General features: G+C 30.2%; 7 protein-coding genes and 1 long non-coding RNA gene across 13 annotated transcripts in view; 1 reads left to right on the top strand and 7 right to left on the bottom strand.

Annotated features, from left to right (window-relative positions):
- LOC126748898 (battenin) overlaps nucleotides 1-2,999 on the bottom strand; it is a 5,713-nt gene extending 2,714 nt beyond the window's left edge. The window contains exons 1-2 of one of the 3 annotated variants that reach the window (XM_050458432.1): nucleotides 2,927-2,999; nucleotides 2,112-2,168 (exon numbers count right to left, since the gene is read on the bottom strand). The gene's annotated coding sequence lies outside the window, so the exon portion shown is untranslated. Of the gene's footprint in view, nucleotides 1-1,790; nucleotides 2,063-2,111; nucleotides 2,298-2,926 lie in introns of those variants that run through there. The other 2 variants (XM_050458430.1, XM_050458433.1) reach the window with 2 other exon arrangements.
- A 450-nt stretch (nucleotides 3,000-3,449) lies between these two features.
- On the bottom strand, nucleotides 3,450-7,859 carry LOC126748931 (uncharacterized). The gene is made up of 2 exons (XM_050458474.1): nucleotides 7,425-7,859; nucleotides 3,450-4,222 (listed from the first exon to the last, which is right to left on the bottom strand). The coding sequence occupies exon 1, from the start codon at nucleotides 7,825-7,827 to the stop codon at nucleotides 7,441-7,443; it is 387 nt and encodes a 128-aa protein (XP_050314431.1). The 5' UTR covers nucleotides 7,828-7,859; the 3' UTR covers nucleotides 3,450-4,222; nucleotides 7,425-7,440.
- Nucleotides 7,860-8,057: 198 nt separating this feature from the next.
- LOC126748879 (uncharacterized) lies at nucleotides 8,058-21,338 on the bottom strand. Of its 3 annotated transcripts, none has more exons than XR_007664830.1 (2): nucleotides 21,018-21,338; nucleotides 8,058-8,204 (listed from the first exon to the last, which is right to left on the bottom strand). XR_007664830.1 is itself a non-coding variant. In XM_050458400.1 (2 exons), exons 1-2 carry the CDS (start codon nucleotides 8,792-8,794, stop codon nucleotides 8,194-8,196), a joined length of 348 nt encoding a protein of 115 aa, XP_050314357.1. In that variant the 5' UTR covers nucleotides 8,795-8,826; the 3' UTR covers nucleotides 8,093-8,193. The 3 variants fall into 3 exon arrangements, 1 of the variants encoding a protein (XP_050314357.1); XR_007664829.1 differs by lacking the exon at nucleotides 21,018-21,338 and adding an exon at nucleotides 13,217-13,521; XM_050458400.1 differs by lacking the exon at nucleotides 21,018-21,338 and adding an exon at nucleotides 8,458-8,826 and having other exon boundaries at nucleotides 8,093-8,204.
- Nucleotides 21,339-25,632: 4,294 nt separating this feature from the next.
- LOC126749026 (uncharacterized) lies at nucleotides 25,633-26,213 on the bottom strand. Its single transcript, XM_050458630.1, has 2 exons — nucleotides 25,891-26,213; nucleotides 25,633-25,834 (listed from the first exon to the last, which is right to left on the bottom strand). Exons 1-2 carry the CDS (start codon nucleotides 26,081-26,083, stop codon nucleotides 25,710-25,712), a joined length of 318 nt encoding a protein of 105 aa, XP_050314587.1. The 5' UTR covers nucleotides 26,084-26,213; the 3' UTR covers nucleotides 25,633-25,709.
- A 10,664-nt stretch (nucleotides 26,214-36,877) lies between these two features.
- On the bottom strand, nucleotides 36,878-43,175 carry LOC126748704 (1,4-alpha-glucan-branching enzyme). The gene is made up of 8 exons (XM_050458088.1): nucleotides 42,824-43,175; nucleotides 42,252-42,421; nucleotides 42,030-42,145; nucleotides 39,121-39,249; nucleotides 38,508-39,063; nucleotides 38,184-38,453; nucleotides 37,283-37,962; nucleotides 36,878-37,231 (listed from the first exon to the last, which is right to left on the bottom strand). Exons 1-8 carry the CDS (start codon nucleotides 42,934-42,936, stop codon nucleotides 37,175-37,177), a joined length of 2,091 nt encoding a protein of 696 aa, XP_050314045.1. The 5' UTR covers nucleotides 42,937-43,175; the 3' UTR covers nucleotides 36,878-37,174.
- A 6,662-nt stretch (nucleotides 43,176-49,837) lies between these two features.
- Nucleotides 49,838-50,897, top strand: LOC126748355 (uncharacterized). The gene is made up of 2 exons (XR_007664705.1): nucleotides 49,838-50,576; nucleotides 50,640-50,897. It is a non-coding gene; the product is annotated as an uncharacterized LOC126748355 (long non-coding RNA).
- Nucleotides 50,898-50,949: 52 nt separating this feature from the next.
- Nucleotides 50,950-130,982, bottom strand: LOC126748354 (uncharacterized). Of its 2 annotated transcripts, none has more exons than XM_050457519.1 (10): nucleotides 130,836-130,982; nucleotides 119,769-120,619; nucleotides 118,090-118,644; nucleotides 114,300-114,406; nucleotides 65,793-66,998; nucleotides 54,053-54,729; nucleotides 53,647-53,775; nucleotides 53,473-53,587; nucleotides 51,373-51,534; nucleotides 50,950-51,307 (listed from the first exon to the last, which is right to left on the bottom strand). In XM_050457519.1, the coding sequence occupies exons 2-10, from the start codon at nucleotides 120,590-120,592 to the stop codon at nucleotides 51,156-51,158; spliced, it is 3,927 nt and encodes a 1,308-aa protein (XP_050313476.1). In that variant the 5' UTR covers nucleotides 120,593-120,619; nucleotides 130,836-130,982; the 3' UTR covers nucleotides 50,950-51,155. The 2 variants fall into 2 exon arrangements, with proteins under 2 accessions (XP_050313476.1, XP_050313477.1); XM_050457520.1 differs by lacking the exon at nucleotides 130,836-130,982 and adding an exon at nucleotides 130,540-130,782.
- A 4,394-nt stretch (nucleotides 130,983-135,376) lies between these two features.
- On the bottom strand, nucleotides 135,377-139,903 carry LOC126748643 (hypertrehalosaemic prohormone). Its single transcript, XM_050457998.1, has 2 exons — nucleotides 139,648-139,903; nucleotides 135,377-135,521 (listed from the first exon to the last, which is right to left on the bottom strand). Exons 1-2 carry the CDS (start codon nucleotides 139,825-139,827, stop codon nucleotides 135,477-135,479), a joined length of 225 nt encoding a protein of 74 aa, XP_050313955.1. The 5' UTR covers nucleotides 139,828-139,903; the 3' UTR covers nucleotides 135,377-135,476.
- Nucleotides 139,904-144,179: the final 4,276 nt, after the last annotated feature.

Below are 144,179 nucleotides of genomic sequence, written 5' to 3'. Positions count from 1 at the left end.
TGAGTATTTTAGGAGTAAATAAAATCGGACATTATAAGAACTAATTTAACTTTTTGTAACCCTTGGGGGCACCTAAATATATCACTCATTAAAATTAAATTGATGATCTACGCATTTCTGTCTGACCCATGGCTTTCTCCGTAAGTTTATCTTATTATGCTGTAAGTAAATTTGATCAAGTGGTACCCGATTTGTTCTTTTTCCGTTTTCTTTAGTGTAATGAGTTAGACGAAGATAAACTTACGGCGAAAATAATAAGCGAGACAAGGATTGGTCATATGCGTTAAGAATTAAAATCCACAAAAACTTGTGGCTGCCAACATCAGCTGATTATAGTATATAATGAGTAAGACGAATATAAAGTTATGGCGAAAATAGTAAGTGAGACAAAGATGGGCAATATGCATTATGAAAATCGACAAAAACAGTGACTTCTAACATGTTTGTTAAAAATAATAAATGCAGCATTCAATGCCCAGTTTGTATTTCACAGCAGGATTTTAATTTTTTTTAATAAAAAGTATAAGAAAATTAAACTTGCTAGTTTCTGCGTTTTTCTTAGTATAATGCGTTAGACAAAGGTGGACTTAAAAGTGAAAGAGACAAGGATGAGCAGTAATATACATTATGATTATTAATAAAACCAGTGACGTCAAAAATGTTTGGTGAAAATTCCCTAGACAAAACGAAATTGTGGCGCCCAACGATTTGATAGTTCAAAATGGCGGATGGGCGCCATTTTGTAAATGGAAGGAAGGGTCTTTTGATACGTCTTAGAGGTATATTGCGATACTGCTATTACTGGTAAATAAATTAAAAAATATATTTTTATGACTTATAAATAAAAATTTAGCCTATAGAGTTTTAAGACGTTTTCCTTAGCATAATGCATTAGACGAAAATAGTGAGTGAGACAAATGGATGAGTAATCTACATCACGATGATCAATAAAAACAGTGACGTTAAAAATTTGTTTAAAAGTTTGGCGCCCAACGCATAATTCAAAATGGCGTATGGGGGCCATCTTGAAAATGGAATGAAGGTCTTGTTGGTAATTTACCCTAGATTGCGTAACTGCTACTATCAGTAAATAAATTTTAAAATAGATTTTTATGCCTTGCAAATAAAAATTTTGCTCCTAGACTAATTGGAACCTTTTTGGTATGTGGTTCGATGTTCCCACCTAGCGACGCCGTTTTAACAATAAAACCGTCGCGTGATATTAATTGATTGATTAAAATACTAACGCTGGTATTTTTATTTGCAATATTTATTGGGCATTATATAATGGGTAAATCCTTTATTACATTAAACATTAATAACCTTAAAAGCAATAAAGAACTGATTTTTATGGCGCTTTAATAATATTACTAAGAATATATCTGGTGATATTTAGTTGTAGTCATTTTTTTGTTTATTATAAAATAATATCGAAAAATCTTTATATTGTTATAGCTTAAAAAGATATGTTTTTTGTATTTAAAGATTTTATCTCAAATTGGCATATTTTAAATATGAATTCTAGTAGAAATATTGCAGTAGGTCAAGGTACATACCTATATAATAATAAAATAATAAATATATCATTATATTTTACAGTTTCAATATATTGAGAATATTAAGATTATAGGCAGTAATGGGGATAAATCTATGAAAATAGACCAGAAATTAAAAAAAGTAATAATGTGTATATTTTTACACACATAGTAATGTATGTAAAAATGAAATTTGAAGTGGTCTAATTCACTGGCCACTCGATTTCGAAGGATAAAATAGATCTTTAAATTTACCTGTTAATGAAAATTAATCCTGCATATTTCCAAATAAAAAAATAAATTTCCAGGTCACCGAAAAGTCCACATTTCACTAACAGCACTTAAATTAATCAATAACACTTTAGATGATCCAGTGTATTAAATCAGCACATGCCATTCAAATTCTTATAATAAATCACCTTTTTTATTTAATTTAATGATAAGAAATCTTTTCTACCCACTTATAAGCAGCGATATGAGATGAATTGATCAAGCACTAGTACCTGCTGTTAACACGTTTCTGTTACTATTGCTTTTTTCTATTTGACAAGGTTTATTAATTAAAATTATACTTACCGATGTGGTTTTTTTTTTCATAAAAAAAATCAAACGCGTGCGTGTTTTCAAGGCGTGCTGAAAATACAATGTCAATGAACAATCAATGCGAACTATAAATTACTATTTATTTAATAACACGGAGACGTGGATTTAATATTAATGTGTTGCAAAATAGTTGTGCTTACGCTTATTTTTGACAACCAAGAAAAATTAACAAACATCGCTTTTAAAGTAATCCCCGATGATAAATGTTTATATTGTTTTATAAAATCCGATTTTAATGAGGTAATAAAGCAATTTTGTAATATAAGGTATTTACAGTGTGACTGAATTACTTTGTAATCTACCGTGTTTATTCAATAGTTATAATGTATGTAAGATACCATTTCAAACTTACTTTTGTTGCAATAATCAGGTAGCGATGCAATTTAAAAAATCAATTTCATATGGTTTAAACCAAAAATGAAAATTCTGCATGGGAATTTGGGAAATATCAGGAGCCCGCCTCTGTAATTAAATCACCGGGAAATTTTCACGGAATACATGTTTAATCGCTTTCGGCAAATGGAGCCTCTTGACAGGTGAATTCACTCGATTTGCCTAAATTATAAAAGCTCGGAAAAGCAGTCAGGGCTGCTCTATTTCTAGGCCATGAATTATGCAATATCCGCAGAATAGCGGCAGCGATCGTCATTAGTGAGAGTAACTTTTTTTGACACGATTTTTAAAATATTCAATTTGCTTAAAAATTACTAGCACACAAGAAAATGCTTATAATAAGAAAAGAATCTTTGATGTACTAAGTCACTTTTATGAAAAAAATAACTACTTACAGACCACAGAAGACCGATTTTCAACCACTAACAAGGTATTAAAGAAGCTCCTGCGCTGAAGCCAAAATATATCATCCGATGTACGAAGTTTAAGTAAGCTAAGCCCGACGTCTACTGAACCATTTCGCATTATCTTTATACCTTTTTTGTCCACCTTTGGCGAATTATTAATCAGTTTTTTGTTCCAACCGTATAATGGCTACTAGGAATTCGTTTTTTGTTTAGGAAGCGAAATATGGACTCAAGATTGACATGAACTAAAAAGAAAAGTTATCTTAGGGGGTGGAAAAGGGTTGAGACACTTTTAATAAATTATTATTTTTTTTGAGGATGGATTTTATGTATAAAACACAAGTTTAGGTACAAAAACGTAGTAAGTTATATTTAGACAACTTTTTTCATAAAAATTAAACTTCAATTGATAATAATTCAATCTTAGCATATCATATAACGCCTACTGAACAATTCGGACCCAAGAGAGACATAAATGGGAATGACGTGTTACAGTAAAATAAAACACATATTTTAGAAATATTTTTAATGAATTAAAACTAAACTAATTAAATGTAACAATAACCATAAACTTTAATATTAAATTTGTTTTACTTTTGCTCGAAATATCCAATAAACAAATACGCCAAAACAAAAACAATAATTAAAACATAAAATAGGATCAACAGAGTAATAATCCTTATCGGTCTTCTTCTATTCTTTGGAAAGTTGTACATGTTGTTGCACCTCTTTATTTCATTTTCAATGACGAACCCCATTGGCTCAACTTGGTTCCTCTTGGACACCCCCATGAAGTTTTCTTGGATCTCGCCTTCTTCTTCATATTTCACAATGTCTTCGAATGGTCCAGCTTCAACGTCAACTTCAAAAGATGGCAAGATTGATTGGCAATTCATCGTGAGCCAGTTGATTTTTATAGAAGGTGAATGCACACGACGATATTCATTAATAAACTAGTGAACTACCGGATGGCTTAAAGCATTATGTTTTAGTGTCGTTTTGATAAGGTTTATTAATGGTATTGAAGCTTGAAAATCGTTCTTTTAATCATGTTGTTTTAGTCTATTATAGAGTGGTATAAATACATATAAATATAAATGAAGAACATGAAAATTCACTTAAATTTTTATAATAATATAAAAGTGAACTATTAAGCTTTGTTTTTTTTTAATTAAGTATAAACTAATTTTCATTTTTAGTTCTAATTACTAATTTACTTAACTATTTTAATTCTATAAGCCTAATTTGATTTTTTTTAATTAGGATCAGCTTCGAAAGCAGCATCTGAAACGAAAAAAAAAACAGTATTTTATAAATGATTTCGAAATTAATTAAACATAAAGGGGTAGTAAAGGGAGACCGATTATTCTAAAAATTAACCCTTGTCTGGGTTATAACCTTTAAAATGGGAAAAATTAGTGCCATTAGAGCTCCATGAGAGAAAGAGAGATAAGTGTATCATTTGTAAGGAAAGTCGTTAATTAAAAAGATTACTTAAAACTATATTATGACAAAAATTATTCCTGATATATAAAATGCCGTCAAGCCCAATTTTAACATTCTAGACGGCTTAAAAATTAAGTTAAATTTCTGGAATAAATTGAAAAATGACTTCAAATGCTTGGAATATTTAAAAAATTATTTTAAATTTCTGAAAGACCCAATATTTTGTAATCAAATTAATAATTATTGTATTTAAAATTACTTGAAGCTATGAAGACAAGAAAAAATGGCGTAAAATTTATAAATTGGATTAAAATGAAAAATTAATTTAAATCCCTCGAAAATATTTCAAAAATTTGTCAAATCTATGAACAATTTTAAAAACGTAATTTTTAAAGCCTGGAAGGCCTAAATATGAAATTTAATACTTGGAATAAAATAAAAAAATTACCCTTTAAATGCCTGGAACAAAATGAAAAAAAAAATTTAATGCCCGGAATAAATTAAAAAATTACACTTTAAATGATTGGAATAAAATGAAACTATTATTTCCAATGCCTGGAATAAAATAAAAAATATATTTCAAATGCTTAAAAGCCATTAAATGCTTAATTTTAATGCGATGTCTTGATCATCTAATAGCATTGAATTTCAAACACAGTGACTCAAAAAAACCTTTAAATCTAAGAAAATTATTGGAATATTCTTAAGAATTTGCCAAAATAGTCCATGTTCTATAAATGACAGTAGATAAAATACAAAACAAAGTAAAAACACAGTCAAAGTCACAGACAAAGGGGAATGTAAAACTAACATTAAAAAATCACAAACAAATCATTGGGAAAAAATTTCTAATGCCTGAATGATAATAATTACGCCATTAAATGCTTGGAATAGAAAAATAAATATCCTTCAAATGTATGAAATAAAATGAAAAAAATTATGGACAATGCCTTGAGGCCATTAAACACAACATTAAATATCTGGAATAAAATAAAAAATTACACTTTAAATGCTTAGAATAAAATGGAACAGTTGCTTCCAATGCCTGGAAGTCAATAAATCCGACATGAAACGCCTGGAATAAAAGGAAAAATTATTTTTAATAAAATAAAAAGTGAGTGACACTTGAAATGCCTGAAATAAAATTAAACATATATTTCCAATGCCTGAATGACATTAATTACACCATCAAATGCCTGGTATAGAAAAATAAATATTCTTCAACTGCATGGAATAAAATGATTTTTTATTGACAATGCCTTGAAGCCATTAAATGCGACATGTAATGCCTGGAATAAAAGGAAAAATAATTTTTAATAAAATAAAAAGTGACACTTGAAATGTCTGAAATAAAATGAAACATATATTTCCAATGCCTGAATGACATTAATTACGCCATCAAATGCCTGGTATAGAAAAATAAATATTCTTCAACTGCATGGAATAAAATGATTTTTTATTGACAATGCCTTGAAGCCATTAAATGCGACATGTAATGCCTGGAATAAAAGGAAAAATTATTTTTAATAAAATAAAAAGTGACACTTGAAATGTCTGAAATAAAATGAAACATATATTTCCAATGCCTGAATGATAGTAATAAAACCATCAAATGCCTGGAATAGAAAAAGAAATATCCTTCAAATGTATGGAATAAAATAAAAAAATACACTGTAAATGCTTAGAATAAAATGGCAGAGTTGCTTCCAATACCTGGAAGCCATTAAATCCGACATGAAACGCCTGGAATAAAAGGAAAAATTATTTTTAATAAAATAAAAAGTGAGTGACACTTCAAATGCCTAAAATAAAATCAAACATATATTTCCAATGCCTGAATGACATTAATTACGTCATCAAATGCCTGGAATAGAAAAATAAATATTCTTCAAATGCATGGAATAAAATGATTTTTTATTGACAATGCCTTGAAGCCATTAAATGCGACATGTAATGCCTGGAATAAAAGGAAAAATAATTTTTAATAAAATAAAAAGTGACACTTGAAATGTCTGAAATAAAATGAAACATATATTTCCAATGCCTGAATGATAGTAATTACACCATCAAATGCCTGGAATAGAAAAATAAATATCCCTCAAATGTATGATAAAATGGAATAGTTGTTTCCAATGCCTGGAAGTCATTAAATGCGACATGGAACGCCTGGAATAAAAGCAAAAATTATTTTCAATAAAACAAAAAGTGACACTTGAAATGCGTGAAATAAAATCAAATATATTTTTCCAATGCCTGAATGATATTAATTACGCCATCAAATACCTGGAATAAAAAAATAAATATCCTTCAAATGTATGGAATAAAATGAATAAAATTATGGACAATGCCTTGAGGCCATTAAACACGACATCAAATGTCTGGAATAAAATAAAAAATTGCACTTTAAATGCTTAGAATAAAATGGAACAGTTGCTTCCAATGCCTGGAAGTCATTAAATGCGACATAAAACGCCTGGAATAAAAGCAAAAATTATTTTCAATAAAATAAAAAGTGACACTTGAAATGCCTGAAATAGAAAAATAAACATCCTTCAAATGTATGGAATAAAATAAAAAATTACACTGTAAATGCTTAGAATAAAATGGAACAGTTGCTTCCAATGCCTGGAAGTCATTAAATGCGACATGCAACGCCTGGAATAAAAGGAAAAATTATTTTCAATAAAATAAAAAGTGACAGTTGAAATGCCTGAAATAAAATCAAAAATATATTTCCAATGCCTGGAATCCATTAAAAGCGTTATCAAATGCCTGGAATAAAATAAGGAATTACCGTTCAAATGCCTAAAATTAAAATTTTTGGGAAACATAAAATACTACGTAAGACGCCCAGAATATAATTAAAAAATCAGGTCCAATGCTTAGAAAACAAAGTTACTCTAAAACTTTGGAAAAATTATTTGACATCTATGGAAAAAAAACGAAGAAATAATTCCTAAGCATTTTTCTTTTGGATTTCTACGGAATTTAACACACAATTTTTCAATAACTAAGCCATTCTTACATTTTCAATACTTACTTTTGACGCATCCTCCTCACTCGAATTTCACCAAAACCAACACAACTACCATATACGCCACCAACATAAACAATTCAAGCCACATCTGCGGGGTGACAACCTCCTCCTCCTCCTCCTCCTCATCCTCCAACTCAGATTCAGTATCAGATTCCTCCTCACTTTCATCCTCACGTTCTTCCAGTGAAGTTTTCCTTGAGAGTCTCTCAGCTAATTGCTCATAAAGTTCATCCAACGTCATTTGTTTTTTCACTCGTTTGTCTTCAAGTGACATTAAGATTCTATTCAATAGTAAGGCGTTCCGTAGCTTCCTTACTAGTCTCGCGTTGGCAGTTCTGAAACCTCCACGGTCCTCTTTGTTTACGATTCTTATGTTAAATCTTTTAAATTTACTTAAAACCGCCATTTTAAATGTGAATTTATTGTTACTAACACCTTGATGGTTTGTTGAGGAATAAACCATCGTTGGCGTCAAGTATTTAATTAAATGGTGTCGATAGGAGCTGACAATTTTGATAAAAAGACACATTCAGTTTTATGGCTTAAATTAAGTATTGTTTTTCTTGTATACGAATTAGTCACCAGTTTTATTATTATTTTTATAGAATAGCCTTTTTATTTTATTAAGAATACACATTTTTTATTAGAAACCCTTATATATTTAAAGGCATTTTATTTTATTATAAAATGTAAAAAAAGCGTAACTAACATGTTGAACTACTAAGCATAACTAAAAACTAAAAATCTACTTGTTGACTACTGCTCGTGTTGATCAGGCATCATCTGAAACAAGGAGAACTTTGGTTAATTAAATTAATACAGAACTTACGTGAACTAACGTGTTATTTTAAAATAGTAATAAGGACATTTTTTACCCTTTACTAGACAAGGCTTGTTTTAATTGTCTAATCATTTCAATTAAAAAAATTGATTATGGTGGGGTAACAAACAGTACAAAATGTTAATAGAATTTGATACGATTTAAATAATTATTGTAAAAAGAAAATATCTCTGTTGCAACTAAAATCTTACTTACAGGAATCATCGGTCTTGGTTTCGTGCATATATTTATAAAACAGCCAAAACCCAAGATAATACAAAAATGAAAACATCAACATGTATAATTTCTTGTGAAAGGCGTCTTGGGCAATGTCCAAAAGAGCCTGCTCCTCACGGATTAGATCCTCAACGGATTTATTGGATTTGGATGCACGGCTTGTTTGTCTCTTTTTCTTAGGAGTCAACTCGAAAAACATGTAAACTCGCCTCATCATTTGGGACTTTTTCAACCTTCTTCCTGGCTTAAAACTGCGAGTTGTAACACCTTTAAAGTTTAAAGTTGTTTGCTCTATGAATTTACTTAAAATAGGCATTTTGGCCACAATTGATTTGAAACACCTTAATTGTTTAAAATCGTACTGCGATGTGAGGTTTAGACATGTTATATCATTAATTTTATATTAATTATATTAATTGGACGAGTGTAAACTGGGCAAAGTTTTAAAACCGTTTTATTATAAGAGCCTTTAACTCATAAATTTAATAAAAAAATTTATGATATTTACACCACTTGGTTGTTTAGAAATCATTTAATTTCACCCATGACCGGATAGTTTTTTTTTTGCCTATGGGTGGAAATTTGCAGTAGGTAAATGTGGAAATGGCGGCCATATTTATTTTTATTGTTTATAAAAATATATGAAAGAAAAATTATTGTCGTTGTAAAATTCAAGAAATTTAATTGAATTTTTGAAAAATGTGGCAATTTAATTCCAATTTTCCCGCAAGATAATATGAGAAAAAACTATGAAAAATTATTTAAATTCCTTGGAAAGTAAAAAAACAAGTATGGCGATAAATGCCTGGAAAAAATAAAAAATTATTTAAAATCTCTTTGGAATGCCTCGAATAAGATTAAAAAAAATATTTCAGGTGCCTGGAAAATATGAAATAACTTAAAATCTTGAAATGCTTGGAATCGAATAAAAAAAAATTTAGTGTATGAAAGAAATTATTTCGAGCTCCTGACGTCACATATGCCCGTAAACTATGAAAAATTATTTCAAATGCCTGAAAAATTTGAAGAAATATTAAAAATCTCTCTAGAGTGCCTGCAATAAAAATAAAAAAAATATTTCAAATTCATGAAAGAAATTCCTGAAGTCACATATCCGGAAACTATAAAAAAACTATTTCAAATCTGTGAAAAACAAAAAAAAACAACATGGCGTTAAATAACTGCAAAATATGAAAAAAATATTTACATTTTATTTGGAACGCCTGGATTTATTTTATTTTATTTTTAAATGACTAAAAGAACTTATTTCTAATTTCTGACGTTAAATACTTGGAAACTATAAAAAATTACTTAAAATCCCTGGGTAGCATAAAAATTAACCCCAAAAGCACCATAAAAATTTATTGGAGACTCTTGGACACCACGGCTTAAAAATGCGAATATTTCAGAAACTGATGCTTGCATTGATTCGAATCCTAAATAATATTTGCTAGAAATATTCCTTTACATATTATGCTTTTCGTTTTATTACAGTAGTCCAAATAGTTTTTCAGATATTGGGGTTTGAAGTGAGCGGTCACTTTGATGCTCTGCTATTGGACACCACTGTTTAAAAATGCGAATATTTTAGAAACTGATGCTTGCATTGATTCGAACCCTAAATAATATTTGCTAGGAATATTCCTTTACATATTATGATTTTTGTTTTATTACAGTAGTCCAAATAGTTTTTCAGATATTGGGGTTTGAAGTGAGTGGTCACTTTGATGACCAGTCACTGCGCATGGATACTACTGCTTAAAAATATGTAAAGCAAAAAATGACTAGAAATGCCTGGGAAATTTGAAAATTTCTCTGAAATGCCTGGAATCAAATAAGAAAAAAATTAAAATGCCTGAAAGAAATTATTTCGAACTCTGATGCCTGGAAACAATAATAAATTATTTCAAATCCATGGAAAACAAAGAAAAATGGCGTAAAATGCCTGGAAAATATGAAGAAATATTAAAAATTTCTCTGGAATGCCTTGAATAAAAATAAAAAAAATATTTCACGATGTCACATGTCCGGAAACTATAAAAAACTATTTCAAATCTGTCAAAAACCAAATTGCGTTAAATACAAAATATGAAAAAACATTTAAATTTTATTTAGAACGCCTGGAATAATTTTATTTCATTTTTTTTTTCACTGACAGAACTTATTTCCAATTCCTGGCATTAAATGCCTGGAAGCTATGAAAAAATACTTAAAATCCTCAGAGAGCATAAAAATTAACCCCAAAAACACCATAAAAATTTATGAAAAGCAAAAAATGACCAGAAATGCCTGGAAAATTAAAAAAAATTATATTAAATTACAATTCAAATTAAGAAATACTTCCAATGCCTGGAAAATATGAAAAATTACTTAAAATTTTCTTAAAGAAATTCCTAAATTAACTCGGAAAAACTATTTCAAATCTGTGAAAAACAAAATGGCGTTAAATACCTGCAAAATATGAAAAAATATTTAAATTTTCATTGGAACGCCTGGAATGAAATAATAATTTTTTCCAAATGACTGAAAATTACTTAAAATCTTCGGATAACATAAAAATCAACCCCAAAAGCACCATAAAAATTTATGAAAAGCAAAAAATGATTAGAAATGCTTGGAAAATGTGAAAAATTTTTTTAATGGAATTTATGGAATAAAAGAGACTTGACGTCACATACCCGAAAACTATAGAAAATTGTTTCAAAAATATTACAAGTGTCTGGACAATTAAACAAACGAAAAATTATTTTAAATTTCAAATCCCTATAGAGCAAAATAAGAAATACCAAATGCCTGAAAGACGTCAAAAATTACGTCTGCCTGGAATAAAACAAAAATTTCCATTGAACGTTCTGGATAAAGTGAAAAATTAATTAAAATCCCTGAAAGGCTCCAAAAGTTTGTAATAAAATGGAAATTATTTTAAATACCTAAAACATGGCGTCAAATCGAAATCCATGGCAGAATTAAATTATCCATATTTGGTCATGCTTAGACCAGTTTACTAATGCCCTGAAAACTTTGGCGTCCAATTTACCATCTATTGCTGATATCGTACCAGTAAACCCAATGGTACGATTGATAAGAACCACCATTAAGTTTGAAATGTCTAATTCTGCAGAATTAAAAGAAGTAATAAAAAAATATGATTTTTATTGTCAACGCTTACTAATTCCTAGAAATAAATTTTCCACAACGCTCATACTCATCATTGGAAATAATTAATATACGGAGTGTCTATTATTAGAGGTAGATTTGAAGATTTATACTCATCCCTTTATTCTAGTACATTATTTTGATCTTAATTTAATAAACAATCAAGAAAAGATACCTCTCGGGTCTAAACCTCTTTTCTTACACACACACACCAAATGAGATTCTACTAATAATTTCAAAATTAAAAACTAAGAGGGGTGCCGGTTGTGATGAAATTTCTGCAAGTTTTGTAAAATACTCGTCAAAAGAAACTGCAGGTCACTTATGCCATGCATTTTCCCAAACATGTTAAAGTTAGCTCTGGTAAAGCCTTTATACAAGAAAGATGTTTGTGATTTTTTCTAAGATGTTTGAAGTTGCCATGTGTAGAAGGCTTATGCACTTTTTTATACTGAAAACCTCATTCACAGCATGCTTATCTTAGTACTGCGACCTATGATTTTGTCCAAAGCATTCGACAGCATCAATCATGTGATTCTTTTACAAAAGTTGAAGATGTATGAGATACGTGACAAAAAGTAGTTAATATAAAAAAGGAAAGGTTTTTTTTTTGATGACGACCTCATTTTTCTTGGTGTTCCTCAGGGAAGTGTACTAGATCCAATTTTAATTATTCTTTATGTTAATAACTTAGCCAGCTAAATACTTAATGCTAGAGCACATCTGGTAATCTTCGCTGATGATTCAAATCTTTCAATCAAATCTGTAGTACCTTCAACACTTTCAGAGCTCCTCCATGATCATTAGTTTACAAGAAAATAACTTTGTTTTCATATTTTGTTCCATGTGCACAAAACAAAAAACAGGAATATCCCGGAGGGAGTATTGTTAACGGATCAAATTGTAATGCTATCAAGTAGCACCAGATTTTTGGAAAAGGAAAATCAACAATACCAGTTATTCCTTAAGAATTATGGCAGAATATTTAAATTTAGAACATCTTAAAGTTGTCTAATTTGCTAATGTTTACTCAATATTAAGGTATGGCATTATTTTATGCAAATCGAGTTTTTATTTCACAGAAAAGAGCAATACGAACTATGCTTCATCTACGACAGAGTTACTCATGTAGAGGCATATTTAGACAATTTATTTTACTTACATTGACTGGTCTATTTAAATATGTGAGCGCTTATTATTTTTGTTCCAAAACAGGGAAATGTCCCAGAAATTTGAGCCATTTCACAATACTTTAATAAGATATACAGGCCAATTTATAGCCTAATAAAATCAGAGATGCATTTTAATTTTTTTAAAAGTAATGCAATAAGGCGGAATTAGAACCATAATTTGTGTCACCTTAAATAGATTTTAAAAGTGCTTTAATTTTAGTGTCTTTCCTTTTTTAAATTGAAAATTATAGTTCCGTATAAATTAATGGATATATTTTTTAATGGCGCTTATTGTTTAATTATGTTCTTTTTCCATGTATAATATATACACAATATTTTTAATAAAAGATATTTTAACTTTGATCTTAAGCACGTGTTTGTATTTCTTTCAAGTGTAAAAACTGACTCACCTAAGGGATACACTTCCAAATATCAACATATCTTGCCAAAAAAAAGAACACCACAAGATAAAGCAAGAAGACAAAACACTTAAGCACATCCCACTTATTCACCGTGCCAAAGCATTTCGCTTCAACTTCTTCCTCTTCCTCACGTATCAAGATGCGTGCATCATTATGTTCGTTCAAGTCTTCCTCACGAATAATTTTTTTAAACTTTCCTTTTCCGAACCTACTCAATATGCTTGGCATTTTAAGACTGTATTCCCGAAGACCTTTTAACACCAATTGCCTGGGAACATTTAAAGTCCTTTGCAATAAACTTTCCCAGGATACTTAAAAACAATCTGACTTAAGCAAAGACATGCGTCACGTTTTTCATCTCAGTTGGTTGCTTGTGCGATTTCAATCACATCTTTCTTTTAGAAGGTCATATGGTACACCTAAACAAACCCATTAATTATTTAGGAGATAAGCTTATCGCTTAAGAAGTGAACTTGATTTAATATTGATTTTTTTTTAATTTTTGTGAAATTTGCGCTTTTTTTTGCGAGTTTTGATTTAACTGTTAAAAAGTATTTTTTTTATTTTTTCGCTCTTTGGTGGAAAGTACTACTTTCTGTCCTGTAGAAATGACGGTCATATTTATTTTCATTGGTTAAACTTCAAATGCTTGGAAGGCATTAAAACTATTAATAAAAGGATCCAGATAGGCTGGAAAATGTTAAAAGAATGCCTGAAAAATATGAGAAAATATTTCCAATTCCCGGTTAAATGCCCGGAAAGCATGGAAAATTATTTAAAATCATTGAAAACAAAAACAAAAATGGCGTCAAATGACTGGAAAAAAATTAAAAATTTCTTTGGAATGCCTGAAAGAAATTTTAAAAAATAATTCGAATGCCTGGAAAAATTATTTTAAGTTTCAAATGACTATAAAGTAAAATAAAAAAATATTTCAATGCCTGGAAGACTGTGAATAAAAAGTTACGTCATGGCTGACAAATATGGAAATATAAAATTTCTCTAGAATGCCTAGAATAAAAATTAAAACATTATTTCAAATGCCTGGAAAATACGAAGCATTATTTTAAATATCAGATGTCTATAGAGCAAAATAAAAAACATTTTCAATGCCTGAAAGACATGAATAATTACGTCGAAAGAGATCAAACAGTATTTAAAATTTCCCTTGAATGTCTGGAATAAAATTTAAAGAATTATTTCAAATTCCTGGAAAATACGAAGCATTATTTTAAACATCAAATGTCTATAGAGCAAAAGATAAAATATTTCCAATGCCTGGAAGACGTGAATTGTTATATCAAATGACTGAAAGAGATCAAACAATATTTAAAATTTCTCTAGAATGCCTGAAATAAAATTTAAAAAATTATTTCAAATTCCTGGAAAATACGAAACATTATTTTAAATTTCAAATGTCTATAGAGCAAAAGATAAAATATTTCCAATACCTGGAAGACGTGAATTGTTATATCAAATGACTGAAAGAGATCAAACAGTATTTAAAATTTCTCTAGAATACCTGGAATAAAATTTAAAACATTATTTCAAATGCCTGGAAAATACGAAGCATTATTTTAAATATGAAATGTCTATAGAGCAAAATATGAAACGTTTCCAATGCCTGGAAGACATGAATAATTACGTCAAAATAGATCAAACAGTATTTAAAATTTCTCTTGAATGCCTGGAATAAAATTTAACGAATTATTTCAAATTCCTGGTAAATAAGAAGCAATATTTTAAATATCGAATGTCTATAGGGCAAAATAAAAAACATTTACAATGCCTGGAAGACGTGAATAGTTACGTCAAATGACTGAAAGAGATCAAACAATATTTAAAATTTCTCTAGAATGCCTGAAATAAAATTTAAAAAATTATTTCAAATTCCTGGAAAATACGAAACATTATTTTAAATTTCAAATGTCTATAGAGCAAAAGATAAAATATTTCCAATACCTGGAAGACGTGAATTGTTATATCAAATGACTGAAAGAGATCAAACAGTATTTAAAATTTCTCTAGAATACCTGGAATAAAATTTAAAACATTATTTCAAATGCCTGGAAAATACGAAGCATTATTTTAAATATGAAATGTCTATAGAGCAAAATATGAAACGTTTCCAATGCCTGGAAGACATGAATAATTACGTCAAAATAGATCAAACAGTATTTAAAATTTCTCTTGAATGCCTGGAATAAAATTTAACGAATTATTTCAAATTCCTGGTAAATAAGAAGCAATATTTTAAATATCGAATGTCTATAGGGCAAAATAAAAAACATTTACAATGCCTGGAAGACGTGAATAGTTACGTCAAATGACTGAAAGAGATCAAACAATATTTCAAATTTCTCTAGAATGCCTGAAATAAAATTTAAAAAAATATTTCAAATTCCTGGAAAATACGAAGCATTATTTTAAATTTCAAATTCCTATAGAGCAAAATATAAAACATTTCCAGTGCCTGAAAGACATGGATAATTACGTCAAAAGAGATCAAGCAGTATTCAAAATTTCTCTAGAATGTCTGGAGTAAAATTTAAACATTATTTTAAATTCCTGAAAAATACGAAGAATTATTTTAAATTTCAAATGCCTATAGAGCAAAATATAAAACATTTACAATGCCTGGAAGACGTGAATAGTTACGTCAAATGACTGAAAGAGATCAAACAATATTTAAAATTTCTCTAGAATGCCTGAAATTAAGTTTAAAAAATTATTTCAAATGCCTGGAAAATTGACGCATTATTTTAAATTTCAAATGCCTATAGAGCAAACTAAAAAATATTTCCAATACCTGGAAGACGTAAAAAAATTACGTCAAATTTCTCTAGAATTCCTGGAATAATATTTAAAAAATAATTTCTAATGCCTGGAAAATACAAAGCATTATTTTAAATTTCAAATGTCTATAAAGCAAAATAAAAAACATTTACAATGCCTGGAATAAAATTTAAAAAATTATTTCAAATGCCTGAAAAATCCGAAGCATTATTTTAAATTTCAATTTTATATAGAGCAAAATATAAAACATTTCCATTGCCTGCAAGGCGTGAATAATTACGTCAAATGACTGAAAGAGATCAAATAGTATTTAAAATTTCTCTAGAATGTCTGAAATAAAATTTAAAAAAATATTTCAAATGCCTGGAAAATACGAATCATTATATTTCAAATGTCTATAAAGCAAAATAAAAAATCATTTACAATGCCTGGAAGATGTGAATAGTTACGTCAAAAGACTGAAAGAGATCAAATGCCTGGACTAAAATTTAAAAAATTATTTCAAATGCCTGGAAAATTGACGCATTATTTTAAATTTCAAATTCCTATAGAGCAAACTAAAAAATATTTCCAATACCTGGAAGACGTAAAAAAATTACGTCAAATTTCTCTAGAATTCCTGGAATAATATTTAAAAAATAATTTCTAATGCCTGGAAAATACAAAGCATTATTTTAAATTTCAAATGTTTATAAAGCAAAATAAAAAACATTTACAATGCCTGGAATAAAATTTAAAAAATTATTTCAAATGCCTGAAAAATCCGAAGCATTATTTTAAATTTCAATTTTATATAGAGCAAAATATAAAACATTTCCATTGTGAATAATTACGTCAAATGACTGAAAGAGATCAAATAGTATTTAAAATTTCTCTAGAATGTCTGAAATAAAATTTAAAAAAATATTTCAAATGCCTGGAAAATACGAATCATTATATTTCAAATGTCTATAAAGCAAAATAAAAAATCATTTACAATGCCTGGAAGATGTGAATAGTTACGTCAAAAGACTGAAAGAGATTAAATGCCTGGACTAAAATTTAAAAAATTATTTCAAATGCCTGGAAAATTGACGCATTATTTTAAATTTCAAATCCCTATAGAGCAAACTAAAAAATATTTCCAATACCTAAAAGACGTAAAAAAATTACGTCAAATGTCTGGAAAATATGAAAAATTATTTAGATTTATCTAGAATTCCTGGAATAAAATTTAAAAAATTATTTCTAATGCCTGGAAAATACGAAGCATTATTTAAAATTTCAAATAGAGCAAAATAAAAAATATTTCCAATGCCTGGAAGGACGTAAAAAAATTATGTCAAATGTCTGGAAAATATGAAAAACTATTTAAAATTTCTCTAGAATGCTTGAACTAACATTTAAAATATTATTTCAAATGCCTGAAAAATGCAAAACATTATTTTAAATTTCAGATGCCTATAGAACAAAATAAAAAAAATTTGCAATGTGGAGAAGACGTGAGAAATTACGTGAAATGTCTGGAAATATGAAAAACCATTTAAAATTTTTCTAGAATGCTTGACCTAACATTTAAAATATTATTTTAAATGCCTGGAAAATACAAAATATTATTTTAAATTTCAAAGGCTTATAGAGCAAAATAAAAAATATTTCCAATGTGAAGAGGACGTGAGAAATTACGTGAAATGTCTGGAAATATGAAAAACTATTTAAATTTTTTCTAGAATGCTTGAAGTAATATTTAAAATATTATTTTAAATGCCTGGAAAATATGAAAAATTATTTTTAATTTCAAATGCCTATAGAACAAAATAATAGATATTTCAGATGCCTCTATCTCTCTCTCTCTCTAGATCTCTTTTCAGCACGCAGTCTTGATCATAAGTTCATCTTTGTAATATTGACACATTAACCTTATTAATATTTATATTTTATATCACAAATGCCATAAGAAAATCATAACCATTTAAGTTATGCATAATTTTTTTAAAAATCATGGATTTAAGTCTCCCTGTACATATAATGTAAAAGTCATTAAAACAATGCATAATTTTAAGATGATTTATTTTTGAAAAGTCTATACATGTTTAATAATGTTTGAGGTCCTTCAGGCAGCTCTTCCAGCAAGAGTGATTTATCTGTAACTATTAAAAAAAAATTAAAAATTGGTTAATTAATGGAAAAAGCACTTACAAGGTCATATAATCCTTGACAAAGAGGTAAAAACCCAGCAACATTACGGCACAAACATAAACGACCATTACAGTACGTTTAAAATCCTTCCATTGAGCCAAAGTACAGCAGCACTTTAGATCTCGATCAAAACAACCACACTTGCTCTTGATATTGGATTGATTTTCTTCAGGTTCCTCTATTTCCAACTGGACCATCTCTCTTGCACTTGCTGTTCCAGCCATTGTAAGAAGAGCTTAACACCTTGAGGTTTTCACAATAATTATTCCACTGTTACCACCTGAACATCATTATTTTAAATCATAGACATTCATTATATATTTTGTCCTTGTTGCTTACACAGCCGGCTCCTATCACGTATGTCTTTTACACCTTGATAATGGTTGCCATGGACAGGCCTGTTTATTATTGTTAATAGTTCATCGAAAAGCATATAAATTTGATAATAAAGTGTAGCAGTTGTATTGGTTTGATGGAATACTTGGAAAATTGAATTTTGGTCACGTACACATTTACATTGGGCGTGCCTTGACGTAAAAATGACAGGTTGAAATTTCAAAATTGGCGCCAAATCCTTTTAAATATTATAAAGGCAATTTAAATAATATTATACTCGTCTCTATGTCACGGATGGTTTTCATCATCAGTTTGACTCTGTCAGACTCAATTGGGCCCTGCAAAGAAAATTTTATAGGCCTCCAATGAGTTAGACAAAGATGCGCTTATGGCAAAAATGATATGTGAGAAGGAGAGGACAATACACACATTTAAAAAAATATTTTTTTTATAAGCGTTATTAGCAAGAAATAAAAAAACATTGATGATTATTAAATAGTGTATGACAGCCGTTTAAGTTATGCATATTACGCTACTATGAAAAAATTAATTTTCATTAATATTGTCTCTGTCTGTTTAAAAGGCACGCAGAAATTGTATATAATAAGTCAAAATAAATAAAACTTGATTGACCTTGTATAGTTAAATGAGTTAGACAAAGATAAACCTATGGCAAAAATGACGTGTAAAACAAAGAAAGAAATATTACCGTGGAAAAATGTCATTTTTATAATGTGAATATAAACCCAATTTAAATAATATTATGCCCTAATTTTATTTAAATATAGCAGGTCTTGATTTATGTTCAATTTCGCGTTTTCTTGAGATAGACAAGATAAGCTTATGGTAAAAATGATACGTGAGACAGAGATGACATCACATTCATTAAAAAAAATTAATCTGATTAAGGAAGTTATAGATAAGTAAAAAATAAATTAATTATAAAAAAATTATCCAGGGCCGTATTTAAAAAAATTAAATTGATGATAATTAATAAAAAATAAAAGGAAGTTTTTATAAATCAAAATAAATAAAATTTGATTTGCCTCTTTTTTCCTGGTATAGTTAAACCAAGATAAAGCTATAGCAGAAACGAGGTGTGCGAGAGAGAAAGAAATATTTCTCTAAAAAAAATTAATTTTTATGAGTGTGATTTTAAAGGGTTTTAGGAAGTAAAAGGCAACAAAAAATAAATCCAGAGCCGTCCTTAAGGAAACAACCCATTCAATAATTAATATTAAATAATACGTCATAGCCATTAAGGTTATGCATAAGTTTTGTTAACACCATGAATTTTTAATCCATTAAAGTGAAAAAACCATAAAACAACTTAAATCATTTTATTTAAAAAAAAAAGCACATTTCAAATTAATAAAAACTTGAGGCCATTTTGGACTCTGGGGCAGCGCTTGTAGCTTCTGTTTTTGGTCTGAAACAATAGAAAAGTACACGATAGACTATAATGTTATGAAATTTTAGGCAACTATAGTACTCACCTACATAAGATACTCCCAAACGTTGAAATAGCTGCCCAACAAGATAATAGCAAAAATATAAAGAAACATCAGTAAACACTTCAACTTATTCCAGTTGATTGCCGCACATCCATATCCAAAATTCTCCTCAAAACAATCACAGACAGCAAATCCTCCATCATGCTCAACAACATTTTCTTCATTGGGATTTTCTTGCTCTGGCACAGCTTCTTCTTTAGCCAAATCCTCTTCTGGCGTTAATTTACTTTGTACACCTGCCATTTTAAACACTACTTAACACCTTAACAACAATTAAAATGAAGAGCTTCTGTGTTAAATCAGGCTATTTATTTACAATAGGTTTGTTCCAGCACAAACACTTGATCACTGTTCACATATTTAATGGTTTGTTTTGTCTTCGTCATACACACGGAGCCCTAGGAACCCAATCTGTTACCATATGTCTTTGATTAATGGCAAAAGCGGCGCTTGAACAGACTTATTCAATATACAGATAAGCTTACTGGTAAGGATATTAATTTGATAAAGAACGCATTTGAAGGTCTATTTTTCCGTTGCCTATTGCTGATTTTTGCAAATAATATTTAAATAAGAAAACACGTGCTTGTACGTCTTCACAAATTGTTTTTATGTTAATTTTAGTGACGTTTTGTCATCAGGATACGGACCTTTCTCCTTGATATTTTTGAAAATGAAGAGCTAATGATGCTTTTTCGAAAACGAAACGTCGTATTTTAAATTCCTAGACTTATTTTATTAAATAATGTATCAATCACTGTATGCATCAACAAATTAGCTGTCTATAAAAATGGACAAATACTATTACATAAACCCATCTCTGCCTGACTGATAATTTGCACGATAAGTTTGCCTTTGCCTGAGAGTTTAAAATTGCAAAATTTTTTTGTGTCTTATAACCTACTCCACCTTTACATGATTTAAATATATAGTAAAAATGAGAAACCAAAAAAAAAAATACTTACCACTATTTCTTGGGTTTAAAATAAACGGCTACATAAGTGATAGCAACCACATTAGCAACAACCAAAAACGCCTTAAAACCCGCAAACAAGATCCTCCATTCGCATGCGTTTATCCCAGTGGCAGGGATCTGAAAAGCATCTGGAACCTCTGGAATATGAACTGACATCTCCTGACTTTTTGGATCCATATCGCCCTCAGTTCGTTCTTTGTTCTTGAAGTTGATCGCAAACATTCTTACGTCACTTGTCATCTGATGTTCGAATTAGTCGTTACCGAAAAACCTTCGGAGGCTGGTTCTCAACGGAATAATCTTAAATGGGTGACTGGTGGTACCAGAACTGATAAAGAGCGAATATTTCTGCTGAATGGGATAACATAAGAATTACCGATTGTTTACGGGATTGTTATTTTCCCATTGTGTTTTCGGGTTTTTTTTAAGATAAATTTTTGCTGAGATTAAGTTTTAGTTATCTGGAGATATTATACAGGGTTTCACGTGAATTTCGAGTTACATTATGTTTTTATTACCCATTTTGATGAATTGTTTTATTTTCCCAGTGATTTTCTCTTACCCACTTTTATGTCACATTTACGGTTTCTCAAGAACCGTTTTAAATAGCGGGCTAGATTTTTAATATGATTATGACACGAAAGGGCAACTCGTGGTGTAATATGCAAGGGGTTGAATTACCAAATTATTAATACCAAGAAGCTTGAGACAATTAGTCGGATCCCCAAGTATTAATTTTTAAATTCAAGTTTTTTATATTCTAGCAATTTTATGGCTTTTAGGCATTTGACTATGCCATTTAAATTTTTGACTTCTAGACACTTACAATTTTCCACGTAATTTTTAGGGTTGTTCAGAAATTTCAATTAATTTTTCATATTTTATTCCAGATATTGGAGTTTAAAAAATATGAAAATTTTCATGTTTTCTTTTTGTTCCAGGCGTTTGGCAAATTGTTTTTCTCTTCCAGGCATTTAAATAATTTTAATATAAATTTAAATTAATCTTTCATTTCAGGTATTCAAGCCTGGAAAATCTATGTTATAATTTTTTGTAACTTCTTATCTTTTAATGAATAATTTTTCATTTTTTAAGGCATTTGACATACTTTTTGTCTCTTCTAGGCATTCAAAATATTTATTCGTTTTCGAGCATTTAGGCCTTAAAAATATGAAATAATTTATTCATTTTATTTCAGGAATTTGACGTAATTTTTTTGCAGGCATTCGAAATATCTTAATATTTGTTCCATTTTTGACGCATTCGAACCTAGAAAATATGTTTTACATATGTTTAAATAATTTTATGTAATTTTTATTTTTCCAAAGAATTTTAAATAATTTTTGGATATTTCACGTAAATTTTTTCGTCTTCCAGGCACTTGCACTAATTTTTCATGCTTTCAAGGCCTTCGACGTAATTATTTACGCTGTTCAGGTATTTGAATCAATTTTTCATATTTTATTACAGGTATTCAAGCCTGGAAAAAATATTTTATAATTGTTTGTAACTTTTTATCTTTCAATGAATAATTTTTATTTTTTAAGGCAATTGACATAATTTTTTGTCTCTTCCAGGCATTCAAAATACCTTCATATTTATTTATTTTTTTTGGCATTTAAGCCTGGAAAATATCAAATTTTTCATCTATTCATTTTATTCCAGGAATTTAACGTAATTTTTTGTCACTTCCAGGCATTCGAAATATCTTAATATTTGTTTCATTTTTAAAGCATTCCAACCTAGAAAATATGTTTTACTTATTTTTAAGTCATTTTATGTAATGTCTATTTTTCCAACGAATTTTCAGACATTTGACGTTAATTTTTTCGTCTTCCAGGCACTTGCAATAATTTTTCATGCTTTCAAGGCCTTCGACGTAATTGTTTACGCTATTCAGGAATTTGAATTAATTTTTCATGTTTAATTACAGGCAATCGAGGTTGGAAAATGTAAACATGTTCATGTTTTCATTATATTCCAGGCATTTGGTCAGTTGTTTTCCTGTTCCAGGCATTCGAAATATTTTAATATAAATTTGAGTTAATTTTTCATTTCAGGTATTCAAGCCTGGAAAATATCAAATTTTTCATCTATTCATTTTATTCCAGGAATTTAACGTAATTTTTCACTTTCAGGCATTCAAAATATCCTAATATTTGTTCTATTTTTAAAGCATTCGAATCTGGAAATGTTTTACATACTTTAAAGTCATTTCATGTAATTTCTATTTTTCCAACGAATTTTCAGACATTTGACGTTAATTTTTTCGTCTTCCAGGCACTTGCAATAATTTTTCATGCTTTCAAGGCCTTCGACGTAATTGTTTACGCTATTCAGGAATTTGAATTAATTTTTCATATTTTATTACAGGCAATAGGAGTTGGAAAATGTAAACATGTTCACGTTTTCATTATATTCCAGGCATTTGGTCAGTTGTTTTTCTCTTCCAGGCATTCGAAATATTTTAATATAAATTTGAGTTAATTTTTCATTTCAGGTATTCAAGCCTGGAAAATATCAAATTTTTCATCTATTCATTTTATTCCAGGAATTTAACGTAATTTTTCACTTTCAGGCCTTCAAAATATCTTAATATTTGTTCTATTTTTAAAGCATTCGAATCTGGAAATGTTTTACATACTTTAAAGTCATTTCATGTAATTTCTATTTTTCCAACGAATTTTCAGACATTTGATGTTAATTTGTTCGTCTTCCAGGCACTTGAAATAATTTTTCATGCTTTGAAGGCCTTCGACGTAACTGTTTACGCTATTCAGGAATTTGAATTAATTTTTCATGTTTTATTACAGACAATCGAGGTTGGAAAATGTAAACATGTTCATGTTTTCATTATATTCCCGGCATTTGGTGGATTGTTTTTCTCTTCCAGGCATTCGAAATATTTTAATATAAATTGGAGTTAATTTTTTATTCCAGGTATGCAAGCGTGGAAAATATGTTATAATTTTTTGTAACTTCTAATCTTTCAATGAATAATTTTTATTTTTTTAAGGCAATTGACATAATTTTTTGTCTCTTCCAGGCATTCAAAATACCTTCATATTTATTAATTTGATTGGCATTTAAGCCTGGAAAATATCAAATTTTTCATGTATTCATTTTATTCCAGGAATTTACCGTAATTTTTTGTCACTTCCAGGCATTCGAAATTACTTAATATTTGTTTCATTTTTAAAGCATTCCAACCTAGAAAATATGTTTTACTTATTTTTAAGTCATTTTATGTAATTTCTATTTTTCCAACGAATTTTCAGACATTTGACGTTAATTTTTTCGTCTTCCAGGCACTTGCAATAATTTTTCATGCTTTCAAGGCCTTCGACGTAATTGTTTACGCTATTCAGGAATTTAAATTAATTTTTCATGTTTTATTACAGGCAATGAGGTTGGAAAATGTAAACATGTTCATGTTTTCATTATATTCCAGGCGTTTGGTGGATTGTTTTTCTGTTCCAGGCATTCGAAATATTTTAATATAAATTTGAGTTAATTTTTCATTCCAGGTATGCAAGCCTGGAAAATATGTTATAATTTTTTGTAACTTCTAATCTTTCAATGAATAATTTTTATTTTTTTAAGCGTTCGACATAATTTTTTGTCTCTTCCAAGCATTTAAAATTTCTTCATATTTATTAATTTTTGTTGGCATTTACGCCTGGAAAATATCAAATTTTTCATGTATTTATTTTATTCCAGGAGTTTGACGTAATTTTTTGTCACTTCCAGGCATTCGAAATATCTTAATATTTATTTTATTTTTGAAGCATTCGAACCTAAAAAGTATGTTTTACATATTTTTAAGTTATTTTATGTAATTTCTATTTTTCCAACGAATTTTAAATAATTTTCGGACATTTGACGTTAATTTTTTTCGTCTTCCAAGCACTTGCAATAATTTTTCATGCTTTCAAGGCCTTCGACCTAATTATTTACGCTGTTCAGGTATTTGAATTATTTTTTCATATTTTATTACAGGCATTTGAGGTTGGAAAATTTAAACATGTTCATGATTTGATTTTATTCCAGGCATTTGCTGAAATTTTAATTTTCTCTTCTAAGTCTATTCGAAATATCTCATGCATAACGCAGGTATTCATGCCTGGAAAATATGTTTTTCATATTTTTAATCGATTTTAAGTAATTTCTATTCTTCCAAGGAATTTTGAATAATTTTTCATGTTTTTGACGTAATTTTTCCCATTTTCCAGAGATTAAGTAATAATAAATAAATAAAAATTAATTACCTTTAAGGGAACTCATGTAATTTCTTTTATCTTCCAAAGACTTTAGAATAATTTTCCATATTTTTCAGGCATTTCAATTGGCTTTAAATCATTTTAAGTTTTTTCCCTTTAAACATTATGGGCCTGCTATGTTATGCTCAGTCGTAGTCGGCTTTTTTCTAATTATTTCTTCAAAGAATTAAAAGTAAACGGGATCAATGACGGGAAGGGAGGAAAAGGGGTGAATAATTAAAATTTTGAATACATTAATGAATCACTCACAACCAAAATAAGCTTAATTTAAAAAATGACAATGTTTCGACTCCTTAATGACTCAAAATCAAGGTTGCAATAAAATTTTCTATATAAACATTGATTAATTTATTGAAATTATTTTAAAACATATTTTATAATGGAAAAATGAAGACAAGCCTCTACAGCATTTTAGTGTATGGTTGGAAGAACGGCCCACCAGTACCATTGGTATGATTGGCAGCATAATAAATGACGGCATCAGTGCCATTGGTACGATTGTCAATATGATGAATGGCAGCAATTTCTAAAAACAATATACCAATAAAGTTTCTAATTAATTAAAAAAAAAAGATAACTTACTTCTATTCTTCTTGTAATCCTTGGGACCAAAAGCCATGTCCAAGACAAGATACATGATATAAAAAATAGTCATCACAAACAGTATTGCTGCAATCCATTTTAACCCCTCAATGAAGTTCTTCTTAATCCAGTTGATCTTGTTATTAGTTACTCCAAAGCACCTGTTCCTCGATTCTCTGATATTTTTCGCCATTTTCTCGAGTTGTTCGAAATTCTTATGGATTTCTGCAGTTTCCGTTGCTCACTGAAATAATTTCTTTTTTTTATCGCGAACACGTCTTAACACTCCAATAGATTTCTGTCGAATAAACAAATGCACCCGTTGTAAAACGCACCACAAGGAAAAATCACAAATTCTATGCAGTTGATAAAAGAACCAATCAGTAGTTAACTTTATCAATATTCAGCGAATTAGAGCAATAAAAAATCGTACATACCTTCCCGTGGTTTTTGTTTTCACAATATAAACCGGAAACATTATTTATTTTTACAGATACCGGTCTGAGCTTTATTTATTTATGTTTATGTTTTTCGGTTAAAAATCTCATAATTTATTTTTTATTGCAGTATTTTATGTAATTTTTACGCTTTCCAGAAATTTCAAATAATTTTCTTCCAGAATTTTGAAATATTTATGTTTTTTAGATATTCGCAGGCATTTTTCATTTTAGTTCAGACATTTGACGTCTTCAAAGCTTTCGAAATATTAATTTGTTTTTCACATTTCACGCATTCCAACATGGAAAACATAAAAACTTTTATATATTTATAATATTTCATTTTTTCCAGGCTTTCCATTTTATTCCAGGTGTTTCGGATAATTTTCGGTCTTTTAGATATTCGAAATATTCGTTAGTTTTTTAGGCGTTTGAACCTTGAAATTTCGATGGACTGAAATATGAAATCATTCAAATATTTTGAAATATTTTCTAGGAGTTTCCAGTAGTATGAATGTTATTGTTTCATATATTTTAGATAATCCTATTTTTAATTTTTTCTTACATGTATTTTTATTTTGGAAACAGTTTGCTTAGTTTTTAGAAAATATAAACAGGAACTCCACTTAGGAAGCCACTATAATACGCGACAAAATTATTTGTTGAGGATACCCATTCCTCATTTTGAACTTGTCCGTAGCTCTATCATATATGGAGGTAGAAAGCAAAAACTTCCACTAGAAATAAGACAACTTAAGACTGAAAAAAGCCTAGGTATAAGGACGAAAATATTTCTTGCTAGTAAAGCGTACTATAGTACGCTAGGTGAATTTTTTAATGATTAGCATTTAAGTATTTTTCAAAGTTTTATATAATTTTATTTTATTAGTTTCCCGTTTTTATTCCTTTAATGTACAGTCTATTGGCTTTGTCTACAACTTCTATGTTTATAATGACAATAAAGCATTTTTGAGTTTGAGTTTGAGTTGAGTATTTGACGTAATATGAAAGTCTTCCAGGCATTCCATTTGATTTTTCAACCGTTTGATGACATTTTATATATTTTCAAGGTATTCGAAATATTTTTATATTTTTCAGGCATTCGAGCATGGAAAACATGAAAATTTTGATGTTTTTATTTCATTCCAGCTGTATGTCGTCAAATTTAATTTTTCAGGGATAATTTTCCATTTTATTCCAGGAAGTTTGGTGTATTTTTTTATCTCCTTCAGGCATTCGAAATATTTGTTAGTTTTTAGGCGTTCAAACCTGATTAACGTTGAAGTTTCCATGAATTTATTTAATATCAAGCACTTCACATAAAATTTTAGGTTTTCCAGGCACTTAAAATAATTTTTAACGTAGTTTTCTTGGTTCCAAAGGCCTTGGAAAATTTTTTTATTTTCAATCTATTTCAGACTTAAGCTTTTATGCATTTTTTCAGACTAATTTTCCTCAAGAATTTTTAATTTTTTTTCGGGTTTTTCAATATTTTAAACTAATGGTTCATATGTTCCAGATATTTAAAGTCATTTTGCATTTTATTTCAGGCAAAGTTAATTTTTTTCATAGATAATTTTTCTTCTCTTTCAAAGTTTCCAATTGATTCCAGGTGTTTTATTAAGCAGTAGTACTTAAAATATTTTTGGGGGTTTTTAGTAGTTGTGGTTTCCATGGGCATTGAGGTTTCCATGATTTTATTTTATATCAAGCACTTCACATTAAATTTTACGTTATTCAGGCACTTGAAATAATTTTAACGTAGTTTTCTTGATTCCAGAAGCCTTGGAAAAAAAGCAAATTTTAATATTTCCAATCCATTCCAGACGTTTGACGTAAGTTTTATGCCTTGCAGGAATTTCAAATGATTTTTTCACAGACTAATTTTCCTCAAGAGTTTAAACTAATGGTACAAATTTTCCAGATATTTAAAGTCATTTTGCATTTTAGTTAAGGCATTTGACGTGAAATTTAAATCGTCCAGGCATTCCACATAATTTTGATTTTCCAGACTTTTGGCGACATTTAGGGCATTCGAAATATGAATTTATTTTTCACGCATTCGTGCATTGAGAACATTAAAATTTCGATGTTTTCATTTTATGACAGGAATTTTACATAAAAATCTACATTTTCCAGGCATTCAAACTAATTTCTCACATAGTTTTCCAGGTTCTAGAAGCCTTGGAAGACCTGCAAATTTAAATGTTTTTATTCTATTCCAGGCGTTTGATGTAATTTTTTATGCCTTTCAGGAATTTCAAATGATTTTCTCACAGATTTTTAGAAAAATTTTCTTCTAGACAATTGAAATAATTTTTGGAGTTTTCCAGTAGTTTGAATAATAATGGTTTATATTTTTCAGATATTTAAAGCCATTTTTCATTTTATTTCAACCATTTCAAGCATGGAAAATATTGAAATTTCAATGTTTTTTGCAGAAATGTATTTCATTCTTTTCCAGGCTTTCCATTTTGTTCCAGTTATTATTAATTCAATATTTTCATTTTATGCTAAGTTCCTGATAAAACATTTTATGTTTTCCAAGCACAGAAAAATTTTTCACGTAGTTATCAAGATAATTTTTCATTTTCCAGTCGTTTAACATAATATATTATGCCTTCCAATAATTTCAAATAATTTTTCATATTGTTTATATGATAAATGGGACGCCCAACGTTTAAACAATTTTTAGCGTTTTTCTAATTGTCACTTTATTTAAGGAATTTCTTTAAACTGTACAGGGTGTTGCAACTAAGTAGGTCAAACAATAAAAAATAATTTATATAATATTGTGTAATATACTTCTATGTTCTGGATCCCTCATTCTAGGTCCACCTTCATAATTTCCCATGTTATTTGAAAGAATTCTTGATTTTTCCAGAAGGAATTTTATATACAGGATTTCACACCTTTTGTCTTCCCATGAGTTTCAACTTAATTTTCTTTTGTTGCATAATATTTTTCTAAACTTTGACACCCTATATATCATAGAAAGAGTCTAAAAATAAAAAGTGCCATATTTTGACATAAAATTAACCCAGTGAATTCACTATGATTTATTTTTCTAGAACACTCATTTTTTTTCGAGTCGGGGCAGATGCAATAACTATAAAGGCATTTACCGTTCTTATAACCTACATAAGGGCGGTTTTTACCCCGTTTTGAAAATAATTCGTTTCGCAACAGGGGTAAACCGAAAACGAGGACACCGCGTGTACAAGCATAAGGCGAATAGTGAAAATACTTTTCAGGGTAGTTTTGTATATTTCTCAACTTAAACAATACAGATATTTAACCCAATTATATCGAATAAGAGTAGATTTAAAAAAAAAAACGAAACTGGAAAAAACGAGGTCACCAAAAAAGACAGACAAGCAGACGACATAATACGCAACGGTAACGGCTGAAGCTGCATCATCAACCCCAAAAAGGGTGATTTAGGGGTAGCCGCGCGTCTCAGATTCCATTATTCCTCGAGCTCTGACAAAAAAGTCTCCCCAAGTATACCATTCGAGCCGGTTTTTTTTTTAGTGAGAGGGGTGAAATCCAGGTGCGACATTCGCTATATACGCGATCTTGCGAACAAAGATCGCAATCAGTTTTGATGCCAATGGGTTGAAGCTTCCACTCAGACTACCCCGATCAACGCCACTGTCATTGTCACTCGTTACGTCGATGCTGACGCTTCATAAACGACTTTTTTAGTATTTTTTTTTTAATTGTTGTTATTACAGGTGGTTGATTAAAACGTGCGCGTTACAATTTCCTTGTTAAGTGCTGAAGAAAAGCGGGCGGAAAAACGTGTGTTTCTGGATTAACTTAAATTTAAAGGATCTCAAAAGAGGTAAGGATTGCTTTCTGTTTATTTACAAAAATATTTTATAAGCAATGAATTTGAAATTAACCCTCAAAGTCCGGATCTGTGTTTTAAAGGGTGCAAAACGCGACAGTGACGTTTGCGCGGCATCCCTGCTGTCCAAATAAACGTCAGGAGCCGTTCAGAGGTTGCGCGGAAATTGTTTTTTTTTTACATTAAAAAAAAGCAAATTTTAAAAAAAGTACCGCGGTTTAAATAGATTTAGGATAACGTCACATTACATTATATATATAAGTTTTAGGTATGTCGTAAGAACTAAGCTGAGCGCAGCATTTTTTATTGATTATGTACAGGTTAGTATTTTGTTTTGATTAGGGATTGTTAGTTGATTTGTTTAAAATTCACCTGGGTAGTTAGTAGTTGACTTGGGTATTATAAAAAACCGAGTTGCTTCGGCTTTGGTCCATAAGAAGCTATTTTTGCAAAAAAAAAACCTTAAGTAAAAACTACACAAACCACAACATAATGCTCAGATTGAGAATATTTTTAGGTTTGTTTAAAACGCTTTGAAGAGTTTTTCTATGAAAAACTTCATGGATATCATCCACATTTTAAGAGAAACCTACCACGCAAACGTACTTCAATGTATCAAAAAAATACCAAATTTTAGGAAGCATTTAACTTTAAGAATTAGTCATTAACTAATTCAATGTCGTTGTTAAATTCCAAAATGCAAAATCAACTTGGGCCTCTAAAGCGCGCTAAAAAAATATTCATTAATTCATATTTTATAGTTAGCAAAATTATTATTTCACACTTGTGGATAAGTGGTCATCAACTGAATAAGCTACAATCTTTCCCTAAAATTCTCTTAAGGGATTTCTATTATTTACCATTTTTATCTGTTAACTTTTTGCAAGAAAAATGAACAAATTAAGCTAAGCTATTGTCAAAAAAAATCAACTTTTAGGCGTCTCTAGAATGCAGTAAGGGAAATTTTATCCATATCCCTTAAACGATTGTAAAATTCAAAAATAGTTGATTTTTTAAGAAAAATACTCAGATTTCGATTATGTGCATTTTTCCACAATTCAAAATTAATTTCCAGATTTTTCAGTATCTTTAAAATGCAGTAAAAGAATTTTTATCCATAGCCCTTAAATATTTAGAAAATTATAGACAATTTTAAAAAAGAAATTAAAATTTAATAATAGCCTTGACGATTTCGATTTCGTATTTTTCTATTAAAAAAAAAACAAAATAAGTTTCCTGGTTTCATTGTTGTTAAATATATTTAGAATCGAGTACATGGACTTTTATCCATATGTTTGGAAAAAACAAACAATTGACAAAACTTGCTAATACCGATTGAAAAATCTAAGCATCTTCATTATGTGCATTTTTTCTCAAAAAAATAGGCTCTAGGTTCCACTGTAGGGCAATGCTTCTAAAATGCAGAAAGAGAACTTTTATCCATATCTCTTAGGTTATTAAAAAATCATCAGCGTCTTAAAGCGTATCTTAAGCAATTTTTGGAAAAAAAACAAAATTAAAAACATAGCTGACATCGATTGCAAATACTCAAATTTTGATTTTGTATATTTTCCAGGTTTACAGTGAACCTGGAAATTAATTTAGTTTTGTTTAGTATCTTTAATATGCAATAAAAGGGTTTTTATCCATATACCTTAAATAATTAGAAAGTCATACACAATTTGAAGAAAGAAATGAAAATTTAATAATAACCTTTAGTCACTGGAAATTATTCAAATTTTGATTTTGTTTTTTTTTTCATTAAAAAAATTCAAAATTAACCTCCAGTCTTCATTGTAGTTAAATACATTTAGAATGTGTGACTCAACTTTTATCCATATGTTGGAAAAAAATCAAGATTAAAAAACTTGATCAGAAAATAATAATAATAATAATAGTAATAACAATTTCCCCAACAGTCAATAAAAATACATATAACTATAACAATATTTTTTATACACCTAATTCAATAAAATATTTTCGTCAGTAAGAGGACCATATACTTAAGCAATTATAAATATGTCATTGTATAGACTGATGGAAAAACTAACCTTAAGTCTTGATTATGTGCATTTTTCCACAAAAAAAATCGAGCTCCAGGTTCCACTGTTGGTCAGTAAGAGAACTTTTACGCATATCCCTTAAGTGATTGAGAAATGATCAACGTTTTCAATAATATCTTAAACAATTTTTGGAAAAATATTCAAAATTTTAAAAATAGCTTAGACATTAATTGAAATATTATGATTATGATTTTGTGCAGTTTTACACATTTCTAAATTAATTTTTACAGGTTTCACCGTAGTGCAGTACTTTTCAAATGCAGAAAAGGAACTTTTATCCATATCCGTTAAAAAATTAGAAAATTATACACAATTTGAAAAAAAATTATGATTTCATAATAACTTTGGCTCACTGAAAATTACTCAAATTTCGATTTTAATTTGAAAATCAACTTCAAGGTTTCATTATAGTTTAGTATCTTTAGAATGCAGTAAGAACGCTTTTATCCAAATTACTTTAATTATTATCCAAATTTTAAAAGTGTTGAAACATTGAAAACAAAATGAGACTAACTGAAAAACAATCAAATTTCAATTTGGTACATTTTTCCATTAAAGAAAATCAAAAACGTCTCGGTCCCATTGTGCCTTAACAGTACTATAAGAGAATTTAATCCATATGTTGGAAAAAGAATTAAGATCTAAAAAATTACTTAAAGACTTATTGAATAATTGTCATATATTCATTATATGCATTTTGTCATAAAAAAAATGAAGCTTGCAGATTCTGACTGTAGGTCAATTCTACAGACAATTGGAAAATTATACACAATACGAAAAATAAAAATAAATAATTTAATACTCATTGGAATATAGTTAAATTTTGATTTTTATTTTTTCATTTAAAGAAATCCAAAATCAACTTCCAGGTTTTATTGTAGTTCAACGTCTGTAGAATACAGTACGTGAGCTTTTATCCATATAATTGCAATAAGTATCAAAATTTTAAAAGAGTCGCGGAAAAAAAACAAGAGACTGACTGGAAAGTTCACAAATTCCAATTTTGTGTATTTTTCAATTTAAAAAAAATCAAAAAAGTCTAGGTTCTATAATGCCTCAAGAATACAATAGTAGCACTTTTATCCATATGTTGGAAAAAAATCCAGATTAAAAAACTTGCTAAAATTAATTGAAAATTTCACACTTTGATGATGAGCACATTTTCATAAAAAAAAAATTCCAGTTCCATGGTCTTTTATCCATATGTATAATATAATTATCTACATGTAATCCCAACTTTTGGAAAAAATGTTAAAGGTTTAAAACGTTAACTAGCCGAGAAATACTCACATCAGCAACGTTGCATAAGTTTCAAACTGATTTATTCTTGAATATAAGACGCGAAGTGAATGTCAAACATGCAATACGCTGTTGCCAACATCACTGGAATTTTTAAAAAGTTGCAATATAAGTTGACACTAAAAAAAAAAAATTGCTGGTCATGCTATTTCACAATAAAATTAAAAGAAAACTAATGACATTTCCCCTAAAGCCTGAATTTGAAAGTCACGCCGAGGGTTAATTGAAAGGCTTCTCACCCTCAGATCGGGGAAAAAAATGGTAAAATTCCAAAAAAAAAAAATCCAGTAACCAATTTGTCGTAACTCCCGATTAAAAGCGTCTATTTGTGCGCCACGAATCTCCCCTAAAAAAAATAATAAAACAGCCACGCAGCATCCCCTATTCTTTAAATTTTTGAAAGAGTAATCCGAGGAAAGGTTAACGGCAGCTGTCAAGCCATTGTCCGCTTTTTACTCTTTAATTTTCTGAATCGGAAACAAGAAATCCCCGTGATACTGAATGGGGTTGTACGCAGCCTCTGTATTGTTTTCGGATATACGGATGCACTTTTATATGTATAGGATATCTCAGTTGTTTTAGAATTTTAGTAAAAAAATATAAATATAAATATAAAATAAGTGTTGTTTAAGAAAAACTTTATTATTTTTTTTATATTGGTTAATTTATGAAATAAAAACGCTTCAGTATTCACTAAAGAATTCCTTTCAAGGATTATAATTATTATAAATTTAATGTATTTTCTCGAGCATCCTATTAATTTTATTAATTCAATTAAAAAAAGGAGTGCATTTTTATTTTGCAATTTGTAAAAAAATATATTGAAAGGGGGTGACTTTTTTGTCCATAATATCGCGTACTTTACTGAGTCTATATTAGGAGAGTGTATAAAATGGTTTTTTTTTGAGCCACCCTGTATATCAACCTATTTTTTTATTAATAAAATTCTATTCAATGCTGGTCCTTTGAAAAAGAAATTCACCGTTTTTTACACCAAAATTTAAATTGATAAAACGTTGCTAATGCATTTCTAGTATACCCCAAAAGTCTCCTTGTAATTTGGTTTAATTACCCAAAATAAACTATTTATAAAATAACATAGTCGTTAATGGTTGTTTGAACCCAGTTTAGTAACCAATAACTAATTTAGTTTATAATTGTTTACGTTAATAAGAGACCCCTAGTGAATCAGATTTTAAGGTGGAAACTATCCGCATTGCAGGCAGATACTCTATTGGCCACCCTTTGCCTATTTCCGGCCAATCATTAAATATATTATTTCGGATGCGCCTTACCCTTAACTAATTTTAATTATTTTAAATATATAGAAATTAATTAAATTTAAAATCTTTGACGTGCAAAAAAGGAGCTATTTAAAGTATATGGGTTAAAAAGCAAGATATATTTTTAATATTGTGTATTAACAATAAACCATTAATCTAACTAAATCCCAAATAATTCATCCCAATCGAAGTTTATTACTTCATGAATAATTTTTCTAATAATCTAAATTCACCCCCGACTCTCACTTCGTCAAAAAAAAAATAACAGCACCAACCCTTGCCATCAACTTTATTATAAATATTCCATATCCGAAGTTGCTAAATTCCTTATTTTAGGCATTTTCCTGGGCAAACGCGAATGTGTTGATTGGCCGGAGTTATAGAACGCGAAACCAACCCTGGCTCACCCCGGAGTTAAGGGCGGAGTTGTGCGGGGGTTGTGCAACGGAACCGCCCCTAACAGATTCAACCCCGGAATGGTCATCGTGGTCAGGAAGTCAGTTCTGGTTTTGGTGCTCAACTGGAAACACTTGTTTCAGTTTACCTTTAAGGTAAGTTTACTCATTTTGTTATATCACTTTGATGTAAGTTTTATCCGTATATCATAGGAATTTTACATATCAATTGCTTCATAATTTGTTCTGCTGACTCAAAGGGAACTGGTCGCATTTTTAACCCTTATAAGAGGCAAAAAGTAACTGTCATACCAGAATTTGAAAAATATATAAGGTGTTTATGCAAAAAATAAGAAAAACAGTGTGAAGTTTTTGATCATGTTTAATTCCAAGCGCTGCTCTATGTTGAATAGAAGAAGTTAAATAGAAGCCAATTTTTAGCTGCTTTTAGGTCAAAAACCATAAAACATATTTACGTTCCCTCCAATACATTCACTATACACTTTCACATTAACTTCATACCTCAAGATTTGTTAATTCAAACAAAACTTAAAAACCATTAACACACCCTCAAAATTGATATCATCCACAAATAGAAGCAAATAAAATTTTTAGCTGGTTTTACCTCAAAAAACATAAAACATATTTACGTGCCCTCCAATACATTCATTATACATTTCCACATTAACTTCAGACCTCAAGATTGGTTTCAATTCAAACAAAACAACTTAAAAACCAATAACACACCCTCATATTTGATATCATCAACCCTAATAAAGATACTCGCCCTTCCGAACCCAAATCAAACTAATAAAATAACTTACTTCCCTACTTAATAATTAACCGGTGAGCATAATTTAAAGTAACACGACGCCCCTTTCTTAAAATCAAAATAGGACCTGGCAACCCTTATCAATTTCAATAAAAGTAATGTCGCCCCCACGGTTGATCCGTTGATAAGTTATTCAGTGAAGTGTCAAGCGTTTGGAAATTTTAAAACTACCCTTTCGGGAAACCCTGACGTGGAAAATGCCTTTGTAGAGTTGTGCATTTTAAAATAATTGTTTTTCTGTTTCAGATCTGTCTTAGATACTTGGGAGGATCTTGTGCTATTGGTAAGGATTTATTTTTTTATATTATATATACAATTGGATTTCAAATCCATTATGGGCACGTCAAAATAGTTGACGTAATTGGAAAATATTTGTGCGTTACTAAATATTTCATATTGATTTAGTTTTAAAATGTCTTTGTTTCAGATGGGGCATCAACATTAATTAATTGGGCAAATTTGATTTTGATTGTTGCTCAGAAAGCCTTAATTTTAAATTGGCTTTCGGGTCGCAATCAATTTCATAAATTGTCTTGACTCCACAGTATCCAACTAAGAAAGTTATTTATGATTTATCCGCTAATTAAAGTTAAGATAAGGAATGTTGCTTTTAAATTAGGTGGTTGCATGTTTAGGTTTTTCAGTTGAAAAACTAACCAATTTATGCTTGGTCAAATTGCTGTTGTTTGCTTGCATTTCATTAATTTTTGATATTTATTGTGATGCCTTTTATTGCAGTATGGTTTCCAAAGTGTATACTTACGGACATGAATTCGTTTGAAACTTCGCCTTACATAGTTAGGTTTAAAAAAAAAACAAATCAAAAACTTTTAAAAAATATATATTTCAAAAAAAAAAAATTATTAATTTTAGTAACAGCAAATATTTTTTAACAACAATTTTAGATACAAAAATATATTAATTTGGTCATACCCCGCAAATGATAACTATTTTATTTAAATTTAACAATATTATAGCGCAAAATCGCCTATTATTCATTTCTGCCCTACATGTTTATAATATATTATACAAAATTTAACTCAATAAATTGTTCTTATGGCCTCAAAAAATTCATGTTACTAAGGAACAATATCAGTACAAAAAAGATTACTTAACACCTGCTTAGTCAAAAGTCTCTTTCCTGGCAAGTAAGATACAGGTGCGCGTTGGGATATAGACCTAAATTTAAAAAAAATATAAACAAATTTATAAAGTATAATTCAGTCTAACCTGTAAAGAGTGGCTTCTGCCGCAGTACATTTCATCCTTACAAGGGTATTCAACAGATTTATCAACCCTGTTAAAACCGGCAAATTCCTCTTCATCCGAATGGAAAACAATTTTAAATACGCCTCCTCCTTGTGCTCCAATTTTATAGCTGGGATAACTTTGAAAGACATGGAAGTTAAATATGAAAATGCATCCAGCTCTCTCAAACACGATGATTTTATCGTTTTCATGCTTCAGGCTTACATAACCTGGATTTGATGACAACCATCCATACTTCTCCTCAGCCAAGTTCATAGCGCGATCAAAGTTGTTTAAAAATTTATACTTTAGTAAGTCATCATCCACCAAACTCCATTGTCGTCTAGCGTAGTGGTAAGAGCTGTTGTTGCCTTCCCGGGGGAAATCGAGCCATTCAGGATGACCGAACTCATTGCCCATAAAATTCAGCCATCCCTCACCCCCTAGGCCGTGAGTTAGAAATCGAATCATCTTGTGTAAAGCTATTCCGCGATCAATAATGTTTGATAGGGGTGAGAGGGTACTCATGTGTGTGTACATTTCTTTGTCCATCAACCAAAAGGCCAAAGATTTGTCTCCTACTAAAGCCTGATCGTGAGATTCTGCGTAAGCTATCGATTTCTCCATCCAACGACGGTTTGATAAGGTGTGCACGATGTTACCTAAAATTAATTCAAAGTCTCCTAATCATACTATGTATTTCAATGATATTAACAACTAATAAGATCTATGAATTGTTAGGCGTCAATGGGCGCATAATGTGATGTATGTTTGCGTGATAATTATGTACAATGTTATGCTATATTATATTTTTTGCAAATAAAGAAACTTTTACCTTATTTTTCACTTATTATTCCACCAAAATAACAAAAAACTTGCTCACCCATATCCCAATCCTCATCTTTATACTTCTTAAGTATTTCTATCCACTTATCAGGTATAGACATGGCAAGCCTATAATCAAATCCCAAGCCACCCTCTTCTATAGGCCGGCAGGTACCGGGCATACCAGAGACATCCTCAGCAATAGTAAGCCCTTCTGAATTAAAATAATGCACAACGTAATTGGCTAACATCAAGTAAATAAGCCCATCTGTATCACTGTTCAATCCGAAATATTCATCATAATTACCAGAAAACCCTTGACCAATGCCTGAAACAAACAAATTAACCACCAAAAGAACACAATCAAGTTCGGTACCAATACCTCTAGAATGATACATAATTGAGGTGCATCCATCAAATCTGAACCCATCAAAATGGTACTCATCTTGCCACCATCTGATATTTGAAAGCAAAAATCTCATCACTTCATATTCTGAGTAATCAAAGAGTCGAGAATCCCACAAAGAATGCGTACCACGACTTCCAGTATGGAAAAAACAGGCATCAGTGCCATCAAACATGTTTAAACCATCCAAAACGTTCTTGGAGGCATGAGAATGCACAATATCTAGCAGTACTGTTAAGCCAAGTTCATGTGCTCTGTCTACCAAACGTTTCAATTCCTCAGGAGTTCCGAATCTACTTGACGCAGCATAAAAACTAGTTACTTGATAGCCAAAGCTGGCATAATAGGCATGCTCCATTATAGCCATTATTTGGATAGCGTTGTAACCTTGTTTAACAATCCTGGGTAAAATATTATCGGTAAAATTTGAATATGAGCCCACTCCCAATGCCTCAGTTGCAATACCGACGTGGCATTCATAGATTCTCAGACTTTTAGGCTTTGTGGGGCTGTCATGTTTAAACTGATAACGCTAAAATAAATACTTTGTTTCGAATTAATTAAAATTGAATTTTGCCTGTCAATGTACCTCTTCCCTGGGGGGGTTATAAAAGAGTTGCTTGTATATGGTTCCCTCTCCCTTTCCTGGTTCTACCACATATGGTGCGTAAGGTGACAATCTGTCTAATTTTTCTCCTTCAGCGTTTTGGACTACAACCTGTGTATAAATAGAGTATTGGAGAAAATAAGTCAAGACTTATGAATAGGAACTTATCAAGGTATCCTATTTTTGTTTTGCAATACACTTTTATTTCAATATTCTTGCATTATTATTACAATCATATGATATGGCAGTGTAACTTAAATATAAATAAATAAAAAAGGTGCATATAAAATAAAAAATGTGAAAAAATCTGACTTAATATAAAACAAATAAAATTTAATATAAATAATTTGCTTAATTTTATGGCATAACGTAAATTATACAGGGTGAGTTTTTTAAAGTGTTACAATGCGATATGTCAAAAACGGCTGCAAATTTTTTTTTGACATTTTGGTGAAATTTCAAATATATCGGGGGGCACTGTTTGTGATATTTTTGACATTTGTCCCTTCACCCCCCTAAGAGGGGGGAAGGGTCACTTCCTTATTTTAAATGGAATGACATGTTTTTTATTCTTAAATACGAATCTACATAAAATATGAAGTCTGTTTACAAAAAATTTTTTAAATTGCTCTGCTGGTTACGGAATTATGATCAAAAATGTTTTGATTAAATTTAAAAATAATTCGAATATTCTACTACAATAAAAACAAATTATTTCCTACCTTTTAACTATTTATCGTCTATGTATTATGCCTAAGGAGCTGTTCGAAGTGGCCGCCTTTGACTTCCAAACACTTTCTTATCCTTTCTTGACATGAGTTTCGTACCCGCTGTAACATTGCTGGTGTCACTAATGAACAATCAAAACGAATCCTGTTCTTCATGTCCTCTGGAGTTGTAGGTGCACTAGCCATTACTTTGTCTTTTATAAATCCCCATAAAAAAAAGTCAAGGGGGGTCAAATCTGGCGAACGAGCAGGCCAGTTGACAGGACCACCTCGACCAATCCACCTGTTTTTAAAAATCTCATTTAAATAAGTACGGGCCTGTATGGCATAATGGGGTGGAGCTCCGTCCTGCTGAAATCATACGTTAGGATTTAAATTTTGGTTTAGTAGACGAGGTAACTGATTTCTTAAAAAATCTGTGTAGACCTGTCCATTTAAATGACCTTGGAAAAAATGCGGACCAATAACTTTATCCTCGAAAATACCACACCATACGTTCACAGACCAGGGATGTTGATTTGGTAAAGTTCTCATCCAGTGAGGATTATTTGCTGCCCAGTAATGCATGTTGTGCCTGTTTACCTTTTAGAAAAACAAACAACCAAAACTTGAATATGTTCTAATTTAAATAAGTTAAATCTTACCTGCCCGCAATTATTAAAAGAAGCCTCATCAGAAAAAATAACGTTTCTCAAAAAATGGTTATTTTCACGCATTTTTGTTGAAATCCAAGTGCAAAAATTAATGCGGTTCTCAAAATCATGTCCGTAAAGCTCTTGATGAAGTGTAATGTGGTAAGGATGAAACTTGTACCGTTGCAGAATTGTTATAATTGATGATTGACTAATTCCAGCATCTAAAGCAAGCCGCCTGGCACTGATTTGAGGATCAATAGCTACTGCTCCTAATACAGCAACTGCCTTATTTTCATCTGTTTGCGTTTTAATCCGATTTCGTCGTTTACTTTTTAGACTACCTAGACTAGAAGTCATACGACTTCTGGTCTCCAGTCTCTTAAAGGCCATATGAGATTTTGGAATATCCGAAAACCTCTCGGCCCACACTACTGCAGCCTCCCTATAATTTTTTCTGCACTCCCCCAAAATTAACAACATATCTACTTCTACACTGAAACTCGCTTCCATTTTTTTCTTTTTAAACACAATTTACTTGTTAATAACACGTCAAAATTTTTATGTGACACTGCTTGTTATGTTGCCATGGAAATCCTACTGTTACTAGGATTTTCATTTCCATCCATACTAGTAAAATAAACAGTATAATTTTCATGGCAACCGGCTGTTATTATGGTAAAATATTCGAATTATTTTTAAATTTAATCAAAACATTTTTGATCATAATTCCGTAACCAGCAGAGCAATTTTAAAAATTTTTTGCAAACAGACTTCATATTTTATGTAGATTCGTATTTAAGAATAAAAAACACGTCATTCCATTTAAAATAAGGAAGTGACCCTCCCCCCCTCTTAGGGGGGTGAAGGGACAAATGTCAAAAATATCACAAAAAGTGCCCCCCGGTATACTTGAAATGTCACCAAAATGTCAAAAAAAAATTTGCAGCCGTTTTTGACATATCGCATTGTAACACTTTAAAAAACTCACCCTGTATATGAGTCTAGAGACACTTCAGGTACATTATTATTTATAATAAAAACAACTATTATATTTTATACTATACATATTCGTACCTTAAAGGTCCATTTTTGCATTGTTAACATAGATCTGGTTAAATCTTGATTTAATAACTTAAAAACCTAGAGTAAGACATTGGTGTCAATGATCCATGGCATACCTTAGGTAGGATTTTTAATGTGTTTTGACCGGATGGCAATGTGATTTCTGTTAAATTTTGTCTGTTACAGCTATTCATTTTTAAGGAGAATATATTAGTTTTATGTAAATATGAAACAGTAACACGATTCCAGGATATTAGCGGCACCAAATATTGTCAGGTATATTATGGTAATAGTATTTGAACCTGATAGTCATGTGAACTGTGAATTTCTTGAAAGTAGTAAAAAATGTGTGTGACCATCTCAGTCACTTGGTCTTAACCCAATTGAAATTAAGCAAAAAAATTACAAAAATGCAAGATAAGATAATTTAAGATAATTGTGACTAATAAACAAAATATATAAATACCTTGATTTCGGAAAGATGTTTAATAGCAGCACTTCCGTCTGTTCTTGCAGGAATGTATAGCTCCCACTTACCAAATTCTTTTTTTTCATAAGCATGAGAGTATCTGTTCCAGCGATCTTAAAAACAAACATTATAGAAGATGACTTAAAGTGGCTGCACTATAATTTTAGCCGAAAAGCTAATAAAATAGGCATTTTCTAATATAAATTTGAAACCTCTTACTAAATTCTCCTGTTAACCACATTCCCTTGGCCCCAGGTGCCCATTCTCTGCAGATTATGGAGTTGTTGGCTTGCACATGCACACCATAATGCTTATATGCCTTTGTAAAATCCTCAATTCCTCCAGGAGATTCTTCTATTAATTCCAAGCGATCTTTAAAAACACCATAACTGTAATAAACTATTTAATAAACTAAAGGCTCTTCTCTAAAAGGAAACAATAGTAAATAAGAATTTATTAAAACAAAAAACACCACTTTCATAATTCTTACATAACTGAAGCATGTTTATCTGAGCCAGCTGTTTAGAATATGAAACAATTAATTAATTTTTGATGTACAAGACAAGGTCATGGTGTAAGGGCAAGTTTATCTGTTTTAATTATTATGACCCCTATAAGTTTATTAGTATAAATAACATGGAAAATATCAGTTCTTTTAGACTCAATACAAAAAGATTTTTTAGTGTGGAAACTATTTTATTAAATATTTCTATTGACAATATCTAACAGGTGGATATTAACATTGAGACAAAAATCTGTGTCCTTTGCTGACCTTCAAAATATTTACTCACCGGCGGCGAATTTCCCTCTCGTATTTCCTCAGATAGGGATCCCGATTAAAAAAACTTTCAATTTCAGGAACCTCAACCTCCATTGGATCCATTTTGGAGTATTTTCCCCCCATTTTGCAGCTGAAAATTATTAAAGTAACGAGCCGAAATCTTGGAGGCAACTACTGCAGTTCTAATTCGGTTTTAAGATAGGATAAATATTATTACGGCGATAACAGATGTCAAAGGATCAAGTGATAAGCGGCACACCATTAGCTAACGCCAAGAAATACATAAATAATCTTTTCAAAGCATTAGAGGCGAATAAATTTGGAATTTTTTTTTATGTTGTTTAAGTTTAAAAAAAGTAAACCTAACCTAAGTTTTTTTTTTTGACTGAACCTATAATCAGTGGGGTGGGGATTGAAATTAACGGTGTGGTTCTTAGTTCACTAAAGGTGATAGGCAGCTTAACAAACATTATGCATTTCTGCGATTCTGGTTTTATTCAAAATAGAGAAAAACTTGACGTGATCCGTGACGTTATTTGGCGTTTGGTATTTACGAATTATTATCCGGTTTTGGACTTGGGTTAAACTTTCGGAGCATACGTTAAAATACAAATATGCCCAGCCAATCAGAGAAATTGAGAGTGGAGCAGCACTGCTGATCCTTTCGTGAAAGTTCGTACGTCAAATTTCGTTGCCGATTAGCTACGGAAATTGAAAATGAAAATCAAGGCATTGGTTTTGTTTAACTTAACCTATATTTTATTTGATTATTTTTATTAAATTTTATTTGCTTTGCTTGCTTCCTAATAATTGATTTAATTATCAACAATTATATCAACTTTGCGACTATTTGAGTGAAAATTCATAGTGTAGAGTGTTGAGTTTTTACTCCATTATCTATACCAACCATATCTGTGCTGGTTTTGGGCTCAAAAACAAACAATTTAGTGTTTGAGTTTCATTACCTTTCAATAAACTTCCCAGTGCTTAGTGCATAATTTGCTTCCACTTAAACTAATATTTGCACTTATCTGTTGCTGTCTGTTAGATAATTATGGCATCACTAGGGTAAGATACATATAATTTTTTTAGTTCTAATTTGAATAATTATTTATTTTGCAGTCAACAAAATGCAATCTGTGAAGTTTGTGATACCAGAAAGAGGCATTGGAAAAAGTTTCACCCTGAATTTGTTGGGAAGGAACAAATAAAACACATTATATGTCCAATGTGTACTAATGATATCCAGACATTTTCATATTTTAACTGTTTAAACAAACATTTGCTTGATATTCACCATATAACTGTCAAAGAATCAATTTTAAATGGAATTTTGAAGAATTCACATCTTGGAGGGCACAAGATAATAGGGAAGTAGATTATACTTGTCAGACCCGAAACAAGTTTAAGAATTCAATATTCAATTCAATTCAATATATTCAACTTCAATATAAATTATTACAATTCTAAGAATATAAAGCACCTAGATACCAGAGTATCTGTATGTGCTATGGTAGAAACAATTTAAAAATTCTAATATATCAATGTTGTTACCCCTAGCAGGCTAGCCGTTATATAAATCAGTTCACAATATTTAACGTTTTAAATAAGTTTACCCAAAACTACATAACAAAAATCAAAAACCAAACAATAAAAATGAGAAAAAGAGAAAAAAAAAAAAAGATTCATATACTATATACACATATACATTTTAACTACAAAGGTATTATGTAGTATTTTACAGAATTTTCTAGTCTTTGGTACCTAAAACCTATAATATTTGAAACAAAATAAATAATTGAATAAATGTCCATACTGAGATTTTTTTCTTTTTCCCTTATGTATTTATGTTGTGATTGCTATCGAGTAAGAAAATAAAAAGTTTGGTGAAAAGCAGAATATTGATACAAGCACATATAATCAATCAACAAAATTTTCTTTTGTTTCCCAATATATAACTTAGGGCATGCTCATTAAACTTTTTGTAGTATTTCTGTTGTTTGACATTTTCTGGGAGAAGGTTATAAAATTTTGGAGCTAAAAATACTGCCGAATGTTGACCAAAATCTCGAATCATATAAGGTAGTACAATTTGCTGGTGTTTATTAGCTCGGGTTTGGTGTCTATGGTTTATTATACTTTGTTTACCATAGAATTTATGAACATAAGAGCAACAGGTTGTTATAAAAAGAGTTTTCAAATCTTGTATTTCAGAATTATATAATTGCTTTGTTGAAAATAACCTAGGTCTCTTTAACATTATCTTTACTATTGAGTTTTGTATTGTTTTAAGATTTTTTAGACTGTTTTCATATGCCCCACCCCAAATCAATATCCCATACCTTAATAGGGGTTCCACGAGAGCTTTATAGATCAACACAATCAGTTTTCTGCACAAAATTTCCCTTAGTAAATAAAATTTATGTAAGAGTGCCTTAATCTTTTTTGTTAAATAATCAATGTGTATATCCCATTTTAGATGTTTGTCTATATGGACTCCCAAATATTTTATAGAGTTTACCTGTGCAATTGGTTCATTAATATTGTTTACAATAATATTTTGAAAGTTTGGTCTATTTAAACTGTTTATGGAAAATGCTATATATTTAGATTTTTTTGGATTTAGTGACAATTTAAAGGTGTCGAAAAAATTTTTGATTAATGATAGACCTTCTTGAAACTTAACTTTTGCCTCTTGCCATGTGTCTCCAATAAATATAATTCCTGTATCATCTGCATTGGGAAGAACACATATTTTACAATTGCAACAGGAGCGATATCAGAGATCATTATCATACATAAGTATGTTTTGTTGTGTTTACTTTTAGGATTTAATAGCGCATGCAAAGTGAGAAGTCTAGGGGAAGCATTCGCATTCAAGGGACATGTCAACAAGACCAAACTCAAATAGCTATCAGCATAAAAATGTAATAGAAGCCCATAACAAATCCGAAAAAATGAATGGTAGGGTAGAATTTTTAGAATTTGAAAAATTTAAAGTACAAAGTATTTCGGTAAGTGGTAAGTTCTATGTTGTGTCTTGTCATGAATTATGTGATGAGTAATGTTGCACTGGGTACTGTAACATCTGTAAAATATGTTTTCATAAATACAGATGTGAGTGTCCAGAAAATTCTGTCAAAACAGTACTTTGTAAACATATACATGCTGTAGGCTGTAGCCATTTTTGAGCAGAGGAGCGAATTTGTTGTAGGTTCCCTAACTGTGAGTGAAGAGGAAGAGGATAATGTTTTGTTTCTTGATCAACCCACAACTAGCCAAATCAATTATCAGGAGGATGTAAACCATTTTATTCAGTAGAGTTCAAAAATGAAAGTCAATAGTTCCGCAATGGACTTTGAAGAAAATCGAGAAGTAGTTTGAGTAAAATATAAGTTACATTATCATTTATACTTATTTTAAGATTGCATTGCAAGAAATTTGTAGCTATGGTAGAAGTTTAGATAAAAATGCATTTGCCAGATTTATGGCTGTAATCAACAAATTTAAAAATAAAGAAGTGGAGGAAGAAAATTTTCAGGGCATTGAAAAGAAATGAAAAATTGAAAAACAAATGTACTATCCAAATAAAAAATAAGCTAGATTTCTTTGTGTATTTAATGGCTAGATAATATTTGAATTGTAGCTATTTTTTTATGTCTGTATAACTGTGAATTTAACAAAAATAGGATGTGGTATTTTATATGGTATTTTGTGTTATAATCAGTATAATATAACTATATCAGTATAATATATTATATAAATATATATTTATATAATATATTATATTTATAAGTATATTTTTTGTAAGGTTTTGGTGCAGGTTTCAAATTGTAAATACAAATTTTATGTAGCAGGTCATATACATAACTAGGTATAGTTTTTGTAAGGCTTAATTTGGTGTTGGTTTCTGTATAACTATTTTTATATCTTTTATTTTAAGACTAAAATCTTAGCTTATTTTGTATGTTAGTATTCAACTAATCATTTTCTATTACATTTTGTTTGCTATGTTTTTAATATTTTTTAGGGTGCAGAAAAGATAATTGGATTAACTTGAAATTGACATGGAACGAGGGGGAAGATCCTCTGTGAGTATATATTTATTACTTAAAATGTATACAGAGCAGTAATTTTTTTTCATATTACTATTGAATGGTTTGGGCTGTATATACATGACCAGCAGAGATGACAAATAAGCTAAAGAAGTGCGAGTCTACATACTACATACCAGATTAATACATTTAGCCTCTTTGCATTTAATTTTGAGGTTGTTGATATTAAAAATACCATAAATTATTATATTTAAATGTAGAAGTGAAGTATAGCGGGTTAAGGACAGAAATCAAACCTCAAGATTTGAAATTAGCCGACGTTTCGACGTTTATTTACGTCTTTTTCAAGGCTGAAAAAGATACAATTGGTACAAAATGGTGAAAGCAATAGTTATCTTAATATAATAGTTAAGAAACTACCAAACAAAAACACAAATAAAACGGAGAACAAAGCATAAAAGTTAAAATTAAGATGACTTACCAAATTTACATTAGAGGTTTACGTAACAATTAAAACCTAATAACATCTCCATCATACATACACCACAGATACGATTGTTATACATTAAAATATGCAGCACAACCATTAAGTAAAACCAAAAAAAAAAAAAGAATAAAAAAAAAATAAAATTGGCTTATATCACAGATTGATTCACAGTGAATAAGTAGTACGTATAATAATTATAGTAAAAAAAAAAAAAAGCACCTTCTAAGTCAGTGTTTAGTAGTAACTGTACGCAGAATTTATTGTTATAAAGCAGGAATGATGCACATTCTTTTTATGTCTGTAAAATAGGTTTAATATTACCTGGGCTCGTTGAAAAGTTAAGTACTTTACAGTTTGGATTTATACAGCTTTAAGATGTGATTATATTGTGTACTTAGGCCCTGAGTATCGGTTCGGTGATTAACAGAATTATGCAGTTGGATGTGTATCATTTCACTGATATTGCGTTTAAGATAGTGCCTCTCTCTATCAACTATGCTAACATCATCAAAATTGAAGTTATGCCCTGTGGAAGTGATGCTGTGCTAAAGCGGTCTTATCTTTTTTGTTCATATTTATGACTCTACAATCATATTGATGCTGATATAGTCTGTTCTTTAAATGCTGCCTAGTGATACCTATATAACACTGTTCACAATTACGACAAGGTATGCGGTATACCAAAAAAATTAAAAATAACAAATAAATTTATAGATATTTTATTATTAGAAATAAACAAAGTTAAAATATAATTTCTACGTTTTTTTTTTTGTTTTCTGTTCTTATACTTTGACTTTTTAGTCATATTTAACCTTTATCTAGCTTTTCCAACCATATATATGCTTTATATCAACCACTAAAGTATAATGTATAGAATATGTATAGTGGTAGTGGGCAATTTAAAATAATTAAAATAATATTATACTTTCAAATAACTATTGACAATTATTATAATACTAAGGTACATATTAGAATTATGACATAGAGGTATGTAAAAATGCGAACTTTAAAATGTTCACCATATATTGTTAAAAAATTTAATTGCCATTTATTTTTATTTTCTAACTTTTTTAGTTATCCACCTATTAACCAATTAATTTATCAGCTCTACACACCAATTCAATTTCGTATCACCCAATTTTTAATATTTAACTAACAATAATAATTAAATAATTCATACATTACGCTTACACGTACCGCTATACCAAATGATTAACAAATTTCGTCAATAAAAAAGATAATTTGCTATAAAAACCAAATTTGGCAAGTATTTATAAAATATTTTAAAAATAATAATTCATTACACACTGTAAATATTTAAAAAAATCAATAATCCTTTTACTAATAATAGCTAAAATATCTTCTTATTAAATGTTTTTAATGCATATTGCACTTTTCTTCATCTAAAATATATACGCATCATAAAAACCTAATTAAATATAAAAATAAATAGAAAAACTCTACATACATTGACAATTTCCTATTTTGAATTTGGCGGTTCGCATACCAGGCCCTCGCGGATGCCAAAGCGCTCTCATTGGCTAGGCATATTTGTATTTTAACGTATGCTAACTTTCGGTTATACAGTTCAGAAGAAGGCTATGCTTAGATTAGATTGTAGAAAATTCATTGAGAATTGCGATATGATGCACATTGTATCGCAATCTCACATCATATCGCCGTTTATAAATTAAGGAAAATAAATACCAATTAGTTTTAAATTATCAAGGAGAACAAGTAGTAATACGCTATTTAGTAAAAAAAAAAGGAGAGAAATTTTAAAAATAAATCCGGCAATAAGGTGTTTATGGCTTCACATATGCAAATTTACATAACCATTATATATAATTTATTTTAGATCCGGACTTTAGAAGAAAAGAAAGTACAGTTGGCTGGGGTAAATGTGATGCAAATGTGACGCTGAAATTTGGTTTGATTCGGACTACACCCTGACAAAAAATTCGTTTCTGTGGTGCAGCAGCCCATCTGTGCTCAACATGCTAAAGCATATTACAGATTTTTACGTGACGCCATCTTTACTGAAAGGTTATTAATAAATAAATACTTAAATTACAGGAGTTTGTAGCTTTAGAGCCCCATCTGTGACGAAGATGTTAAGATAAACTACGGCTTTTTTACGTGGCGCCTCCTTCCCTAAGGATATTAATTAACTAATACTTAAATTACAGAAATCTGTAGCTGTAGAGCCCTATGTGCTGCATCTTTTCATAAGGTTATTAATGAATACTTAAGTTACAGGAATCTGTAGCGTTATAGCTTCATCTGTGACTAACATGGTAAAACGAGGCGCCATCTTTACTCAAGTAGGGTTGAGTTGGAATCTGTAAGCCTATACAGCGTTAGATTTCTGTAATTTTTAATGTTTTTTTTAGCATTGAGCAAGAGATGGCGATACTCACTTTTTATCTGATAATGGTTCAGAAGCATAAACCAAAAAACTATGTAGTCAAGTCATGTCGCGTATTTTTTTTTTAAATGTTCCTTTAGCATGAAAAAGCTTAATTGGAATTAAGTTTGATAAATTTCTTTCGTTTGTCTTATTAAAACATCCTGTAGTATAATCGTCATAATATAAGAATTCAAGCAGCTTTAATAATGTTTATACCTTCATTGTTATTGCTATTTCTGCAGAATAAGGCAATAGAATTTAATGTCTTTTTTATCAAATTTACCAGCACCGTTATCAATGAAATAATAATATTACATGCCTTTCTGGGTGTGTCGTTCATTTCACTGTAGACCATCAAATTGCAAAGAGTTTTCAGTAGTAAGAAAGTGAAAACAATGGCTCCAGTTAGTAAGAGTGAGGTGAAAAAGTGTTGCAAGAAGTGTGTCAGGGCTACAAAGCTAACGGCAGCAAAAAAATTAAAGAAAAAAGTGCTGTGCAAGTATTACAAGAAGTGCTACAAGAAAACGGGTCCGAATGGAGAAATTCAAGTTAAAAAGATTTGCAAAAGGTGGCGAAGGGTCTCAGCAAGAAGAAGTAACAAGAGGGGATCCTGCAAGTATAATAAGAAATACCAGAAGAAGAGCAAATACGCTTCTACCAAGCAAACTCTATCTTATGAAGACGATGATCGTTCTCACATTGAAGAAGTTGATGGGGATGAGCGTCGTATTTCACCGCAGACCTTGTTTCGGCTTATCTTCATCATTTATCTGATTTGCGTTTTGATTTATGTGAATTATTGGTGAGAATTGTAAGTACAAATTACTTAAATTAAAAATTTAATAATAATAATGTCATTTTTGTATTGTTTCAGGTGGAGGGACAACATAAGAAGACATGTACTATTAAACATCAAAACTTTTAGTTCATTTAGATTAGTATTTTGGGGTTTAGATTTAGTGGGTCTATATGCAATGGTTTTCAAAAGTCTGAAATTTTTTAACAATATAAAGTATAATTTTATAGACTTTTGAAAGACACGGTATATTTCATTATTTTGTTTATTTCAATTTTTTTTTTAAATAAAAATATTTGTAATATTATTTCTGGTAGCGTTTTATTAATTATTGTATTGAATCCTAAATCACCCCTAAAATGGGGCAAAAAATGAGTTAAAAACGCACTGTTTTTACAAAAATATATTACCAAGGAATAGGTAAAGTAATAAATGTATTTACACTTAGATAACTATATAAATAATTTAGTACAAAATGCAACATAAAATATATCAAATAAATTATAACGTAAGGCAAAAAGATATTGAATTGGGTAATAAATATGGGTAGTTTTAGGTAAAAATACGCGAAGTCAGGCAAGATTCATTACAAACTTATCGGAAAATTTCGACCGTTGATTCACCATCGGGGATTTTCTTCATTAGGGTCCAGGCTTCTATACGAGACAGTACTTGGAAGTTTATTTTGTTTATGGACAGGATCTCATCTGCTACCCTTAGTTCTCCACCTTTATCTGCCGCTCCACCTATAACAGAATACAATATATTTAGTGTAATAATGTAAAAACCAAGGGATTTAAGGGTAACTTACCGGCAAAAATTTTCTTAACGATTAATGGCACATCCCCTTTGGGCGAATCTCTTCCTCCTTCAATGCTGAAGCCAAAACCAGCACCATTTTTCATAATTTTAATGGTGTGAGTCGGTTTCTTATCGGGGAAAATTAAAGAAATTGATTCACTCGTGTCGTGCCCTAGAAGTTAAAACGACCATATTTAAAAAAGCTTATGTAAATTTGAAAAAGTAGTTCATTCTTGCAGTAGAGTTAATAGATTAATGGGTAACTAAAAGTATTTCGGTCATCCTCCACTCAATTTATTTAAAAAACTAATAATTCAACATGTTTCGGACATAACATTGTAACTAAACCTCCCTAAATTAATAGACAGACGAACTTATATAGATTTATGTACATATATGATAAATTACTGAATGGTATGATCAATTCTCCTAATCTCCTTCCACTAGTCAATTTTCATGTACCTGTTCATAGAACTAATTATGGTTTTAATAGGCCTCTTTAAACTGGCCAATGATCTACCCAAGGAAATTGATATCTTTCTTATGCCTTTTTTGCAGTTTAGGTCACAAATAAAAAAATTGTTAATTTAAATCTAAGTATATATTTTTGTTTTGTTGGCTGGAGACAGTTTGTAGTACATTTGAAGATTGTTGTTGTCAAAAAATAGCTTGTGGTCTAATTTTAATTTATATTTCTATTGTACTATACCTAAAGCTTATTTATAACTTTTCTAATATATTTGTAAAATACTAAGCTCTCCATTTTATTATATTATTTTATATTTAAATTTTGTAAACGCGAATTCCATCAATAAACTTCATAACATGTCATCTAGGATAACAAATTAAAGGGTTCTGTCAATTCATCTTATTATTCTAGTGCCTCAGACAAGGTTAAAATGAATTGAAATACATGAGAAGGGGACGACACTTGGATTTACATAAACTTAAAGCTACATAATTAACAACACTTAATAACTTTTTTACTTTTCAAGATAAATAAATAAAATTTGGTATATGGAGAAAACAATTAAAAGAGCATATTTTGACATATTCTGTTATTTCTCGTTACTTCTGGTTTAACAAGAAATTATTACTTGAATTATGAATTGTTATGTTATTATTGCGATAGAAAATAATATTCTGAGAATAATGATACCGCATTTGCCACTTTTTGTTTTATACTCATAGAAAAGGTAATTTTGTGAAATAAGGTGCCATGAATGAAATCTTTTACACGCCTATTTAAATTTTCTAAACTGGTATTTTTGGCATTTAGTTTATTTTTTCAAATAGCACCTTATTATAAACGACCAATATTAAAATTCAGAAATGTAGTCACTAACTGAAACATATCAAATTATATTGAAAAAAAATTGCATTTCAAAGGTTGTTCCTAATAATGTGCTATTTAAAAAAATAAAGTAAATGCCAAAATTAATGGTTTGAATATTTTAAATAAGCGTGTAAAAGATTCAAGTCATAAAATGCAATGAAATCTATTTTTCCATAATTACTTGATTTAAAATTAAAACTTTTAACGCATCCATGGTACCCTAATTTAAAATTGATTTTTTATATGAGTATCAACTAAAAAATAGCAAATGCGGCGTCATTGTTCTCAGAATATAATTTTTAATCGAAATAGGTAATAATATACCTAAGTGTCTTATTTAAAATAAGAAAGTTAAATATAAAGTGACGGAAAACAACTGAATATGCCAAAAGATCCTCTTATAATAAATAGTTTCATCAATCTACCAAATTTAATTTTTTTATCTTGAAGAGTAAAATAGTTCTTAAGTATTCCCTTTTTCCTGTGTCACTTGGTATAGTATTATTAATGACCTATTGTTAATTATGTAGTTTAAAGTTTTTCTAAATCGAAGTTTCATCCCTTTCTCATGTATTTTAATTCATTTTAACCTTGTCTGAGGCACTAGAGTATTATAAGATGCATTGACAGAACCCCTTAATTTGTTATCCCGGATGATGGACATGTTATATGTCCAAAACATGTTGGATTAATAGTTTTTTAAATAAATTTAGTGGAGGATAATGGGAATAGTTTACAGACATTTTTTTTTGTAATTTAATTAAATCAATGTACCTTTAGTTTCTGATGCCAAAGAGCTGACAGAAGATGAAATTCTCCTAGACAAGTTTGAAGATGGCACGTATTCTCTAGTTTCTTCTATCACAATTGTGAATTTCTTGCAGGGCACCTAAAGAGAATGACATAGATAGAGATAATATAACACAGAACACGTAAGGAATACTTTACCTTGAGAAGTTCGGAAGCTTCGGCGTGAGTTAGACCCAAAGTATGACGCCCATTAATGGAAATTACTTTATCCCCCTTTTTTAGTTGACCGTCTTGGTAAGCGATACTTCCATATCTTATTCGCTGTATCTATACATGTTTATTTGTTAATTAGCAGGAAAAAATTGGGAGTAATTTTTACTTTTTATTCCAGGTGAAATCTCTAGGGGATTGCCATAAAATATAATATAATCCCATAGATTTATTAAGTCAGAAAACAATATGTGGCAAGATTTTGTTTTAAGGATATTATAATAATAGTATTGGGAATATTTAAAGATAGATGGAAACACATAGGTGCATGTATCTTTTTCGGGATATAATTTAATTTGCAATATTAAGGCTATCAAAAAAGAAAAAGACTTACAGTAATAATTTTATTATCATAATCCACACCACCAGTAAGACTTATTCCCAAAATCCCTCCACTTTGATCCACATTAAGCTCCACAGTTTTCAGTTCTATACTAGAACAAGCAATAGAAGCTCTCTTTTCTTTTATATTATTCAAAATGCTCTCTTCCTCCTTCACATTGGTTTTCACTCGAGTAACAACTAAAGGCTCATCCTTAGAAAGATTTTCAAAAGAAGTCCTTCTCATTGTAAATCCATGTTTGGCAATTTTCGTTATATCAACTTTCGGTTTCTCCTCCTGGGATATTTGCCTAAATAAAGGCTTTTCTTCAGATTTTCTCCAATTTGCAAGAATATCTTCTGATCGCCTTCTAGTCGTGACCAAAGGTTTTCCATTGGTTAATTCAGGTGGGGTTGTCGCAGGTGATCCTCTACTATCAGCTTTGTAGCTTTTCGGAAACACTGGCAAAGATTGGGTGGTGGAATTTTCGAAATTCGCCTTAAGACTTCGGACGTTTACTGGTTTATTTCGTTGGTCTAAAATGCTTGAAGCGCTGTGTCTTTTAAGCAAACTGTCAAAACGGTTCTCTGTTACTGGTTCAGGGGGTGGTGGTGGTTTAACATCTCGAACTGTTGGCGGTGGTGGGTGAGTTCGTTTCACTGGGACTGGCTTGATTTCTTCCACTTTTTCTGAAACATTTTGATAAACTATAAATTAATAAAGTACTGACCTGTAAAGTCAGTTTTTTTTTTAGTTTTAAGTAAGCCTTGATAAATAAATAAATAGACAAAATTCTGAAAATACTCCTTGTTATGCTATACATGGATTGCTATATATGATGTGAATTTCAACGCAAGGTCGCATTTATTTTTCAAGTTAAAAACTAATTGCTATACTACTATGCTTGTTCATTATGCAAAAAAATGCTAGTATTAATGACATTTTATTAAAACAAAGTTGAGAGCATTGAATGCCTAGAATAAGCCTAGTTGCAAACCATAGGCGAGATTGTAGAGTTTACCCAGACAATGATGTCAAATCGACTTTCCAATTTTTCATCTAATATATATTTTTCTTAATCCACTGCATATTTTTATGTCCAAAATTATTTATTTTTATATTTGTTTATTTATGTACTGTGAAGTGTGTGGATGGCTTCTAAAGGCCTGATGATGCTATAACTAGAGCGAAACACGTGTAGCCCGTTTAAGTACATGTTGTGAGACCGTGACTTTAGGTTTTTATTTGTTTTTCGTCAATTATTTTTATGTGTTCTATTTTGTAACAGGTAATAAATGTACTCAGTACAAATAAATGAGTTTTTATCTGTGATTAATTATTAGAATATTCATATTGATTCCGTTCCGCTTTATGAACTTTTAAAACTGTGGTTTGGACACTATCTTTCTTCGTGTTTTGTAGGGCAGGTAGTAAACGGGTGATTGAACCAACGTTTCATTAATTCCGTTCGCGAAAAGTTACATTCTTGTTTGCAACAAGAGAAACACTCACTACGGATTTATTTTGTATTTAATTGATAATTTTTATTGTTGACTTTTTATTTTCTGCTCTGTCCGCGGCCGTACCGTTTCGTTTAATTGTTTGATTGATGAAAACTACTGCTTGGACACTATCTTTCTTCGTGTTTTGTAGGGCAGGCAGTAGCCGCGTTTATTAATTATTACTTGGCTTCTCAAAGTGGTGAGAGACAAGTAATAACCGAATCCGTGATGTCAGAATTACTATCCGTATAACAACAGAGCAGAGGTAAATGTTGACCGATTGATTGAGATTGCTTCGCTTGATTGGTGTTGAGTTTCCGGCTTTGCTTAACGAATGTCATCCGTAACCGCTTGTACAAAACATCATAACCCCGTCCCTTAAATCATACTATTTTGCGTCATTAATAAAATGCCGAATTTTCCGGTACATTTTCTCAAATAACTGCCTGTGCTTAATCATAGAAATTGGTAGTGGGGATTGTTAGATTTTAAGGACACTTTTCTTCATTTAGTTTTAAGCAACCAAACCTGTTACTTACTTATTAGTATTTGTATTAATAAAGATTAAGAGCAATAAGATCTCATTATAACATATATATATCATGGTATTCTTCTAAATAATCTTGACCAAAACTACGGTTTTTCTTCTCACCTAATACACTTTTTTAGCTCTTATCTTACGGGTCGTCTTCAGCACATGGAATGTTATGGCCGTAGTTCGGCTCAGATAGTTGCAAGGTCTGGAGTTCAACACATTTATTAATAGTATATCGGAACAGCTCACTGTAAATTGTATGGAATTGCAAAATAATATTAATCTCCTCAATGCATGGTGCAAAAATAACAATCTTCCTCTTAATGCTGCCAAGTGTAAAGTTGTTTCTTACTCTTTGAAGAAAAACCTGATTATGTATGACTATACTATGGACAGTGAGACTGTCCCGAGATCAACGGAGTTCAAGGATTTGGGGGTGACATTCGACAGCACTCTTTCCTTTCAGCCACACATTCAGGACATTGTTAATCGGAGCTACAGAATGCTACACATAGCTTTAATAATATTTTTAGTCTTAAAATTTTGTATTTTTCTTATGTGAGATCAATACTGGAATATGCTTCTTCTGTGTGGTCACCATTTTATATGAATCATATACATGAACTAGAAAATGTTCAGCGTAAATTCTTAAAGTTCCTTTCATATAAATGTGACGGAGTGTACCCAGAAATTGGTTTTTCACATCAACGCCTACTAGAAAGGTACTCCTTTAGTAGTCTTGAGGAGAGGCGAAAATCTGCTGATCTGAAATTTTTATTTAAACTTCTTAATAATAAAATTGATTCGCCAGACTTATTACGACATGTAAATCTTCATGTGCCCCGCATATCATCTAGAAATTCTGACACATTTTACCTATCTAGACCTAGAACGAATATTTGTAAATATTCTCCAATGCGTAGAGCATGTGGCACTTTTAATTCTGTTCAGGATCAGTGTGACATATTCAACTGCAGTTTGTCCGAAATTAAAAGAGTACGCTTTTCCTAGATAGTAGACATAAACAAAATTATTTTTTATTCAAGTATTGTATAATATTGTAGGAAACTATTGCTATTAATAATGTATTCTTTTTTTTTTCTCTAGTTTTGGATTGTAATTTGTATAATATTGTATTTTTTTCCCCCACTCAATAATTGGATTTTTTTCTTTGGAGTGGTGTAATTAAAATAAAATAAAATAACCGGACAGTCTACTTTCAATCTTTACCTGGTTTCTCCACTGTCTAAAGGCTTACCCGAGAGGCTAGAGGGGACTCTAAGCTCCTTTAATTACTTAGAGTGGCGCCCGAGGCATTTTGTCGACTTTTTCTCCTATAACTGTGAAGAAATAGTGAGGGGGGTTGACGGATACCTTGCGACGTCAAAGGTTAGAGGGTGGACATACGTCGAGTACCCCCGCTACAAATTTGGCAATTTTCAATTGCTGACAATAATATAATAATAAAATTATACTTTGAGAGTAATGAATAATATAGAACGCAGCATATAACGACCTATTTATAGTCCGCGCTCGCTGTTATTTAATCGATATAATGTTTGTATCTCCTGAAATTCCGAAAGAATTTTAATAATTTTTTGTCCAGATATTAACAATCAATAACTAAATTGATTTATAGTAATTATAAACCTTAACAAACTAAAGTTTTTGTGTGAAAATAACTTAAAGTCGAATGTTACGGAAATAAAAAAGACTTCTAAGGCCCTGTTGAACAATGGGCGTTCAACAACAGTTTTTAGAGATCTCAACGGAATTAATCCGTTGTACAATGTTGGTTTAAACGATAGCCTGCAGTTCATCTTGAACGTCCAATTTGGAGCGTTCAAAGGGAGTTCAAGCAAATTTTTGAGATGAAATTAATATTTAGTATATTATTATGATATTTTTTATTTATGTAAATACAGCCGCCTTTCAATAATTATTGTGTTTGGTGAGGTGCTCATTTATTAGATACTATGTACCTTAGGTTTAGTTTATAAACCATAAATATAAAAATGGATCCTATTTGGGAAGATATTATGGATGACGAAAATTTTCTGGAATTAGTAAATAAAATTGTACACCCTAGATCATCAGAGGTGTACAGGGATAGATTGGATCATTTGAACATTTACGATGATGAAGAATTTAAGGCTAAATTTAGTTTGGAAAAGCAAGCTGTACAATTCATAGTAGATCGAATTTCTGAACAAATTTCATCTGTTGCGGACAAGTAGGATGATTTGTATTAGTTCAATTACACTATTTATAGACTTTAAAAATACTTTTAGATAGAATATCATCAGCATTTTTGCTTTCAATCTGAATAACAATTGATTCTTAAAATTTTACGATATTTAAGATTTAAAATGATTTAAAAGAAGTTAAAAAAAACCTGCCATAGCATCAGTGTCATATTTTGATGTTAGTCCTGTAATTTGGCTCCCTAATATGTCATGGATATCACAGCAGTTATTGTTATAAATTTTTGCTTTCCCTTCTTCTATATTCTCATACTTATTTTTTATTTATTTATTTATTTAGCAGTTTATTTCCAACAGGCAAAGCCCAGTTACAGGAAAATTTACAATTAATATTTTGAAAGTGTAAACAAGTATTAAATTACTATAAATTAAGTAACAAAAAGAAAGAAAAATAAAGAAAAATAAGGAAAACTTAAATTACTATAGTAACATCATGTATATATCAAAATTAAAGGAGATGTAAATTAAGATTAGAATGAACAAAGAAAGGGATTCATGGGACAAGGGAAAAAAGGAAGAGAAAAGGAATTATGGTAACTGATGATTTGTCAGAGACAAAACTAGATCCTTTATGGAGCATACAAATATGTCACAGGTCTGCACATTTGATATACGGGATCCTGAAACCTAATGTTAGTTCTGGCGCGATCTAAAGCAAAAGTGATATTTGCTCTAGAAGCAAATCGTGGTACATGAAATAGAATATCGTTCAAGAGAGGAGGAGAATTTATTTGATTATTGACCAACTTCCATAAGAATGTTACAAAATGAATTGTTCTCCTCATGGCCAGAGATTGCAGATTAAATCTACCTAACATCAGATCATGATCATGTCCCCTAACAGCACGAAACATAAGAAACTTTAAAACCCTTCTCTGAACACTCTCAATATAGCCAACATGGCATTCATAGAAAGGACACCACACCAAGGAACCGTATTCCAGTCTTGATCTAACAAAGGAAAAGTACAATAGTTTTATTGAGTTTGAGTTGTTAAAGAGTCGGCTATTTCGAATGACAAAACCCAGAAGTTTCAACGAGAAGGTCAATATGTGGCACAAATGTGAGCCTATCGTCGAATACAACCCCTAGATCTTTAATAAAAGTACTTCTACAGAGGATTTGATTGTCTATATTGTAATTAAACAAAACAGAATCCTTGGTTCGGTGAAATGAGATCACACAACATTTCGAGATGTTAAGACATAACTGATTTCGACTGCACCACCCCCTAATTAGGTCCAAGTTACTCTGTAAGAACAAGCAGTCCAAGATACTATTGATACATCAGAATATTTTCAGATCATCAGCATAAGCTAGTCTAAGGCAAGAAATCAATTCATTCACAAAAGATCATTAATATAAAAGATAAAAAGAACTGTGGGACTCTAGAAGTTGAAACAAAGGTATTAGATCTGCAACCTTCCACCTCAACAAACTGTAGACGGTCTTAGCGAAATTAGCCTTTCTGAGAAGTTGAATTGCTTGTTCAATTTTTCCAGCAGAATGCTATGATTTATCTTATCGAAAGCCTTACTGAAATCAATATACGCCACATCAACCTGACTTTTTCTATCGAGGGCTGAAGAAATAAAATGAGTCACTTTACAGAGGTTAGTTATGCACGACCTTTTAGGAATAGAACCGTGCTGGTCCGTAGCCGATCGATAATTCTAGCCTGGACACTTATCCTCACAATAGAAGCCGAAATCATGCGAGGCGACCACCGCATCGCGATGGCAAAAATTCCGCGCTGGGGCACATATTTTGCGTTGATTCGAAATAATATTTTACTGCAGTTATTATTGTATTATAAGTATTTTGATACTCGCTTTTAGTTTTAAAAAGAATAAAAATTCGGTATTTAAATTAGGTGGCTAAATTAACAATTTTATTTTTAACTTACATTTTACAATCTTAATTTTATTCAGAATAATGCCTACCTCTTGCTGCATTCCTGGGTGCAAAAGCAATTATAAAAATAACGAGAGAGTTTATGTATATTTTTCCAATAAAATAAATAATAATAAATATTTAAAACATTTATCATATATACCTAAAAATACGTAATAATGAAAAAAATATATTATCTTGTAAAATGTAAAATATTAGGTCCCGCGGTATCTCCACTTAGTCGTTCCACTGTACGGCGTGCGCCACCAAATCTCGGCTTCAATTTTGACGCCACGAAACCAGTGTCACGGCTAGAACTATCGATCGGCTACGGCTGATCTATAGAGAGTAGTGATTGAACTTGGGGAAGAATTCTGTTATAAACAATAGTTTCAAAAATTTTGGAAAAATTGCATTGTATGAAGATAGGTCGGTAGTTGTCGATTCTGTTTATATCGTCTTTTTTGTGAATTGGTATTACTTTAGCACATTTCCAGACGTCTGGAAATTTGCCAGTTTTCAAAATAAGGTTAAAAATATGACATAAAGGCTGACAAAGGACAAACATGCAGTCTTAAAACTTGGAACACCATCTGGACCGGCTGTCAACTTGTTTTTTAGCCTCCGCCTAGCAGCAATAATTTCCTCAGTGGTAATTGATGGAAGAATGTCAATGAGGTCTGAGGAATTAGAAGGAGGATAGGTTTCTGCGAGGTCGATTGGATCTTTATAGGCATTTTGAAAAAGTTTGGCAAAAGTTCCTTGAAAAGAATTACCATTGGCATCGCACATGATAGACGGAAGTGAAGAGTGACCTTTCTTAGCTCTAAAGACCAAAACGATGAGGGATCAGTGACAATGTTCTACTCGGCTTGGGTCACAAATGAGTTATAGGCCTCACGGGATTGAGATTTTACTGTCTGACGAAGCCTGTTTTATCTGGAAAGATTAAATAACAGTTGGAGTAATAAACAGTTGGAGAGGATCTATATTCACATGCTTTTTCCTTCTTGTTTTAAAAACCATACTGGAAATCGCCGTCGTCTTCGTTGTTTTAAAGGTGCTGAAGCAGCAAAAGCTGAATCAAGTCTTCTGAATTATTTTTTAGAAATGTAACAGTTCTAAGGGGCTCTCCGAGAACACTTTTAAATTCCTGACAAATTTTCTCCAAGGCATCTGCTTTAATTTCATTATTCTTGTGATCCATCTTCATGCTTTCCTTGCATTTCTTTACTCAATTAATAAGAACATTTTCTTCTCTCACAGAAAAATTGCTTGCCCTAGTTTTTTTCTCCATGTCAGATAAGCAGACACAAAAGTTGTATTAAAAAAATACTAATAATCAGCAACAGAGGAAAAACAAATAAGTAAATAAATAAGTTAATTTTAATGAATAGGTTAGGTTCTTCTTTTCTTTTTCTTCTTTTTTATGTGGCCATTTCAGACTTTAAATAGAACCTAGTTTAACTAAACTTGTACTGGAACAACATACGAACCTCTGAACTACGTTCAACGAAGAACTATAGTTTAGTAGAACTTAAGTTGAACGACTGCTTGTACAACCGGGCCTAAAGGATTTGAATTTAAATATGTAAACGCATTTGAGATGGTTGCAAAACTCTACAAACAAAAGTTTTTTGGTAAAAAATAATTGAATTCTTAGATGTTAACAAATATAAAGGGCTATAACTCCTAACGGCTATAAGGAAAAGTTTTATCCATATCCTTTGGCAATTATAGTCATTTATAACATCTAACTCAATAAGATTTAATAAAAAAACTCTCGTTTATAGAGGTTTGCAACCACTTCAAATCCGTTTAGATATTTATTATATATTACAAAAAAAGGTTTAATTCAAATCTTTTGGAAGTTAACCTTTTCATAAATTTTCACAAGAAAACTTAGTTTGTCAAGGTTTTTGCTAATTATAATAATTTGTTATATCACTTTATTTTCTTCTATTAAAATTGTTTAATCACTGGCAACATGGAATACTAAACATGTTGATCAACAAAATATCCCCTGTGTAGATGTTGCGCTCAATCCAAAGCAGCCAATGTTTATTCTAGTGTATTCAATATTTTAAGTGTGGGTGCTTGATGATCCAGTGTGAAAATGATCACCTCATTAAAACCGATACAATGCTAAACATGATGTATCGCAAATGTACGTTTGATATTCTCTTCCTGTCGGCGAAGAAACTTAATTTACCATTGCTAATTCACCAATCCTAGAAGAGGCGTCGAGAAGAAAATGGCTTTTTAATTTGCACAATATTACCAAGTGATTTCGTTCTACATTCTTGGTTTTTGTCATTCATTAAGGCGTAAAATGAACGAACGGTGAGTAATGAATATGCGCTACCGGTGTTGTTACCAGAAAGAAAAGAGAAGTAATTATTTCAACAACAGGGTTACGTACCTGGTTACGTAATCGAGAAATAGTGCAGAACTTTCTGGTTTTTGTTTAAAAAAATCCAGACACAGATTAATAATCAGTTTATTAATTAAAACAGGTGCATTAACAGGTTGATTTATGTCAGTTAGTAAATCTATTCGGTTATCGTTAGTTTAGAGGCAGGTTGGATTATTCTACATATAAGTTCATATTTGTGTATGTCATGTTGTTAACGCATCTTTTCTCTCTGGATCATCTTAAATTGTTAATTCTATTTTGTAGTTTGGCTTATTATACATGGTGTAAACATCCCATAATTTTACCAGCTAAAAATATTTTTGCAGTATGTTGAATATGCCTCTGTTATTAGTAATTATGTTTTTAAATTACTAATTTAATTAAGAATTTAATATAGAGCGTAGATAAGAAAAATAATATTGCGTCATCGGACAGCTAATAGGAAAACTTGCAATGAAGGCCTGAAATTTATTTTCTAATAAAATGTTCGAAAATAAAAACTCCTACAAAATTTAAAACGTCAGTAATAACTCAACAATTTGCAAAGGTAGTCCAAAGATTGAACAATGAAATTATCATCTAATTATTTGTCTAATAACGTTTATATAAAGTTACAATATCAGTCTTTCTAGATCTATCGAAAGTGTGCCACATAAAAGATATTTTCATAGTATAAAAGGCATAATGTAGGATGTCTTTTCTAGTTATCTAGAGGATAGGATACAATATCTAAAAATTTAAAATTATTGCTGTGATAAGATAAACCTTTATCCTAGCTCCTTTACTGTGTTAATGTTACATTGATGATTTTTGTTCGCTAAAAATAAATGGTCAAACTAATTTCCTATGCAGATGACACAGCACTAATGTTTAAGGAAAAAATCTAGAATGAGTTGTTTTATATTTAATTGATAAAAATGTTAAACGCTGGCTATAATTTAATTTACTCTCTTTAATATTTTATCCATAAAGATTTAGGTGTATTAGAAATTATTAATTTTTTTCAAGTTCTGAGTAACCGTTATATATTATTTTTTTAATTTTTATTTTATTATAATTATTTAATTTGATAAGGTGTCCCTTGAGACGCTACCAGACTTAATATTTTAATTATAAGCCTCAATTAGTCTCTCATTACTAGACATTGAAAAATTTTAACAAAATCAGCTATAGGGTATTTAAAATAAATATAAAATTTAAGTTTGACATCTTGTATTTCAGGAACTGTGCATTTTTGGACTTTGGATTGTAAAAATCGCTTATACGTTTTCGGATTAGCCTGTATACAGAAAGTATCACTAAACAATGATTTTCAATGTAGATTGCTAAAATATTGAATTTAAAAGAAATGGTGATCTAGCTGTTATATTTTTGTGCGAAAAAACAGAAACCAATAAGATTCAGGTGTCGACGTTTCGATTTATTACTAAATCTTCTTCAGTGTCCTAGAAATCTATCAATTTTAATCAGAAATTTAAGCAACATAAAAAATATGTTCTACGTTGACACCTAGGTTCATGACCTAAGCCAATGAAATCCAACTATCCAAGAATAATTAAATCAAGGTAAATCATCAAGTATATAGAGTGTCTCAAATTCAAATTGATAGGCACCGTGAGAATAAGAAGATCCGTTAAATTAGGGTTGCGTAATTCGACGTGCATAAATACCCTTTAAAAATTCAATATCAATATTTCTAGAGGTATTCGAAAAAAACCGACAATTCAAAAAATCTGTCCTATTTTTCTCTGACGCTATTTCAAGTTATAGGGTAAAATAAATGACACTTTTTTGATGATACTATGTTTCGTCTTTTAGCAACCATCTTCACCTTTTTTATACACCATATACCAGATGTAAACAGTCCTTTTAATTACTTTTCCATTGATGTATCACACTTGCATATCCAACAATGATTTCGAGTACTTTTTATAAGATTTTCATAAGAAAGAGATGGGTAGATAATTTTACAAAAAAAAAATTATGATTGCCAAAGAACGAAATTTGGGATGACTTAAAAAAAAAATTTGGAAATCCTCTCTCTCTGTCTCTCTCGCTCTATTTTCATAAGACCTCCTACCATCAAAACTCCATAAGAAAGAGAGATATGGGATTAATATATAAAACTCGTCTGAATTTGAAGTTTTCCCTCATTTTCAGCAAACTTCCACTTACTATTTCAAAACGTCCACTTATTATAAAAATTTACTTAAACACTCAATTTATGAATTTCCCCGGGAATTTAGAAAGTTGTACTTACTACCTGTACATTTCTGCTTTTTGCTATTAAAGATAGACATTTAAATCAAAGACTGTGACATAAACGTCGCTGAGTACCTTTTTTATTAGAACATACATTTTTGAAAAATTAACGGTTTTCGAGAAAAATCAAAATTTTGAGTTTTTCAATTTTTGTAAATATACTTTCCATACTTTAAACAATTTAAAATGTTTCATAACTGTTTTGCTATTAAAGATTAAAGACTGCGATGTAAACCAAGCCATTGAGTACGTTTTCTATCAGAATAAAAAGCTTTAAAAAATTAACGGTTCCCGAGAAAAATCAAATTTACTTTAATCAGCATGAAATTGTCTATTACATTTTTTGAAAAACCAAGGCAAAAAAAAATTTTAATATTAAAAAAAAACCACTATGATTGGATAGAACACTTTAAAAGTAACAGTTTTTGGTCACTTGTAAAATTTTACAAAAAAAAGAGATGGTCGCCAAACAACGAAACCTCGAAATTCTTTATCGAAGAATTTTCATAAGCCTCAATAAGAAAGAAAGAGATGGATAAATAATTTTACAACAAAAAAGTGAATAATGGTTCAAAGAACAAAAATCCATTTTATTTAAAATTGGGACAACCAGTTTCTCTCTCTATCGGAAATATTCTATTCCCCACAAGCCTCAATGAGATTTCAATCCTCAAAATGTTTGTGACATACATGGACTAACTGAATTTGGTATAATCCAGTATAGCGTCCATAAGTGGATGAAGGTCTCTAAAAGACGAAACATCAATTTTAAATTACCATAATCTCAGTCGACAAAAGGGTCAAATTGAACAACTTTGCCTCAATATAAGCGACCTTTCCTAAGACTTATATAACTAAACTAGAAATCAAATAAACTCACCAACAACTGGTTTCACTGGACACTCGTTGATCATCAAATCAGGTTGCTCAACAGCTTTAACTTTAAAATCCTCCTCACTATGATTCTTATGGTCATTTCCATTGACTACTTGAGCCTTGACTTCTTCTTCTTCTTCTTCTTTTTCTTGCACCACTGGTTGTTCAATCTTCTCTTCCAAAGAAGTCTTGCGTTGAATCACTGGCGAGCCAATCTTAATATCCTTTCCGCTCCTGCATTTTGCCGAAGCCAATATATTTTTCCTGTTAATTGCTTCGACACTTGAAGGTTTCAGCAGCCTATTTGGGCCGTTCAGTTTGTCTTCAGACGTTGGTGAAGGCGGTGGGGAACTTCTGGAGTTATAACTGGACTGGCTGGAGCTTACAGCTGAGTCATTATCACTATCAGCCGTATTATTGAAATGATGATCTTTAGCTGTTTTTAAACTATGATAGTCGAAGCTGCAATCTGATCTAGTAGGGGAAGAAATACTTTCCAAAGATTTAGGGTCGTCAGTTATTCTTGTAGGAGTGTTGTCGTTATATTTGTTAATATACTCGTCAAAGCTGCTTTCGGCGTCACTGCTATCACTTCTTTTTGCTGTGCTTACTGGGTATACTTGTAAACTTTTACGTTTAAATGCGGGTGAATATTTTTGGATGTTGGCGTTTGCTGCCCACGAAGGCAGCACCACTGGAGCCACTGGGACATGCACTGGAACATTTACTGGACTAAAGTCACTATTATCTAGCTTAAGAGTTAAATCTTTTTCCGACGTGGTAATACTCTTAATTTCAGGAATATTTACCAAAGGAGTTACATCGTTTTCCACCGCTTCAGGTATAACCAAACCTTTTAACTTGGACAATCTCTTCTTACGTTGCTCCACCATCGTATTCCAATTGCTGGTGCTCTTTTCTTTACTGTATATGCTCATGTCAATTAAACTCTGAGACCTGGTGTGTAGCAAATTCGATTTTTCCGGTTCATACTTTTCTTCGTCAGAGTCGTGCATTTTCGGCCGTAAGTCGCAATTTGAGCTGCTTATGGATCTGTCCAGAGGTTTTATCACAGGTTGGGTCCAAGTGGTTTGAAATGTAGGAAGGACACGTGCTTCTTTTGGTGTCGCCTCTATGAAATCTGGGAACTCATGACCGTCTGGGGGCTGCCGGGAGTCACTTGGAGGAATTTCCATATGGATTTGTTTATCTGGAATAGAAATGATAAGAGTTAATTGTTTCAATGTTTTCAAAAAATTCAACTAAATGATGATTTAATTTTATCAGGAACCAGTATTTTTTTCCTCATTTAATACGACAAATATTTATCACAGCAGAGATTTTATAGCCAGTAACCTGTAAAAAAAGTTCTTAAACTAAAAAACAGTTTAGAAATATAAAAAAATATATTTTTTTCTTTATTGGCTTAAATACAATAAATATTTATCAAATCAGTGTGATAATTCTGTTTAACGTGATAATTCTTCAGCAGTGATTTTATCAACAATAAATTGTTACTTTTTAGACGGAAACCAGTAAAGTTTTTACTTTATATGCTTAAATACAACATTGATTTATCACAGTAGTGATTTGTCTTCTTTGATTTGACTCATTATCCCTCCTATCCTTATTAACATCTTTGCGAAACCAGTTTTTTAAATTGATTTAAATGTAATAACTATTGATCTTAGCAGTGATTTTTTAATTCTATAATCTAATCTAATAAAGTACCAGTAATTTTTGTCTTCTTTATTGATTTTTTTTTTCTTCTTTATTTAATTTTTAAATAAATATATTTTTTTAATTACTCATAATTTTTAATCTTAATTAAGGAAATATTTAAAAAAAAGTTTTTATTAGTTTAAATACACTATTTATCACAGCAGTGCCTTTTTTCCAGTAACTCCACTGCGGTAACTATGTATCTCATCAGTAATTTCCTGCCACTTATCAGTCAGTAACCAAAAAAAAAATCTTCTATCGACTTAATGTGATAACTTTAACAATGATTTTTAAATTTTAATGGCATCAGTAATTTTTTTTCTTTACTTCCTTAACAGTAACTTATCACAGTAGGGATTTGTCGAGTAGGACCGCCTATACGATATCTATTGATTTTAATAGTGATTTGTTTACCCATATGAAACAAGTGAAGATTTTTTAATTCGATTTTATTGTGATAACTGTTATTCTCAGCAGTGATTTTTATTTTCAAAAATGAGGAATCAGGATAATTGTTTTCTTTATTGGCTTAAAAACGATAGATATTTATCACATCAGTGACTCTTAAACGAATATTTTTAGTAAATTGTAATAATTCTGTTTAACGTTGATTTAAGCGATTTAATCAAGAATTATTTGTTTATTTTATAAGGAATCAGTAACTTTTTCTTCATTTACTTAAATACGACAGTTATTTATCACAGCAGTGATTTGTCATTCAGTAACGCCTATACGACAGCTATTTGTTTTAATAGTGGTTGCATAAAGTTACCCATATGAAACCAGTGAGAATTTTTTAAATCGAATTTAGTGTGATATGTATTGATCACAGCAGTAATTTTGCCAATGAGGAACTAGGAATTTTTTTGTTTTGTTTATTATCACATCAGTGATTTTCGCACCAATACTTTTTTTTTAAATTCTTTATAGTTTGAAGGTTCATTATTGAATTGAGCTTACGACTATAAAAAAATATTGGGTTAAATACACTTTTTATCACAACAGTGATTTTTCTTCCAGTAACTCTAATCCGGTAACTATTCATCTTATCAGTGCCCGATACTTTTCGATCATTAATTATACTCAGATAACTCTGTTTAATGTGATAACTTCTTATCAGTGATTTTTAAATTAAAATTAAATCTCACCAGCAATGATTTTTTTATAAATTTATTAAGAATTATAATAAATAACAAACATTTATCACAGGAATGATTTATCTTACAGTATCACCAATACGATAACTATTTATTTTCATATGGCACCAGTGCCAATTTTTTCAAATCGATCTCAGTGTGATAACTATTGATCTCAGCAACATTTTTTTATGTTTTTTATTAAGGAACCATATATTTATCACATCAGTGATTTTTAAACCAATATTCATTTTTTAATTGTTCATAATTTTTAAGGTTCTTAAAAATATATACAAAAATTTTTATACTCTTTATTGGCTTTAATATAGAATTTATCACAGCAGTGATTTATCTTCCATTAACACCTATACGATAAAACCAGTATCTAACAATTTTTTTAAATCGATTAGTGTGATAACCAGTAATTTTAGTTTTTCTTTATTTGTTTAAATACACTATTTAACACAACAGTGACTTTATTTTCCATCAACTCCAATGCGGATTCCCTGTAATATATCACTAAAAGCAATCAATTAAAACAAATATATTTTGTATTGACTTAAATGTGATAACTTTAGCAGTGATTTTTAAATTTTCCCAGGAACAGTAAATGTCTTTCTTTATTGATTTAAATACGATAGTGATTTATTAAAGCAGTGATTTTTCATCCAGTGGTTTTAGAAGCTTACCCCATTTGAAACCAGTGACATTTTTCTTAAATCGAATTTAGTATGAAAATTGTTGATCTCTACAGTGATTTTTTAATTTTATCAATAAGACAACAGTTTTATTTTCTCTATTGGTTAAAATACGATAATCGGTGCATCAGTGATTTTTTCAACCATAAACTTGGGAATTTATTTTTTTATTGTTCTTAATTTGTAAGATTTGTTGAGTTCCGACTAGAAAAATTAAAAAATAATTTTATTCTTTACTGGCTTAAAGACACTATATATCACAGCAGTGATTTTTCATACAGTAACCAACATGAAACCACTAATTTTTTTAATGGATTTGACTATGGTAATATGTGATAAGCGACGTGAATTTTCAATCACGTAAAATCTCATCAGTGATTTTTCAGCTTTATCACTCTATAACGAGTAAGTTAGTTTTTAAATATCATTTAATTTTTAAGATTTAGAATTATTTATGTTATTTTTCTGAGACAAGTATACAAGCTGCTTAAGCTAAATGGCGATGAAATTTATCTTTATTTTTAGCGGCAAATTAATTAATAATATTTTTTTATGGAATAAAAGCTCAACATTGGTTTATGCACTAAAGAATTTACTGAATATACTAATTTACATAATTCAAGAAATCTCATAGCACAACCATTATATTATTCAGTTAATAAAAGTGAATCAATTACGATTAAAATGATTTTATTTCAAGGAACGTTCTCAAGTAAATAAGATTGTTTATAATGGGTACGTGATTATGTGATAAAATTGCCTCAAGAAATTTTTTTTTATTCAAAAAAATGCATTATGCTAATCTAGGTCACTTAATCACAATACTGCGTTACAAAATGATTATTTTATTACCTTGATATATTATTAGTTAGTTACCAAGAAAAATCACAAATTGGATAAATGTTATTATTATCCGTATTAAATTAATGTAACTATACTGAACGAATTCGTCTTATGGTCGGCTCTAATCAGTTCCTCGTAAATATATTGGAATTTTTATTAAAATTAACTGCACCTTTATTGGCATCACTCCAAAGATAAACAACGTAATTTTCTAATATCGCTAAAACAGTTTTGTTGTCGCACTTTTTTGACCAAATCCGGGATTGTTTGAGTAGTGATAAAAAAAATTGGTGCGCCTATAAATGCATTCGGGGCCTCAAATCTGTATAAAAAATTCGCATTTCAAAATATTTTTTATGAATCGTACATTTAAATTATTTTTTCTTTATTACCCTGTATAATAGTTTTTTGAATAGTAATTTTTTACATGACGATCGTAATGAAATGATCCGTCTGGTCTGTAGTGAACGTTATTATGTAATAAAATTGTGATTCAGGCTATGGCTGGAAAATCAGAAGCGATAGATATTTAAAAAGTTGATTGTTATCAATATGCATTTTTTGACAATATATCCTAGAAGAAAGGCTCATTGGTTACAATCAATAGTTACATAAAAAAAGACATATAGAAAATATTGTTTCCATTTTAAAATAATGGAGGGCCTCCACACAAGTTTTTTTTGGCCTACCTTTATACGCTTAATATCAACAATAAAATCAGATAAATAAACGGGTACAAGTCAACGAATTCGGTTATCAATCACACGTACGGGATTTTCCTATATTAATTCGCCTCATGCGGTCGGGCATTAGCGAAATCCATTCGTCAAATAAAAGATTAAAAAAGTTTTCGATGCGAAAAATGCGCGGTGACGTAAGTGCGCACCCACTGCTTAAATAAGCGACCCGACAAACGGTATTTTTTGCAGTGCATGTGTCAGTGTTGTTACACCTTTGCTGGATTAAGAGCAGAGGTCACATGCAAATCTGCACGAATCACGATATTTACCATGTAAATATTTCATGGATTTTTTTTTGGTGGGCGTGGTGCGCATCGTCAGTAAAATACGTTTTAAGGGTGGTTGATATTTGCGACGCATTACGCCTTAAATCAGATTAGAATGCTTTACATAATAATAAGTTAAGTGTGGCAATAGGTTGTTGCTACTGGTGTATTTACATGAATAAAATAAAGAAAAAAATAGAAATTATGAAATTTAGCATTTAAAATAACAAGGCGAGAGAGGCCGGCTTTAATAAATGCCATTAAGTGAAAATTAAATCATACGTAACGCAAGCAAAAAGACGAATAAAATCCGTAAGATATTACTTGGTTTTTATACTGGCGAAATAATATACTTATAGCAATAATTTTGCAATGCGGTAAAGCACGTAAAAATAAGACAAAAATAAACTAACAGTATTCACAATGATTAGATTGCCGGTTTTACCATTTACCACGGTACAGCGTAATTTATATAATTAGTTTCATATTTTTTTTCATGCAATAAGATTTACGTCGCTCTGCTGGTGGAAGTGACACCTTATGGTTTTAACAAATCCAATGGAGCACGGACGGAATTCTTGTTCTTGCAATAAAAATGTCATTCCTAGCTGTAAATGTTAACACTTCTCGTTTCTCTCGGAGTTATCCTCGAGTCGCAAATAAAAAAACCAATCGCTTATATCGCTGTTATCTCACTTGAAATTAAAGGGCGTGTCTGTCGCAGAAAAGATTTTTTTTTTTAATCTTAACCGGCCGATGTTCACTATTAAAACTTGATATTTTAACCATTAACCTGAATTGGAAATATCATTCGGTACGTTAGTACGGCTTGAATATTTTAATTATATACGTACCGCGATAACTATTACACGAACGTTTTATTTCTGTGTCAGCATCTGAGTTACGCCCAAATTATAAAAGAAACGGGCATAAGGAAGCGAATTTGTATCGTCGGAAAATTAATAATTCAATATGTTCAAGGAATGTGAAATGCGGGTGAGAGTCAAAAAGTGGACTTTTGACCCCTAAATCGGTCTAAATGTTCATCTGAGATACAGGAATCATGGACGATCGCTATAAAATGATGACTCTCATCTGTAATTGGTTCAAATACGTTGGAAAATTAATAGTTTCAAATGATCCTAAATATTACTGGAATGTAAAATGCGGATGAAAGTCAAAAAGTGGACTTTTGACCCCTAAATCGGTCTAAATGTTCATCTGAGATACAGGAATCATGAACGATCGCTGCAAAATGATACGTCTCGTCTGTAATTCATTAAAATAAATTGGAAAATTAATAATTCCAGATGATCCTTAATATAACCGGAAGGTGAAATGCGGTATAAAAATCAAAAAGTGGACTTTTGACCCTTAAATCGGTATGAATATCCATCTGAGGTTCAGGCATCATGGACGATCGCTACAATATTACTTGTCTTGTCTGTAATTCGTTAAAATACGTTGAAAAATTAATAATTCCAAATGATCCTAAATATTACTGGAACGTGATATGCGGTAGAAACTTAAAAAGGGGACTTTTACCCTTAAATCGGCACGAATGTCCTTCTGAGATTCAGAAATCATGAACGATCGCTACAAAATAATACGCCTCGTCTGTAATTCATTAAAATACATTAGAAAAATTAATAATTCCAGATGATCCTTAATATAACCGGAACGTGAAATGCGGTAGAAAGTAAAAAAGTAGACTTTTAACCCTTAAATCGACATGAATGTCCATCTGAGGTTCAGGCATCATGAACGATCGCTACAAAATGATACGTCTCGTCTGTAATTTATTAAAATACGTTGGAAAATTAATAATTCCAGATGATACTTAACATAACCGGAACGTGAAATGCGGTAGAAAGTCAAAAAGTGGACTTTTGACCCTTAAATCGGCATAAATGTCCATTTGAGGTTCAGGAATCATAGACGATCGCTACAATATTACTTGTCTCGTCTGTAATTCGTTAAAATACGTTGGAAAATTAATAATTTCAGACGATCCTGAATATTACTGTAGCGTGAAATGCGGTAGAGGGTCAAAAAGTGGACTTTTGACCCCTAAATTGGCATTAGTGGTCATCTGAGTTCTGGAAATCATGGACGATCGCGACAAAATGATATGTTTCGTCTGTAATTTATTAAAATACATTGGAAAATTAATAATTCCAGATGATCCCTAATATAACTGAAACGTGAAATGCGGTAGAAACTTAAAAAGTGGACTTTTGACCCTTAAATCGGCATGAATATCCGTCTGAGGTTCAGGAAACATGAACGATCGCTACAAAATAATACGTCTCGTCTGTAATTCATTAAAATATATTAGAAAATTAATAATTTCAGATGATCCTTAATATAACCGGAAGGTGAAATGCGGTAGAAAGTCAAAAAGTGGACTTTTGACACTTAAATCGGCATGAATATCCATCTGAGATCCAGGAAATCCATCACCGAAAATCGCTATAAAATTATGCATCTCATCTGTGATTCATTCAAAGACGTTGAAAAATCAATAATCTCAGATGATTTTGACCAATTTACCCACAATCACCACATCAACTCAATAAATATATTCGACTCTATATTTATTGATATATATGTCCATTATAAGCAATACTACGTTAACGCTAAGCAAACTTATGTAATTTGACTATAAAATTAATATTCATGGTATTTTTATAAAGTTGTTGAGGGGAATGCTGACGATTCCTAATACTAAATGCCCTTATTATAATACTATATGTATTAGAGAGTTTTAGCAATCGATATGTGCAGGGAATGATAGCTTTCGTGAAAAATATTGTGACGTAAGAAGTGACAGATGCAATGGAAGTTCAATGGCAAATTGGACTATGAAATTGTGTGTCAAACAGATGAAAGGTACTCGTTTTCAGCTAACTTTTTACTCCTAATCAATGAGAAAATTAGATTTTTGCTAACGCTATCCATTTTCTCATAATCAAAAACCTTTAAAACCTTTAAAAATCAAAATAAATTCATCAACATGGTACTCAATTTCAGATAATTTTATCCAAAAATTCAATGGTTTGTTCAAATTTTCCTGAATATTTTCTATTATCTTTGATGATGTAATAAAATTACGTTTTTTGCTTATAGTGAGCATAACTATGTCAGAAAAATGACACTTCATAAATTATTGTAAAAAAAACATATTTTTTCTCCTTTGCATTTAAATTAATTATAAATTTTTTAAACATTTTTTTAGACTAAGGTATTTATTTCACATAATGAACTAAATTTCCGTTTATTTATGCAACTACACTAGTTCGGCTCTGTATTTTGACATTTGCATTAAATAAACAATCAAAAAATAATTTATTCATTAGTCCTTACAAAAAGAAATCACAACAATTTTCTCTATTTAATACCCATTGTCCACGTTGCGTCATTTTTAAGTCAATTATCCGACCTGTAAACTTGAAAATCGTGCATCTTAAGCTTGACCTTTATGATTGCCAAACAAACGAAAGTTTTTGTTTATCAGTCCACTGCATTGTTTTTTTTTAACTTTTTAAAACGACCAATAAGCTACGTACCTTCAAAAAAAAATAGAAACTCACTGAGCTACTGACGTAACAAAACTGCCAATAATTTATTGCAAAACTTATCTTTGCAATTAAAAAATAAACGTAATCACTTGATCGATATAAATTAATCCATAAGCATGTTCAAGCTCCCCCTCACGAAATTCACTAGACACTAAGACATACTTTCAGTAAATAAGGCTATAACCAACTTATCTTCCGTTCGGGATATTATGTTGTTTATTAATGGGGAAAATCTATGTTTATTCTTTACCTGAGTAATCGTCGTCAATGAGTAATATTTTTAATATTAGTTATTAATTATTTACTTCTAGTCATCATCGCTTCAAATTAAGTTGCTTGTTTAAGATAAACTGACGAAGCCTCTATTGAAATTTTTAAAATAGGAGATGATTAGGGGATATTAAGAGGATATAACCATTGGGGATTAGTTAGTAAAAATGTGGTTGAAAGAGAGGTTTTATTTTGGTCTAATTGTTCATCTTACACTTAAAATCAAATTGTGTTTATTGCATTTAGGGAAAAATTAAATACTGTAGCAAAAAATCCTGACGTACCTCTTAATGCAAAAAAAATCGAATTTCACTGGATTTTTTCCTTATTGATAGCCTTATCACAAATCGATTCATCATTCGTTTGTCGTAATATTACCTTATCTATTTTTACCTTGATACTAAAAAATTCTATGTAATCCCTGTAAACGACTCAAAGGTTAAGGATGTTTTTAATTTTTTGTTTTTGTAAAAAATTAAAAAAAAAACGTGCTAAACGAGACTCTTATTTAAAGAAAGTATGAAATTCGTTTGGATTAATTTGGCCGTTCGTGAGTTACCCACCGCTGTTTGTAAAAGTCGCTGAAAAAAATCGTGATTCTCTACTTTTCCGATCGTGTCAATGAAACAATGTACGGACCCCATTACTATAGGGATTTAATTTCGTTAATACTTAATAGATGACAATTAACCAGTTGTTTCAACATGTTTTAAATATTAAGCAAACGGTTAGGTATTGTATTATTACTTTCAAAAATTACGAAAAAAATGACTATGGGAGACGTCAAATATTAGTTTTGTGAAGCATTCTGGTAATGATTCGATGTTAAAAAGCGGTAAATATGATTCTCTTCAAGTGTTCCAATGAGTAGATCAAAGATGATTATACATGATTAATTCGAGGCAGTGATTTTTAATTTTTGAGACATAGCAAAAAGGTAAGACATAACGTCAAAAGGAAAATGTAACCTGTAACAATAAATTGTGAGAATACATTTTTTTTTTGAGTGGGATGGGATTGTGCAAAGATTTAATAAAGACTCATCAAATGAACATGGTAAACTCCTTCTAGGAACTTGCAGTCAATCGGAATAAATCACGCAAAATAATTAGATTCAACACAAAATAACGTGGTCCACCTCTAGAGACCAAGAGTCCAACTCCAATCAAATCCAATAACAGCTGGGAATCGATAAGGCTTGGTCCAAATCAATCAAGTACCTCAGCAATAAAACAGATGAACACCGTTAGCAATATGTGGTCATAAAAAACTAAGCCAATGCTTAAATAACCCAGGAATGGAAATCTAGCATTACAATCCCTATTTACAATAAGGACGAAAAGAAAGACCCAAAGAACCATCGAGACACAAATCTGCTTAAAACCGCCATGAAGCTGCTCACCATAATAATAACTCAACATTGACGCTATATTCATACTGCTTCAAATCATCGAGAAGTCCATCAAAAAATCCTGTAAAACGAGAAATCAACAACAATAATATAGTCCAGGTAATAAGACAAGTCAATACCATAAAGGGAGTGCCGATATGGATAGGTATCAGGCAAGGAGTCTGATACTCTTCAACCTGGTAATGAACTATATCATAAACCAGGGGAAAAATGATTAAGAATTTGACAAACAGAATTGAACTGTGCTATGCAGATGATGCGGTTCTCATAGAAGAAAATGAGGACAATCTGCAACAAATGCTATTCGAGCTAAACCGTAAAGAAATATAACATGCGCGGATTTGATACCGAAAACCAAACCTATGATGACAAGCAACGAACTGATATAATGCAAGCTGGCTACCACTAAGTGACCAACTAATGAGCTTTGAATACCTTTGAATAGCTTCAAGCAGCTAAAATAAATATTACAAGGTGAAAACACACGTAAACAAATCCTCAAGAGGATGCGGAACGATAGACTCGCTAAGGTTGAATACAAGGAGAAATTGAACACGACCAGACCCTTAGGAAAATGACAAATGACCTTCACAAGACATTGAATAAAAAGTTGAAAAAAACAGGAGAGAAAGAAAAATAAGAAGAAGAAGAAGATGTTCTACCATAATTCCTATTACAGTAATATGCTTGATCAACTAGAAATATTGTTACTCTGATGTATTAAAATAAATTAGAGAAGACATACATCATTTTGTAGCAATCGTCCACGATTCCTAGATCTCAGATGTACATTCACGCCAATTTAGGGGTTAAAAGACCATTTTTTGGTTTGCTACCGCATTTCACATTTTGACATTGTAATTTTTCTTATGTGTTTGAACCAATTACAGACGAGAGGCATAATTTTAAATCGATCGTGTATTATTCCAGGTCTCTGATAGACATTAATGCTTCTTTAACTAAACACCATTTTGGGTCCAAGTATCATGAATAATTATAAAATGACCCTTGTATTATATAATACCATTACTTAGGTATAAGGAAGAAATTTAAGGCAATTATCAAAAAATTAAGTGGTTAGAAAAAATTACATTCAAAGTAATTTCTTGATTCATACTGCACTACACATTCTTTGGTGATATCTTTAATGGAAAAAATAAATCAATTCTTGATTAAGCAATTCTTTCTAGGCAATTGTTGCTTCATAAATTGCCTGAACTGACCGGAAGAAACGAATCAATTATTGATTCCATTCAAAATAATTTCTTGATTCTTCGCGGCAATTGAGGCAATAAACCCTTTTGCTTACCACTAAGCTCGTTTATGGCTATGAGTCTTTATAATTAACGTATCAACTGCCTGGAAAAAAACAATTAACAAACTATTGATTCAATTAAAAGTAATTTCTTGTTTCTTCGAGGCAGTTGAGGCAATAGTTTGCCCTTTTTCTGACTACTGAGCTGCTGGAAGAAATAAATCAATTCTTGATTAAGTTAACCAGGCAGTTGTTGCTTTATAATTTGTCTCAACTGCCTAGAAGAAACAAATTAACTATTGATTCCATTCAAAATAATTTCTTGATTCTTCGAGGCAATTGAGGCAACAGTTTACCCTTTTTCTGACTACTGAGCTCGTTTATGACTATGAGTGTTTAAAATTAACACATCAACTACCTAGAAGAAATAAATCAATTCTTGATTAAGTTTTTCAGGCAGTTGTTGTTTTATAGATTGCCTCAACTGCCTGGAAGAAACAAATTGATTCCATTCAAATTTCTTGATTCTTCGATACAATTGAGGCAACAGTTTACCCTTTTTCTGACTACTGAGCTCGTTTATGACTATGAGTCTTTAAAATCAACGCATCAACTACCTGGAAGAAATAAATCAATTCTTGATTAAGTTTTCCAGGCAGTTGTTGCTTTATAGATTGCCTCAACTGCCTGAAAGAAACAAATTGATTCCATTCAAATTTTTTGATTCTTAGAGGCAATTGAGGCAATAGTGTATCCTTTTTCTGACTACTGAGCTCGTTTATTACTATGAGTCTTTAAAATCAACGCATCAACTACCTGGAAGAAATAAATCAATTCTTGATTAAGTTTTCCAGGCAGTTGTTGCTTTATAGATTGCCTCAACTGCCTGAAAGAAACAAATTGATTCCATTCAAATTTTTTGATTCTTAGAGGCAATTGAGGCAATAGTGTATCCTTTTTCTGACTACTGAGCTCGTTTATTACTATGAGTCTTTAAAATCAACGAATCAACTACCTGGAAGAAATAAATCAATTCTTGATTAAGTTTTCCAGGCCGTTGTTGCTTTATAGATTGCCTCAACTGCCTGAAAGAAACAAATTGATTCCATTCAAATTTTTTGATTCTTCGAGGCAATTGAGGCAATAGTTTCACCTTTTTCTGACTACTGAGCTCGTTTATGACTATGAGTCTTTAAAATCAACGCATCAACTACCTGGAAGAAATAAATCAATTCTTGATTAAGTTTTCCAGGCAGTTGTTGCTTTATAGATTGCCTCAACTGCCTGAAAGAAACAAATTGATTCCATTCAAATTTTTTGATTCTTAGAGGCAATTGAGGCAATAGTGTATCCTTTTTCTGACTACTGAGCTCGTTTATGACTATGAGTGTTTAAAATTAACACATCAACTACCTAGAAGAAATAAATCAATACTTGAATAAGTTTTTTAGGCAGTTGTTGGTTTATAGATTGCCTCAACAGCCTGGAAGAAAAAAATCAATTATTGATTCCATTCAAAATAATTTTTTATTTGTTCCAGGCAGTTGAGGTTATATTTTATCCTTTTGTCTGATTACTGAGGTCAATTGTGACTAAAATCATTAAAAAAAAATTGACAAGTGTATTTAAACAAAAGTTTGAGATCCTGGTATAGTCATCATAAAATGAGCCTTGACGTCTATACTGACATTTGTATATAAAAAATCTCCTTTTTATAGTAAATCCTAATTAGGTATATAATATGTCTCTAATAAATATGAGTATGAAATTTAGTGATAAGGTTAGAAATTTAGATGCGTAATAATATGTTTTTTCAGAAAGTGTAACAAGACACAAGTGTACAAATCACAATGTATTCACTTGTGTATCGGTTTCATAATCGCAATGTTCTCCTTATTAAATCTCTCCCTTGAATTTTACGCTGTAGAGTCTTATATAGTGACGTAATAATTAAATTTAAATTGAATAAAAATCAAGTGGCATAAAAACCCAAATTTGACATTTTTATTTAGACACGATTATCAATGTTATCCATCATGTCTTAGATAAATCCCTCACTTAACCTATTTATACCCATCAAAAATATGCTGTGCAGTGCAAGAATTGAATTTAACGCCAAAGCGAATGGCGTAACCTGCATAGGATCATAGACGTATTAAATTGGTTGCTGCAACTGTGGACTCTTAAAAGATCAATCAACAGTTCCTGCGTGTCAATTGAATGGGCTCAATTTAAGACCGTTTTCATTATGCCATTTAAGAAATGACTGCTAAAGAAAAATTCGATTTATTTATATTTTGCGTTGAATTGAAAACGGAAATTGGAATAAATGTAAATTTGATTGGCTAGTAGGAGGTTATCTTGCCAAAGGAATTAATTATATTCATCCGTTACAGTTCAAATCAACTCTTTTGATATTTAATAACAGATTTGTTTATAACAAAATAAAGGTGTGTGTGTGCTAAACGTACATGCAAAAGGTTATTTGCATAAAATAATTATTATGAATGTCACGTTACGTTCAGCAAAAGTTATTTTCAATTATCGACTTATACATATTCTCAAAATTGAAATGAACCGCAAAAACGGGATTTCAGAATTGATTTGCTATAAACATTTTAAAAGTATGCGGCGTTTTTTTTTATCGCACTATTATAATTTTACGGGGAGTGTTAATTATTTCGCTCGATAATTACAGGTACGATTGAAATTGTTACGTACAATTAAATCGGTTGATAAAAATTGAACAAAAAAACCATTACCGCGTTTTATGGGGTTATAAAGCTAATGTTACTCAGCCGAATATTGCAAAAATTAGAAAAAAACCATACGGTATTCAACAGTTTATATTCCCGGAACAAAGAAAATAATAAAGATGGACAGCAAGATGAAACGTTAGGCTTTAAGGCCAGAAAGTCGTGACGGGTTAAAGCAGGTACCTGACAACCTACGTATAGGCGTAGAATAATTTATCTGCAAAGCTGTTATTGTTTTCTGTCTATCAAAAAAAAAAAAAAAAAAAATAATGCGCCTTAAGGGAGTGCCAGAAGTACCTAAAGTCAATGTCAAGGTCAAAAATTTACGTCTTTGGTATTGTATAGTAAATGAATATTTGGCATAAGTTCATCAGTTTCCATTAAAAGTGAGACAAGGGAGAACTATGAATTTTTAAGATTTTTATCTCTCTAATCATTCATTTTAGTATAACTAATAGAATTTTTCTTTTGCAGTTACATTAATTATTTATTAAAATCATTAATTTAGGAAAATCAACTAAGCAGACGATATTGATCTGAAAAAGCCAATTTTTTTTTTTGATACATCTCCATATAATTTATCTATTATGTATTTATTTATTATGACATTAATTGCATAGGAAATTTATACTATATATTTAAGTGAGTCCTCAGAGTGAGATTACAATATTTTGTAAATTGTATTTTTCTGACAAAATATAATCAATTACAAATGAAAGTCAATAATTTAAAAAAATTATTTGCGATTCCCTAGACTGAAATAAGTCACAAAAGTTGAAAAATATTATTTTTTTTTAATACATATTGCCATTTAAATCCTTTAGTGCTATTAGAATCTTAATGAATTACGTACAAATATCAACAATCTAGAAAAATCATAAGTGGTTTATTAGACTAAGATATTAATGTATTTGTTTCTTTTGTTTAATCAATAACGTAGAAAAATCAACAATTTAAGCAAATCATTTATGACTTCTCAGAGTGAGATAAGAGTCACAAAAGCATTGATTTTTTTGGAATATATCCCTATTTATTTGTTTTATTACAATTAGAATCTTTTGAAAGTTGCATTTTTCTCACGTAGCTTAATCAATTACATACAAAAATCGACAATTTAGAAAAATCATTTGTGTTTCCTTAGACTGAGATAAAGATGTAGCTCACAAAAGAGGAAGAATATTGATTTTTTTTTTTATATATCGGCCATTGCAATCTTTTGGAATATGTATTTTTCTGATACAATTTAATCAATAAAATACGGAAATCAACAATAAAAAAAAATCATTTGTGGTTGCCTAGACTGAGGTTGATTACGAAAGGAAGAAAATTATTGATTTTTTTAAAAATATATCGGCCTTTTCATTCCTTTAATGCTACTGGAATCTTTCGGAATTTTTCTGAAGTAGTTTAATCAATTACTTACAAAAATCAACCATCCCGAAAAATCATAAGTGATTTCTTAGACTGAGAGAGTGATATATGTACGTAAGTCACAATAAAAGGAAATTATTGATATATGTACGTAGGTCACAAAAAAAGGAAAATATTGATTTTTTTATTTTACTATTTTATTATTATATAGTTTCATCTATTTACGAAAATTATTTGTGGTTTCTCTCGGTGAAATAGATTACAAAATTATTTATTTTTTTTTGAATATACACCAATTTAATTTTTTTATTACTGTTATAACAGAATATTTATAAAATTAATTTTTTTATCCTATTTAATCATTTATATATGAAAATCAATAAATTAGAAAAATCATTTGTAATTCTCTAGACTGAGATAGAATATAAAAGGTAAAAAAAATTGATTTTTTTTGGAATATATCGGCCATTTTATTCCTCCAGTGCTATTGGAATCTTTTAGAAATTATATTTTTCTGACGTAGTTTAATCATCAATTTACGAAAATCATTTCCGATTCCTCCAAACGAGATACATCCCTACATCATTGCTCTTTTATTGTATTTGTTTTTTTCTGGCATAGTATAATCAATTACATTGAAAAATCAATAATTTAAACAAACCATTTTTGACTGCTCAGAGTGAGATAGGTCACCAAAGCATTAATTTTTGTCTGAAAATATTCCAATTTATTTGTTTTATTACGTTTAGAATCTTTTGGAAATTGCATTTTTCTCATGTAGTTTAATTAATTACATACGAACATTTTTAGGTTAGATTTTTTTAAATATATCGGCCATTGCAATATTTTTCTGACACAATTTAATCAACGAAAATCAACAATTTAAAAAAATCATTTGGGATTCCCTAGACTGAGGTTGATTACAAAAAGGAGAATATTATTGATTTTTTTATAAATATATCGGCCTTTTCATTCCTTTAATGCCACTGGAATCTTTTGGACATTGTATTAGTCTGAAGTAGTTTAATCAATTACGTACAAAAATCAACAACCTAGAAAAATCATAAGTGATTTCTTAGACTAAGACAGTGATATACGTAGATCACAAAAAAGGGAAAATATTGATTCTTTTACATATCATTTTACTATTACTTTATTTGTTTTCATGACATACTTTCATCAATTGCATAGGAAAATTATCAATTTAAAAATTTAAATAAAACACAAAATTATTGGTTTTTTTTGGAATATACTCCAATTTAATTTTTTTATTATAGTTATAATAGAATATTTTGAAAATTTGATTTTTTTATGCTATTTAATCAATTTTATATGAAAATCAATAAATTAGAAAAATCATTTGTGATTCTGTAGACTGAGAGAGAATACAATTGCTACTGGAATCTGTTGAAAATTGTAATTTTCTCACGCAGTAATTCAGAATTATTGATTTTTTTTGGAATATATCCCAATTTAATTTTTTTTATTACAGTTATAACAGAATATTTAGAAAATTTGATTTTATTTAATCAATTATATATAAAAATCAATAATTTTGAAAAATCATTTGTGACTCCCTAAACTGAGATAGGACATAAAAGGGGAAAAATATTGATTATTTAAAATTATTCAATCTTTTGGAAATTTATTTTTCTGACGTAGTTTAATCAATTAAATAGAAAAACCATCAATTATTGTTATTGATTTTTTTCGGTTATATTCCAATTTGATTTCTCTATTACTATTAGGATCTTTTGGAAATTGAATTTCTCTCACTTAGTTTAATCAATTACGTAGAAAAATCGTCAATTTACAAAAACCATTTGTAATTTCTCAGAGGTAAAAAAGGAAAGATATTGATTTTTTCTTGGACATATCTCTATGTAATGTAAAAAAATCACGTGTTATTCAAAAGGAGAAAAATATTGATTTTATTTTTTTAATATATCGACTATTTCAGTGCTATTGCAATATTTTGGAAATATTAATTTTCTGACATAGTTTAATTAAATACGTTGAAAAATTATCAATTTACTCAAAAATCATATATTTCTCTATTACTATTAGGATCTTTTGGAAATTGTATTTTTCTGACGTAATTTAATCAATTACATAGGAAAATTAAGAAATTCCAAAAATCATTTGTGATTTCCTAGATTGAGGTAACTCACAAGAAAGAAAAATATTGATTTTTCTTAGATATATCCTGCTACCTCATCTCTCTATTACAGTTAGAATCATTTGAAAATTGTATTTTTCTGACGTAATTTAATCAATTAAATCGGAAAATAAAAATATTATGATAATCGATGATAATCTCAGAGGAAATAATCACTTCAACTCATTTAGCTCCTGTAAATGAAGCATATAGATGCTCAGGTTGGAGAGAGTATACTGAAGACTGTAAAATATGGCAGAAACGACAATAATAATACTTATAATACAAATCCCACACAGAAACACATCTGCAAAATTTTTACGGGCCTTTAAACGCATTCAGAAAGCCGTTTAAAGAAAGAACTCCATAATGAAAATGGTAAACATTTCACAAAAAGACCATCTGCAAAAAGTAAGGTATTATGCACACACGGTAAGAAGTCGTGGTACACCGCCCACACCGCCGTATAAAATGTAAAACAAAATACATTCTTGAAGGTGATCAAGTGATCTTGCAAATGTTAAGTTCCCTAATTGCTTTGTGCAATTTAGTCCTTGCTTTCGCAATTGTATTCTTGTTTTTGGGCAAATTGAATCGGGACGTAAACATATGCGCGTTTCTACATATGCAGCACCTCTTGAGAATTCGCGAAATGCCAAACCTACCAAAACAGGATGTAAAAGTTAGTTATGTGCATAATGGACTTGGGAATATGATAAGAAAATCGACGAAATTTACACAGAATTATCGGCGTTCATGCATCCGGTAATTCCGAAACGATCGAGATAAAATTCAACTTTATAGCGCGACTCTTGCAAAAATCTGTTCTATTTATTTAAGATTTTTTTTTTATCCCCGAACTGAGAATATTGCGATTTTTTATCTTTCGGATTAATAATAATATTTTATGCCTTTATTTATGATTGCTTCGAGCGAAATTTAAACTGGGTTAAAGATTATCTAACACGTTTAACTGAAGGCGGAAATTCTTTTGGTATTATTTGAATCGTTCCAAGTACTGTACAGTAAGTTTCATTTTTTGGTTTAGCCAATACGGTTTAAGTAAGTTAGCATTTATAGTCAAATATATTTGGGTCTGTACGTCAAAATAGTAAAATAATTTTTTCTCCTGCTATTTCTCTACTACACCCTAAATCATCGAGAAATTGTTGAGTAATTTATCTACCTTCATACGAAGAACACTTTACGAATGAATTTTTTGGACTTTCGAAGAGCTTTTGACACGGTAAATGTGATTCACAACACTGTTTCCAGCCGATCCTATATCACACACATTATCAAAGGTAAATCAGGTTTATTTGCAGATGTATGTATATTGTAAGTAGCGATTTAAATAAAATGAAACATGAAATTAAGATCTTTAAATCTTACACTCCAGTTGAGAGAACTTTGTGAATACGCCCCTGAACGAATATAAATAATAACAATTTTAAAAGTAAACCAAAATAATGCGTATACCCATCATCCGATTAAATTAAAATCGTTTTAAGCGGGCATAACTGAAGTTTGTTTTTCTTTTGCGTGCATCAATCTCAATTGCTCTACTTAGTTAACGCGGACCTAGTAATATAATCAATACGCACTGAAGATAATCATTAATCATGCCTATGGTGACAAACTTTTATCAGATTGGATCCCTCATGATATTTATTAACCGGTCGTTTATGGTAATATGCTCGCGAATACATATTCATACAAAATTATTTTAAAACCGTAGAAATAAGGCAGACCAGTTATTCCAGATTTTTGAATTAACGCCTCACGGTATAAATAGAATCGGGCATGATAAGAAATATGCGTTAATTGAGGGGGCAATTGTGGGTTTTAGGTGAATTTATTACCAGCTACCGGTCTTAAGAATTATGTCATGTTTTTCTTATTTAACGATTTTAGATCAGTGTCAGAAAATATCATTTCATAAGATCGTCGAGAATACTTGGGACTAAAATGAGTTTGAACCATAAACCGTCTTTTCTTAAAGAGTTATTTTTTTATTTGGTTATGTTAACCACAAATTTAAGACATAATTTGATTATGATCGTCAAGGATATTTGAGCCTGAGGTGGATTTGAACCTTGAAAAATAAATCAAACTGAAACCTTGGGATTCAACTGCATTTCATTTTTTAGTTATGACCTAAATCGCCTTGAAAATATATTTCTTGTGTAGTTTTGTTAACCAGTCTGATTGTATTTTCCTTAGGAAAAAATATATAATTCTCTTAAGAACCTGTGCTCTGGAAATCTGGATTTTTTTTTAGGTATCACTGGAATTCATTTAAAAAAAATCCTTGACAAAGAGTATTATGATTCAGGAAGAAAAAAGAGCCAAAAAAAATTTTTTTTGCTTAAAAATTGACAGCCGTGAAATTTAAAAAAAAATCACATTTTAATTTTTTATAGCAAATTTATGAATCCAAAAGAAAAATTGCTTTAATAAAAGTTGTTTGAATATACCAAGAGAATTTACAAAAAAATTAATTTTAATTTTATTTTCCACACAGTGGTAGAAAATCGTAAAAAACCGCAAATCCAAAAATGGCATTTTTATCAAAAAATATGCAAAATTTAATTTTTAAATTTTTTGCGATCGATGCTCTCTTCAAATATAAATTAAAAAGTATTTAATAATTTTTTTCAAAAAACCAATAATAAAGAAGTTATTGGCATTTTTTAGGTTTTGACCCTTGATTGGAAAATTAATTAAAAAAATTAAAAAGTTCTCCGATTCAAAAAAAATTGTGTTGCCACATTTCAGACTCGAAAAAATATTAAAAAAAGTCTTATGGTAAAAGTTTTTATTTCCCTTAGGAAAGTCTGGAAAACTTATGTAAGAAAATTGGATTTTTTATTTTATGGCCATAAAAGTATTGACAAAATCACATTTTAATTTGTTAAAGAAAATGTATGTGTCCAAGAAAAAAATGGTTCAAATAAAAGTTGTTTAGAATCACAAAAGGAATCGTCAGAAAAATAAATTTTAATTTTATTTTTCATACAGTGGGAGAAAATCGTGGAAAACTTCAAATTCATAATTGGCAATTTTCGCAAAATCTATGAAAGTTTTTAATTTTTTGATTTTTGCAGTCGATGCTCCCTAAAAATACAAATCAAAAAGTATTACATATTTCTTGTCGAAAAACCAATATTAAAGAAGTTATTGGCAATTTTTTAGATTTTGGCCCAAAAACAGCCTAGAGAATTAACAAAATTCAAAAAGTTCTCTGATTCAAAAAAATTTTATTGCTACATTGTAGGCCTGAAAAAATAATAAAAAAAGTCTAATAACAATATTCTCTATTTTCCTTAGGAAGGGCAGGAAAAATTATATAAAAAAATTGGATGAAAGCCATGAAACTTTCCAAAAAAATCATATTTTAATTTTTTTCCAAAAAATTTATGTGTCCAGGAGAAAACTATTATTATAAAAGTTATTTGGAATTATAAGAGGAATCCATAAAAAAATACATTTTAATTTTATCTGCCATACAGTGGCAGAAAATCGTAAAAAAACTCAAATTCAAAATTGGTAATTTCCTCAAAATCTATGAAAATTTAAATTTTTTTGATATTTGTGTAGTTAAGTAATAATAAAGAATTTATTGGCATTTTTTAAATTTTAGCCCAAAAACTGCCTAGAGAATTAAAAAAATTCAAAAAGTTCTCTGATTCAAAAAATTTTTATTGCCACATTTTAGGCTTGAAAAAAAAATAAAAAAAGTCTTAGCGTAAAAGTTTCTATTTTCTTTAGGAAAGTCAGGAAACATTATTTAAAAAAATTGGATTTTTTATCTTATGGCTAAAAATTGACAGGGTTATAGCCATAAAAGTCACATTTTAATTTTTTAAAGAAAATGTATGTGTCCGGGAAAAAAAGAAATCTTCAGAAAAATAAATTTTAATTAGAAAAGCTAATTTTTTCCTATATCGTAATATAATATTAATCGTCAGTTATTTTGGATTTCCATAGCATTCAATATCTCAATCCCCTCATAACATTTTTCATTTTCATTTATTTTTCAGCTAAAAAACAAAATTCAATTTTGACACATGACATACATCAGTTGTGCAAAACTATTTTTACGCAGGTGCAGGGCATATATTACTAGATGTTTTCAAGCCTCTTAGATTGAAAATGGAGAATATACAGCTGCCATATTTTATGCTTTAAGCAAGGCCTTTGACTGAGTGTGTCCTTCACCACTATTGCAATGAAAAGAAACATTATTAATTTAATTTTTTTGTACTAATTATATTAATAAGTTTGATTTTTGTTAATTGCAAGGATCAGTACTGGGACCAATGGTCTTCTAGGTCTGTATTAATGATTTGGAATGCAGAAGATTTTATTATTTTTGCAAATGATCCAAGAACGTTAGGGGTAAAACTGGATTTTAAGCTATTATGGATTACCTACTAGTCGTTGCACCATAAAATTTAATTGTAACAGTTTTTCCATTAATTCAATTAATTTTGTATTAATTGATTTTTTTATTAAATAATTGCAGTGTAAAAAGACCCTTAGCGGAGCCAACGTTTCGGTACCTAAAGTTACAACAACCTAACAAAGGATGAATCCAGTTGTATGTTATCTAATATAAAAAAAATAATATGCTACTGACCACTCACCTATTGTCTAATCCAAATAGTTGTCCGAAGCCTGTTTTATAACATTAATATTAGAGATAAAATCGATACAGTAACACCTGGGTGACCGGCGTGTGTAGGTCACAATCGAACTGAGCTTAAATTCGCTGCTTCACTAGCAAACAGAAAAGATTTAACTATAATTTTAAAGCAAAATCATTGCGAGAATAAGGGAAATGTGTTATCACTGAATATTGTTTATAAGATGATTTTATTGTTTACGGTTCATTACGGGTTTGCGAATTGCGATAAGCAAGTGTCAAGAGTTTGCTCGCTTTGATGTCTCTCCCTGCATATAATTGAATTCCGCTCATGTGGGGATTACTTTATCTAGTACAAAAATCATAAAATGTTTTTTTTTTAAAACGTTTCAAGGTTTCAAAAAAATTAATAGTTATTACAAGGTTTGTTTTTGGGTAATTAACGAGGTTCTTGTTCCCAGAAAGATATTTTTATCTTATAGTTTGCCCTCCTAGTAGGCTAATATTAGATAAGTATTTCTCAGGTAAGGTATGCAACTTGAATAGTCAAGGTTTCGAAAACCCGATACGGTTTTTTAAATTTTTTTCAAATAAATGTTTTAAAATTTGTTTTTTTTTTAATCGAATTTTTACCACTTGAGAAATACAAAAATCAGATGTAGTGGCGTCATAAGGATCATTTGAAAATATTTTGGCTCAGACTCTCGTCTTGCCAAAAAAACAATGAAGTCAAAATTAATGAACGAGATCACTTTTCAACGCAATCGAGGACTTCTTCAAAAGAAAGTTCTATATCTACAAACATATTTTTATATATATATATATATATAGGGTGGGTCACAAAAAAGTTATCATAACAGATAAATTTGGTTTTAAACGGAACGTGCTGTATATCTGTCACAAAATGGTTAAACATGAGAGAGCTTTCCTTTGATATAGCATTTGATAACTTGCATGTGACGTCAGGTAATTAATTAAAGAAAACTATGGATTCAACCTAGACTTGACACTGACATATCTGTTAAAGACTGGCAGTGATATTCCTCTTTTTTTTTTACATAGTGTTTGTTAAAAATTTGCGAATATACGCATTTTATGCTTACCTTACACAAAAGTTAAGATATCTTAAAAAGTAAATGGTTTACGTATAAGATATATTAACGAAAAAATGGAGAGAATTTTACGGATAAATTTAATAGCTCAAAATATAGCAGTTGTTTCATTAATTTCGTAATAAGCTGCCTTCAACTGACAAGAATCCTATCCTTATATTAGCTGCCAAAGATGGACTCAACTGTCTCGAAAAAATTAATTATTACTCTAAAGTGTCTAAAAGTAACATTAGTGGCCTGGAAGGGCTCGAAGCTTCCAACATTCAAAAACACTGAAAAAAGATTAATACATATTCATATTTAACTGCCTGGAAGATGGTAAAAATTACTTTAGTAGCCTTTTTATTATTCTCCGGGTAATTAAAGTTGTTTTTTACTTTTTCCAGATAACTAAAGCCAGTTTTGATTGTTTTTAGGCAGTCGAAATTGATTTTAGTTCTTTTCAAGACATTCAAGTAATTTTCGATATTTTTCAAGCAGTTGAAGTGTAAATGTAACATGTAAATCATTTTGTTTTAAAACATGATAACGTTTGCATTAAAGTTAAATTACATAAGAAAAAGGCAATTAAGGCCATAATTGAGAAATAAAATATGGTAGACATTAAAACAATTTTTTGATATACAAGGGTGTTCCTTAAAGACGTGCTAATATTTAAGGGGGTGATTCCTGGACCCATTTTAAGAAAAAAAATTCCTATGAACATATGTCCTAAACGTCTTAAGTTTTGAGATACAGGGTGTTAAAGTTTTCAAAAAAAATCAGTTTTTTCAATTTTCCCGATAGCTCCCATAGAAGCCGAGATATCTGTCTTCAAAGTTTGGGTTTTTTCATTTTTCGGGTATACCCCCCGTAACGAATTTTTTCACCAAAAATTGATTTTTTTCGAAATCAAACTAAGTATACCAGCGTCTTATTTGGGTCACCTAGATTACGAAAACACCGGGTTATAACAGGATCCGAGCAGAACTAAGGGAATGAGAGCACTTTGAAAATCCTGAAAAAGTCGTTTTCGACGTCCGTTTTTGAGGCCAAAAATGGGCATCAAAAATGCCATATCTCGGCTATCGTAAAAGCTACGACCTTGCGGATGATCTCGTTGGATTTAGAATGACGAAACTAAGACAAAACCGTTGGAATTTTCCCGATAGCTCCCATAGAAAATGAGATATCGACCTTCAAAGTTTGGGTTTTTTCATTTTTCGGGTATACCCCCCCGTATCGAATTTTTTCACCAAAAATTGATTTTTTTTGAAATCAAACTAAGTATACCAGCGTCTTATTTGGGTCACCTAGATTACGAAAACACCGGGTTATAACAGGATCCGAGCAGAACTAAGGGAATGAGAGCACTTTGAAAATCCTGAAAAAGTCGTTTTCGACGTCCGTTTTTTAGGCCAAAAATGGGCATCAAAAATGCCATATCTCGGCTATCGTAAAAGCTACGACCTTGCGGATGGTCTCGTTGGATTCAGAATGACGAAACTAAGACAAAACGTTTGGAATTTTCCCGATAGCTCCCATAGAAGCCGAGATATCTGTCTTCAAAGTTTGGGTTTTTTCATTTTTCGGGTATACCCCCTCCGTATCGAATTTTTTCACCAAAAATTGATTTTTTTCGAAATCAAACAATTACCATGGTTTTTGTATAGATATATTTATATAGTTTTTCTCTTCTTTATATTTTTTAAATTGTACAAGTGTCGTCTCATCTGCACCATGTGTTTACACTAATGGTTTGGTTCATAATGGAGGGACATTCCGGTTTACTATTGTAAATACTATCAAAATAAAAAAATATTGTATAATTTCATATTTGGCAAATAAAACGTTTTTGAATTTAAATACAAGAAAAAGGGAAGAAAGAGCAAGCGTTAGAAATTAAAAAAAAATAACCAAAAAGCTATATTTAAATCATTTTATTTTCAAAATTTATTATAAATCTTAATTTTTTTTTCTGCAGTTATTTTAATTAAATAAAATTAAATTAAAGCCATAATTGAGAAGTGAAAGATTGACGATCGTTATACAGTGTCTCGTCTACAGTTTTTATTACTACAGCAAAAAAACGACTCTTAAATCGAAAAAAATGCCAAAAATTCACTATATATTCATTAAAAAAAAATCCAAATCAAGCTTACCCGACGAAAAAACAATCGAATTATAATTCCCAAATTAAAAAAATTCTTGAAAATATTTGCTTCAAATAAAAAATAAAAACAGGATTTGGGTGAATTATTATAAGTCAGGAATTTTTGCGTGGTATTTTTTCATACGAGATTTTTTTCGTCGGGAATTTAAACATGGAACCGAAAAATTGGCCTAAAATCCAATTAATTGACGATCATACTAAAGTCATGTCACTGTAGTAATTTTTTCTCAGTATGGTTACAATTGAGAAATAAAATGCGTTAGAAATGGGACAAAAAATTCAATTTGTCTAATTTAAAAAACAAAAGATAAATGCACTAAATAATAATATAAGCAAAAAGTAAAAGAAAAACAATTGTCAAAAAAAAACAATAGATAGTATTAACATTAACAAATCTTTTTCATCTGCAGTTTTTTTAATTAAATGAGAAAAAAGGCAATTGATGCCATAATTGAGAAATGAAATAGGTACGGCAAAAACTGAAAAAATATACAAAAATACCCTTTTTTAAAATTTTTTTATATTTAAGCTTATCTTAACCCCAAATATGAATGACGATTTTAATGCAGTGTCTCGTCCATAGTTTTTATTGCTACAGCAGAAAAGTGACTTTTGAGGACAAGTTAATGCTTCTTAATTGACAAATTGAATCACTATGAGTTCGGAGGAACGCTCCTTAAGTGGTTTAAATCGTATCTCAGTTACAGAAATCAGCTTGTAAAGGTTGATACGATGAAGTCTTCTTGCAAACCAATAGAATGTGGGGTACCTCAAGGTACCTTCAGTCCTGGGCCCTATTTTGTTTCTGATCTTTATAAATAACATGGCCAATCTTCTGCAAAATCTGTCTTTTTGCTGACGATACTAGCTTTACATGGAGCAATCCGGATGCTAGGGCACTACTTGCTACTATTTCTAATGACTTAATTACCATTAAATCGTGGTGCGATTCTAATCTTCTGTGCCTAAATGTCTCAAAAACTAAAGTCTTATCATATAAAACTACTATTCAACCCTTTGTACTTAACGGCACCAGTTTGGACGTCGTTGAATCTGTAAAGTTCTTGGGACTCAATGTTGACTACTCTCTAAAATGGGCATATTGATGCCTTATATAGAAAATTAAGTTCAGCATGTTTTGCCTTAAGATCAGTTTTCAGGGAATTAAGTTTTCAAACATCAAGAACAGTTTATTATGGTCCTTTTTGAGTCACATCTACGTTACGCTTTTCAATTCTGGGGCACATGCGGTGTGACTCAATTTGAGCGCATCTTTAAACTCCAAAAGGGAGCAGTTTGGTATCTGCTTGGACTTAATAGCAGAGCTCACTGTCAAGAAATCTTTAAAAAATATAAGATACTTACTCTTCCCTCTTTATTCATATTGGAATCTATTTGCTTAGTACGCAAACATAAGTCAGAAATGCCAAGTAGGCCGTCTCACAATTATTCACTTCGCAACGCAGTGCCATGATCTTTATCTGCAAACCCCTCGGTCCGAGTTAGTAAAAAGCTCTATTCTATACAGAGCCAAAAAGATGCATAAACATTTGCCTTTGGAAATTAAATCAATTACTTCTTTTCCTCGATTTCATAATGCTTTGAAGGCGTACTCTCTGGAAAAAGCCTTGTACGTAGTGGAGGATTTTTTCTAGGATAACTTTTTGGGTATCACACACACACTGGCTCTTTTTATATCTTAAAATAGAGAATATATTAGTTTTTTTTTTAGTAAATAAATTGCACTTTCATTCTGTATTTAATTAATTTACTGTTATTGACTATTGTGTTTATTTTTATTGACATTTTATACATCATGATGTATATTGACCAAGTACATTGTTTTTGTACAATTTTGCATGTATTTATTTTGTTTATATATTTATTTTTTTATTTTGTGTGTTTTGTTTTGTTTTTATTAGCTTTGTCTACAAAATTTTGTAATTTTTGACAATAAAGCATGTGATTGATTGATTGATTGTTTAGGCATAATTGAACCAATTGAAAAAACACCAAAAATTAACTTAGTAGACACAGAGCAACAGCATATTCTTCTATGGCAAAAATTCCAGAATGCAACATAATTATTTCGAGACTACAACATATTGCTCGATAGCAGGCAGTGTTTCAAAATTAAATTTTAATTGCTGTTGATATTATCATTTTGTTCTTGTTCCATATTTTTCTATGGAATTAATTTAATTTAATTTAATTAATAATAACAATTAATTTAAGTTATCATGTCTTTACAAAACATATGACTAAGCTGGACACCTTATTTCCATAGTATTCGTTAATTGAACGGAATGAAAAATTGAAGTATTAATTCAGATATCTCAAAAACGGATGCTCTAAGCTACTTGACGAATGTATACCTTTCTTAAGTAATTATGACGGAAATTTTAAGATTTCTATGAAAAATCCACTATTACCAAGAGACCGAAAACCCTTGATTACCAAATTTGAGGTAATATGTTTCTTTTTGTATAAATTATTAAGAAATTATGAAAATAATATTAAAACTTGTATTCCTGTATCTCGGTTATTATTAATTTTCGGACTAAACAAATTCGGTCAAATCGTAAAAGATAATTCTGTTGCTCTATGTACACTAAGTTATGGAACCCTGTATATATCCATTTAAAAATTTATAAATCAAGAATGTTTACATTAAATATAAAATAAGTTGAATCATAATTTGGTGTCCTTTGGGAATTATTTTTCGTCAAATTATCTCTTACCAACTGACGATCATAATGAAGTCATGTCAATGAAATAATTTTTTTGCAATTAAAGTTGGACTTGAGAAATGAAATGCGGTAGAAATGGCACAAAAAAAAAACGTTGTCTAATTAAAAACAAAAAAATCATTAAATAAAAATACCAATTGAAAAATTCCTCAGATACATGTTTTGCAAAAATCTTACCTTAAATCTTGGCAAAATATCACGTCCAAAAAAAGCAACAAAACTGATATCACAAATAAACAATAGGAACTGAACTGCAGGCCGAAACCGGATTAAGTCGCAACTCGCAAAAGCCAAACCGAAGCGGTACGGAATAATAATAATAATAAAAAAAAGTATATCGCAAACCCGCGGAAATTATCAGCGCATTGTCTAAACTGAAACAATGATCGCGATCGGCAATTTACCGGGTGTTTCGGTTGAACCGTGAAAAAAGTTTTTCAAACCGGACCGCAAAATAACAACAATATCAGCGGCAACAGTCTGCGTCTGTTAGAGTACTCCGGTCGTACGTAGCGGTGTATTTCTTTTCTTCTTCAGGCCCGCCTAAAACTAAATTAACGAAACAGTACCGGGTTCGATTTAATTTGATTGACGATTTAGTTTTTCGGATGGAGTGTGCAAAAGCAGGAACGTAGCGAGCGGCCAAGAAAGAAAGAAATGGCAAAAGGCATCGCAGGCAGCAGCAGCAGCAGCAAAGCAGGCAGGTCAGTGGACGGTGTGAGTCAAGGGCATCTTCTAGCTGCTCTGGCTTTGGTTCTTTGGTTGCCTTTTGGCTCTCACTCTCGAGTCTCGGCTCGGTTTAACTTGTCGATCACCACACCACGAACTTAACTTGCTTATTGTTCCTGCTGCTGATGCTGACGCTTCGATCTCAGGAAGCGGAATGTACCGTGTGCTGCGCGAATGCCGGTCACCGCCGAGAACCAACAACAACTCGACTCTTTTGCCTTTACCTTGTATTTTGTTCTTGTCGCACTTTACTGCAGAATCACCGAAAATTTTTTCGCAAATATTTCACATTTTGTTTTTGTTATACGGAGAGGAATTTCAACTATTTGTCATGGTGTATGAGCTAACTTAGTTAGTTCGTTCTTTGGCGTGGCGAATCCAGGGTTGTCGTTGATTTTTCAGTTTCTACCGCATTAGTACAGTGAATCTGTCGAAAAAAGGCCGTTTTGACGAAAAAGTACCTACACACTTTTTTTTTTGCGGAAGTCGTTAAAAGAGCATACGTTTTTTGGATTTCATTTATCTCGAGAATGGTAGGTTTTTTGAAAAATTTGTAAGGACAAAAAATGTCGGGGACATCGCAGCATTGTCAATGAAAAAGTTGTTCGTTTCGAAAAAACCTACAAAATTCATCTAAAAAATTTTCTTGCCCGATAAACCGTTCCTTAGTTATAGCGTCTCAATTACGCAGTTACTTCTTAATTACGCTGCGATTCTGCTCAATAATTGTAAGAATTATGTATACACGATAATTATCTTCTTTTTTTGTTATTTTTACAAATATACTTGCATGTACTTTCATAGTACTTGTATTTTTTAAAATACAGGGCATTTTTGCATTTTCGGAAGTTCTTAAATAATCATATAATATTTTTCATTTTCTTATTATTGTTCATTATTATTATTTATAATTTTGCAATTGAAAATATTTTTTCTTATTGTAAATATGGAAGAACATTTTTAAATATTTTGATATGAAAACACTTGATTTCATCATACAAAGCAAAATGGTCGTAATTGTACACGCTATAACTAGGGAACGGTTTATCGGCCACGAAAATTTTTTAAATAAATTTTGTAGGTTTCTTTGAAACGAACAACTTTTTCTATCCCAAAAAGCGAAAAAAACACATTTTTGGGCACTTCGGCGCCATCTATTTTTTGTAATTTTCATCGCAGCAAGTCAATGAGAAGAGTTGTAGAAAATGACGTCCCCGACATTTTTTGTCCTTACAAATTTTTCCAAAAACTTACCATTCCCGAGATAAATGAAATCCAAAAAACTTTTGAGTTTTTTCAAAAACCCGAGGTCACAAATTTCAAGTTAAGCTTTTTTTATGCTCTTTTAACGATTTCCGCAAAAAAAAAGTGTGTAGGCAATTTTCGTCACCAAATTGACAGATTAACTGTACTACATTACATTTTTCAATCATGGTCTGTATACAGGTTGGCGCACCGAAAACTTTCCAACCCGAATTTCTCCGAGATTTCGTAAAAAATCAAAAAACGTTCGCACCAGTCGATTATTGGTTTTAGAAGGACAAAATAATCTCGCATTTATAAACCTTTACCATCAAACTTTACGCGAGTAGGTGACACCCTTCAAATTTAAAATAGGAATAGTGATCAAGTAATACCTCATTTTAAAGGTCATATTATTCAGGATGAAAAGTTTTCGGTGCGCCACCCTGTAGGTTTTAAATATTATTTTAGGTAAGTACAAGCATTAAAGATATTTGGGACTGATTTATTTAAAAGTAAGATTGCATTGCATGCAAAAGATTGATTTTTGATTACTTCCCAATTACTATATTAAACACACAAAACAGTTAAAAATAATAAGTATGTATAGTTTACAAAAACAAATTTCATTACATGAATTGTGTGTAAAACATGTAAAGTTTAACCATTTTGCTCTATTTTGCAATTTTTATAACCTAGAAAATTCATTTTATTTAATTCAAAATAAACAATATTTGAAATGTGGTAATACAATTATTTTGATCCAAGAACTCAGGTAAAATTGCCATTTAAACAAATAATATATTTTAATGCAAGTTCAAATCCTGATCTATCCATATGCCCAAATATTTAAGTTTGGATACTCTTTCTATAGTATTTTTACCCACCTTTACGTTTAGGTCTATTGGCAGCAAGCAATCTTCGAAATGATTCTCTTGCTTTGTTTTTGCAATATTTCTTAAATCATTTACTGCATAAATTACTCAAAAGGGCACATAGAAACCGACATATCGACCTCCAAAGTTTGCAATTTTTTCGGGTATTTATCCCCGTATCGAATTATTCCACCAAAAACTAATTTTTTTCGAAATCGAAGTAACTATACCAGCGGCTTGTTACGATCACGTGTATCACGAAAACACCGGGTTATAACAGGATCCGAGCCGAATTAAGGGAATGAGAGCATTTTGAAAATCCGCAAAACGGTCATTTTTCGACCTCGTTTTTAAGTCCAAAAATAGGCTCTAAAAATGCGAGATCTCAACTTATATAAGAGATACGACTTTGTAGATAGTCTAGGTGGATTCAGGAGGACAAATCTAAGTCAAAAACCATTGGAATTTTCCCGATAGTGTCCATAGAAGCCGAGATATCGACCTCCAAAGTTTAAGATTTTCATATCGAAATATCGAATTTTTTCACCGAAAATTGAATTTTTTCAAACTAACTATACCAGCGGCTTCTTCCAATCACATACATCACGAAAACACCGGGTTATAACAGGATCCGAGCAGAACTAAGGGAAAGAAAATCATTTTTCGACCTCGTTTTTGAGCCTAAAAATGAGCTCTAAAAATGCGAAACCTCGGTTTGAAGTGGGTCAGAAATCTCCCCTGTTTCCCAAATGCGTGTTAAGTAAGTTGAAATTTATTTTATTGGACTTGAAGTATTGGCCATATCAAATAAGATATTCCTTAAATCATTATTGTTTATAACAAATGAAACTCTTTAAATCCAATGGCTAAATTATGTTCAAGAAGTAAGTACACTGATATATTAATTTTATTTATGTCTACTTCATTTACACTCTCAACAAAAAAAAGGAATTTAGTTTATTAGGAAGATCATTCTCCATATTTACTAATGTTCCATTTATTATCACTTCATCTAGACTCAGTACCCGTAAATTATTTTTTTCTAATTCCTGCAAGTTTTCCACATTTGCTTGCATTGGATTTTATTCATTTTCATATATTTCGCGTTCAAAATACTTTTTTTTTAATTCCTTATTAAGTTGTTTGTTTTGCATTTGAGTTTCTACCGCATTACATTTTTCAATTATAAGTATGACAAAATATCGAATTTTTCAATTGCATTTTATGTTGACCTGAATCACATAGGATAAATAATTTTAAGTTAATCGCATTACATTTTACTACAACAGACTATTTGACGCTAATTTATTAGTTAAGTCAAACTTCGAGTCAATATTCATCGAAAAAAAAACACCCACCTTTTCATTACATTACTTATGTACTTTAATATCGAGGATTCTTTAACACTGTTAGACTGGGACCGAGCGAGGACGAGTCTACTTTTATCCTTTTTTTCCGCAGAGTTAATTCGTACCGGCACGACAGCGAGCTTAACTGGTACTAAAATAGCAACGGGCATAAACAACTTCCCCCTATTATTTCTCTTTCGTGCTACCCCACATGCCATCATGCTCGTGCTAATTAACGTACTTTTTTTTTATTTTATTTTTTTTTATATCGTACGAAAACTTATAATAAAAAAGGGAATTGATGTTTAAATTTTGATTTGTTACTGCAATCACTTCAATCCAAGTCATGCTTCTGTAAAAAGTAAATTTAAATAACACTAGGAGAATATTGTACTAATAATTCATAAGATTTACAAGGTGGTTGTACTAAATTGTTTCTCAAAACAGGATTGACATTCAGGTATTATTTTATAAGAATTTGAGAATGAAGTGATTTGACCGTGCATATGGTTTTCCAAGACCTTAATTAGAGCAGATAAAATACAGGGTAAATAAAAGGGTGTATCATTAGGTTGTGTCATTAAGTACATCTGCTTAAGATATTTTATGCTGGTACAATATTTAACTTTTTGACCGTATCCCAAAAGGGCTTTCTAGATCTTCTAGATAAGTTGCGAAAATAGGCATTTTTCGCACTTATCTAACTACGCCTCTGGGGTACCCAGCACCCAGTTTTTGACATAATCATTATTCAAACCCATAACGATAAACAAAAGAAAAAAATCGATATTTGAATAGAACCACCTTGAACTTTCGCGGTCGTTACAGCCATTCACAATTACTCTCACGAGATGTTGTTACGTAAAAAAAACTTAGACATACATGACAGTAAGTGAGCCAGTAATAAATTAACCTCTTAAATGCGAAACCTAATATCAAGTTTGATTGGTATGTATGATAATAAATATCATTATAATCAATTTCCCCTGTGTCTCATTTACCAAATTTCCCGTTAACAGTCATTATTAGAGGACGGATTTAAAAGTTGCAGTAAGAAATATGTATCTGCTTTTGTTATTTAAAATGAACGCTATTCTAAGAAATCCGAACTTGAGTCATTACACGCACATATATTTCGCGAATTAGCACTTAGGTGTCAAATTTAAATCCGACAACATAACGCGGTTGTTCCTGTTCAAATTGCTGACTAAAATGTAAACGAATTCCGGTTATTTTGTTCCTCATTCTTGTTCTGCTAATAAACTAATCAAGCCACATCCATGTCATAAGTTTTAAATATCATCGCGTTGCCTTATTAAATAACTTCCTTTTAAATTATTACAGTACAATGCGTACTGGCTTTTATGTAGATGATCAGAGATTGCAGGTTATATACAGGGCGGTTTTTATTAGTTATGAATTTTTGTTTTTTTGTTCTACCCAGTATAAAAGATCAATTGCAACAGTTTTGGTTAGTTACTTCTCATGCCAGGTGCTTCCTTCCATCTTCGGAGAGTCTATTTGTCTAGAAGATTCTTCATTGAAGTAATAGTTATAATTTTGAAATTTTTGGGATCTTTTGAAGTTTTTCCAAAGAAATTTAAAAAAATCCTACTGAAAATATTTGAATTTTTATTACAGGAGTTCCTATAAGGGATAAATTAAGTCTCCTCTCATAGGTTCGGGAATATCTTAAATCCCAGTAGTCTATATTTGGAAATTTTTGATTTTTAAGAATATTTGAAGATTTTCCCGCTTTTTCCAAAGATATTTTGAAGCTATTTTTGAAAAAAGTCAAAATATTTGATTTTTTATTCCAGGAGTGCCTGTAAGGAACAAACTAAGTCCTCTCTTATAAACTAAGGAATATCTCAAGTTCCAGTAGTCCAAATTTGGAAATTTTTGATTTTCAAAACTATTTGAATATTTTCCCGCTTTTTCCGAAAAGAATTTGAAAATCGTCTCAAACAAATTCAAATTATTTCAATTTTTAGTACAGGAGTGTCTGTAAGAAACAAACTAAATCTTATCTAATAAATAAGGGAATATCTTAAGGCTCAGTATTCCAATTTTGGAAATTTTTAATTTTTGAGATTTTTTTAACATTTTCCCACTTCTATTAAAGAAATTTTGAAAATCCTTCCAAAAAAAGTCAAAATGTTTGAATTTTAAGTACAGGAGTGCCTGTAAGGAACAAACTAAGTTTCCTCTCATAGACTAAGGAGTATCATAAGTCTCATAAGTCCAATTTTGGAAATTTTTGATTTTTGAGATTTCTTAAACATTTTAGCGCTTTTCTTAAAGAAATTTTGAAAATCCTTCCAAAAAAACTCAAAATGTTTGAATTTTAAGTACAGGAGTGCCTGTAAGGAACAAATTAAGTTTTCTCTCATAGACTAGGAAATATCTCAAGTTTAAGTAGTCCCATTTTGGAAATTTTTGAATATCGTCCTAAAAAAAGTGAAAACATTTACATTCTTATTCCAGGAGTGCCTGTAAGGAACCAACTAACTCCTCTCTTCTAAACTAAATCTCAAGTTCCAGTAGTCCAAATTTGGAATTATTTCATTTTTAAGACTATTTATAGATTTTTCCACTTTTTCCGAAAATAATTTGAAAATCCTCTGAAACAAATACAAATTATTTAAATTTTTAGTACAGGAGTGCCTGTAAGGAACAAACTAAGTCATCTCATATAGACTAGGGAATAACATAAGTCTCACTTGTCCAATTTTGGAAATTGTTAATTTTTGAAGTTATTTAAACATTTGTCGAGTCTATTTAAATATTTTCCCGCCTTTCTCAAGGAAATTTTTTAATATCATCCTAAAAAAAGTGAAAACATTGACATTCTTATTCCAGGAGTGCCTGTAAGGAACAAACTAAGTCTTTTCTTATAAACTAAGGAATATCTCAAGTTTCAGGAGTCCAAATTTTGAAATTTTTGATTTTTAAGACTATTTGAAGATTTTTCCTAAGAAATATTGAAAATCCTCTCAAACAAATTCAAATTATTTCAATTTTTAGTACAGGAGTGCCTGTAAGGAACAAACTAAGTCCTCTTTCATAGACTAGGGAATAACACAAGGCCCAGTAGTCCAAATTTGGAAATTTTTGATTTTTGAGATTATTTGAACATTTTCCCGCTTCTATTAAAGAAATTTTAAAAATCCTTCAAAAAAAGTCAAAATGTTTGGATTTTAAATACAGGAGTGCCTGTAAGGAACAAACTAAGTCCTCTCTCTTGAACTAGGGAAAATCTCAAGTTTAAGTAGTCTAATTTTGGAAGAATTTTTGACTTTTGAGTCCATTTGAATATTTTCTTGCCTTTCTCAAGGAAATTTTGGAATATCGTCCTAAAAAAAGTGAAAACATTTACATTCTTATTTCAGTGGTGCCTCTAAGAAACAAACTAATTTCTCTCTCATAGACAAGAGAATATCTCAAGTCTCGAAAATCCAAATTCTAAGATTTTTGATTTTTGAAATAATTTCAAGATTTTTTCGAAAGAAATTTTGAGAATCCTCCCGAAAATAGTGAAAATATTTGAATTTTTGTTCCAGGAGTGCCTGTAGGGAACAAACGAAGTTCCTTCTCATAAACTAGTAACTAACTCATATCTGAATAGTCCAAATTTGAATATTTTTAATTTTCGAGAGAGTTTGAAGATTTTTCCCGCATTTTCCGAAGAAATTTTAAAAATTCTTTCAAAAGAAGTCAAATTATTTGAATTTTTATTCCAGGAGTGCCTATAAGGAACAAACTAATAAATTTCAAAATTACTCCCAAAAAAAGTGAAAATATTTAAATTTTTAATACATTTACTAAAATTTTAAATGCCAGCACTAAATTAGTCAACTTTAATTTTAAGGATTTATTAAATAATCCTGTATCAATCAATTGTGATTTTCTAATGTTGCTATAGATGAAAAATTTCACTCTATTGCGATCGTTAATAATACTGTGAACTGAGATGGTTTAGAAAAAAATAGACAAAAAGATGACTATTTTTCTGCACTAACGTGGATACATAATAACTAATAGTAAAAAAGAAACAAACCACATAATAACCATGTAACAATTTTACTATTTAATTATACATAAAGGCGTATTTAAAAAAAAAATGTTAAGCACAGTAACTACCAATAATAATAGTAATTAGCGCAGTAGCGTTCGCAGTATGTACTTCAGGAATTTCCATTATGTCAAGAAGTGTTCCGTTTTTATCATTGTTCCAAGAGTACACAATGCAAAGACAACAAACAACTCGGTAGTCGGCACACATGCTTCGTTATCTCAGTTTTTTTCGTAATCAGGTTGTACTAATATCAAAAGTATACAAGCAGGGATTTTTGCATTTGAGGCCAGACAATGTGAATTCGTTGAACCACCTTTGAGACAAAAGGTCTCCCGGTACGGTTTTAGATAAGCGGAAAGTGTTGTTTTTTTTTTTGTTCTTTCTCTTCGTTTTGCCGGAATGCGGTTCGTGGAATCTCGGTTGAAATAAAGTTTCAAAAAAAAAAGTATATGAGATAACTATAACACACCTGTTGGACGAGCCATTTGAAGTTTTTTTCTTTTAGTTTATTTTTTTCGAATAAAAATGGGCAGGTGGTGGATAAAAGCCCGCAACGGAAACAGGAATAGGTTCTTTCAGACCGGATTTGTCACGTAATTTGTTATTATAATGAGCGAGCTTCAAAATCGATCTTTTTATCCATTTGTCTATATGATAACCCATCTCAGTCCACAAGTATCATTAACGATTGTAATGAAATGCGGTTTCTCGACTGTAGGTAACATAACTACGTAAGAAGTAATGATTCAGGTTATGATTAACAAACGAAATGAATTATCTTATCGTACAGAAATAAAAAAAAATGCGAAATGATCTAGGAGTGATAAAATGATCCCTACTACATATATACGAAGTGAGTAAACCAATTTACGTAATAAAACAAACTATTTCAAGACGGTTCAGACCGTAATGGAGAGATGGTATAAAAAACAATTTAAAAGTAACAATGGCGTATTGTACAAACAAAACACAAGTTCGCAGTTTTTTTTTCGCGCCGGTAAAATAGATGTAACACCGTCATATACAAAACAGGGGGGCATTCATTCGGTGCTAATGAACTAACGGGCAATTGGAGATCCTTAAAGTCATTTACAAAAATCACTCATTGATTGACATTCATCGATAAGAATGTTAAAAAAAAAGCGCCTCGTAATGCGGAAACCGTTAAAAATGTTATTTCTTAAAATAACAATGCGTACAATATGGTTGACTTTTGTCATGTTGGTTGTGTTATTTGAGTTCTTTAAATAACGAGAATCTTGAATGTGCCAAAAAGGAATTTCGATTGTTTACGTGTTGCTTTAAAAGGAGGAAGTTACATGTTTCAATTTTTCGCTAAACTGAGGTGTGTCATAGGGAAAATCTTTGTTCAAGTTATGTTGCTTGGATAATACTCTGTTTTTTTATGTAAGGAAAACAAAAGGAGAGGATTCACGATAAGGAAGATCATCTAATATTGTGTTAAAATAATAAAATAAAACTGTTCAAAAATTATGCGAATTAGAATTGCGTAGTGGTGCAAGGCTTCTGGCTACGCACAAGACATTTAAAGTATTTTTTTCTTCTTTGATTGACTTTGCACATAGTGCATACAGCCACTATAATAAAATACAACAAATAACTAAAATCCGAACACTACGCATTCAAAAAAATAAATAGAACATAGAAAACAGTGTCACACACTTCACGCCACAGTGGTCTATCTAGGGGACTTTAATAATGAATTATAACATATATGGATAACAAAAGAATGTAATTCCCTATTTCTTTTTGTCTTATAAATTGATCTATCATAGAGAATTAGAGATTTTACACAGAATAAAAAGTTATAAGCATTTTCATTGTAGTCGCAACTTTTTTGAATAAGATTACCATGTTCTCATTAGAAAAAGGGTTATACGACAACTTCGAATTTGTTATATTTTCAACAAGAATTTGAGAAAAAAAATGTTCATTCTCAAAAATTCATAACTGAAAAAATTGACCAAATATCATTTAGAAAATTTGAACATATAATCCATAGACAATTTCGTTGGACACCTATTTCAGCGTTTTTCCCAATTCGTACGAGAATTTAAGAAAAAAAATATTTTTCGAAAATATTGATTTTTTTTTTCTATTTATTCGCCACAAAGTTCATAACTCAAAAAATTGACCAGATATAATTTTGAAAATTTGTAGACATATTCCATAGATAATTTCTTTAGACACCTATTTCAGCGTTTTTGCAAATTCGTTCGAGAATTTGAGAAAAAATTATTTTTTTCGAAAATATTGATTTTTTTTTTAATTTATTCGACACAAAGTTCATAACTCAAAAAATTGACCAGATATAATTTTGAAAATTTGTAGACATATTCCATAGACAATTTCGTTAGACACCTATTTCAGCGTTTTTGCAAATTCGTTCAAGAATTTGAGAAAAAAATATTTTTTTCGAAAATATTGATTTTTTTTTAAATTTATTCGACACAAAGTTCATAACTCAAAAAATTGACCAGATATAATTTTGAAAATTTGTAGACATATTCCATAGATAATTTCTTTAGACACCTATTTCAGCGTTTTTCCAAATTCGTGCAAAAATTTGTTGTATGATTGTCGTATTAGCTTTTTGTAATATTGACTTTTTATTTATTAATTATTATAATGTATACTTTTCATTTATATGTATATATAATGTATATTCTTACTGTATGCTTTTTTTATAGGGGTTCTAGTGTACTCTTATATTTTCAGTTTGTATACTGTAACAAATAAATAAATAAATAAATATTTTGTACTCTTTGTCACAAGTTATATCATTACAACCAAAATGGGTCCCATGGAGTGTACATATCCAAGAAAACAAGATCTGAAAGGAAGTAAAGTCAATTCACATTATCGAAGTTCACAGTAAATTAACCAGAAACGGTGTATATGCATTTTATAAAAGAGAAGGCAGGCGGTTGGCGTTTGTGGTTCAAATATCAATTAAGTCGGGACCACACATTCACACATTTGTTCCTGCCAGCTGACAGGGAACAAAACTACGTGTACATTTATGGATCCGCACATAAGACCGCCAATAAAATAAATACGATCCTATGTAACAATCACGTCCGTCTCGTAAAATCGTTTTATAGGGTTGATTTTAACAAACTAAAAAAAATATATATATATATATATATATATATATATTGTTTTCAAGTGGACTTGACCACAGTCCTTAAGTAACCTTATATCGCACTTGTAGATTGACACCTATAAAAACATACGTGAGAGTTCTTAAATTACTATTAACGTTTGCTTAAATGACTGGCTGTCTCTTAAAGTGTATGAAATACTTTAATATCGTCAATAACCTTAGCAAAGGTTCTTAAGCACTATAAAATTCTGTTATACTATAAATACTATTTACATATTCCAAAAATTGTGTTTTTTAGTATTGTCTATCCACCTACGTACGAAAGTCATCATTTTATTACCGGCCCTAATAAAGCTTCGAAAATGGGAAAAATATTAATATTTTTTTTTACTGCCTATTTTATTCTCTCTTACTACTAAAGAAATTGTATTTTTCTAATACAGTTTACTACATTTTTTTACACTTTACCATAGATTTACCATACAAAAATCTTTAGTCAAATTAAACGCATCAGGATCAGATCAAATTGCATTAAAATGCTCAAGCCTTGTTCAATTATAATTCCTATCACAACTAATACGTTCAATACAATAATGAATAATGAAAGTGATCCTTTTCAAAAAAGTAATTTACCGTCAAATCTTTGAATTTCTGCAAAAAAATGTACTTCTTTCCCAACGTTAATCTGGTTTCAGGGAACGATTAAGTTAAAAGTAAGAGTTAAAAATAAAGTCCTATTTATTTATGTATTTATTTATTTCAATAATTTTAAATCAATCTCCTAGACTGAAATGGAGATATAAGAATCGAATTGCATAAAATATACAGGTTGAAGAATTGAAGATTACGCATTGTCCGACATAATGGCAACACTGCATCCCCTTGTCCATTTGTTGCGCGAGTGCACGCTGCAATGTTGAATTTTAAAGCGCTATTATCTTTTAATACTGCTTATACTCCTTCTAAATGAGATCAAATTATTATTAATGGTTTTATGGAGGCAATTCGACAACAGCGATTCCTTCTAATCAAAGGGTCCAGGAGCAAGAGCGAGTGGAAGAAATGTTTGTAGTGTCTTGAAGTGAATTCAACAACATCAAGAGAAACTGTGATTGAACATAAAACTATTAGCAGTATTAGGAAAAACATATAATTCTCGAAGACTAGTGGTGAAAACTGGAATTTTATGAAACCATAATGGAACAGACAAATAAAAATGATTGACAATTTTCAGATGAATCGATTCTATTACATTGGAATCACAAGCCTTTCTTTGTTTGATATTAGTCTTGGAAAAATGAGCACAGAAGTTCTGTGTACTGTACTCAGTATCCTCAAAAATTGATCGGGAGACCATAATATAGGGCCATTTTTTTATTAATGATACTTTAAACGCCCAAAATTACCTTGAATTGCTGCAAAACCAAGTTCTTCCTACCAGTCAAATCCTCCTTAAGTTAGACATATAACAGGATATTATATATTATAAGATAGGTCTATTTTCGACAAAACGACTCTCCTGCTCTTAAAACGGTTATGGTAAAAAAATGTAGAAAATACTTTTCTTAACTGTCTTATGGGTGGAATGGGCGATATTAAATGGCCTCCTAGATCATCAGATTTGTCCCCAAGTGACTTTTATTTTTGAGGTTTTAGGCCATTTACAAACACTATTTAGTGGGCCAACAAACAAGAGGAGCAATTATTGAATGTGCCAATTTAATTTCACCAAGAAACTCTTTCGGAGGTACGAAAAGGTTTTTCTGATTATTGTTTAGCCAAAGAAGGAGGGAAAATACCTCAGCAGTAACTATGGCTTGGAAATTAACATTAGTAAATCCAAACTTATGGTAATCAGTAGAGAAACTGAAGGTGGAAGATACGGCTTAATGATCAGCAACACACCAATAGACAAAGTAATACAGTTCACCTATCTGGAAACCATGATTAATTGATGATATTTTCTTGAATTTTTATTTTTATACCTACTTGACCTGTGTAGATATAATTGATTATTAACAGTAATAAAACTATTGACTATTGAAAGCAAATATCACCTTTTAAAGTCATGTTTCCAAGGGAAAGTTTATGGCAGAAGACTGTTAGGAAGAAGGAGAATATCATGCAGTAAAAATTTAAGAACATGGTTCTCAAAAACTACTAGCAAACTATTTAAGGCAGCCATAGACAAAGTTATCATATCCAGGATGATCGCCAATATTCGGAACTAATAGGCTTGAAAAAGGAGAAGAAGAAGAAGCCTTTTAATTAAAGAACTAATTTTTGTGGGTTGTACACTGATATACGTAAATCCTGCATTAGAAAAATATTTTAGAAATCCCTAAACTTTCGCGATTTTATTGCCTTCATCAAAGTCAGACGCTTACTAACGTCGTACTAGAAAACAACACAAAACGCATGCGTGCCATATTTCGCCTTATGCGTAATGATCGATGCTCCAACCTGTATAAGAAATTCATTATGTTCCTTAACAATATTTTTATGCAAATAAAATCTCTTTGTTAAAACACATCGGTACAGGAATTGACGTAACTGTTTGCACTTTTCCATTTCATCAGTTTTCATGGTAAATAGACGCCATTTCCGATAGCGCCAAATGACTGAATATCGTGTTTGTTTTCCGATCCCGTTACGCTGAATAATTTTTGCCATATATAAAGTGTCGCTTTTGTACGATTTTACTCAACTACACTTTTTTTTTTTATTTTAACGTCATATTCAGACTACGACAGTCGTATTTTTCCTCTCATTATCAAGTTCAAATTTCTTGTTGACATTTAAGCATCCAAATGACATCGATAAATATTCATTTGCCGAAATATCACTGCAATCATTATATTCAATTAAAATTCATTTATTTTACAACTTTTTCATTGGGAAGCACCAATAAAACCAATTGGTTAAAATTCCTAGTGACATTTGAAATGTAAAAAATCGACTGGTTTAAAAACACGCATCCTTCATAGGTTTCCCATAAGAAACAAACGGACGAGATTAATCTTAATTTGTCTTGTCATTTTTCAGTAATTTATTTATATCCCTAACTGGTTTTGTTACTCCAGTCGTAACATGTTAAAATTTTGATCATTGGTGGCTATGAACTACGGCTATTCATTGACGCTTTTTTATTCCCACATAAATCAATTAACCGTAGTTCGTCATATTGTTTACTTAAAATTTATATGGATGAGCGTATTTATATTTTGCTTTTGATTTAAGACCAGTAAATCGCATCTGCTTCCTGCGGGACTATATTTGTTCGAAATAACAATACGAGTTAACATGCTTCATAGTTCAGTTTCCACTTTGGGCCTGTGTGTTAAAGTGGACTAATTAATGCATCCGGCCTTAAACTTCATCAAAGTTAACGCGGTCTTATTCTATTTTTAAAATATGGATGTGTGCCTGTTCATAGAGCTCGCGTATATATTACTCAGTCATATACATTACCTTCTGTTTGAACTTTGGGTGTAATGGGATTTGTTTATACAGGGACATCAAACAAAGGAAACTGAGCCAAAATGAATTCGAATTTTTTTCATTTGTAATGGTGATAAAAAAACAACATAAATCTTACCAAATGTAGTTGAGAAGCACAAAAAAAATGCAATAATTTGTATATGCACTCAAATGTCACGCCATATATGTTTTGCTTCTCATAAATCAACTGCCTATTGTTTGTTTAATTTTCGTTGTAATCCGTCTTGAGCATATATCACAGTCATGTAACCCAAGTTGGGTGTTATTGGTTTTCGAACGTTCTACGGTCCCGTTTTCTGACTTGATTAGTAAACAGGTGCTAATTTTCTTCAACTAAATGGTCTCCTTGTTGCTTTCGGAGGCAATAATTACACGTAATAAATCGGATGTGTGCTTAAAATGACGCTTTTTGTGCTTTTAAACTAATCGAAGGGTGGGTTGTTATTGGAACTACTGGGGAATTTCTGTTTAGAGAGCAATAAACTTTGTTTTAACTGAAGTGAGGTAGTAAAAGTAACCATATTATTTATATTCATATATATTGGATGTGTTTCCTTTCCTGCGCTTCCCTGATTAAGTCTCTGCTTACCCCTGCCCTGTGTACAAAAATATAAGTAAATTGTATTTTTTTAAATTTTTTTTCAAGCTTTCATTATCAAAATATGTATCGAAAAAAATATTTTTACATAAGATTTTTTTGTTTTGTTTCCTTTTTTGTTGCTTTTTCTTAAGGATGTATTACTTAAAAGTGCCTCTTGCAGAGGTACTTTTGAGAAACGGTTTTTATAATCGAGGTGCATTCCTATTTGCTAACTTCACTTACATCATAGGTACAATTATTTTGTAATTTTTGATATTGGCAAATAAACGTTTTGAATTTGAATGAAAAGAAGAGAAGAATTAATTTTTTCGACCCTGTATAAATGAATAAATCCGACATTATGATGTAATAAGCCCAATAGACTAATAAATCATTTTCTTTTTAATACATCATCTATAAATTACTAAAAGTGATCTATGGCATTTCGAGCCATTATTTTTAGCCGATGAGCGATGGTTTTGCTCAATGGTAAACAGTAAAACACCTCCACATATAAATTTCCATTTTTAGTAATAAACCAGTTTCTTATAGTTGTTTATCGCGATTACCGTAACATTCCGGCCATGTGAAAGTTCTTGCCAAAGAATATCCCGGCGAGTTCGCCATAATGTTGTGAAGTGAAATTTCTTGATTAAGAGATGAATATACCATAATACTTACATAAAAGGGTAATTTTTGTATACGTAGATCACAAGGAATTTGATACACAATCTATCAACATTGCGGCATATTTTTGAAATAAAAATACTTGAAAAAAATAAAATGGCTTCGACTGCCTGGAAATCTATTTTTATTTATTTTCCAGGTAATTTGAGCACAAAAATCAATTTTCAAAAAGATGGATAATAACTTTAACTGCCTTCTATCCTGGTGCTCTCTTGTTCTTTATAATACTGGTTATGACATTATCGTTCTCTCTTTTTTGCACAAAATAGCACACTCTTAAGTTAAACTTAATTTTAATTAAAAAATTATTATCGTCTATATCCTCAACTTCAAATAATTCTTTACTAACGTGACCTAAAAAGGTGAAACTTTTAGAATAAGTAGGAAGTGCCTTGAGCCATGACTATACAAAATGGCAATTGTCTAGCGAAAGTACTTAATTATGCCTCAATATGACTCAAATGTCCTTTTAGATTTTGCTGAGTCTAATACTGAATCGATATAATTGATATGTCAATGATTAAATATATATATTTTTTTAAATTAATTGTTTAAAATGTGTATAAAATGCCCAAAAATTTGCAAAAAATGCAAGATTCTTCAGATCAACAAAAAATCAATTTTTTTTTGAAGAAAATTAAAAATTGTCAAAAAGGCTTTAAATTTGACTATGCTCAATTAGGGAAATAAGTCATTTTAATGTTTCTTCCATTGGAAAAATTACTTGAAATAAAAAACAGCCATATGCAGGGTGAGTCATTAATATTGCACGAAAATTTAAGGGCTATTCCTTGGGTCAAAATATTGAAAAAACTTCCTATAATAATAAAATAATTCTATGTATAATAATAAAAAAAGCATATGTAATACGTGGCGCCCTATATTAGTGACATCAAAACTATCAACAAATTTAAATTTAACATCTTAGAAAACCTAAAACTAATTTTATATAATTATTCTCGTTTACTTGCAAATTATTTAGAATAACTGAAAACGGAATTAAAATTTCAACGCCCTGTATCTCCGTAGGGAAGCATTTTCGGACTTAGGTTTATAAGATATTTTTTTTTAATATCTTGATCCACGGAATACGCCTTTAAATTTTCGTGCAATATTAATGACACACCCTGTATTTGAAAAAAAAATAATATGGCTTCAACTGCCTGGAAATAGGTTTTAGATTTTTCAGACAGTTGAAAAATTACTTGAAATAAGGAATATCCAATTTTTTTAAAGAAATTACGTCAAAAAGGAATTAAAAGCGATTTAACTGCCTGGAAATATATTTTTTTAAATTTTCCAAACAGCTGAAAAATTACTTGAAATAAGGAATATCTAGATTTTTGAAAAAAAAGAAACTTCATAATTTTATCTATTTTTTTTTAATTTTCGAGATAATTGGAGCACATAAATCTAGTTCCAAAAAAAAAAGAAAATGGCTTCAGCTGACTGGAAGTAATTTTTTCTAATTTTGCAGATACTACTTGAAAAATTAATTCAAATAAAATTAATATGGCTTTAACTGCCTGGAAATATATATATTTTTTTTTTTATTTCCAGGCAATTGGAGTTGCATCTCTTGCGGAACAATGTCCCAGCGAGTTCACCATAATGTAGCCAGTTGCAATTTCTTGATTAAGAGGTGAATTAAACCTTAATAATAAAAGGGTTATTTTTAGTAATGGAAGTAAAGGGGTGTTAGGATCTAGTACAGATAGACTACAAAAAATTTAATATACAATCTATTAACATTTCGGCCACGTGAAAGTTCTTGCTGAGGAATGTCCCGGCTAGTTTACCATAATTTAGTGAAGTGGAATTTCCTGATTAAGAGGTGAATTGTATCTTAATACTTAGTTCAAAGAGTTATTTTTACTAAGGAAAGTAAATGGGTGTAAGATCTAGTATAGGTAGACCCCAAGGAATTTAATATGCAATCTATTAACACTTCGGCCAGATGAGAGTTCTTGCGGAAGAATCTCCGAAGGCGAGTTCACAATAATTTAGTGAAGTGGAATTTAATAAATTAAAACTTACATAAAAGAGTAAGTTTTTAGGAAGAAGTAAGTATGTGGGTAAATCATCTAGTATAGGTAGGCCATAAAGAATTTAATATGCAATTGATTTTTTTTTAAATAAAATGATTCGTATGATTTATGTTTAGGAATCTCTTTTTTTTTCAAATTCTAAAGGTAAATTCTTGATATTGGAAAAAACGCTGAAATGTATATCCAATATTTCAAATTTGCAAATTTTTTGGCTTCACAGCCTTAAGGACAAGATATATGAGCATCTTGTCTTTAAGCCTATGATTTTTTCCATACAAAGTTAATTTCTGCATTTTAAAAATTGTTTAGGATAAAATGCTAAAATAGGTGTCCAATGATTTTATTACAGGAATATGTATTAAAATTTTTATAGACTTATCTTTTTTGGTTTTAGAGATATGAGCATCTTGTCCTTTAGAATGTGAATGTTTTTTACTTAATTTTTGTTTAATTTCCAAGATTTTTTCCAAAAGTTTTTGAGCAAAATGCCGAAATAGGTGTCCATTGATTTTATTAGAAGAACCTGTGTTCTAATTTTCAAGTTTCTAACTTTCTTGGTTTCAGAGATATGGACCTTTGGTCCCTAAAAAAAAATAATAATTTTCAAACATTTCAAGGTTAGCTTAAGCACTTAAAAAAAAGACGTCTATATAGATATTTAATAGTATAAATCTTTAACTTTTCCAAACATAATCAGTATTGCCAACTCGATGTATTTTTCGCCAAAATGGAGAATTCTGGGGTTTAAAAAAAAATTTAGGCAATCTAAAATCTAATTACTATTGTAGAAACTCCGTTATTTTGTATTAAGTATGTAGCGGCAGATCAACCTGATAAATAATCAACAAACAAAAAATCTTGATGGGACTTTGTGGATTGTAAAATTGTATTTTTATAGGTGTCATCCTTGTCGCTCCTATGAAATTTTAAATCGACTAAAAAAAGACAACATCTGTAGAAATCGAATTTTAGAGCATATAAACAGAATCCCAGAGCAGATCCAGAGGAAGTTATCATTAAATTATGCTGTAGTTGTTATCTTGTTAATTACTTTATAATTATTTTGGTCTCCTTTTTAGTCCTGTAGGTAGTTTTAATTAAACTCACAGGATGACGTATTGCAGAGAAGTGCAGTGGATCAATTTGAACTTCTGTTTGTTTTAAAAACTATACTAGGTAACCTCCCCTCCACTGACCTAATTTTTGGTGAAATCTGGAGTACTACTAGAACACTGGATGTAATTCCTGAGTTCACCAAAATATTTTCTTGATTTTAAGGCGAATGCGCTATAACAAAAAACGCACTTTTTCTAAACTTCTTCAAGCAAAAATACAAAACCTTTATCACTTTTAATAAATCCAGCTATACCAATCTAAGTACTTCATTTATACCCGGATTCAGCAAATAAAATCAAAAGTGACTTACCCTTTTCACATTCGTTATCAAGCTGAACTTCGTTCTTGAAATTGTTGACATCGGGCTTGCTAATTTCACTGGCCTCAATCGTAACGCGAGGCGTGAAGCAAAGTGGCCTAAAAATCGACATTTTTAATCGAAAATGTCAATTTACTCTTAAAGAATAATTAATAAAATGACTTTAATTGGTGAACGGTGCCATCTAGAATACGACCTTTAAAATATTGCATCTTGCAAGGCCGCAGAACGAGGTAGGTATTTGAACTTTGGCGAAATCATTTTAAATACCGACAGGCTGAGATGATGTTTTTACAGCTTTTAGTACACTTACTATGTAGCGAAAATTTTATCTAAATTTTATGCAAATATTAGCGCATCACATCACGCAACAAAAAAAACTCTTAAGTGTCGTCAATTAATTTTGAAGAGTGAAAGTTGTTAAATCGTTTATCAAAGTTTTATCTGACATCGGCCAGCAATATCTTTAGCAGGATTTCACTCGTTTAAGGCAAAAACAAATTTAGGTGAAAATTACCGCTTTTATGTAAGCAACAACCAACATCCACCGCAACTATTTTCGTTTCTAATGATATACAATTAAATTGAACTTTGCGGGCGAGGCAGATCTAATGCATAGCGCGGTACAATTTTTTTTCTCTTCTAATAGCACAAAAGCAGAATGTTTAGACATTCTAAAATGATGCAATTTTATTGCCAAAACAAGAGGTAAAATCGTTAGTTTTTTTTCTACTTATTTTGTTGTATCACAGGAAAGTATATTTTTTCAGTTATTTGTATATAATACATAAGATTCTGATCATCAGAAGATTTTAAGAACAAAAGTTTAAATAAATTGGCCGCCTAGAGCTCCAGATCTAAACAGTCTCGATTTTTTTATGGACATCTTAAAACGCTGATTTGCAGCATTCCAGTATCTACCGAAAAGGAGTTAAAAAACCGCATAATAGCTTGTTGTGATACTATCAGAAATACATACTTCATGCATTTTTCAAAGGGTACGAATAATGGCACTTTCACCAGCTAATCTAAACTAATTTGATTTTTGTTCACGTATTGTTCTTTCAATTTAATGATTAAATAATATATGTTAATGAAATAATTCAATTTATTTTTTTTTACTAATAAATTGACCCTGCATAAAGATGTTTTTGTTTTTTTGTTCGCCAAAATCGCATATCGGAAGAAAAAGAGTCAATAAATTAAAATTGTCCTAAAATGAATGGGGATTATAAAAACAGTTTTTATTTTATGAAAAACCAGTGGCCTACATCAAAAAATGACTGTTGATACTCAGAGGGTGTGTGCTAAACATATCTAGGAAGTTACTAAAGTTATGATGAAGAAACGATTTTTTTTCTTAAGATTTTAACACCCTGTAGCTCAAAAGTTAAAGGGGTTTAGGACCTAATTTTCTTTTTAAAATCATCTAAGGAGCAACACCCTTAAGGATCAGCATCTTTTTCTTTAACACTCTGTATACTCCGCCCAATGTATATTACATGCAAATTTCACATATTTTTGTATCATTGTAATTGAAAATCTGTGCAAAGAAAACACAATTTCCAGACCAAAAAAAAATGAAATTTCATTAATTTTCTCATTTTTTGAATAGTGTCTATCGCATGCAAATTCATTTTTTTTTAATTTTATCATCACCCTTATTACACGCCTTTGCTGAGGAATCATGAAAAGTGGTAATGAAATCATGTTTTTTCAATGTAATGTAAGAAAAACACAATTTCCAGAGCAAACTTTAATACACAGGTTTTTTATTAATTAAAAAAAAATCCAATTTTTATTCCAGTACTTCCAATAATTATTAATATTTTCCAGGCAGTTGTAGTCTCCTATTTTTTGAAAAATCCCTTACAACTAAGATCATTTTTTTCCAAATACAACTGCCTCAATTGCCTGGAAAAGTTAACTTATTTCGTTAAAGAATTTGTAATTAAAGTCTTGGATAATTTAAATTAATTCTTCTTCCAGGCAATGGAGGTTTTTTTTAATATTGTTCATATTTTCCACGTACTAGAAGTCTCTTATTTTTCGGCAGTTCTTTTGCAACTAAAATAATTTTTTCTCAATTGCCTAGAAAAGTTGACTTATTTTGCCAAAGAATTTGTAGTTAGACTCATGTCTTGGTAATTGAAATTAATTCTTCCTCCAGGCAGTTGAGGTGCTTCCAGTATATAATCATACTTTCCAGGTGGTTGATCTTCTTTTAAATGGTTTTTAGCCAGTTAAAATATTTTTTTTGCCAAAAACACTATTTGTTTCTTTATAATGCCTGGAAGATTAAGAATTTATTTCTTTACGCAGTAACAATTATTTTGTTTCCAGGCAATTGAGGTTTCCTACAATAACTGTTCATATTTTTCACGTCTGTTATGGAATTTCTATCCCAAAGCTTAATTATAAATTTTCCTCAAAACTGTCTGATTGTCTAAGAATTAATAGAGCAGAAGTAGTCGGAATCCATGACGCTGTTAATACTCTCATTATTAAAAATATAAATAGGAAGGAAAGTGAGAGGGGACCAATTTAAACGTTCCTAGAACATCCTTGATATTTTTAATGTTTTCAGAGGAACGAATATACATTTTTTTTTTAAAAGCATAGGGGTTGGTTATCAGCCGCAAAAAGCATAGCTATGCTAAAATAGAATCACACTTTCCTAAAAAGAAATCGTTTTCTAATTGAAATTATTAAGATAGAATGCATATTACAAAAAATATTGGTCTTTGTCTAACTAACTTTCATCTCTACACTGTGAGTGACACATACTTTTTGAATGCCCTATATATCAAAAATAAAATGTAGATCTATGTAAAAGACTGCTTAAAAAAATCTCCCATATCGAACATGCTTCTTACAAATCTTCTTCCATAAATAAATAAGAGTTATAGTATAATTTAACTTCGGTCTTAAGCTACGTAGATTTTTAAAATGTTCTCGCAAATATGCAATTTAAACGAGTGATTCTTCCTTAATCTAGAAGTCCCTACCTGTTAAAATTAGTGTATAAATATTAGTGTCATTCATATAGAATCTAACGTACCTTGACAAAAAATACACTTTTTTAAACTGCATGTTCGCGATAACTTTTTAAAACCCTCAAAAACTACCCTAAATTCTGGATCCATAACCTCGGCTTTAACTTAGGGAAAGACGTATGTATAGACAGTATAATTTTTACACTTTATAGATCCAATTTTACTTTATTAAAATAGTGTCCTACGAGATTTTTATAGTCCTAAAATTATGTATATATAAATCATTAATCATTATTATCTAAGTATTTTAAGACAGTTATTCATATATTTATATATATTTAGTTATGATGATTTCTATTATATACATGAAAATAAATAATTTATATAGCAGAATAAAATTTTCTATCCTAATTTTATTGCCAAAAATTCAATTTAATTTTTACAAAAAATTGCAGGAAAAGAAAAATTTTCAAATTTCAATAATTTGCCCATTAACAGACCAACATATTATATCGCATTCAAATCTCACACAGTATTTTAATTTTTTTTTTTACATTTTATCGTCGTCCTCATTTCACTTAATTTAATTGCCACTCTCCTCATAAAACCTTATGAATCAAAATAAATCGGACATAATGTTTTAATTAAAGTAAAGGTCTTAAAAGCTTAAAAGAATTTTTCGGGTCGCGAATATCCTCAACTTTCATATTTAATTAAGAATTATCTTATTTCATATACATGTAAACACATCATCAATTTTCCTTTTATTATCTGTTAATACTTACCCAAAACTGTTGTTGTATTCCACCCCGTTCTGCTCCTCTTCATCTTCTCCAATAGTGGACAAATGAGACGACAACAACCATTTAGGACCATACATGTCCATATTATAATCCATCTCGCTATCTTGCACTCCATCCTGCTCAATTTCCTCCAAATCAAACCTCTCGCTATCCAGGAAACGCTTTAAGGTGTCCATGGACCCTTCAGAGTCTTTTTGGGGTGACTTTGGAACGAAGTCCACTAGTCTTGGCAAGGTAGTGCTCTCATGTTTATTTCTGTCCCTCGCTCTAGGTATAATCATTGGTCTCTTAGAGGTTTCCGGACTACCATCGTCAGTTTGATCCAGACCTTTAATGTTATCTTCCTCGATGACCTCAATAAGGTTATTGTTTTCTTCAATCCTGTTGGTAAATCTTTTATCCAGAATCGGGAAGAAGTCGTCATCAGGGAACTCGGTCATTATGTAGGAGAGGTCCAGTTGTTTTTGTACTGACGTAGGGGTTGACGGTAGACTTCCGGCGAAACTTGATGTTGTTGTTGTAGGAAATGATGCCAACCTAAAGATGTGCAAGTAATTAAATTAAATGAGGATTTCTCTGTGTAAAATAGAAATTCGGTAATTTGATTCATTGTTTTCATTACGCAATTAGAATTAATGGAATGTATTAAAATGCCAGGCAAGGTTGTATGCATAATATGTAAATTAATTAATGAAATGCGAGGGATTTGAAGATCAATTAAATTATTATAAATAGAAACTATAAGCCGTACGACTTTTTCTAATGGTAGCAAGTAATTTAAAAGGTTTCAAATATTCCAAAAATGTTTGAAAGTTATTAGTTTTCCCAGGAAAAAAATTTAAAGTTGACCATTTTCAGACTCTAAAACAAATATGCATAACTTTGGTTTATTTTAATTTTTGAAAATGTTTTTTGATACTAAAACCAACCTCAAAAATAGCCTGAGAAACTAATTTACTTTTTTAATTAAAATTCACGAACATCTCAAAGAAACCTTTAAACAAAAAAATTAATCGGGTGCTAGTAACGCCCCTCTCGAACTATCTAAGACTCTTGGAACTCAGAATAAAAATGCCTTTAATTCATACATTACTTAATTTTGTTCAATAGCAGCTCTAGGAAATTCCAAGGAAATATTTAAAACAAGAATACCACATTGGAACATTAGAAGTGCAGGTACGACTCAAAGTCCCTCTTTATAAAGTTTGGCGCCCAACGGTGTGTAAGAAAAATGTACCAGTTACGTTGCCGATATTTGGAGGATATTTGTGACGTTATTGAAGTCTTTTGTGACATTTCTGAATTTAAGCCATTTTTAAAAAATAATAAAAATGTCGCTTTTGGTACCTTTAAACAAAAAAAATCAATCTGAGCAACAAAAGTAACGCCCGTCTCGAACTACCTAAAAGTTTTGAAAAACGAATAAAAAATCCTTTCACGCATGAATTTCTAATTTTTTTTTAACTTTCCTAAAAAGGAACATCCCAAAGAAACATTAAAAAAAAAAGCACAAGCAGGGTGCAGCTACGACCCAAACTATTGATAAACTTTGGCGCCCAACGGTGTGTAAGCAAAATGTACCAGTTACGTTTTCGATATTTGAATGATCTTTTGACTGATGACTCCTCTAGATAATAAATTTTAAAAAAATGGCTGCTTACCTATCAAGTACAGTTGAAATAGTACTGCTAGTATCATCTGACTCACTCAGACTCTGCGTGGACTCTTGAGCAAACAAATCCAAATAAAACTCAGCCTCTGGAGGTCCAAGGCTTCCGTCTGACAATCTCCTGGATACATCCGGAGAGTACTTCTTCCTCAAACTGTTCCTTGGCGATTGCAGTCTGGCTGATTTGCTTGAAAACGTTTCCATTTGTTTAATATTTGGCACAATATTCTCATGGATGTTCTCGTTAAGGTTCTGGGCGTTTTTGTGAAGTTTCCTATGGATTTTCCTCGGTGGCACCGGAGGAGGCTTCTTCTCCTCACTAACGATAACAGGCAAGTCTTCAGAAGATTTCGATTTTAGTTTGGGGGTGAGGGTATGAAAGCAGTGCCTCACAAGCAACTTTATGGCAACATTTGAATCTTTTAAGCAACGTACACAATCAATTCTGGTCATACTATTGACCGGGATAGAGTCTATTTCCAGCACCTCATCCCCTTCCACAAGTTGCCCCCATGAACTTTGCACCCGTGAAGCTGGACTGTCTGGAGCGCATGACTGGATGAATAATCTCTTGACGAACTCGTTGGCTTTGGTACCTCCCTCGAATTTTAAGCCAAATCCTAAACGTTCTCCTGGTAGGCGATAAACCACCACTTCTTCAGCTACGTCTTTGATGGTTTTTAGCTCTTCATTGCCAATGGTTAGTACTGTAATGTATTCTGAGTTGTTTACTGCTTTTTTGGGGGTGCAATGGGATTTGTCTTCTATGCCTACGGATACTACTGTCACAAAAGGGTCTTGGTATAGCTGAGACATGGTTTTGATTGGTCTGAGGTCATTGGCCTAAGGGTAAAAAAAAGGGTGCTTTAGTGAAGATTTTGAATTTAAAAAAAAAAGGTCAGAGTCAACGTCATGTTCATAACACGTGTTTCGCTCAATTTAAGAGCATCGTAAGATTTTATATGCAGTAATTGAAAAAGAAAGTGACGTTATTATGTTGTCTCTGATGATGCTGTTCAATTGAGCGAAACACGCGACAAGCTTATAACAATTTTTGGTACCTATTTTAAAAAAATACGCGTTGTTGCAGAAGATATTTTGAAAATTAAATTTGTGGAAAAGTAAATTTTGTGACCCTGAAGATGAAATTTCAAATACGAAATGGTGACAAAAAATAGTCACTTTTCTATATTTTCATGTGGGCTTAACAGGTTTATTGTTTAATTGTTTATCATAAGAAATTAATAAATTTATTGTAAAAAAATGTGCGTCATCACCTATTAAGTTATGCATCTTTTACATTAGTTTTCCGTTATTTCCTTAAATAAATTGCAAAAGTGATTATATTGATATTTATTAATCAATTGTGTTTGTTTTGATTAGTATCATATATTTTTTTGCTTTATGTCTTTTACTGGGGGAATTCTACAGTAAATGCATACTCTTGAGTTTACTTTAAATTTACATGAAAAACTATATATTACTTACCAGAAGGCAACTAAAAGTCGAATTTGGAAAACTTGTGGTAAATTAATTTTTTTATTTCCCTGAAGATGGTCAAACATGAAACGTTAGCAAAAGAAAATTAAAAATTTTCTAAATCCATCTTTGTAACAGAAAAAAAAGTATGTATATTAAAAAATGTGCCTCAGCACCTATTAAGTTATGCAGCTTTAGTTTCACTAAATAAACAATTTGAAATTTTTACTTATACGAATTTAAGCTCTAAAGAAGATTTTTACAGAATATTCTTATGAATATTTAAATTTTTATTTTTGAAGAATATTTCCATTACTTTTGAGATTTTAAAATGTTTTCTTGATTACTTATAACTGGAAAATGCCCCCTGGAAAGAATTATTGGTTTTTGAACTATGGGCGTTTTGGTAATTTTTTTTAATCACTTGTTTAACAAAAATTCTATTTTTTCAAGACTTACTAATAATGCTACATTAAAAATACGACCTCGATTTCGAAAAATAAATTTGGAAAACTTGTTGTAAATTATGCCCCTGAAGATGATTAAATACGAAACGTTGACAAAAGAAACTAGTAAATTTTGTATATGTTTATTTGTAATAAAAAAATTATAAACGTCTATTAAAAAAATGTGCTTCATGACGTATTAAGTTATGCAGTTTTATTTTTACTAAATAAAGAACTTTACAGGCTGATATTCTTGAAATTGAAAAGTGAATACTTGACTTGGAATACAGAAGATAGCCTTGATTACTGCTTATAATCGAAAAATAGCTCCTGGAATTAACTAAATAATAATTTTTAATATAACCCTTTATAACAACTTACCTAATAGACCCCATAAAAATAACTTACTAATAAAATTACTTAATAGTTAATCTAATGTACACTACGAGCGGTGCTAAACGTAAACCGAATATTTCGATACTGAAACTGGGGTAGACGAAGTTTTACAAACGTTAAGCCAATAAACCTCGTGATGCAGATTATTTGGATTTGGCCTAAAAAACAGCTGTTCGCCTTAACGATTCGATTAGATTCACATAATATTTTACGATCGAATTTTCATATTTTAACCGTTTAAATATTCCGTATAATAAGTTTTTTTCGGGGCAGAAAAATGAACAAAAAAAACCTAAACGTTGTGGCGAAAACCTTTTATATAACCCAAGGGTCCAATTTAAGTTAATAACAGGGAAAATTACAGTTTGATGCGGACCTGTTCGCTGCATATTTCTGCCAATCCAGTTTCCGATAAGCAGGTCACACGATATGTTCTCATACGCTCATTGAAGTTTAGTATATTTTCAGCATCTAATGAATAGGTATAAGGTATCTTGGGTAATTAATATGATACGTTTTAATTTTATACTGTGCATATATACAGGGGGTCTTAAATAGTCTCAGAAACTAGAAAAATTTCAAAATTTTTACCATAAATTATACATTTCAGGAATGGTACAAGAATAAGTTTTTTAGTAAAAGCTTTGACAACTCCCTGTATTATTTAATCAACTATTTAATCGCAATTATTAACTTTATCCCATGGGCTGATGTACAAAATAAGGTCAACTGCCTGGAATAATTAGAAAATTACTTCAAATGTATAAAACTCATAAATGCCTAAAAAAATTATTATATGGAATTTTTGGCAGTTCATTCAGTCGAATACCTCTGTTAATCAGTTTATTGGAATTTATTTACAGGATTTATTTTGGAATTCCATTCAGTTGAAGTAATCCCTGGACGTGATCCCAACTGTTTGGCATTCTAAATTCATAATTTATTTTATGTTTTAATTCCAGATAGTTGAGCTTAGTCCAAAACGTGGGTTCAACTACTTTAAGTTTCTAATTCAGGATTTTATTTTATTTATAATAACAGCAACTCTGTCTCAATTGCCTAGAATTAAAAAAAATATATATTTATGATTTTATAGTTCCTAAGAATCCAGAATAATTTTGGGAATTGCAGGCACTTGAAGTAATTCCTGGACGTGGTCTCTACTGCCTGGAATTCTTAATCCACGATTTAATTTTTCTTAATTCCAGACAGTTGAGGTTCGTCCATTACATGGACTTAAGTGTTCCATGATCTTTTATTTTATTTGTAATGCCAAGCAGTTGAACAGCTTTGTCTCAACTGCCTAGAATTAAAAAAGTATTTGCGACTTTATAGTTCCTAAAAAGTCAGAATATTTTTAGGAATTTCAAGCACTTGAAGTAATTCCTGGACGTGGTCTCTACTGCCTGGAATTCTTAATCCACGATTTAATTTTTCTTAATTCCAGACAGTTGAGGTTCGTCTATTACGTGGACTTAACTGTTCCATGATTTTTTATTTTATTTGTAATTCCAAGCAGTTGAACAGCTTTGTCTCAACTGCCTAGAATTAAAAAAGTACTTGCGACCTTATAGTTTCTAAAAAGCCAGAATAATTTTGGAAATTGCAGGCACTTGAAGTAATTTCTGGACGTGGTCTCTACTGCCTGGAATTCTTAATTCACGATTTAATTTTTCTTAATTCCAGACAGTTGAGGTTCGTCCATTACATGGACTCAACTGTTCCATGATTTTTTTATTTTATTTGTAATTTCAAGCAGTTGAACAGCTTTGTCTTAACTGCCTAAAATTAAAAAAGTATTTGCGACTTTATAGTTCCTAAAAAGTCAGAATAATTTTAGGAATTTCAGACACTTTAAGTAATTCTTGGACGTGGTCTCTACTGCCTGGAATTCTTAATCCACGATTTAATTTTTCTTAATTCCAGACAGTTGAAGTTCGTCCATTACATGGACTTAACTGTTCCATGATCTTTTATTTTATTTGTAATGCCAAGCAGTTGAACAGCTTTGTCTTAACTGCCTAGAATTAAAAAAGTACTTGCGACCTTATAGTTCCTAAAAAGTCAGAATAATTTTAGGAATTTCAGACACTTGAAGTAATTCTTGGACGTGGGCGGAACTGCCTGGAATTCTTAATCAATGAGTTAGTTTCTTCTTAATTCCAGGCACTTGAGGTTGGTCCAAAACGTGGGTTCAACTGCTTCGAGTTCCTAATCTCTGATTTTATTTTATTTGTAATTCCAAGCTTGTCTTAGAATAAAAAGACATATTATTTACGGCTTTATAGTCCCTTAACATCCAGACTATTTTTCGGAATTCCAGGCAGTTCAAGTAGTTCCCGGACGTGATCTTAACTGCCTGGAATTCTTGATTCACTTTTTTTTTTGGAATTCCAAGCAGTTAGATTCCGAGACTGTCTGGAATGTTTTGATAGTCTAACATTTTTGGTTTTTGAGTTATGGGTATTTTGGTGTTTTTTTTTCAAAATCACTTAATGACCAAAAAAAAATTTAATAGGTGTCCAACAATTTTTTACGACAATTTTCTGACAAATTCAATCGTTCTTTGTTTTTGATTTATGTGTATTTTGGTAAATTTTTCTTTTAATGACTTGTTGAACAAAAAACATTTTTTTTCGGTACTTGCTGTATATTTTCATAAAGGGCCAAAATAGTTGTCCAACAATTTTTTGAGAGCAATTTTCACATCATTTTTCAATAGTCCAACTTTCTTGGTTTTTGAATTATGGGGAATTTTGTGATTTTTTTTTGAAATCACTTGTTCAACAAAAAACTTTTTTTTTTAAGATTTGCTGTATATATTTTAAAAAACGCTAAATAAAATATTTAATAATTTTTCATGATTAATTTTCATACAAATTTTAAGTCGTCTTACTCTCTTAGTTTTTTAATTATGAACAGTTTTAGGTCAAAAATTTTGTTCAGTATTTTTTTGTCTAAACTTATTGTACATTTTTCAAAAAACACTTAAATCGGTATTTAATAATTTTTTATATACAAATTTTCAGTCGTCAAACTATTAAATTTTTTTGAAAAAATTCACAAACAAAATTTCTCTTAAATTTCTTATACATTTTTCAACAAATGCTGATATACATATCAAATAACTTTTCTTAAGCAATTTTCATAAAAATTTCTTATATAAATATTTACTAGATATAAAAATGTAATTCAACAAGTAATTAATTCTAAACCGTCCCTTATTAACCTTAATCCACATTTTTCAAGAATACGAACGATTTAAGCAACATCCTAAAAAGGCGAGCAGCTGCTTTCAAAATCCTTGTACGCTCGCAATTTATTATTAACATTTCCATTGTAAAATAATTTAAAAAAAAATTATTATCTAGATACACCCAAAAAATAATTAGGTTCCACGTAACAATTGAGCATTTCTTTTATATTGCAAATGTACAGTTCCTACTCGGCATAACTGTTTGATATTTAAATATCCCTGATGCGAAGTGATTATGACTTATAATTGGTTGTTAAATAACGGTTGTTTGTTGGTTACTTATGGCTTTTTGACCCACAACACTTCAGTCCGAAAAGTTTCGTTTTTATTTATGAAAAACTGCAAAGCGTATCAAGCTAATAAATAATAATAATAAAAAAAAGAACAATCATGGTTGTTTCAACAATGAAAAATGTAATTGACCTCTTACTCACTGGTTGCTAAATTCGTATTTTACAGGATGTTTATGTACACAATGGCCGAATTGTAAACAATTGACTAGGAATATTTGGGACGTTGCAATTACGTTTTGTGTGTCAAAAAAAGCTACATAAGCATTTTTGAATGTACATTTTTTTGGTAGTTATTAGAAAACAATTATTTTTTTTTGTATGTAGATTAACTGTCGATAATTTTGCCTCAATTTCAACCATATCAAATTTCTAAATTTGGTGCATAATGGTATTTCAAAAGAGAGGCCTAAAAAATATACTAACTTAAAAAGAAATCAAACATTTTATTACATTATTGGTTTTCAAAACAAGCTCCTAATAATTGTTTAATTGTAATAAAATTTTTTAATTGATTTAATTACTTTTATGCGATAGATCGTCCTACTTGCTCATTCTATATAGACATATATTTCTTTATTTTTTCTCCATGACATGACTAAGGTTGCATATATTATTGTCATTTCGTCTATGTCGTTTTTTATCAGGTAAAAGTGGAATAGCTTTATATATATTTAAAAAGAAAATAACAATTATCGCTTGGAATTTATTTAATAATTACAATAATGCTTCTATTCAACCGAAGAAAGAAGAAAGTTATTTCGTATAAAGTACTGCGACAGAACCGTACTTTATTAAGCGGTTTTATATTTAAAAAATAGACATTTGGCAACACTAAATTTCAGAGAGTAATTCTGTGCAGTACCAGTTTTTGTACATGATTAATAAGAAAATATTTATTGTAATATACGCACCTTAAGGAGCTTTTAACGGAAGTTATATTTACTTTCTATGTCATATTCATAGTAGTAACATTCCAGGGTACATTCATTGTAGGAATTTTGCATTCTTAGATGAAACATTTTCTTGTCAATAGAATTTACAGGGTGGTCTAAATTGAACCTCATCTAGTATTTATGGTAATAAAAATTAATTTTAAAAAATACCTAATTAATTATTAATTTAATTTTTTTAAAAACGGACCTGGATGTGTTTTTTTTTTAATTTTGTTATTACTCCTAGATCCATTGTATAATGTATAACACTCAAAATGTTAAAAATAAAAAAAATATAATAAATAGTATATCTATCTCTGTCTGACAAATTCTTTCGGTCATACGTTTATCTCCAATTCATTGATCTGAATAAAACGCGATAGAGTGACATTTGATTTTTTTAAATTTTCTTCTGAATTTTTTGTTCAATTTTATTAAGTTAGACAAAGATAAACTCATAGATACCGAAAATAATGTGAAAAAGAGATGGGAATTTATGATATAAGGAATAACGGATCCTAATTTACGTTTTCTTTGGTATAATGAGTAGGAAAAAGATAAACTTGTTGTAAAACTGAAATGCGAGAGAAAGATAGGTGTCTGAAAAAAAAACATGAACTTAATTTAAGTACGTTAAAACGAATTTTCTGCAAAGATAAATTTATGGCTAAAATAATATGTAAGACAGAGATAAGTAAATGTCTATTTACATTTTTTATCAATTTTTTATGGCGTTTGAGGAAGTGAAAGAGAATACAAAATAAGGTCTCAATGTTCTATATTATTTTTTTTTTTTGATGTAATGAGTCAGAAAAAGCAAAACTTATTGCAAAACTAATATGTAAGACAGAGCTGGATGTCGTTTTACATGCAACGGTATATGCCTTTATTTTTTATTAATTTTTTATAGCGTTTAAGGAACTTTAAGACAATTAAAAATAAAGTGTCACAGCCTTTCTGTACCTGTTTGTTTATGTAATGAGTTAGACAAAGACCTTCTTATGAAAAAAACGATAAGTAAGACAGAGATGAGTATAATTTTTTCACAAACATTTTAATTCATTAAATTTGTTTTAATGAGATGAAGATGAAGATAAAGAGACCTGAGAAAGAGATGGGTATTTATGTATTTGAAATTATTTTTTTCCTTTTAATGAGTTTGATTAAGGAAGTCAGAAATAAACGGCTCTACTTTCAATAATGAATAAGACAAAGATAAACTTATTGTAAAACTGATATGTAAGACAGAGATAAGTATACCTTTTTCGTGATTTTTTTCATTATATTATTTTTAATGAGGAAAGCAGAGGCACTACGATAAAGAGATGTGAGAAAGAGATGGGTATTAATATTTTTCTGTGTTATAATGAGTAAGACAAAGAACAGTTTATTGCAAAACTGATATGTGAGACAGAGATGGGTTTATTTTTTTAACAACTTTTTTATGGCGTTTAAGGAATTTAAAGGTAATAATAAATAAAGTCTCAAGGTCCTTGCACCTTTTTTTTATAATGAGTTGGAATAAAGAACTTTACTTTACAGTTTCTTTGGTGTAATGAGTAAAACAAAGATAGGCTTATTGCAAAACTGATATGTAAGAGAGAGATAGATATATTTTTACATGAAATTGTTTAAAATGCTTATACAAAGCAACGGCAACAAAAAAGCCATTTTAAATTTCAAGAAAAATTTCAAATAATTCCTTGCAAAGATATATGTGTAAAATAGTGTGTGAGACAGAGATGGGTAACAATAAAAAATAAAAAGATAAAACTATGAGAAAAATGATAACGATGGCTGTCTAAAAAAACATGAGGTTTTTGACACCAAAAAAGGCCAGCGACGTATTCAAAAAAAAAGGTGATCTTAAATTTCTGAAAAAAATTTAAAATCATTCTTATCTATGATTTTACATTCTATAATTTTAATTAATGAACAGAAATATAGAATTTTAAAAATTAGCCGTAGGATGGCAAGATTACCCTCGAATTATTCTTTAGCCCTTTTCCAGGGGCAATTCAGGGCTTTTTTCCAGGCAGTTCTTAATATTTATTACTGCCTAAAGAACTGAAGCAAACAATATTCCCTTTTCCAGAATTTTTGGAATATACAGGAAATCTTTAACTGCCTGGACTAAAGAAAAATCTTAATTAATTTTTCCAGATTTTTGTTTCCTTTTATCAGGCAAAGGAGTAATTTCCTTTTTTCTGAACTTTTACCCTTTTTTCCAGGAAGGTGAGTAAATTTGTTGTTTTTTTTTTAATCAGATAATGAGTTAGACAAAGATATACTTACAGCCAAAATAATATGTAAGACAGAAATAGGTATAACTTACAATATTTTCAGCAAAAACAACAAGCATACAACAAAAAATCCAGGGACGGACCCATCCAATAATCGATGACGACACGTCGAAAATACAAAAAAAATATTTTATAACATTTTTAATGAATATTATTCCAGAATCAAAAAATTCACTGAAACCACCCTGTACTAATGAACATATTCATTATTCTATAGAACCTTACAGTAATGACTAAAAATCGTTGAGGAGTGCAAATAAAGTCTCAAGGCCCTTCTGTACATTTGTTTATATAATGAGTTAGACAAAGATAAACTTAGGGCCCAAATGATATGTAAGACAGAGAGGAGTATAATTTTTTCACAAATATTTTTTTTAAATAAAATTTTGAGGAGCAAAGGCAATAATCATAAGATAAAAAATCCAGGGTCTCATTCAACAAATGATTGATGACGAAACGTCTGAGCCTAAAAAATGATTTTAGAATTAATATTGTTATTAAATTTAAAAAAAAAACTGATTGAAACCACCCTGTACTAATGTGAACTATATAGTAGTGAATAAAAAACGCTGAGGAGTGCAAATAAAGTCTCAAGGCCCTTCTGTACAATTTTTTTTTTATAAAATGAGTTAAACAAAGATAAACTTATGGTAAAAATAATATGTAAAACAGGGATGAGTAGAACATCTTCACAAGTCCGAATGATTTTTTTTGACTGTTTATGGAAAGCAAACGCAACAAGCAAATTCAGGGCCGAATTCAAAAAATAATCGATGACAAAACGTTGAGCTTAAAAAAATATTTTATAAAATTTCGGCATGAAAAAAATCAAAAAACTGACTGAAACGATCCTGTGCTAATGAATAAGTATCTGTCACATTTATAAAACCTTACAGTAACGACTAAAAAAAAATAACATGTAAGACAGAGATGAGTATAACATTTTCACACATATTTTTTTTTCATTAAATCTTTTTAAGCGTTTATGGAAAGCAGAGACAACAAGCAGAAGATAAAAATCCAGGTATGGATCGATGACAAAACGTCGGAGATAAAAAAACAATATATTAATTTCGTAATGAATATTATTTAAAAATCAAAAAACTGACTGAAACCACCCTGGACTGATAAATATATGTCTCTTCTTATAGAAAAAAAATGACCAAAAAAGGCTGAATGGTGAACTATATATTTTTTTTTTTCAATAATTTTCTGGGCATTTTTGTACTCTTTGGCTATGTAAGAAGAACATAAAAAAGTGCCTCAACTGCCTGGTAAAAAAATAACAATTTATCACTTAAAAGAAGTAAAAAATGACCCTAGTAGGCAAAAAAATTGCTCTCCTTAAAAAATAAGTCGCGTCTAATAATTTCTTTGCAACCATGCGAAATTTATATATGAGCAACATATTCATCAATAAAAAGATTTTATAGTCAGCGATAATAAAAGAAACCTGCTGTTATTTATTACTTGTAACGATAAAGTTATATAAACTAGGAATGCAATGTTATTATTGACATTTAACCTTATACCATGAGTAAAGTGCTACCTTTTGGCGCCCTTTCACCGGTACACACAGTTGCAAATAACACTTATAAATAAATAAACTGCGCATACCAACCATAGCAGAAATAATCACTTCTTAGGCATACTTTTACCTGTAATGATGTTAATCAACTTGTCATCAATTGAGTATTTGGTTCGCGACCTGTGACATAATTCCATTTAGAATGATGACTTTTATACGACTTCACTGTAATTAAGTAGTAAAACAAAATTTCCAAAAGTAACATTCATCATCATCATCATCAACAGGCCACGAGTTTACCGAAGTTATTCTGGTAACGGTATACCTGGTAGCGAAATTAATATATGAAAACTACACGCGGACTCACGTGTAACCACCTCGACATCACTTGTTTAACGATCAACACTTAACAACAAATATACTTACAACAAGATTTTCCCGTGTTTTTGTTTTAACGCAAATGCCCGAGCGTTATTTCGTTCCGTTGGTTGTACGGACTGCAGAGATTGTAAACAACAGACTGTTTTCACCTCTTTGGGAGACCCAGTTGGAAGATAATATGACCTCGTATGGTCTCGCATGTCCTCGCGCAACAAAACTGCCATTTTACCTCCAGGGCACATTTCGCTGAAGATTTTCAAGTGCCGCTTGTCTTTTTTATTTTTTTAACTTAAAACTTAACTTTGGTCCCAACCTGTTGGACAGGTTGCAAAAACGTATTTGGTTACCAACCAGACGAGAGGCGACGAAACGTTTAGGATTATTGATAAGATTAGAGGTGCTGCAACTGTTGTAACAGTGACCTATTTACTGTGACCTATCATCGGTCTCTTCTTCTCTAGTTCTTGTAGCGCATTCTTTTCTTCTTGCGCATAATCTGTCGCGGTCAGTTAGATGGTTACGTCTAGCGGATTAAGTTGATTTGAATTTAGTCACACGCTGATTAAGGTTTCAATTATTGCAGGGTAATCATATTATTAATATTCTTGAGAATGTTTGCTAGTGGTGCTGCAAAAAAACCAGTTCAAAGAGAAACTGTTTTTAAGAGCATTTGGATGGAGTAGTTTTTGCCCATATAAGCTTATCTCAGTCTCTCATCAGTAGTGAAAAAAAAGACTTTTTCAGGCAATTGATGCCATAAATTAAAAATAAAATTCGGTGGAAAGTAAGTGCACTAATTCAATTTTTGACATGTAAACCCATCTCACTCCCAGATATGACTGACGATCGTAATGACGTGATGTTCGGCGTTTGTGGTTAATAAAAGCGCTTGAGAAAAATGATCTTTTTAAAGTGTATTGTTGAGTAATGAAATGCAGTAGAAATTCGAGAAATAGGCAAATAGCGCGATATATAAAATCGACTTTTTGACCATTTCTTTGACATATACACCCTCAAACCATAGTATCATTGACGATCGGTAAATTTAAAGAATTCCAACCCTCTTACCATTGGTATATCAAGAAAAAATCTTACTTTATTAAAAATAAAGCAATTTACTTGCGGTCTTTTCAGCTTTACTTGCAAGATATATGTTTATACCAGATACATTCGACTTGAATTATTTTTTTATAAACCTGGTATTATTGTCTTTATTTCTTCAGGTTCATGTAGTAATGTAAATTCGATTTGGTTTTTTTTTTTAATTTTGAATCCAATCCTCCTTCGATTATTATATTGGCAAAAAATCCGAATTTAATAAAAATAGAGCGATTTACTTGCGTTTTTTTCCAGTTTCACTTCAAATATATACATACAATATAATCATATAACTATTTTCAAATTCAAATTCAAATTCAAATTCAAATTCAAATTCAAATTCAAATTCAAATTCAAATTCAAATTCAAATTCAAATTCAAATTCAAATTCAAATTCAAATTCAAATTCAAATTCAAATTCAAATTCAAATTCAAATTCAAATTCAAATTCAAATTCAAATTCAAATTCAAATTCAAATTCAAATTCAAATTCAAATTCAAATTCAAATTCAAATTCAAATTCAAATTCAAATTCAAATTCAAATTCAAATTCAAATTCAAATTCAAATTCAAATTCAAATTCAAATTCAAATTCAAATTCAAATTCAAATTCAAATTCAAATTCAAATTCAAATTCAAATTCAAATTCAAATTCAAATTCAAATTCAAATTCAAATTCAAATTCAAATTCAAATTCAAATTCAAATTCAAATTCAAATTCAAATTCAAATTCAAATTCAAATTCAAATTCAAATTCAAATTCAAATTCAAATTCAAATTCAAATTCAAATTCAAATTCAAATTCAAATTCAAATTCAAATTCAAATTCAAATTCAAATTCAAATTCAAATTCAAATTCAAATTCAAATTCAAATTCAAATTCAAATTCAAATTCAAATTCAAATTCAAATTCAAATTCAAATTCAAATTCAAATTCAAATTCAAATTCAAATTCAAATTCAAATTCAAATTCAAATTCAAATTCAAATTCAAATTCAAATTCAAATTCAAATTCAAATTCAAATTCAAATTCAAATTCAAATTCAAATTCAAATTCAAATTCAAATTCAAATTCAAATTCAAATTCAAATTCAAATTCAAATTCAAATTCAAATTCAAATTCAAATTCAAATTCAAATTCAAATTCAAATTCAAATTCAAATTCAAATTCAAATTCAAATTCAAATTCAAATTCAAATTCAAATTCAAATTCAAATTCAAATTCAAATTCAAATTCAAATTCAAATTCAAATTCAAATTCAAATTCAAATTCAAATTCAAATTCAAATTCAAATTCAAATTCAAATTCAAATTCAAATTCAAATTCAAATTCAAATTCAAATTCAAATTCAAATTCAAATTCAAATTCAAATTCAAATTCAAATTCAAATTCAAATTCAAATTCAAATTCAAATTCAAATTCAAATTCAAAAAAAAAATTCAATTTCATATTCGTTAAATTAAAAATTAAAGACATCACTCCTGGACTCATTTTTCTTTTTTTTTTCAGGAAATTGAACATTTTTTCCTTTCAAATCTTTCGAAGAAACCATTGGTTACACCAAGTGCCTGGAAAAGCTGCAGAATTTCACAGCAGATGAATAGACCATAACTTCCAGGGATTCAAAGTAATCTTTCAATTTTCTTCATTTAATTGAACGATTTCCAGTTCTACTACCTGGGAGAGATAATTAATTAGGCATTCCTGGATTGAATTCTCACTTTTCTCCAGGAAATTGAATAGTTTTTCCCTCCAAATCCCTTGAAAAGACAATGGCTTACGTGAGGTACCTAAATAAACCAAAAAACTGGAAATTTTGCTGTTTTTTGGAAATTTTTGCCAAAAATAAAGAGACGTTACCTTCCAGGCACTCCATGACTAATTTCTTATTTTTTTTTCGGGAAATTAAGCAGCTTCTCTTTCCAAATGCCTGGAAGAACAATTGATTACTTCAAAGACTTACAAGGGGAGGAAAACTGGAAATTTTGTAATTTGTAAACTGGGTAGCAGCAATAATCGACCCTGGAACCAAATATCCTGTAGAAAAAATGGCTGGTTACTTAATGTTTGCTTTTTTCAGGCATTATAAACGTTTGATTTGCACTTGAGTATTTGGAGCAATTTTCCATTTTAAAATCAACTTATATTTGGACGTGAAAAATGCTTTAATTCCCTTAGGGAATCCGGTTTTGATTAGAAATGGAAAAACTGGTTTGAACTAAAGAGATGATAACTTCCAGGCCCTCCTGTACTAATTTCTCATTTTTTTCCATAGCTTTTCTTTCGAAATGCCTGGAAGAGACAATTAATTACTTCAACGACTTGTAATCAATGCCAAAATACGAGAAATTTTTATTTCTTGGGCATTTTTGACAGTACGGAAACAGATGATAATTTACAGGCACTCCAGAACTAATTTCTCACTGGGTCTATATTTTGTAGTGCCTTTTTGGTCCCTTGAAATAAAAATTGAACCAACAATTTTTTTGGAGACAAAATTTCTGTTCGTTAGGTGTAAATTAAAACAATCGAAAATAGTTCACTAATTTATTTACACACTCACACTACCAGAAATATTTATTTTCACTCTATTTATTTACAACTATTTATGTCCGATTTAAATATCGCGCCAATATAGTTCAATGCGGCGATGCGGCTCCTTGTATACTCGGCTGACCATGATTCCGGAAGCTTCGGTGACCTTCGGGACGTCGTCCGGTCGTAATGGCGGAGAATCACGTGTTTAATAACGTTACAGTAGATTTATCAACCTGGTAAGAAAGTATAGAATAAATTTATATATTTGTTGAATTGTTTTCGAATTTATCAATCACATTTCTCTACTTTCTGAAAAGAAAAGGTTGCTCGCGTCACCACTTAGAGCTGACTTGAGGTCAAAATAAAATCATGTCTTTCATTTTTACATGATCAAATAAGAAAAATAACTTTTCAAGGCTGTACAAACCACAGGTTGAGATAGACGTGATAAAATAATGTTTCTCGGTATAATTAGAACATCCAAAACTATTTTCTGTCTTATAAAAATTAAGTACTAACCTTTCCAGTTAAGTGATTGACTTAAATTGTTGCATCTATTTAGTATGGATAAAACTATTAATCTGGACATAAAACTAAATTGTTGCTGCGAAGCATCACTTTAATTGGGCCAAAAAACTGCTTTTTAACTAATTAAATCTCATTTAATATTCTTTTATTAATCGCAAGTTTAATTAGAATAAAATAATTAAATTAACTATGTGATTTAAAATGAAATTAGACGAAATGTGGCATACTTCAAGAAACTCCAACACTAAGATATCCACTTTCCAGAAAATTTCAATGTTCATTCACTTTCTTATTATTATATAAAACTTGGATAAATGTTAGTAGTAGGACGCTTAAAGGTCATAATATAAGTCATGTGCAGTTTGTGAATGCATCACACTTTATTCAGCTAAAAGGGTACATCAACAAGAACTAGACGATAACAAGCTTCAATTCATTTTTATTAAAAAAAAAATTAAAATATACATAAAGAGGCAATTGATCTAGTAACGAATTTTATCTGGAACCGCAGATCTGGCTGGCTAGTTGGAAAACTTTTCGCATTCCAGCAGCTTTTGTGCCTCGCTCTGAAAACAAAAATAAAACTTTTTATTTAATTCGTTTATCTAAAAATAAATAAATTGCGTGTTATTGTTTCGTTTTCATTTACTGAATAAATACGGGCCATATTTATCTGAAAGCAAAATAAAACTGGAGCTATCACATACAAGATTGACCCAGTTAAGAGCATAGTTTTGGCAAGCATTAAATGTCATAAATATATCGAGATGGAAAAACTATTGAAAAACTACTCTATTCAATTAGGTTTCTTGGGTAATTACTTACTAGTAATGAAACGTAATTTAATTTTCTTGAATGTGTTGCAAATAAGCGCGTGTGTACATGTTACGAAAACTGAAGCCAGCTTAATATGAAGGAAATTAGCGTTTTTAAAATTAAATTTGTAAACTGCAGGGAGTGAAACAACTTAATTTTCATTTAATTTCGTAAGGTAACCTTAGGCGGAAATTAATAGGATTTGGAGATTTCAAGCAAATTGTTTAAAATGTTTCTCTATTAGGTTTTTTATTAATATTTTTTAAATGACCCAAAATTTTTTGCTTTAGTCTAATGTTTTTTGAATTTATTATATTCCACAGTACTACAAGGAACAGTATTAATTCTTTTCCTTATTTCTATTAATTGATTGCTTAAGCTTGATATATCTAGACAAATAATATGACTCAGAAGAAATACATGGAAAGAAGTCAAAAGTTTGTTGTATGAGGGGTTTGGACAAATGAAGAATTGCTTATGCTCCCATAAACTTACTATTAGCTATATAGCTCTTTCACCGATCAATAAAAATAGACCATCTTTTAATAAAAATACTATTAACATTTAACTAAGAAAAAAAATTCTGAAACAAGTAAGACCTAAAATGGAAGAATTTAAATGCTTTGAGAGATATTATGTAATAAATTATGTGTACGTATTTATAAATCTTTGGTAGAGTCGTTGTTATCATATTATATTCCAGTATGGGGTGGTACAAGCAAATCAAATCTTTTACAAAAATAACAAACTATACTCAACTATATTGTTATATAATTTTGAGATCAGTGAGATAGATCGACTTTACATACAAAATGTTTGTTGGTTTCTATATAAAACTAATATCTCAAAGAGACAAGTCACTTATTCTAAGGGTAACCAGGAGTGCTGTACATAACAATCTGCGTTTACCACTTAATCACAAACAGCTTAATCTCTATTTTATATTTAATTCCTCCTTATATAAAAAGCCTTAAAATATTCAGTAATAAAGTTAGGGAATATGTATCTAATAATGATAAGCAATTTAGTATATTCCTAAAGTGAAATTTTTGAATTATGCATGTTTTGTGTCAAGTAAAAGTATTTTGAAATTTGACAGGGTAGGTTTGTGTACTTGTATTGGTTTTTTTTCTCACAATTATTTATTTCTAGATAATTTAATGTTACTGTTATAAGCACACACAAGTATATAGTTAAGTGCTAAAATTTTGGAAATAAATTTCTTATTTACAGTATATTTTATCAAGATCCCAGGACCGATCCTTGTGCAGTGCATCCAAGTTTATTTTTCCCATTCTATGCTTTTCCATTAATTCATAAGCAATGGTTCTAAACCTGGAATGAACAATGTCAAAAGCTTTTTGTAAATCGGTGAAAATGGTCGAAACAAATTTATTCAGGTTTATTTGGGATAAAACTGCGACTTACGAAGAATTCTTACTGGTGTGTCGGGTATGTTTCTTCCCAGATTTTTTCCTGTATGTGAAAAGTATTTATTCAATTCCTGTGCGATATCTTAATAGTCTACTTATAGTTCTTCTTCATTTTTTGATGTTTTTTATGTTCTATGATAAAATTCATTTTTTTTTTAATTTTTTAAATCTTTCCCTTCTACACCTTTTTTAAGAATTCTTCTTAAGGTATTTACCTCATTTTATGGCTCCGTGAACTCTTTCACGTTCATTGTAATTTTTTTCCATATAACATATAATTTATCTCTTTGACATAATTATATAAAAAAATGACAATTCTGTCAAGATGATTTTTGACCATAATAAATTTGACTTTTTTACCAATTTTTGGTAAGTCAAGATGATTTTTGACCATAATAAATTTGACTTTTTTACCAATTTTTGGTAAGTAAATCCATCTTCTTGATCTTGGAGTCAAGAGTAACGTTAACGATCGTAATTAATCGATCTTTGTAATGACCACAATCACGTCAAAAAAAGAACATTTCGAGGGAATTCAGGCCATAATTGAAAAATCCTAAAACGAACATCATGTGGTAAAAACTCAAAAAATAAGAAATATTCAAGTTTTGGCCATTTTTTGGCACGTAAACTCATCTTACAGCCAAGTATCTTTGACGATGGTAATGAATTGTTGTTTCTCGTTTGTAATTGACACAATCATGTAAAATAAATTACTTTTTAAGGCGGTTTAGTCAACAATTGAAAAATTAAATGCGGTAGAATATCAAAAAATTAACAAAAAACTATTTGACCATTTTTCGGCATTTAAATCCGTCTCACAGCGAAGTATCATTGACGATTGTAATGATGTTTATTTTTTCTTTGTAGTGAACATGATCACATAAAGAAAAAAATATTTCAATGGAATTTAGGCGATAATTGTAAAATTAAATAGAAAGTCAAAAATTGATTCAGGAAAAATTGAGTTTTTTGCCATTTTTTGGCATGTAAACTCATTTTACAGCCAAGAATTGTTGACGATTGTATTGAATTATTGTATCTCGTTTATAATAAACATAATTACGTAAGATAAATTACTCTTTAACGCATTTCAGGTAATATTTGGAAAATTAAATGCGGTAGAAACTAAAGAATTACGGAAATTTTGAGTTTTTGACCAATTTTCGGCATTTAAACCCATCTTACAGCCAAGTATCGTTGGCGATTGTAATGAATTGTTATTACTCGTTTATAATTAACACAATTACGTACAATAAATGACTGTTTACTGAAAATTAAATGAGGTAGAATATCAAAAAATTAAACATTAAATATTTGGCAATTTTTTGGCATGTAAATCCATCTCAGAGCTAAGTATCGTTGACGATCGTAATGAATAAATTTTTCTCATTTGTAGTGAACATGATCACATAAGAAAAAAAATATTTCGAAAGAATTGAGTCCATAATTGAAAAATTAAATGCAGTAGAAACTGAAGAATTAGAGAAAATTGAGTTTTTGACCAATTTTCGGCATTTAAACCCAAGTTACATCTAAGTATCGTTGACGATTGTCATGAATTTATTTGTTTTGTTTGTAGTAAACATGATCACATAAGAAAAAAATATTTCGAAAGAATTGAGGCCATAATTGAAAAATTAAATGCAGTAGAAACTGAAGAATTAGAGAAAATTGAGTTTTTGACCAATTTTCAGCATGTAAAGCCATCTCACAACGAAATATCGTTAACGATCATAATAATTTGATGTTTCTCGTTTGAAATGAACATGATTAAGTAAGAAAAATAATATTTCAAGATAATTCGGGCCATACCTACAAAATCAAATGAGGAAGAAACTACAAAAAATAAGAAAAATTCTCATTTTTCCCCAATATTAGACCCAAGTATCATTGACAATTATAATAATGAATAAATTATTTTTGGCTCCATTTAGCATAAATCTAAAAGAACACTAATTTAAAAGAAAACTGGACATAATTAAAGGATCAAATGCAGTAGAAATTCCAAAAGTCGACTTTCTATCCCGTATTAAAGTAAAAATGTTTATTAATAAAATAACAAAACAACGAATAATGCAAATTACGTAAGGCCCATGAATCATGAAAATTCTTAATAAAAACAATATACATTCCAACGGATGTTCTTGGCTTATAAAAGTTTTTAAATCTATTTTTATTTTGAATTTAATCCTATTAATTAAATAGTAATTAAGTACTGAAGGAAAGAAAATAACTTTTTAAAAAGTCAACTTTTATTTAAGTTTTTTCTCTTGGGAAGATATGATTTTTTTTCATAAAAACTCTAATTAAAATGGCTATTAAATACATTTTCTTTAATTTTTTCATCAGACCTTGTGCAATTAAAAATATGTACAAATATCATGGAAACTTTGAACTTCCGACAATCCGAGAGAATCAAACTTCAAAAACCCAAACTCACCTGAATAATTTTATAAATAAGAATAAGAGAATCCACAGACTCCTTGCACCCATTATCGTTATCTTCGGCGGGATTATTCAAAGACCTCTTACCCCAATTCGGGGAGAAGTTTACTTGAGCGGCGCAAAACGCACCCAACAAAACTAAACTGGCGAACACGACGAGCAATTTTGGAAACATTTTCGAAAAAAATGTGTTTTCTTTTATATTTAATACCGCGACCAGATGCTGCTGGCCGAATGGAGCTATGGATAGAAGTGAATTATCCAGGGTTAGAACGTAACCATTTATACATTTTAGATGGTGCGCACCCCCGCTGTTTAAACTAATTGCCTGAGTGAAGCCCGATGCCTGACGACGTTCTTGCGACGTTATATTTTGGTCAGTTTAATTAGGTTTTGACTAACTTAGTTGGTAGGTGTGGGGGATGAAGCCATACCATGCACTCATTGCACGTCATTATTTAGATGTTTTTTTTTCTATTTGTTCCAAACCAAGGTCAACTTGTTGTAAACATAGGGTATCTCTGTTAAACCAGGATAGAAATTGAATCCTCAAGAGTACAGCTATAGCTAAGTACTCCAAAATTATTTTTTGACCTATCGGAATTAACTGACAAATAATTCTTCTATGAACATGTATACTTTTTTGAATAAATTTCAATTTGAATTTGAATCTTAAGGTTTAAATTCGAAAATTCCATATTAATTATTCTTGCAATATAATTGATTTTAAAAATTAGTCATCAGTACTCGGCCAATGAATAATAAGTTTTGCTAGTCAAAGTCTCTTTGGCTTATGTTTAAAATCTCAATAGATCTCAAATGATGGAAAACTCCCTTAAAAAACACCATTACGTATTCGACAATCGTGATCTAAACCAAACGAATCATTTGATTTAAACCCACAGATGTAAAGATGTCTGAAGAACAAACAAAAACTGTACAAGGTGTACCGCCACATTACCCCAGAAGTAAATTCTATATTTGTGTTATGACTCAAACAATGAGGAGTAAATTGGCCTTCCAAACTCTTAAGTAACCGTTCTGACAGTTAAAGCACATTGGATATCCCATGGATGCCCACTTTTGAACAAAACATCCGAATACTGTTGATTTTATAAAAACATAGTCATAAACGAGCTCAGTAATCAGAAAAAGAGTAATTTGCCCCAATGCTTGGTAGAATTAAGAAATTACTTTGAATGTAATTTTCTTAACTACTTTATTATTTGATAATTGCCTTAAATTTCTTCCTTATACCTTATTTAAGTAATGGTATTTGTCAAGGGTCATTTTATAATTATCCATGATACTTGGATCTAACATGTCGTTTTATTAAAGAAGCATTAATATCTCTCTGAGAGCTGGGATTATTGACGATCGCTATAAAACGATATTTCTTGTTTCAAATTAGTTCAAATACATCGGAAAAATAATATTTCCAGTCAATCCAGAATGTTATTGCAATGTAAATTGCGGTAGAAATTCAAAAATTGGACTTTTGACCCTTAAATCGGCATGAATGTCCATCTGAGATGCAGAAATCATGGACGATCACTACAAAACGATGCGTTTTGGCTGTAATTCGTTCCAGTACATTTAAAAATTAATATTTCCAGATGATCCTGAATATTACTGGAACGTGAACAGCGGCAGAAAGTCGAAAAGTGAACTTTTGACCCCTAAATCGGCATGAATGTTAATCTCAGATCCAGGGATCATGGACGATCGCTACAAAATGATGCGTCTCGTCTGTAATTCATTCAAATACGTTGGAAAATTAATAATTTTAGATGATTATGAATATTCCTTGAACATGAAATGCGGTAGAAAGTCAAAAAGTAGACTTTTGACCCCTAAATCGACACTAATGTTTATCTGAGATCCAGGAATCATGGACGATCGCTACAAAATGATGCGTCTTGTCTGTAATTTATTCAAATACGTTGCAAAATTAATAATTCCAGATGATCCCGAATATTACTGGAAGGTGAAATGCGGTAAAAAGTCAAAAAGTGGACTTTTGACCACATAATGAAATAAATCAATTCTTGATTAAGTTTTTTGTTTTTGTTTGAGAATTTCCTTAAAATTAAAAAACATTTAAATTAGATAAATACAATTTATTCTTTATTAACTTTAATTCTTTGTTTACTTATGGCTGTCTCTGTCGGTTTCTTATGAGCTTTAAATTGAGTGAAGATCTATATGACAAAATAATTTTTTTTTAAGAAGAAAGTAGACTTTGTCTAAATTATTGTTATTTTTTTTAAGTTTTGTTTAAAGAGATATTTTAAGATAATCGATCCAGTTTTATGGTCACTTTTTCATTTCTAAGACTTTGACAACTTGTGATTTTCATTGCATATCCATAAAAAGAAAAACAATTTTAGAAAAATCAGTCTTTCTTTTTAAAACCTTACATTAATCAGGTATTGCATGCTCATGATCAATGCTCAAGCTAATTTTACTTCTATCATATATACTACCGCTAAAACCATGTGATATTTCATTATAAACATTACTACTATGGATTTTTCAATGAAACAAAAGTATTTTAAGTGTCTGAATATCTACATTTCTAACAAATAGTTTCCTTAGCTTTTTGATAATGGATCTTTGACATGATAAGTAACTTTTAGTTTACCTTTGGTAAAAAATGAACTACAAACTCAATGGAGGTTCAGTAATCACTAAACTACATACTAATAAATTAAGACTCTTTTTTTTACCTTTAGTATTGACATCCGCCATTCAGGATGTGGTTTGTTATTCACCACTTTCATATCGAACACACGAACGACAACGATAACAGCAGCTAAATAAACTAAAAGTTATAGACGAATTGTGAACATTATGAATTTATTTGATTTCCTGTCCAGAAATGTCTTATAAAAATATAGTCGTGTCAAACAGACTTAATCGCTATTTGAAAAAAATTTAAATTAGACCAACCGTTGCAAAAGCAATTTTAATGCTTTTTAATAAATCCATACTTTCAACCTTGGACAATAATAACAAAACAAATAGATAAAATCCATTGGATGTCCAAAGTTGGCTGTCCAATTCCTTGTACTTGCTTAGACATATTGGACATACTGGATAATAATTAGACTAATTTTGGATGTCCATTGGACAAACAGTGCTATCTGGGTAATTTTATCTTTTGAGAATTTAGTGAAGACTTACTGCCTGGAGATCAACTGCTATTGTACTTCATAGGAGGACCATGCCAGCTAGAGAGCGGTATCATCTGCAAATAGAGTAAATTTACCTCTAGGTTGGTAAGGTCTTTTACATACAGGAAAAACAGTAATGGTATGAAAATCAGCTCAATCCTTACTGCAGAAGTTCAGTTGTTCACTTATTACAAGAACATTTGTAAGCAATATACTGTCTGCATCTTCTGGAAATTGTGGTTTTGTTACCGGATTTCAACGCAAAAACTTCATTTCATTCACTTGTGATTGATTTTTCTCACGTACTTTACCCATTTACAATTTCCATTTTCAATTTTAAATTAAGTTTTTAACATAATTTAAAATATGGTATTTTTTTTATATACAAAATATTAAAATTAACCATTCTTTTCAAAATTTTGTCATAGAGGGCGCCACCAGCAAAATTATGATATATTTTTGTTAATTCCATAACATTTTTAGGCTTGACGTAATATTATTTATTTAAACTTTTTATATATTTTCTTTTTTCTATATTGTTTTGTAATAAGACTAGGTACGAAACTTAGATATTGTGACCGCGTACAATATGTATTTATGAGTAATTATATTTTTTTTATGTATTGTGATCTTTTATTTTGTATATTTTTTTAATTACTTTATTAGCTTTGCCTAGAAAATTTGTAAAATTTTTTTTTGACAATAAAGCAGATTATTATTTTATTTTATTTTTTTATTTAAAATATGCATCGTGCAAACAGTTTTCGCTTAAAAAAGATATATTTTAAAAATCACGCTACGATTAACCCATTAATGACATATGCACACTTACATTTAAATTTGTCAATGCACTCAACAAAAATAACATGCATAACCTATTGAAATTGATTTACTACACTTCGAATGACTAATAAAATACAAATAAAAATTATAAATATAATTTCCAGTAAATGATCGACATGATCCCCATTTGTATCAACACAGTTTAAATTTCTTTTATTGAAATGACCCAGCAGCAGTTAATATTTTTACTATTAATTGCTCTCTTGTGCTTATTGTATTTTCGTAAACAATTAGTTTCATGTACCCCCTATACAAAAATCTAATGGGTTAAAGTCTGGACTTAATGCGAGCCAAATTCTTCGACTTCCACGTTACACGCAATAAGTCATAATAACTAACAATAAGAACCCAATAAAACGTTACTAAATGTGTGTTACATAAAAAAGTTACGGAATTTTAAAAAAAATTTAAATGTTGCTGGTGGCCCTCTATGACAAAAAAAGGATAATTTTAAGATTTGCCATATAAAAAAAGTACCATTTTCCAAAGTTTCTTAAGAATGAAGAAT

The sequence above is a fragment of the Anthonomus grandis genome, chromosome 22 (genome assembly GCF_022605725.1).
Source record: "Anthonomus grandis grandis chromosome 22, icAntGran1.3, whole genome shotgun sequence".
Lineage (NCBI taxonomy): Eukaryota > Metazoa > Arthropoda > Insecta > Coleoptera > Curculionidae > Anthonomus > Anthonomus grandis.
This window is presented reverse-complemented; position numbering and strand designations above follow the sequence as displayed.

Excerpts from the sequence above, each read along its gene's own strand:
- LOC126748931 (XM_050458474.1), bottom strand. The coding sequence starts at position 7,827 with ATGGCGGTTTTAAGTAAATTTAAAAGATTTAACATAAGAATCGTAAAC.
- LOC126748879 (XM_050458400.1), bottom strand. The coding sequence starts at position 8,794 with ATGCCTATTTTAAGTAAATTCATAGAGCAAACAACTTTAAACTTTAAA.
- LOC126749026 (XM_050458630.1), bottom strand. The coding sequence starts at position 26,083 with ATGGCGAAAAATATCAGAGAATCGAGGAACAGGTGCTTTGGAGTAACT. Across the intron at positions 25,835-25,890 it reads GGATTACAAGAAGAATAGAA|AAATTGCTGCCATTCATCAT; the intron begins GTAAGTTATCTT and ends TATTGTTTTTAG.
- LOC126748704 (XM_050458088.1), bottom strand. The coding sequence starts at position 42,936 with ATGGGGGGAAAATACTCCAAAATGGATCCAATGGAGGTTGAGGTTCCT. Across the intron at positions 42,422-42,823 it reads GAGAGGGAAATTCGCCGCCG|TTATGGTGTTTTTAAAGATC; the intron begins GTGAGTAAATAT and ends AGTTTATTACAG. Across the intron at positions 39,250-42,029 it reads AACATCTTTCCGAAATCAAG|GTTGTAGTCCAAAACGCTGA; the intron begins GTATTTATATAT and ends ATTTATACACAG.
- LOC126748354 (XM_050457519.1), bottom strand. The coding sequence starts at position 120,592 with ATGTCTCAGCTATACCAAGACCCTTTTGTGACAGTAGTATCCGTAGGC. Across the intron at positions 66,999-114,299 it reads TGATAACGAATGTGAAAAGG|ATAAACAAATCCATATGGAA; the intron begins GTAAGTCACTTT and ends TTTCTATTCCAG. Across the intron at positions 54,730-65,792 it reads TCCAGTGAAACCAGTTGTTG|AAAAAGTGGAAGAAATCAAG; the intron begins GTGAGTTTATTT and ends AAAATGTTTCAG.
- LOC126748643 (XM_050457998.1), bottom strand. The coding sequence starts at position 139,827 with ATGTTTCCAAAATTGCTCGTCGTGTTCGCCAGTTTAGTTTTGTTGGGT. Across the intron at positions 135,522-139,647 it reads TTATTTATAAAATTATTCAG|AGCGAGGCACAAAAGCTGCT; the intron begins GTGAGTTTGGGT and ends TTTTGTTTTCAG.